At 39.0% G+C, this 144,179-nt stretch overlaps 1 protein-coding gene and 1 pseudogene across 1 annotated transcript; one reads left to right on the top strand and one right to left on the bottom strand.

The window, feature by feature from the left end:
* Window positions 1-32,043: 32,043 nt before the first annotated feature.
* HNMT (histamine N-methyltransferase) lies at window positions 32,044-124,685 on the top strand. Its single transcript, XM_061438994.1, has 7 exons — window positions 32,044-32,133; window positions 83,693-83,839; window positions 93,284-93,336; window positions 109,346-109,453; window positions 110,882-111,012; window positions 116,090-116,183; window positions 123,330-124,685. The coding sequence occupies exons 2-7, from the start codon at window positions 83,703-83,705 to the stop codon at window positions 123,683-123,685; spliced, it is 879 nt and encodes a 292-aa protein (XP_061294978.1). The 5' UTR covers window positions 32,044-32,133; window positions 83,693-83,702; the 3' UTR covers window positions 123,686-124,685.
* On the bottom strand, window positions 75,156-78,771 carry LOC133260537 (histone H3-like centromeric protein A; annotated as a pseudogene).
* Window positions 124,686-144,179: the final 19,494 nt, after the last annotated feature.

The raw sequence follows: 144,179 nt of genomic DNA, 5'->3' as shown, positions 1-144,179 counted from the left end.
TACCAGAGACTTTATGCACACAGTAAAAAAAATAGAGCTAGAATGGTCATTCATACACAGCACCTTTCCATATATCCTCCCCGCACTCTGAAGCATCAAGGAGTGAAGACCACTTTGAGTCTAGAATCTATCAGATGACTCTAGCTTCATCACGACTAGAAGGAGAAATAGTTACTTTGCCTTTCATTTTTCCTACTTACAGAAATAGATTTTCTCTTTGATTTTTCAATTGAAAGAAAAGCATTTGGCATCTTGAGCTGTTGAATTGGTATAGAAATTAGTCTGCCTAAATTAGGAAGTCTCTACAGTAAATTGGCTTCAGTATATTGGCTAACCCAGCAGAACAGACTATGGGAAATTATATTGACCTTAATTACACAGTGAATTCATACTGGATACCCATACATGCTTTGGGTCTAATTTCTTCTCATATCTAAACACCATAAACATTTTACAATAGTTTAAATGTAGATGATCAGAATTACTTTATTACAGAAAGTTTTTCTTTATCAAACATACCAGAATTTATATACTCAAATAAGTGGAGCCTCTCTAAAATATCCCATGGCACTGTCATTGCTGTTACTAAAAATAGGTTTGCTTTTCTTTTCTCATAAATTAGTTTAGATCTTGTCAAAAATTCTTTGAATCTAAGTGATCCTTTGAAACTAAATGTGCAATCTGAATCCAGCCAAAATCATAAAGAGTAAAATCCACCTTTTCATAATAATACATGAAGTATTGAATATACATAGTTATAAAGAAAAAAATTGGGGAAACTCCACAAATAATACTCTGTGTGTGCATCCACATGTATCCATAACAAGGTAATAAGTGCTAGTATTTTAGGTGTTTCAAATTTACTTTCAACATAATTCTAAATATTCAGTGTTTCTAGTCATTTTTTGATGGATTATACTTGCTATTTTATTGTCAAATTACCATTCAAATGCTGCACAGACACATAAATATCTTATTTATTCTTCCAGATCCATATGGTCCCTTCACTGAACCCAAATCAGTCTGCTCAACAATTCTCCAAGGATCTTGCTATCTGCGACTTCAAGGTATTTTTTATGTTACAAATAATCCTGGGGCTAAATGACCCTCCTCAACCCTTTGTCAACAACTGTCTAGCATTGCTTTTGAGACCTGACTCTGGATGCCACTTCGAGGTGTTCTTTTCTGTAAAATGCAATGTTTTCACTTGGAGTAGCACTTGCCTAAGAGATAAAATCCAGTGTTGTGTTTCATTACAACAGGTCCTAATCAGCTGAAGCTTATTAACAACTAGGGGCTTTGAGTGACCCTCAAACAGCTTGCCATAGGAGCATCACCTGGGAATCTGTTCAAAATGCACATTCTCAAGCCCTGGCTCAGACCTGCTGAATCAGAAACTCTGGAGTGGCACCCAGAAGTCTGTTTAAAATAAGCCCTTCAGGTGTTTCTGACCACATACTCAAATTTAACAACCATTTATCTGGGGTATCAGTAAACGTCTGTCACATTGACCCTGCCAATCCTTCTTCAGCGAAAGTTAATCTTAAGGAAACCCCACAATTCTAGGTCGATAATTGGGAAAAGACACAAAGAATGCAGTTGGAATTTTAGGCTCATAGAGGGAGATGAGCCTTTTATTAAAAATACAAACATATAGATCTTAAAAGTTCTCATCAAAAGAAAAAAATTCTGTAACTTTGTATGGTGAAAGATGCTAATTAGACTTATTGTGGTGATCATTTTGCAATATATACAAATATTGAATCATGTTATATACAACATACCTACTTCTTGTCTCACGTTTATTTTCCTACCTTCTCTTATCCTGGCTATGTGAGTCCACATACCTCTCTGACTCTTCTGGTTGCCTTCCGCAAGGCTACATATGGGTCCTGAAAAGAAAAAACAATCATCTCTAACTTTCCATCCGTTATTTGTATTTCAGTTTATCTCTCCACAGAAAACCAACTATTGATGCAAAACACAGTTTCTAGGGAATCTTGATTCATTCAAAGAGTTCTCCACCAAAACCTATTTCTCTTTGCACCTTTTCACTAAAGGTAGGACTTTGTGATATCTCACATTTTCTATGACTACTGTAGTCTTTAAACATCCAGTGAAACAGTCCCTTAACTGTTAGCTCCTTCTAGCAACAGGAGGCAAAGGTTGATTGGTGGAAAAATGGGCATGGAAGTAAGAAAAGCATGGATTCTGAATGGGATGCTGACTGGCAAAGTAAGAGAGTAATGAATTTTCCTAATCTTTTCTTTGTGCTGCTGCTGCTGCTGCTGCTAAGTCACTTCAGTCGTGTCCGACTCTGTGCAACCCCATAGACGGCAGCCCGCCAGGCTACCCTGTCCCTGGGATTCTCCAGGCAAGAACACTGGAGTGGGTTGCCATTTCCTTCTCCAATGCATGAAAGTGAAAAGTGAAAGTGAAGTTGCTCAGTCGTGTCCAACTCTTAGCGACCCCATGGACTGCAGCCTACCAGGCTCCTCTGTCTATGGGATTTTCCAGGCAACAGTACTGGAGTGGAGTGCCATTGCCTTCTCCATTTCTTTGTGCTAGGTCTTCCTAAATCATAAATCCTGTGGGCACATAATAAATGTAAATTTTAATAGCTCTTTGGAGTAGTTAGTCTTCACCTTGACTAGAACGTCAGAATCATTTGGAGAATTTTTTTAAATTTCTAGGCATAGTACCCACGTATCAGCAACTCTTAAATTTCCCAGGTGGTTCCAATGAGTAGTGAAGGTTGAGAACCACTGTTTTCAATTTCCTAGTTAAGGACTGTTAACAATTGGGTATCTTTGTTTCTCAATATTCTTGATTTTACAGTCAACTCCTCAAGGTCAGACCACAATTGGATCAAGAACCACACACAAAGGGAAACTGAGAGATACCTCAATAGCTCTAGGATCAAAATAAGACAATGATTACAAGATCAATAAGCTTTGATGCTGTTTATTTCCCTTTGTTTACAATGCTTTTTTTTGTTCTATACAGGATCCCTATGTTGCCTTAGTGACAAAGTACCCACTACTGTTGAGAAAACTATGGGACAAATCTGCTAATATTGAAGCTTCAGTGACCTGAAAGGAGACTGTTTTCTTTGGTGGATGTTTGTATTTCTGAAAGTTATCTGAAGAGGAAAACATCTAACTCAATGAGCTGAAATGACAATGACCATAATTCAGGCTAAAGCGATTTCTTTTGTCCAAGAGATATTCCCATGATGCTTTGTGTGCTGGCTCTGGGAAAGATAGTTTGCAGATTTCCAGACCCAGCATCTCATGAAAAAATATAAAGGATTGATTATATTCTTTGCAGCCAAAGATGGAGAAGCTCTATACAGTCAACAAAAACAAGGCCAGGAGCTGACTGTGGCTCAGATCATGAACTCCTTATTGCCAAATTCAGACTGAAATTGAAGAAAGTAGGGAAAACCACTAGACCATTCAGGTATGACCTAAATCAAATCCCTTAAATTATACAGTGGAAGTGAGAAATAGATTTAAGGGCCTAGATCTGATAGATAGAGTGCCTGATGAACTATGGACATCCCCATGGAAAAAAAAAAAGCAAAATGACTGTCTGGGGAGGCCTTAAAAATAGCTGTGAAAACAAGAGAAGTGAAAAGCAAAGGAGAAAAGGAAAGATATAAACATCTGAATGAAGAGTTCCAAAGAATAGCAAGGAGAGATAAGAAAGCCTTCCTCAGTGATCAATGCAAAGAAATAGAGGAAAACAACAGAATGGGAAAGACTAGAGATCTCTTCAGGAAAATTAGAGATACCAAGGGAACATTTCATGCAAAGATGGGCTCGATAAAGGACAGAAATGGTATGGACCTAACAGAAGCAGAAGATATTAAGAAGAGGTGGCAAGAATACACAGAAGAACTGTACAAAAAAGATCTTCACGACCCAGATAATCACGATGGTGTGATCACTCACCTAGAGCTAGACATCCTGGAATGTAAAGTCAAGGGGGCCTTAGAAAGCATCACTATAAACAAAGCTAGTGGAGGTGATGGAATTCCAGTTGCGCTATTTCAAATCCTGAAAGATGATGCTGTGAAAGTGCTGCACTCAATATGCCAGCAAATTTGGAAAACTCAGCAGTGGCCACAGGACTGGAAAAGGTCAGTTTTTATTCCAATCCCAAAGAAAGACAATGTCATAGAATGCTCAGACTACTGCACAATTGTACCTTCTCACATGGTAGTAAAGTAATGCTCAAAATTCTCCAAGCCAGGCTTCAGCAGTACATGAACCGTGAACTTCCAGATGTTCAAGCTGGTTTTAGAAAAGGTAGAGGAACCAGAGATCAAATTCCCAACATCCACTGGATCATGGAAAAAGCAAGAGAGTTCCAGAAAAACATCTATTTTTGCCTTATTGACTATGCCAAAGTTTTTGACTGTGTGGATCACAGTAAACTGTGGAAATTTTTTCAAGAGATGGGAATACCAGACCATCTGACCTGCCTCTTGAGAAACCTATATGCAGGTCAGGAAGCAACAGTTAGAACTGGACATGGAACAGACTGGTTCCAAATAGGAAAAGGAGTATGTCAAGGCTGTATATTGTCACCCTGCTTATTTAACTTCTATGCAGTGTACATCATGAGAAACGCTGGGCTGGAAGAAGCACAAGCTGGAATCAAGATTGTCGGGAGAAATATCAATAACCTCAGATATGCAGATGACACCACCCTTATGTCAGAAAGTGAAGAGGAACTCAAAAGCCTCTTGATGAAGGTAAAAGAGGAGGAGAGTGAAAAAGTTGGCTTAAAACTCAACATTCAGGAAACGAAGATCATGGCATCTGGTCCCATCACTTCATGGGAAATAGATGGGGAAACAGTGGAAACAGTGTCAGACTTTATTTTTGGGGGCTCCAAAATCACCGCAGATGGTGACTACAGCCATGAAATTAAAAGACGCTTACTCCTTGGAAGGAAAGTTATGACCAACCTAGATAGCATACTGAAAAGCAGAGACATTACTTTGCCAACAAAGGTCCATCTAGTCAAGGCTATGGTTTTTCCAGTGGTCATGTATGGATCTGAGAGTTGGACTGTTAAGAAAGCTGAGTGCTGAAGAATTGATGCTTTTGAACTGTGGTGTTGGAGAAGACTCTTGAGAGTCCCTTGGACTGCAAGGAGATCCAACCAGTCCATTCTGAAGGAGATCAGCCCTGGGATTTCTTTGGAAAGAATGATGCTAAAGCTGAAACTCCAGTACTATGGCCACCTCATGTGAAGAGTTGACTCATTGGAAAAGACTCTGATGCTGGGAGGGATTGGGGGCAGGAGGAGAAGGGGACGACAGAGGATGAGATGGCTGGATGGCATTACTGACTCGATGGACGTGAGTCTGAGTGAACTCCAGGAGTTGGTCATGGACAGGGAGGCCTGGGCTTGCTGTGATTCATGGGGTCGCAAAGAGTCAGACACGACTGAACGACTGAAGTGAACTGAAGGGCTTGGAGCTGATTGATGATACATTAAAAGCTGACAAATATAGACATGATGCAAAAGAATATGTAGCTCATGGCTGGGGACAGAATAGACATTCAACAAACATCCTTTCATTACTGTTTTCCTCCTTTCCCAATTACTAACTTTTTAGAATCCTTGAAAACATTTTACCAATTTTTCAACTATTCAAAAACTTAAAGCAATGTCTGATTCAGAGGATAAATACTGACTTTAATTTTTGGATTTAGATGTATTTTTGTGTATGTCAGGGCTTCTCTGGTGGCTCAGACAGTAAATAATCTGCCTACAATGCAAGAGACCCAGGTTCAATCCCTGGGTCAGGAAGATCTCCTGGAGAAGGAAATGGCAACCCACTCTAGTATTCTTGCCTGAAGAATCCTATGGACAGAGGAGCCTGGTGAGCTAAAATCAATGGGGTCCCAAAGATTCAGACACGACTGAGCAACTAACACTTTCACTTTGTATATGAGATGGGAATCTCTTCTATTTCTGAGCAACATTGATGCACATCAGTTAGAATACTTACTAAATCACTACCTGCACTACTTATGGCACTAAAATTCACTGTCTTGGTTAGTTTGAGGACTTTTCTAACCCATAAATACTAACAGCAAAGTGTGGCTTTCACATACTTGTATCTATAACTTAAAGACAATTTGCAATGTCATACTAAATAAATTGGGAGTAAAGAATTCAAAGCTCAGTAACTTTTCATTCATGTCCATCATTTTGATTATCAACTAACTTTTAAAGAGTATCTGAATAGAAAAGTTACTAAGTACAATGGAATAAAAAGGAATCTTTCACAATTTGCCAAGTTATGCACCACTTATTTTTCAATAAGCATCTTGTTTTATTTTAAATAAGAATAAAGGCAAGAAGCTTCTTCATGCATGCTGTTTCTAATCACTGTTTAAAGACAGACATGAAGAGATGATTATAGAAATCACTGCAAAAACGCTGTTCACCGAGGTCACTTCCTCCAGGGGTAAGGTCCAACCTTGTGGTCAATTGTGGTGGGTCAGTAGATCAAGATGGGGGTGTGGTGGGCAATTTAAGTATGAAATTAGATTTCCAGTATAATCAGTCATCTAATTGCACAGCCAAATGTATTCTGCATTTGCACATTTAATTAATTATGTCTTAATTGAAAGCATTCTACTCATAATGATTTGTTCTAATTTTCTTTTAAATCAAATTACCAAGGGAAAAATTTAGTTTGGGAATTCATTTATAGAAGAGTTTATATATGCATATATTGTAAAAATAATGAATTTTCAAAATGTTTCTTAAAAGGAAAAGTCTTTCAGTTTCTTTATAGGTGCAAAGGAAAACATTAAAGACAATCCAGATAAATAGATTTCATTTGAAGGAGCATCTAACCTTGAAGATGGAAAGAATATTCCTTTTACTGTTTTAGATGTGCCCATTATAATATTGGTCTAATTAGTCTTTTAGCTACAACTAAGATTCCTGGGTCAGTGCAAATGGCCTTGTTTATTTAGAAGGGAAATCCTCTGAAAAAGTGTCTCATTAGTCTGGGGTTTCAGGCACACACAGTCTGGTCTACAAATTAAAACAGTCATTTAAATGGCCTTTATGAGAATTGTGCCTCATAGGGCACTTCCACATGAAATGAGGTCTTTACTTCCACATCTAAGCAGTTCCAAAAAACCAGAAAAGGTTGATTTTGTATATTTAGACATGCTACAGTTGATAAATCCTAATATTCAGATATTAACAGTTGGATAGGTTCTTGCACTTACTGTGATTTTAGTTTTAAAGCCATCTATTAACAGTATTACAGAAGAAATGTCAGAAAATGCAGAAAAAGAGTGTTTCCAGTTATGTTTTTTGGCATATAATTGGAAAGAAGTCAGACTAAGCTTTTAAAATTAATTCCATATAATGTCACACAAACTACGTCCTACAGGATGCTCAAAGAGGTCAGTTTGTGATTCATTTGAGAGACATAGGTCTGAAATTACAGACTTGTACATAAAACAGTTTAGCTTAGGCATTTAATTTAGCATCCATTAAAGCTTCTCTTCCATACTGATCCTTGCCCTGAACAAGATGTCATTTCATAAACCTAATTAAACATGGTACTTACTGTGGCTTAAATGCCAAGACAGATTTAATGTATTGTCTAATTTCACAGATCAGCAGTGTTTCTTTCCCTGCATCACTTGTCCATGACAGTAACATAAGTGAACAGTCTGTGTCAGTGGATGTGCCAGAATTAAAATAATAAAAATATGGCTGTCTTGAAGGTAAGACCAGTTGGGAGTTTCTCCTTCAATGTGTCACAGAGTTGTTGTATATAATATGAAATAAATACTCAAAATACATAGATTTCAGCCTTTTTGAAATAAGGCAGAATGGCTCCTGGAAGACAGAAAGTCTCTCTCCAAATTGTTGAATTAAAATGCTTAATCAATAAATAAACTGGTGATATTTTCATCTACATCTGAGTTACTTTTCCAATGTGGTACATTTTCCTGATTAGAAGAGGCTTCCATTTTATTTGCTTAAATAGAGAGAAGTCAACACAGAACTGTTTCATTTTTGTCTCACACTGTCTCACCCCTTCTCTTCTCCATCCAGGTCTTACCCATCATAATGTTGATATGAACTATGTCAGGTAATATTGATTGTCTAGTTAATAACCACAATCTCTTATTCACTTAGTTTATAATAATCATATTTTGTGCACATTGCAACAAGTTTACAGAACCTGGACTCCTCTCCCAATCTGAGGGGATGAACCATGATTGGTCTAAGCCATGACTGTTGTGGTAGACTGTCTTATCGGTTCATAATTATTTGTTTCCTCTTTACATTGGTCATAGACATTGCAGAGTTTGGGCTGTACGGGGATGGAACTCATGACCTTGGCATTACTAGCACCATGCTCTAACCAACTGAGCTAACGGCCAGGTACTTGGGCTTCCCAGGTATGGGTGTCCCAGGTGGTGCTAGTGGTAAAGAATCCACCAGTCAATGCAGGAGACCTAAGAGACATAGATTTGATCCCTGAGTTAGGAAGATCCCCTGGAGAAGGGCATGACCACCCATTTCAGTTCTTGCCTGGAGAATCCCCATGGACAGAGGAGCCTGGAGGGCTGCACTCCACGGATTGTAAAGAATTGGACACGACTGAACACACATGGTCATCTAGAAGTGAGATAGCGCCTGTTCTAAGCAAAACTTTTAAGAAGCATCATGTATTTCCTTGCACTGAATTATAAAAATCGTATGTCCTAAGTAGTCTCTGTACATTAACCCAGGTCCAAGATAGAAAGACTTATGAAACACACTTAAACCTCACCCACAGTCTGATGTAGAACTGCTTCAACCAATCCATAAACTCAAAATCAAGAAATAGAAAATATGTTTCTTGACATATTAGTGTGTTCCTTTAGTTGCGTTATTGGAGCACAAATGAATATAAATGTTGATTTAATTCCTCCTTTTGTGAAGGAATGAAAAGCAAGCATACTAAAGATAGCAGTGTAGAAAAACAGAGAAAACCCTGGGTGTTTGATAACGTTGTTGAAATGTTGCAGAAAATGCGGTGTTTGCCATTTCAGAGGTCTTGTTACATAGAAAAATGGGAGGACTTGATTTCATATTGCCACTATTAAGAAATTCTCTTTTACTCTTCTATTACTTGCAAACAAATCACCAACTTCTATTACTGGCAACCAAATCACCCAAATAATATTATACATTTCTAACAATACACTAAGAAATACAGACCACATGCACACAGAAATTTTTGACTAAAGTAACATACTACATAAATTGCGCTATATTCCATTTAAAAGTGCAAAATTATATTCCTATTACCATGGTACCTATACACTGTAAGACCAACATCTTTCATTTTTTTTTAAGTAGCTGCCTAGTATTTTCTATGCGTGAATACTCTATACCTTTATATTGAATTACTAAGCTAGAAGATCAACCTCAGTGAATCATCTGAAAATAAGTTTTTAAATGTATAAAAAGATTTTAAAAGTTAAGAAAAAATTAAATGACATGGAAATTAAACCCATAAATCACATATCCACCTAAAGGAGTCACCAAGGGATAGAACAGGAAAAATAAGGAGAAGGAAACACTCAAAAAAATAATAGAAAAAAACTTTAATAGGTATAACAATAAAGAAACACATCCTACAATAATAAAGAAACATTGAAACACTACCCACTCAGTGCTAAGTTAAATGACCCTAAAGGCAGGTATGCCTTTTGAGTACATGTATGTGCACACACCTGTGTATGTATACACATAACATTTTAAAAGTTACTTTTATCAACATATCATATATGTCCATATAATGATAAAGTTTAAGCTTGATTAATTTTTACAAAGTGAGTAAAGCCATTTAACTACCTGTCAAGAAATAACATTTAACCTGAAACTCTTACCCTATGGCATGTTTCATGTTCACTCTGTTATCAGTCCTTTTTTCTTTTCCAAAGGCAACTATTTTCTGATTTCTTACACAAAAGATTAATTTTGCCTGGATACTGAACTTTATATAAATGAAATTATCTATCTATCCATGTATGTATGTGTGTGTATATATATACTATATTATATACATCAAGATGTGTCTATATATTATATTACATACATCAAGGTGTGTGTATATAATACATATAATATAATATATAGACACACTGAGGCCTTACAAATATCTGTGAAAAGAAGAGAAGTGAAAAGCAAAGGAGAAAAGGAAAGATATAAGCATCTGAATGCAGAGTTCCAAAGAATAGCAACAAGAGATAAGAAAGCCTTACTCAGCAATAAATGAAAAGAAATAGAGGAAAACAACAGAATGAGAAAGACTAGAGATCACTTCAAGAAAATTAGAGATACCAAGGGGACATTTCATACAAAGATGGGCTCAATAAAGGACAGGAATGGTATGGACCTAACAGAAGCAGAAGATATTAAGAAGAGATGGCAAGAATACACAGAAGAACTGTACAAAAAAGATCTTCACGACCCAGATAATCATGATGGTGTGATCACTCACCTAGAGCCAGACATCCTGGAATGTAAAGTCAAGGGGGCCTTAGAAAGCATCACTATGAACAAAGCTAGTGGAGGTGATGGAATTCCAGTTGCGCTATTTCAAATCCTGAAAGATGATGCTGTGAAAGTGCTGCACTCAATATGCCAGCAAATTTGGAAAACTCAGCAGTGGCCACAAAACTGGCAAAGGTCAGTTTTCATTCCAATCCCAAAGAAAGGCAATGCCAAAGAATGCTCAAACTACTGTACAATTGTACTCATCTCACACGATAGTAAAGTAATGCTCAAAATTCTCCAAGCCAGGCTTCAGCAATACGTGAACCGTGAACTTCCAGATGTTCAAGCTGGTTTTAGAAAAGGCAGAGGAACCAGAGACCAAATTGCCAACATCCGCTGGATCATGGAAAAAGCAAGAGAGTTCCAGAAAAACATCTATTTCTGCTTTATTGACTATGCCAGAGCCTTTGACTGTGTGGATCACAATAAACTGGAAAATTCTGAAAGAGATGGGAATACCAGACCACCTGATCTGCTTCTTTAGAAATTTGTATGCAGGTCAGGAAGCAACAGTTCATACTGGACATGGAACAACAGACTGGTTCCAAATAGGAAAAGGAGTACGTCAAGGCTGTATATTGTCACCCTGCTTATTTAACTTATATACAGAGTACATCATGAGAAACGCTGGGCTGGAAGAAGCACAAGCTGGAATCAAGATTGCCGGGAGAAATATCAATAACCTCAGATATACAGATGACACCACCCTTATGGCAAAAAGTGAAGAGGAACTCAAAAGCCTCTTGATGAAGGTGAAAGTAGAGAGTGAAAAAGTTGGCTTAAAGCTCAAAATTCAGAAAACGAAGATCATGGCATCTGGTCCCATCACTTCATGGGAAATAGATGGGGAAACAGTGGAAACAGTGTCAGACTTTATTTTCCTGGGCTCCAAAATCACTGCAGATGGTGACTGCAGCCAGGAAATTAAAAGATGCTTACTCCTTGGAAGGAAAGTTATGACCAACCTAGATAGCATACTGAAAAGCAGAGACATTACTTTGCCAACAAAGGTCCATCTAGTCAAGGCTATGGTTTTTCCAGTGGTCATGTATGGATCTGAGAGTTGGACTGTTAAGAAAGCTGAGTGCTGAAGAATTGATGCTTTTGAACTGTGGTGTTGGAGAAGACTCTTGAGAGTCCCTTGGACTGCAAGGAGATCCAACCAGTCCATTCTGAAGGAGATCAGCCCTGGGATTTCTTTGGAAGGAATGATGCTAAAGCTAAAACTCCAGTACTTTGGCTACTTTATGTGAAGAGTTGACTCATTGGAAAAGACTCTGATGCTGGGAGGGGTTGGGGGCAGGAGGAGAAGGGGATAACAGAGGATGAGATGGCTGGATGGCATCACTGACTCGATGGACGTGAGTCTGAGTCAACTCTGGGAGTTGGTGATGGACAGGGAAGCCTGGTGTTCTGTGATTCATGGGGTCGCAAGTAGTCAGACACGACTGAGCGACTAAAGTGAACTGAATTGACTGATGTATACAATAATATATATATATATATATATATATATATGCACACACACACACACACACCTTGATATGTATACACACACACACCTTGAAGATGGTTTGACAACTCATTCCAGTATTCTTGCCTTGAGAATTTCATGGATAGAGAAGCCTAGCAGGCTATATAGTCCATGGGGTCACAAAGAGCTGGACGTGACTGAAGTGACTTAGCATGCATGCATACATCTATTTTTTTCTTTCAGATATCTTCACTTAGTAGATTATTTTTTATATTCATCTATGCTATTTTACGTAACAGTAGTGCATATTTATTCATTGTTCTGCAGTATTCCATGTACAAGCCAACAATTTAGTGTTTTTCTTTCCAATGGCTATTTGTATTGCTTTCAGTTTTTGGTTATTATAAATATTATGCTTTAAATATTCCAATCTATTTTTATGTGAAAATATGAATGGATTTCCAGATAAACAGCAGAAACTCTGTCTTTATCTCTGGGGAAACTGGATATCTGGATTTTCAACTCTTGGCCAAGATAACAGGAATGAGATTTAAAATGTGCAATTTAAAGTCAATAAGCATCTTCTAGTGACCTTCAGGGGTGAGGTATTTTTGTTTATTTGCTTTTGGTTTGGTTTCACTGCTGGTTTATAATTAGTCTAATTGGTCTGACAACCTACCTTGATTACACAGTCAAGGGGTTATAAAAGGCTGGCTCAATGTTTTTCCTGTGAGTTCTCCAGAAAGCAGGATTCCTAGGACAGATCTTGGTGGTTCAAGCTGGAGAGAGAGTGCAATCTGTGCCAGTGAATAAGGACAGCCCTGTAAAGCTTGCTTGCAGGATGTCTTTCAGGCCCTCAGTATATTACATCCTTTGCATTTAAATGAACATCTTATATGAGTAGGTTCTGTGGAATGTGATGGTTCCTAATGTACACATATACTGAGTTTTAGAAGATAAAGCTTAGGTTTCCAAATGTTGTGCTAGCTTATGCTCCTATCAATGTGTTAATGTTCCAATTTCTCCACATTCTTATTACTCAGTATAGTCTCTTTCTCGCTATCTCTCTCTCCCTTTTTCATTATCCAGTTGTAGCTCTTTAAAAATTTTTTAACTTAGAAGTGATTTCAAACCTAGACAAAAGTGGAAAGTAAAATACAAGAAAACTTTTCTTCAACCATTTGACAGCACACTGCTGACCTGAAGCACAATACCCCTCAACATTTACTTTGGGGTATATTTCCTATAGGATAGGGAAGCCTGGCGTGCTGCCATCCATAGGGTCACAAAGAGTTGGACACAACTTAGTAACTGAACAACAACAATATTTCCTACAAAAAAGATTTCTCCTATGCACAACGAATTATCCGCATTGGTGTATTGTCACTGCTGCTGCTGCTGCTCAGTCGCTTCAGTCGTGTCTGACTCTGTGCGACCCCATAGACCGCAGCCCACCAGGCTCCCCCGTCCCTAGGGTTCTCTAGGCAAGAACACCGGAGTGGGTTGCCATTTCCTTCTCCAATGCATGAAAGTGAAAAGTGAAAGTGAAGGCACTCAGTCCTGTCTGACTCTTAGTGACCCCATGGACTGCAGCCTGCCAGGCTCCTCCATCCATGGGATTTTCCAGGCAAGAGTACTGGAGTGGGGTGCCATTGCCTAATACCCCGCTATTACCTAATCCTCAGTCCCCAGCATTCTACACTAAGCTACCCCTGTATACAGGGACTTCCCTGGTGGCTCATTGGTGAAGAATCCACCTGCCAATGCAGGAGATGTGGGTTCTATCCCTGAGTTGGGAAGATCCTCTGGAGAAGGAAATGGCAACCCACTACTGCCTGGGAAATCCCATGGACAGAGGAGTCTGCTGGACCACAGTGCATGGGGTCACAGAAGAACCGACACGACTTGGTGACTAAACATTGAAGGGAAACCCCTTTACACTCACCCTTCTCGCTCTACTGTGACTCCACCATCCCTCGGCTGTCACACTCAGGCTGTGGTCTGGAGGTTGTAGTGTCGTGTTATAATACTCTTTTCTTCCTTCCTGAGCTAACCTCATGTGGGTGCCTGCTCCAGCCTGTTCCAACTCTGACACTCCCCACCAAGCCACACCTCTGGTAATGCCTTTTTCATCTTGCCGGATTCTAGCATCCCTCACTGGCTTGCCTCCATTTCTCCACTGACACCTTCTTTCTCCCCTTCCTTGGCTCCAATAGCTAACGTTAGGTATAGCCCTGCAATACAGATGCCCTCCTCACTCTGCTTGAACTCTAAAACCCCACATTGAACTTCTTCCACAGGGACACTTTTTTATTCCCCTTTTTCTTCTGAACCTCCACTCTGTGCCACTGCCCTGACTGGGGCTCTTCTCTCACTGGCCCCTAGAACAGAAAAACAAATGCTAGAAAATACTTCTATCTGGATGGGCTCCTTCCCTGTTTGGACTGACACTGCATAGAGGGTCACCTACATGCACTGAAGCCCTTACTTAGCTCTGGCTTCAACCCACACAGGCATCCTGCATGTGTAGACACCATGCATTCCTTATTCTGTCCCACCTAATGATTTTAGGACTGAATTATACAAGAAAGGAAGGAAAAAAAAAAAAAAAGGGAAGGAAAGAGAAGGCAATGGGGAGGCGGAAGAGGAAGACAGAAAGTTCCTTTTGGTTTTACTTTACGACTTCCTCATTAGTCATTAGGTCAAGCACATACCCTGAGTTTATTGACCAGCTGGTATCCCATTCAGTGCAGTGCCTATTAAAGGTCTCTTGCCCAACTGTCAAACTTTTTTTTATTGATCTATAGGAATTCTTTATCAGAGAAGGTGATGGCACCCCATTCCAGTACTCTTGCCTGGAAAATCCCATGGATGGGGGGAGCCTGGTGGGCTACAGTCCACGGGGTCGCTAAGAATTGGACACGACTGAGCGACTTCACTTTCACTTTTCACTTTCATGCATTGGAGAAGGAAATGGCAACCCACTCCAGTGTTCTTGCCTGGAGAATCCCAGGGACAGCGGAGCCTGGTGGGCTGCCATCTATGGGGTCGCACAGAGTCGGACACGACTGAATCGACAGCAGCAGCAGCAGCAGCAGAAATTCTTTATATATTCTGGATATGAGACTTTTATAGTTACATGTATTGTATATATCTTCTTCCAATATGTGACTTGACTTTTCAGGTACCAAATTGAATATATTTTTGAATAGAAGCACTGAATTTTAATGTAGTCCAAATTATAACTTTACATTTGCTGTGTAACAGTGCTTTCCTTTGTCGTTTTTATTTTATTTGTTTTGTTTTAAAAATCTTATATCAACATCACAAGGGTATTATCACATATTACATTCTAAAATACTATTTCCCATTTCATATTTAGATCTAGAATTCACCTCAAATTAACTATTGCATATGAGACACCAGTCAATTTTCTTCTTTTCTCCACATACAATTATTTCACCCAACGCTACTTTTTAATAAACATAACTTCATTTTCCACTGCTTTACAATGTCGTCTTTGTTATAAGTCACATATCTATGTTTGTGTTGATTTCTTTCTGTCTCTTAATTCTGTTCCTTTGGATTGTTTATCTCTGGAGCTTTTTATGAGGGAAGGAGGGATTAAAATTTAATTTTGAACTAATTTAGACTTATAGAACAATTGTGGGAAATTCCATATACCCTAAAGTTTATGTATATCCCACACTAAGCTTTCCTGAATGTTTTTTTATTTTTTATCTTATATAACCATAGGACAATCATTAAAACTAGGAAACCAGCACTGGTAAAATATTATTGACCTTAGTCAAATTTCATGTGTTTCTCCAGACACAGAGAACAGACTTACGGACGTGGGGTGGGGGGTGGGGTGGATGGGATGAGGGAGAGGGTGAGGGAGAGAGTAAAATGGAGATTTACAGTACCATATGCAAAATAGACAGCCAATGGGAATTTGCTCTATGACTCAGGGAACTCAAAGAGGTGCTCTGTGACAATCTAGAAAGGTAGTGGGTGGGAGAGAAGTTGGGGAGGGAGGGGACATGAGTGTACTTATGGCTGATTCTTGTTGATGTATGACAGAAAACTACACAATTGTGTAATTAACCTTTGACAAAAAATAAATAAACAAAATGGAAAAAAATTCCATCTATTTTTCTAATAACATCCTTTCTATATTCCAGGATTCCACAGAGGATCCCACTTTGCAATTAGTTGTCATGTCTTCTTAGTCTCCTCTAATCTATGACCTCCTCCATTTTTAGAATCTTGCCAACTTGAAGAGTACTAGTTAGTTGTTTTGTAGGCTGTGCCTCAGATTTTGGTTTGTCTAATGTTTCCTCATGATTGGATTGAGGATATGAATTTTGAGCAAGAATAATCAAAAGTGATGTTCCTTTCTCAGTACATCACAGTAGGTATAAAGTGATAGTGATGGTTTGTCTTTTTATTGATGGCATTTACCTTCATCACTTCCTTGGCTAAGGATGTATCTGCTAGATTTCTCTACGTTTAAAGAGGCTATCTTGCCCATTAATATATTGAGATACTTTGATATGGTGCAAATGTCCTTTTACCTCAAACTTTTCCCACTAATTTGAATATTCATTGGTAGATCTTATCACTAATGATTATTTTGTACAGGTTGCCTAATGGGGATTTTTCCATCTTCCTCTTTATCTCTACATATATTTAGAATTTTTCTTAAGCAAGAGCTATCTTACTACTCTCTCCATTTATGTATTTATTCAATTATTTGTATGATTAGAGACTCAAATATTTATTCTATCAATAACCTCAGATATGCAGATGACACCACCCTTATGGCAGAAAGTGAAGAGGAACTCAAAAGCCTCTTGATGAAAGTGAAAGTGGAGAGTGAAAAAGTTGGCTTAAAGCTCAAAATTCAGAAAACGAAGATCATGGCATCCGGTCCCATCACTTCATGGGAAATAGATGGGGAAACAGTGGAAACAGTGTTAGATTTTATTTTCCTGGGCTCCAAAATCACTGCAGATGGTGACTGCAGCCATGAAATTAAAAGACACTTACTCCTTGGAAGGAAAGTTATGACCAACCTAAATAGCATATTCAAAAGCAGAGACATTACTTTGCCAGCAAAGGTTCGTCTAGTCAAGGCTATGGTTTTTCCTGTGGTATAGATGTGAGAGTTGGACTGTGAAGAAAGCTGAGCGCCAAAGAATTGATGCTTTTGAACTGTGGTGTTGGAGATGACTCTTGAGAGTCCCTTGGACTGCAAGGAGATCCAACCAGTCCATCCTGAAGGAGATCAGCCCGGGGATTTCTTTGGAAGGAATGATGCTAAAGCTGAAACTCCAGTACTTTGGCCACCTCATGCGAAGAGTTGACTCATTGGAAAAGACTCTGATGCTGGGAGGGATTGGGGGCAAGAGGAGAAGGGGACGATAGAGGATGAGACAGCTGGATGGCATCACTGACTCGATGGACGTGAGTCTGAGTGAACTCTGGGAGTTGGTGATGGACAGGGAGGCCTGGCGTGCTGCAATTCATGGGGTCACAAAGAGTTGGACATGACTGAGCTACTGATCTGATCTGATGGCACAAAATCCAATAATATCGTTATTTATTGTATTGCTCAAATTGCTTGAGCTTTAGCCTTTAGGTGCCCCTTCAGGATGTCTGCTATGTTCTTCCAAAGAAGACATACAGATGGCTAACAAACACATGAAAAGATGCTCAACATCACTCATTATCAGAGAAATGCAAATCAAAACCACTATGAGATACCATTTCACACCAGTCAGAATGGCTGCGATCCAAAAGTCTACAAATAATAAATGCTGGAGAGGGTGTGGAGAAAAGGGAACCCTCTTACACTGTTGGTGGGAATGCAAACTAGTACAGCCACTATGGAGAACAGTGTGGAGATTCCTTAAAAAACTGGAAATAGAACTGCCTTATGATCCAGCAATCCCACTGCTGGGCATACACACTGAGGAAACCAGAAGGGAAAGAGACACGTGTACCCCAATGTTCATCGCAGCACTGTTTATAATAGCCAGGACATGGAAGCAACCTAGATGTCCATCAGCAGATGAATGGATAAGAAAGCAGTGGTACATATACACAATGGAGTATTACTCAGCCATTAAAAAGAATACATTTGAATCAGTTCTAATGAGGTGGGTGAAACTGGAGCCTATTATACAGAGTGAAGTAAGCCAGAAGGAAAAACACCAATACAGTATACTAACGCATATATATGGAATTTAGAAAGATGGTAACGATAACCCTGTATACGAGACAGCAAAAGAGACACTGATCTACAGAACAGGCTTATGGACTCTGTGGGAGAGGGAGAGGGTGGGAAGATTTGGGAGAATGGCATTGAAACATGTGAAATGTCATGTATGAAACGAGATGCCAGTCCAGGTTCAATGCACGATGCTGGATGCTTGGGGCTGGTGCACTGGGACGACCCAGAGGGAGGGTATGGTGAGGGAGGAGGGAGGAGGGTTCAGGATGGGGAACACATGAGAAATAAAGGAATAAAAAATTAAAAAAAAATAAAAATAAAAAATAAAGGCCCAGAGGAATTAAAAAAAAAAAGAAAAAAAAATAAAATAATACCTTCCCTTTACTAGGAAAAAAAAAAAAACAAGTGCCCATATTTTTCTTGTATTTTTTTAAATACTTTAGAGCTTCCTTATTTTTTAGGACCATGAGATGTTCTGGACTCATCTTACGTTTTCCCTACCTGGTCTAGGAATTACCATTTTTCAAATAAGCACTGATACCCTTCATTGAAAAATGGCATTTAGATACCAAGGTCTACTGCTAGGTGTTCTACTGAAATGCCATTGTTTTTAGTCCTCTCACTGGAAATATCTACACACATACACTTTCCAGGGCATACTGTAAGGCTAAAATGATGAAACTTTCTCTTCAGAGGAGCTGGCCATCTCCTCACACTCTCCTCCTTGAAATCCTAACAGGATTCCAGGCTCAATAAAAGATCCAACTTTTACCATGTAAATTTGGGGACCTTCTCATACTTGGAACTATAAATATATGCCTCCAAAATTAACTCAGGAAACTTTTACAAGGAGACCATCATCACGTGTAGTCCCTTCTTCCTTGAGGAGATAAGTTATTCTTGCTTCTACTTTGTTAAATAAATTATGTGTAACTCTGTCCAGACTTTTTAGTCACTTTTTATGCTACCTTACACTCATGGAAATCTGATAATGCTTACTTAGTAACATGTTCTCTCTTTTATACTGGTTCAGAGGGATCTTTTGTTGGCAGAGCTGTTTATCTCCTTCAAACACACATACATACACCTGTGTTTCTGAATCTTTGCTTTAAAGAGATGGACGATGACTCTAGAAAGTTAAACACTGGCTGAAAGGCACTAGAAAAAGAAGAGCACAGAAGAAAACAGATTTATAGATTTGGCGGCAAAAATGGAGGAGTTTTTCATGTGAGGCACCAATTATTTCTAAAAAGTGGAAGATAAATCATTTATGGAAAGTAACAATAAAACTGGAAGAAGTGAAGGTTTACAAAGTTATAATAGTTATTATACATAATGTGAAATAGAGTTTACTTTTAAAAACAGAGTATACATGGTTGGTGAGCAGTCTTTTGAATGAGTTCACATTGATAACACAACATAACCTATTTCTTGTTACATAACAAATCACCCCAAAGCAGGCTGTGCTCTGATGCTTGTCAGCTCTCTCCTATACATCGTGGCCCATGGTTCACTACTCTGGCTGCACTTACATTCACCCAGGCATCTCTGAAGGAATGCCAATAGCTGGGCCCCACTGCCAGAGATTCTGCTGTATAGTAAGTCCCCTACATACAAACGAGTTCCATTCCAAGAGTGCACTCGTCTAATTTGTTCATAACTCCAACAAAATTAGCCTTGGTACACAACTAACACAATCGGCAACACAGTAATAGGTTTATAATACTTTTCACACAAATAATACATAAAAAACAAACTCAAATAAATGAAGAAAGCAGTTTTAATCTTACAGTACAGTACCTTGAAAAGTATAGTAGTGCAGTACAACAACTGGCCTACAGGGGGCGGCATTGAGTGAACAGGCAAGAAGAGTTCCGGGCTGGAAGAGGGAGACGAGGTAGGAGATGGAAGAACTGCAAGATTGTCAGCAATAGGAAATGGAGGACAAGCTGCAGTTTCACTCACGCCTGACCTTGATGGAACTCACATTCACATCTTTGAAATTTCACAACTTGAAGAGCTGTATGTAGGAGACTTAGTATAATTGTCCTGGAGTATGATATCAGTCTCCCGAGTTTCAAAGCTCTCTAAGTGATTCTAAAGCACTCTGAAGTTTCCCCATAACAATGCAATGTCCTCTCATTTAGCTATTCATCACCTGTGAGAGTTTTTGAAAGGCAACATCCCTGCATATTATCTGGTTTGTACAATCAGGACAAAAAGTTATATGACTACACAGCTTCCAGGGTCCAGAAGTTTCTAAGGGATACATGGCAGATACAGACTTGCAGGATGAAGAAATTTATTCTTTTTTTAATTCACTCAATAGATAGTAACAGTCTGCCACATGTTAGGCCAATGAAGGAAAAAAGAAGTTACAAGACAGTATAACCAGTACAATGGTTTAATGACCATAAGCATATACTGTAGAAACATCTAGACAAACTACAGAGGAGGAGGAGAAAGGGATGAGGAAGCACTGTAGGCAGTAAAGAACCCAAGGTTCTTAACTGGCTTCCTGAGTTCAGACTTCTTGAATTGTAGAATTAGAGTATCATAGGGGATGTTAGTGATCCTAGTCTAATCACCCACTTTTACAGATTAAGAAACAGAAATCCAGCAGTCTTAGAGCTGAAGTGAGTTGTATAGGCCTCATATCAAGTCAGTGGCAGTGCCAGGATTAAATTAGAATCTAGTTCATTGGCTACAAGCCCAGTGATACTCCTCCGATAAGTGTGGTTCTAGGATCCTGTGAGCCCAGGAGAAGGTAAGGCAGCAATAGAGCTGCTGGTGGCCATTGAGGCCTGAACCTGCATCGTGTATCCCAGGCACATGGTACAGCTTTTGAAAAAGTACAGGAGAAGGAACAAGAGTAAATAAGATCAGAAAAGGAGGACTCTGGAACCTTGTGTCAGAGACAAGTGGAGAGGTATTTTGGGGCATAGCAGGCAATGAAGACCCAAGATGGTAGATGGAAAACATCTACCATCTGAGGGCACACCTGGATAAATTCACAACAGGTCTTAAAAATAAAATCCAGTTCATATGGAGTCAAGTGAAGAGAGCATTTCTCAATTTTCTGTGTTTACAGTTGCTTAAAACCTGACCATATCAGGCAAAAACATCATCTAATGGGGCCATTCTAGAGTTTCTAGCTCTTTTTACTTACTGACCACAGAGGGCTAATACAGAGGAACTCTCTCCATTCAGTTAGTTAGCTTTGGATTCCCCAGTTTCCACATTTGTAATTATAACTCAGGAAACTTCTTTGGTTGGACAAAGATGAAGAAACATTAAAACATAAAACATTTCCCAAGTGTCCACTAGTTCACCCAGTAAGTAATTTCTTCACTACACACCAGGGGTCAGTATTGGCTTATTAATTTACATGAACTATTAATTTTTATTTTCTCAGTTTAATAACAATGAGAAACAAAATTTTAATGATCATTGTTAAGTTGAAGCTTTGGTATTAAAAAAAGTCCTTTAAGCAAGCATCATCTGGGTGGATATGCCAGATCATGAATGACTTAAGAAAAAGAAAAAAAGGACAAGACAAAGCCATGCAATGCAAGTAGCCTTTGTTCCTTAGGAAAGCATTCATAACTCATTCCAGGCATATTAATTAAGAGTCTTTCACATGATAGTTACCCTTATGTGTGAGAAATGTTCATAACGAATAATATTAACTTGCATGTTTAAAAGCTATTGGAAAGATAACCATAATGTCTAAACACTTAACCCTCTGGTGTTTAGGGCCCAGGGAGTAAGAATCTTATTAAACTCGACATATGTACAATTCATTCTACCCCTTGAATAATATATCAGTTTTAGATGGCAAAAGTTATAGATAATTTGGACAAATAAGACAGGGGTCCAGCAGTATACTAATGATTGTGGTACTCAAAGAATTTAAAAGATTTAATGGAAAGAAGAAAAGACAGATCTGATAGTATGTCTACAGATGTATTAAAGGCTTTCTACAGGAAGTGAAGATAGATCTGTGTTATGTTGCTTCAGTCAGCAAGGGGTGGAATGATAGAGATTACAACTCCACATGAGCTAGAATTTTTTAAAAACTATAGCCGTTCCAACACTTTTGCCCAGGGTGCCATAGGAACAGTTCCGGCATGGTCTATCAGAATAAACTAGATGCTAAAATCTTTGCATTTTTAAGGTTATATGAGTATATGATTGTATATGATTGCAATGCCAAAGAGTAAACATTCTTGCAGATTCCACAAATTCTAAGCCTCCTTCCAGGCATATATATTCTACTATTATGTGCCACCTGCTTTAAAACGTCTCCCTTAATCCTCCAGAACACAGTAAATACTCCTCCAGGACACCATACTTACTTCTAATATTTTAACCATATATTGCTTTTTGTCATCTTTTGGAACCTATTATACATTTCTTTATTATTCAGCTTTAGGTTTCTATATCTTAGGTACAAAATAGGTTCCTCTGTGTGAGTTTATCCTCTATAATACTTACTAGAATACAGTGGAATTGGTAGAATCTCAGATAATATTTGTGGAGTGAATAGATTTCTTTATCTACGAAGTAACAAGTAAACACACACCCACTTTCCCTGCCTCTCCATGTGGTTTCGAGGGTCAAATGAGATAAAGTGTCTAAAAGCACTTTGAAAAGTATAAACTGTTACACAAATGTAAGGGATTATTATTTCAGAGGGGGTTCTCTCAGTTAAAACCTTCCATGTCTGGTTGAAAATAATGGCAACGGAGGAATGGTTTTTGAAAAACTCAATCTGAAAAGGAACTGTCCCTTCTGGGTGCAAATTATAAGACTCCTGCAAAAAACTGTTTGTGCATATTTTTTGTTTGTTTCTAAATAGCATAATGAGCTATGGTCTTTCAGGGAGAATGTTGCTCTGATAGAAGTAACTCACAATGTAGAAAATTGCCCTTGTGTACTTTCAGAAAGGAATTGCAAACAAATGAGCTATTTTGTTTTCTCAAGCAAAGGGACTTACCGGGCATGGGTGGCAGCTGTTCAAGTCCATCTGGTCAAGAATTCACTAAGATCATAATGTGAAAGTAGCTCAAATAGAGATTTGCACAACAGTCTGCAAATGTTCCTTTAGAGACAAAATTGTTTCTCAGGCCAATAATCTGCATTTTTTTTAAGTCTCTAAATATGGGTTTCTGGAATAATTCATAACAGCTTTAAGGGACAATTATGGTACACTGGGAAAGTCACCCACATTGCATGACCTACTTGTTCTCTTGGCTTGTGAGCATTTGTTTAGACTCAGCCTTGATTATATCAGAATTTTAAGAACAAATCCTTATTTTTTTTTTAAGGACAACTTTTCTAGACAAAATATTGTAATCAAATAAAGGATGTGGTTAAATTTTTGAAGACCCTTATCAACTCTGAAATGATATTTTAAAACTTAAATAAGACATGTATGCTCATAAACAAGGGGGAAGGAAAATAATTAATTGAAAATTCATAAAAACTTATTAGGAAATATGCAAATGAGAAAGAGAAAAATGACAGAAGTATGGCCTATAATATAATCGATTTTATTTATATAACCCCTTCAAATATTTCTAGCACTTTAACATGCTTTTTCTTTTTTAAACATTTTATTGATGATAGTTGATTTACAATGTATTAATTTCTACCATATAGCAAGTGAATGAATCAGTTACATATGTGTGTATTTTCATATTCTTTTCCATTATGGTTTACCATAGGATATTGAATATAGCCCCCTGTGCTATACAGCAGGACCTTTTTTGTTTTACTTTCTGGCCATGCCTCACAGCATGTGGGAATCTTAGTTCCCTGGCCAGGGATCAAACTCATGCCCCCTGCATTGGAAAGGGAAAGCATGGAGTCTTAACCACTGGATGACTAAGGAAGTCCAAGGACCCTTTTCCTTATAAGATTATATGAAGAATGTTGTAAAGTAGAGGGTATATGTTTTACAGATGAGCAAACAGATGCAAAACGGGTTGAATTACTGATCTTGTATTTCCACAGCTGAAGTACAAACATACTCTGGGTTGTCCTTTATGTCTGGGGCCACTGCTTTAGTCCTATTTGCTACAATTCTCCAGAGTACTTGACACTGATCCCACCACCTCTGAGCCCTCTCCTTATCCCCACCGTCCTACCTTCTCTAAGCCAAAAACCTGTCTCTTTTCTTCAGAATCCTCATGAAACTTCAGGAACATAGATAGGCAGGGAGCTTATTTCCAGGCTTGTTTCAGAATTATCCTCCAGTGGACTAGGGCTGCTTTAGAACTGGGAAGAGGAGCCAAAGTGCACGGGAAAGTGGATATTAGTTCTAGAGTTTGAGTGAGAGGCACTGGGGTAATCTCATCTATCCCTAGGATGTCCTAAAATCCCTGATATATCCATCTCAAGCTCAAATATCAATCCATCAGCCAAAGGCCATGGCCTGTCTTTGCAACTCAGATTACAGAATACCTCATAAATCCTTGGACAGGCACTCTTCACTCAGGGAATTCCAGGGATTTCTCACTTGTCTCCTCAGTAAATTAGGAGGTACAGTATAGGGACATCTGGCAGGCATTTCCACTGGAAACCCAACCTCAGCCCACTAGTGCTTAGGAGTTAATGCTGACTTTTGAAAGTTATGGTAGGTTTATCAGCAGGGTCTCTTACTGCCTGTTCCAATAAGCACTGCAATCAGATCAGAAAACTTTCATCCCTTCAAGATATCCAGCTCCAGCTAATCCAGAATGGTGAAATGAAATAAGCTGACGATAGATTCAGATGTTTGTGGGGCAACATAGATTTGGTAGCAAAGTGACTGAATTTGCAATTCTCCATTCTATAGTCAATAGGGTTCAAGTAGATCACCTGTGGATTGAGGGAGCAGAAGTCAGGTTCAGAGGTTATCTATTATAAAAGGCTCCTATTGACTTCTTAGGGCCAGCAGATGCATAATACTCATCTCTGGGAGGGGGAAGGTCTGGGCTTTCGAAGCAAGGGTGAATGTCTAGGTGTGACTCACAGTTCTCAGAAGGGACCCCTGGATCCAGGCCCAGTGTGTTAACAAAAACCTGGCATATCATAGGATTTTGCTGCTGCCGCTAAGTCGCTTCAGTCGTGTCCAACTCTGTGCGACCCCACAGACAGCAGCCCACTAGGCTCCTCCTTCCCTGTGATTCTCCAGGCAAGAATAATGGAGTGGGTTGCCATTTCCTTCTCCAACGCATGCATTCATGCTAAGTTGCTTCAATCGTGCCTGACTCTATGAGACCCTGTGGACAGCAGCCCACCAGGCTCCTCTGTCCACAGTATTCTCTAGGCAAGAATACTGGAGTAGGTTGCCATTTCCTTCTCCTATCGGATTTTGAGCAATATTAATAGAATGAATGTTTATGGAGGAACAACTATCTGACCTATATCTTGGTAAGCAAGATACTTAGAATTCTTCAAACATATTTCAGTTGTTTGCCTATTTATTCTGTCATCCAGAATGAGCTCTTCAAAAAGGAAACTATGTCTTGCTCATGTCCATCTCCCAGTGGCCAATATCATTCCAGACATCCAATAAGCAATCAATGTTTTCAGAAGGAACAAACCAGGTAAATCTACTTACTCATTGTCCTATATCTCAGGTGAAGAAGGGCCAGGATTTGGAAAAAGACTCAAGCACTACATTGGATCTGGGTGAATGGATCCCATAACAGAGGTAAATGGAGACCAAAGCAGCATGTCCAATACAATAGCATGATAGCAGGCAATATTCCAGGTAAGTAAATATCAACAAAGGTTTACAAATGAAATGTTGGCCTATCCACACAGATGAGTGGCTTATGAATTACAGGAAGTATAAGCAAATTGGAATGAGGGGTATCTGTCATTACAGAGTAGGGTCCAAGCCAAAGGTCTAGGATCTAGGACTGCATTTCCCCTTCCTGAGATGGGTGATGGCAGATGACAAAAGAGGACCTTGGGAAGAGGGATAAAGCTGAAGCTTAGTCACCAAACTTAAATGTTTAGAGAACAGGGAAATAAGACAGTGTGAGACAGATCTATTTAGCAAGACTAAGATATGACATTAGAGTAGAGGCAAAGAAAGCAGGATCGAACCACAGCTTCCAGACATGTTGCCATGTACATCTCCCAGCGACGTTTCAGGGTTTGTGTGGAAAGTCAAGTGAAGTGAAGTGAAAATCTCTCAGTCTTGTCCAACTCTTTGCGATCCCATGGACTGTAGCCTGCCAGGTTCCTCTGTCCATGGAATTCTCCAGCCTAGAATACTTGAGTGTGTAGCCGTTTCTTTCTCCAGTGGATCTTCCCGACCCAGGGATCAAACTGGAGTCTCCTGCATTTCTGTGGAAAGTCGAGGCAGTAGTAAAACTGCAGAAGGGCTTTACATGGCCACAGCTCAGGTAAGATAAGAGACTAGAAACCATCCCTGAACCAACATTTGCAGTACTGGATTTGATTTGGGATGTTTGTTCTAACAAACACCAATTTAATTTCCTGACATTTTCCAGGATGTTTACAAAACCTAATTTCCTTGGAAAGGATTTTTAAACATTAATTATATTATAGAAACTTATTTCACTGTGCACACTTTAGAAAAAGGTGTATTTATAGAGTTGGAGCTTTCTCTACGAGAGAAAGCAGGAGGAAATGTCTTTACAAAGTGTCTACTCCAGCTACTCCTTACATATGTATTCTTAAAATAATTACTTGACATATTTATATGTACATCTTTAGTTTAATATCTTACCTAATTGCCCAACAAGCTAATTCAATGTTGTTGGTGATGCATTAAATGAACAAAAGATAAACTGGGTAATAGAGAATGCAGGGAGCCTAGTGGCCCATGAAATCATTGGATTTGCAAAGTGATTTTCTTCTCAGTGCTGTGCACTATCTGAGAATAAAATCTGTTGGCAAAGCACTTTAGTAGCATCCAATGGATTAGAATATACAAACATTAGGAATGCTGCACGGGGTCAAACCAATGTTCCATCCAGGCCAGACTATTACAGAAGTAACATAAGATGTTTTTGGAGATCAAAGCTTTCTGGTGCAATACCAGTTTATAATGATAGGAGTATTTAATGTATCTTCCTAAAATCCCTTTGTGAACCAACATGTAACCAATTTACCATTTTATACAAACACCTGAATTTTACTTCTATTTTCCCCCTTCATGTTGTAAGTTTCATTCCCCTTTTTCTACTTTCAGACTTCTAGACATTTATACTGTTTCCTTAAAATACAAATTCTTCCTGGTATTTCAAACTGTCCCCATCCCACTTAACTCTGCAGCAATAGTTCTCAATATAATATCTCAATATTCCAGCAGCAGAACTAGCTGGAAAATTATTATTAGAAATGCAGGTTCTCAGGCCCCACTCTGGGCCCCAGAAAATTGGGGCTGGGGTCCTGGAACCTGCATTTTATCAAGCCCTCCAGGTGATTCTGTAGTATGCTCACAGGTAAGAGCTACTGCTATACAGCAAATTTATTCATCAATGTTCTGGCAAAAACATATGCATTTACTCTTCATATGTACCTTGGTAACTTTTGATCTTTCAGTTGTCAACAAAAACACTTAAAACTTCATATATTGAAATACAAAATGAAATTGGAGGAGACAATATTGGTAGTAAACAACTATAAAGCAGTTAGAGTCATTAAGTTCAGGGAAAGCAGGCATTACACCTTAAGAACACAATTAGCATCACATTTTAAAAACACACCCACAAAATTGATAATATAGAGTGAAGATCCTTAATCACAAAGACAGGACATTCATTATATTATAGTATATGCTATGCTATGCTATGCTAAGTCACTTCAGTCATGTCCGACTCTGTGTGACCCCAGAGACGGCAGCCCACCAGGCTCCCCCGTCCCTGAGATTCTCCAGGCAAGAACACTGGAGTGGGTTGCCATTTCCTTCTCCAATGCATGAAAGTGAAAAGTGAAAGTGAAGTCACTCAGTCGTGTCCGACTCTTAATGACCCCATGGACTGCAGCCTACCAGGCTCCTCCGTCCATGGGATTTCCCAGGCAAGAGTACTGGAGTGGGGTGCCATTGCCTTCTCTGATTAGTATATAATATAATATAAAATATAGTATCATTATATAAAGTCACATTCATTATATCCAAATTCCTTTGATCAAAGAATAAATTATTAAATCATTTTGGAGACATTTTCATAAAAATGAAAATCATAAATGTGTTTCAAAAATAATGAAGCAAACTGAGATACATATTAAATAATTATCATTTGAATATCTGAAATTGCCAGAAACATGTGTCCTTATTAATCTATTTGTCCTATTTGAAACATAATGTCCATTATTTTTTTTTAATAATTTTATTGTGATAAATATATACAACATAAAATTTACCATCTTAACCCTTCTTAAGTGCATAGTTCAGTAGTATTAAACATTTTCATCATGCTGTATAATCATCACCACCATATTATCTCCATACATTTTATCTCATAAAATTCAAACTCTATATTCATTAAACAATAACTCCACATCCTCCCAAACTCCATCCCCTGGCAACCGGCATTCTACTTTCTGTCTCCATGATTTTGACTACTCTAAGTAGAATCATACAGTATCTGTCTTTCTGTGAATGTATTATTTCCCTTAATATAATGTCCTGTATGTTCATCCACTGCATAGCAATTGAAGAATTTCCTTCCTTTTTAAGGCTGAATAATATTCCACTATACATATAAATATTTTGTTTATTCATTCACTCATCAATTAATACTTATTTTGCTTCCACATTTAGCTACTGTGAATCAGGCTACTATGAACACGGGTGTACAAATATGTCCCAGAGACCCTGCTTTTAATCTGGAGGGTATGCATCCAGAAATAGAATAGCTGGATCATATGGTAATTCTATTTTTAGTTATTTGAGAAACTGCCATACTGTTTTCCACAAGGGCTCTACCATTTTAGATTTCCACTCATAGTGTACAAGGGTTCCTCTTCTACATCCTTACCAATGCTTGTTGTTGTCTAGTTTTTTTTATAGTTGCTGTCGTTCAATCACCAAGTTGTGTCTAACTTGATAGTAGCCATGCTAATAGGGGTGAGGTAATATATCATTGCAGTTTTGATTTGCAGCTGCCGTCCATGGGGTCGCACAGAGTCAGACATGACTGAAGTGACTTAGCAGTAGCAGTAATTATGTACTAATTATTGAAATCAGGAAGTGTGAGTTCCAGTTTGTTTTGTTCAAAATCGTTTTGACTAAGGTCCACTAATTTTTTAAATTAATTTTAATTAATCTTTAATTAATTTCCATATTAATTTTAGGGTCATATTTTCTAATTCTGCAGAAAAAAGTCATTAGGATTTTGAAGATGTTTACATTGAATCTGTAGATTGCTTTGGACAGTACTGGCATTTTAACAGTAATAAGTCTACTACTTGATAAACATGAGATGTATTTCCATTTATTTATGTCTTCTTTAATTTTGTTCAGCAATGTTTTATAGTTTCCAGACTAATTATTTTTTTTACTGTACAGATCCCTTAAATCATGTAGAAAACAAACAGTCCAGTTACAAACCAATGTTACAATAATAAAACTTTTTATTATAAAGTTTTTACATTATTATTATATGTGTAATATAAAGCATTATATGACAAAGCTTTTATAATCACTCATGTAGTTACCATTGCTGAAATTTTTATTTCTTGCAACTTTGCTGCTGCTGCTAAGTCACTTCAGTTGTGTCCGACTCTGTGCAACCCCATAGATGGCAGCCCATCATGCTCCCCCGTTCCTGGGATTCTCCAGGCAAGAACAATGGAGTGGGTTGCCATTTCCTTCTCCAATGCATGAAAGTGAAAGGTGAAAGTGAAGTCACTCAGTTATGTCAGACTCTTCACGACCCCATGGACTGCAGCCCACCAGGCTCCTCCATCCATGGGATTTTCCAGGCAAGAGTACTGGAGTGGGGTGCCATTGCCTTCTCCCTTGCAACTTTGAGTTTCTGTCAAATGTCCTTTCATTATTTCACTTTGCAGGAGTCCTGAGCATTTCTTGCAGGGCCAGTCAAGTTAAGGAACTCCTTCAACTTTTGATTATCTGTGAGTTTCTTAATTTCTTCCTCACTTTTGAAGGACAGTTTTGCTGGAAATCTTGCTTAACAGGTTTTTGTTTCCTTTTATATTGGCCCACTGCCTTCTGGTCTCCAAAGTTTCTGATGAGAAATCTGCTGATAATCTTATTGAGAATCCCATACATGTGATGATTTGCTTCTCTCTTCCTATTTTCAAGATTTTCTCTTTATCTTGGTCTTTCAAAGGTTTGATTATAATATGTCTCCATATGAGTCTCTTTGAGTTCATTTTGTTTGGATTTCACTGATTATCTTGGATGTTTATATTCAGGTTTTTCATCAAACTTGGGAAGTTTTTAGGCATTATTTCTTCACGTATTCTGTTTTCCTTTTTTCTCTCTCTTTTCTTCTGGAGCTCCCATGATGCATACATTAGGCTCTGTTTACTTTTCTTCAATCTTCTTTCTTTATGTTTCTCAGACTAATTAATTTTCATTGTCCTAGCTTCAAACTCATTGAGTCTTTCTTTTGTATGCTCAAATCTGCCTTTGAATTCCTCTAGTCACATTTTCAGTTCAGTCATTGCGCTTTTCAGTTCGGAATTTCTTTTTGGCTTGTTTTAGATTTTCTATCTATTTCTTGATATTTCCATTTTACTCGTACACTTTGCTTGTTTGTTTTTTGTTTCTTTGTTTTTTTCTTTCTCCATATTGTCCTTTAGTTCTTAGACTGTTTTAGAGAAGTTATTTTAAAGTATTTGTCTAGTATATATGTCGTTAGATCTTTCTCAGGGACAGTTTCTGTTTATTTTTTCATTGAAAGGACCATACTTTCCTACTTCTTTGTATACCATGCAATTTTTTTGTTGTTGTTGAAAACTGACAATTTGAATCTAACAACACAGTAACTGCGGAAATCAGGTTCTCCCCCTTCCAGACTTTGTCGTTTTATGTTGTTTCTTTGTGTTTTTTTTGATTGTCTGATTGTTTGGTCTGTCTTTGTGCTGAGGGTCAGGTATGAACTTAAGGTCTTTTCTGAGCCTTTTCCTAGGCATATATGGCACTTCCTAGTTTTCCCAGGATATCAGTTCAGTTCAGTTGCTTGGTCATGTCTAACTCTTTGCAACCCCATGGACTGCAGCACGCCAGGCCTTCCTGTCCATCACCAACTCCCAGAATTTACTCAAACTCATGTCCATTGAGTCGGTGATGCCATCCAACCATCTCATCCTCTGTCATCCCCTTCTCCTCCCGCCTTTAACCTTTCCCAGCATCAGAATCTTTTCAAATGAGTCAGTTCTTCACATCAGGTGGCCAAAGTATTGGAGTTTCAGCTTCAACATCAGTCCTTCCAATGACTATTCAGGACTGATTTCCTTTAGGATTGACTGGATCTCCTTGCAGTCCAAGGGACTCTCAAGAGTCTTCTCCAACTTCCCAGGATATAGGGTTGTTTTTGAATGTCATTGTCTTTAATGTCTGTCTCCCAAAAGCAAGGAAAATAAAATGAAGGACAGACTAAAACAGCATTAGCCCTTTAAATGCCCTGGAAGTCACTTCAACAGAGAGGGAGGGACTTGTAACAAAGGAGTAGGTGGGTAAGCAAATGCTGCTTGCCTCTTTGTATGCACTTCTGTGGTCAGAAACAGCTAGCAGTGATCAGAGCACAGATCCTCAATATTTGGAAGACAGGATCACCTTTGTCTGCCTAGTCTCCAACTAGCTGCGTTCAAGGTACTGTGCACTGTTGTCAGCCACGTGATTGTGGTGGGGATGGGTAGGTACTACTGTCCTATGTGCTGATAATTGTAATTAACTGCAATTTACCATCTAGGTACTCCCCTAGAAGTTGTCTTCAACAGACTCCAGAGTTCCAAAATTGTTAGACAGATTCTGCCAGTACAACTGCTGTCTAGGTAGAGAGATAGATTCCTGGTGTTTCTCATTCTGCCATCTTCCTGTTTGTTAGCTTTTAAACATGCTCCAGAAGCTGATGATTTTGGATCAGATTTCACAATGACATTATCTCATGTGATCATCAAGGTGGCAATTTTTACACATAATGCTTTTATTTTTTAGACTGAAATGAAAACTTCATAATCATTGTCTTATTCTGAATTATACTCTCATTACACAAGAGAACTCTGTTTTCATGTTCAGTTGATATTTGTTGAAAGAGAGAATGTGTGCTGGTGTTCTAATGAGCATTTCTGGGGTCACCCTGACAAGAACAGTGTGCCAATCCCAGACCAGCTACATCACAGATTAAAATAATGGCGGAAAAAAATATCTTCCTGAGTCAATGTCCTTGCAGAACCAAGTACTCAGTCAGCAAGTGAAGAAACTGGTGCAAAACATTGTTAAATTTAGTGGGGAAAAAGAGTTGTAATTTTCTCATATTCTTTGTCACCCACTGTCTGACATGTTTTTATCCACTCAGTTGTTCTCCAGATTTCAAAAAAGATTTCTAATAATAATATAATATTCACATAATAAATGTGAATAATTCTATCATCAAATTGTTCATGTTCTTTAAATGTCTGTTCTTAATAATTATATGCTAGACTTTGAATGTGAAGATAATACCTCTGATGCAGCATTCATAATGGATATATGCCTTGAGTTATTGTGTTTTGCTAGAGGAGTAGTTTGTATCGATCCCTATCACCACAATTTAAGTTATCATGTGACCAATAGTACCACCTGCACAATGCAAGTGTGGCTTGAAACTTATACCAAATATAGGACTGATCAAACAAGCTGATGTGAGAATTCAGCAAAGGGCCTTTGGCCTCACTAACTACAGGAACTGGCAAAAGGCAGTGGTTCATCCATCACCCATTAAATAGATACTTTATTTTCAGAAAAATTCAAAGGACAAAAATAAAGACTATGTGCTACCATAAGTCTGCTGCTCTGGATACTTGAATGACAAAAGATAAAATCAACAGGCTGGGAGCTTTGCAATGGTCAGGAAGAATTAACAATGTGTTCAGGCAATAAAAGAATAGGAGAAAAGAATGTCCTGGTGACACAAGAACTTAGAATACCATGGAGCATTCTGAAGAAAACAGATGAAACTACAGGATTAGAACAAAGGGAGGTCTTTCTGAGCAAACTGGAGGTACTGGACTTGAAATCCAAGTTTAAGATTAATTCAACATTCTTCTCACACATACTTTTTAGGTATGAAAATTTTAGTAGTAGTAGTAGTGTATGTTTACAAATGTAAACAAATGTGGCTCAGCTGGTAAAGGATCTGCCTGCAATGTGGGAGACCTGGGTTCAGTCCCTGGGTTGGGAAGATCCCCTGGAGAAGGAGAAAGCTACCCACTCCAGTATCCCGGCCTGGAGAATTCCATGGACTGTACAGTTACAAAGAGTACAAAGGGTTACAAAGAGTCGGACACAGCTGAGGGACTTTCACTTTCCCAAAGATGTATAATCAAGAATATCAATCCCTGAAATTAAGGTGGTTATAAACCCTGCCTCCTCTAGATACTCCTGTATCATGCTGGTGCCTCATGTGTAAATATTAACAGTTCCCCCATTAGTTCACAAAAGTGAACGGTGTCTTGGTGTGTGTGTGTGTGCGCACGTGCACGTGTGCATAAAGCTTTGGTTTTTGTTCTTTTTTGTTTCTTTGCAAAGTTGGAATGATAGTATACATGTGGTCCTAAAACTTTATTCAATGAATATGAATCTTAGAATCTCTATTTTTTAGTTATTCAAGATAATCCATTTTAACCTACTACTTACTCTCCATTAAATATAGTTATTTAATCCTCTATTAAAAACATTTGCATTGTTTCAAATTTTGCATGACTACAAATAATTTTGCCATGCATAATTTTTTGCCATAACTTCATGCACATCTTAATATTTCTGTGGGATAAATTTTTGGAAATGGTATTATTAGACTAAAAGCCTAAATTATAATTAATATTCATCCAGTACTCTTGCCTGGAAAAGCCCATGGATGGAGGAGCCTGGTGGGCTACAGTCTATGGAGTCACAAAGAGTTGGACAGGACTGAGCAACTTCACTTTCTTTTCACTTCTCAATATTCTCAAGTATTAATTTGGAATCTTCAGTTAAATAACTCACAAACTACAACTGTTTCCCTTTAATAATATTTCTATTTTAAACTTAAGAGTTTCATTCTTTAAGTCCACAAAGATTGCTAGGCTTCTTTATATATAAAACTACAATAACCTATCAAACTAAGCTGTTTCATGTACCATAAAATTCATGAATCCTTGGCTTTTATGACTCTGTGAAGTCAGTTAAATAGTCTTCCTTGTTAAACTAGGAGGAATGGTAGGAAGAAGTAGAATATTCTGGAATCAGTTTGCTGGAATCAGTGCAGTGTGGCTGCACTGTTGTGTGTGAAGCATGTGCTGGCTCTGACTCAGAGATACCCACACGGTCATCTTCCTGTTGCTCTGGTGCCTGAGTCTGTTCCAGTCCATTAAGACATGCGTAAAAGGCACACAGGCTGAAACTCCATCCCTTTGTTCCTTTATTTCAGCCTTGCTAATTTGCTTCCTTTCTTTTCCCTTTATGTATTCCTCCTTCCTTCTACTTTTATTCCACCCCCAGCTTTTTCCTAAATCATCAAATATATACCAATAAAATGACAAGTATGGGTATTGAAGAAGACACAAGTGACTAAGATGGAGCTCTTGCCCTTGAAAAGCCCACGGTTTAGTCAGGGAGACAGACACGTAAATAAAGAATTAGACAGCCTGATGAGTGCTATAATTATGTATCTAATATCATTAACAAGATAAAGAAAACTGAGCAACTAATTTAGCTAGGAGGAATCAAGACAGCCGTACAGAGGAGACAGTACTTCTGATGTGTCTGGAAGGTCACTCCTTTCAAGCATGGGAGAGGGCTATTTGGGGACATGGACAGATGGGCCCTAGGCTCAGGACTTCATCAAACACAGGCTGCAACTGGAGGGCAGGTGATGTCATTCTGCCCTCAGTCTCTAACCCACTTAACACAGACAGTAGTAATCAAGTTGTAATACAGAAGTTTTTCTTGTACCTGAGTATGTCACTGCTACCTGAGGGGGAAAATGCTCCTGAAACAATGGAATTTAAAAAAATGAAGTAAAAGAAGAGGAAGAGGATGAGATATGTGGAGACAGTAGCATGGATGCGTATACACTATGCCCCATAGTGTATTACACTATGTAAATAGACAGCCAATGGGAACTTGCTATAAAACTCAGGGAACTCAAACTGAGACTCTGTAATAACCTAGAGGGGTGGGAATGGGTGGGAGGGAGACTCAAGAGGAAGGGGATATATGTACACCTATGGTTAATTCATGTTGGTGTATGACAGAAATCAAACTGATATTGTAAACCAATCATCAATCGATTAAAAATAAATAATTTTTTAAGACAACCTTGGAAAAAAAAGAATGAAGTAATGCCACGCATAGCAACATGGATGGACCTAGAGACTGTTATATTAAGTGAAGTCGGACAGAGAAAGATGAATACCATATGGTATCATTTACATGTAGAATCTAAAATAAGACACAAATGAACTTACCTACAAAACAGAAACAGACTCACAGTCATAGAGAAGAGACTTGTGGTTGCCAAGGGGCAGAGGTGTAGGGGAGGGATGGATTGGGAGATTGGGATTAGCAGATGCAAACTATATAGAATGGATATACGTATCCATGTATAGAACAGATAAACAACAAGGTCCTGCTGTGTACCCCAGGCAACTATATCAATGTTGTCTAATAAACAATAATGGAAAAGAATATAAAAAAGAAAAAATATATAAAAGTACATATTTATGTGTATATATATATATATAACTGAATCAGTTTGCTATATAGCAGATTTTAACATAATATTGTAAACCAACTATACTTCAATAAAATAAGTTTTACAAAAAGGAACAATGCATCTAGCTTCTATTGGTTTCCTGTCTTTGTAAAAATAATCTCAGAATCTTGATTTCCTCTCTTTAGAAGTATAATGTTTAAATATATAAAATTTTTTAATCCATCATTTTTGACATTTGTAAGGATTTCTTCATAAATTAGACCAAATGCTTGCATATTCCCATTTTATACACACTGTTCTTCATTCTGGCTTATTCCCAAAGGTCAATACATGGTGAATAGATAGGTGCCAATCATGTTGCCAAGAAGGAACATGGTGAGGCTCATACAGGTAGATGTAGTAGCTACACACATCATTAGAATTGCTAAGCAAAATCACCAGACTATATCCTACCTCTAGAATGAAGCTTCTGAGACCTACCTTCCGTCTGTGTGCATGAGTGTGTGTGCATGAGTGTGTGTGCATGAGTGTGTGTGCATGAGTGTGTATGCATTTCCTTCTAAGGAACTGAAAGTGTTTCTCAAACTTTGGGTATTTCACAATAAGTTTAGATATCATTTTTATTACTGATTCAATTTTATATAATTTGTTATTTAATCATACTGCCTTCATACTAGAGGTAACCTAGTTATATTAATCTGGACAGATTATGCTATGGTAACAAATCATCAAATCTCAGTGGCTTTAAAGCCTGAAGATTTGTTTGTAGATCACACTGCAGGGAAATTGCATGTCTGTAGGGGCTTTGCTCTGTATTATCCTTATTGAAGGGCTAAGGCTAATGGAGGTTCTACCATCTGGAACATTTCCAAGTGTGGCAGTAGGGGAAGAAGGTTCTAGATCATCTCAGCTGACAATTGTGTGGCCAGAAATGGCACACATCATATCTAGCAGTAATCCATTGTCTAGAATTAGTTGCATAGCCATGCCTAATTTCAAAGGGAGGAGAAGCAAATGCCTGGAAGAAAGCGTGTCAGAAATAGTTTTCTAGGGAGCAGGTGAGGTGCTCATGGCCTGTGACCAGGGCCTGATCCAACTGGGTGAAGTGTGGAGTTTCCAAGGAAATCAAATGGTGCAGTTGGAGTGCATAGTATACCCTGTGTGACTCTGGGTATATGGGGAAGTCAGTGCAGGTCCTGATGGAGGGGTAGGGAGAGGATGGGATGGGATGTACTGAACATGGGGACGGGGAGTGGTTCAGAGAATGGTGGAATCAGCCCTGAGGAACTGCAGCTGAGACCACTCTTCTCAGAGAAAGTTCAATTTCTAGGGATCTCAGGACTTGCAGGGGAGGCCTGGGGTTGATCTGGGTTGCCCTGGTTCTAGAGCTCTTAATTTCAGACTTGTGGGTAAGGAGTCTGGCTCATACCACCTAGCATGCAAACCCCAATACTGGTGGATACCTCACCCATGCCCTACTTGTCTCAGAGGCTCAGCCAGCTGCAAGGAGGGCTGGGGCTGTGACCCAAAGACTGTGCAGGGAAGAGACTGCCCAATGCCAGAACAGGGGAAGGAACTGCACACATGTGGGTGGTAAATCTGTACCTTTCAGGACCCATAGGACCTGCAGGTGGCACACAGAATTCTAGTGCAGAAACCTGGGGGTCCAATCCTCCATCTGCCAAGGCCCGAGGCCACAGCAACCTGAACACACTTTTCCATTGCACACTCTTGGGGCCAGCAACTGCAAGATGTCTAAAATTCATTCTGGGAGACCAACACTGCCTGTTCCTTAAGCCTTTCCCCTGAAGTGCAGACTTAGGGCATTGCTGTCTCTTTCTGATGGTAAAACCAACAGGATTTCCTCACAGTTGGGACGAGGATGTCAGAGAAACAGAGGTATACAGGATGATGCCAAGGGTTTGGGCTTCAGTAGGTGAAAGTGGGGTGGGACTAGGGTGAGGGGAGTGAGGTGCTGAAGACATAGATTTTAAGGAGGCACTCATTTTCAGGGTCATGCAAAAGCACTGTTGGCAGTTGCACAATGCTCTGAAAATCTTCAATTTCATATCTAAGCAACTCACTTGCTTCACCCTGGCTCCAGTCCTGGCCCCAGTAGAATGGTGTCACCAAGAACTGAGTTGGGGTACGCTGTAAAGAAGCAGGTTTTGTGAGAGTGCAGTAAATAGAAGAATTCTGGTTCTAGACATGTTGACTGTGAGATGGCTCTTGAAAATCCAACTGGAGGTAGCAAATGGCCAGTGCAATCACTGATTCTGTATCTCAGGAGAGAGGTCTAGACTAAAGTTATACATCAGGAAGGTATTATAGGGTTAGATAAATGCATGAAAGCAATGAGTATAGACAGATGGATAAGAGGTTCAAGGAGTGATCCAGGAAATATTTTCACTTGTTCTAAGAGAGGAGAGGATCCACCAAAGGACCTAGAAGTAGAGGAGTCAGTGAGAGAAGGAAAACTAGGAGTGCAGAGTCCTATAGACAAGTGAAGAAAATGCTTCGAGGAGTAGGGAATAATCAATCATGTTTCATGTTGCTATATCAAGTTAGATGAGGATTGAGGCTAGAACACTGGCATCCCTAACATGGAGGTCATTGATGATGCTGACTAAAAACATTCAGAGCTGGGAACAAAAGCATGAACAGAGGACATTGATCAGAGAGAGAAGAAGGAGAAGGGGAGTTCAAATTAGCAAGTATTGACAACTCTTTGAATGAACAGAGACATGGAGAGTCTGGAGAAGGAAGAGAACGTAGTTGGAGAAGGCAATGGCAACCCACTCCAGTACTCTTGCCTGGAAAATCCCATGGATGGAGGAGCCTGGTAGGCTGCAGTCCATGGGGTCGAGAAGAGTTGGACATGACTAAGCGACTTCACTCTCACTTTTCACTTTCATGTATTGGAGAAGGAAATGGCAACCCACTCCAGTGTTCTTGCCTGGAGAATCCCAGGGATGGGGGAGCCTGGTGGGCTGCTGTCTATGGGGTCGCACAGAGTTGGACACGACTGAAGCGACTTAGCAGCAGCAGCAGCAGCAGCAGCAGCAGCAGCAGTTTCTCCAGCTTTCCAATCTCTCAAGTCCAGGTTTTGCAATGGGTCTTCTGAAATCCTGAGTTTTCAGCAGGTAGGGATTTGAAATTAAAAACACATTATTCTAATGGGTGAGAAAACTTCTACAAGAGAGTTTTTTCCACCAGGACATGTGTAACAGGAAGTGGTAACATGTGGCAATTCAACAAGGATCAGCAACTTTTTCTCTGAATTTGTTTGATTTGGCAATCATTTGGCTCTGCAACTGAATCATCATTTACCATTTTTTTTTAAAGTCTCACATGCTGATGCTAGTTAAGACCAATACATTTTACCCTGCCAACTTCTGCTTATGACTGAGGATCTAAAAGTGTGTTCAGAGGTACTTTGAACAGACTCTTTGAAGATAGTGCATCTTTCAGTAGATTCACAGAATGGTAAATATAACTTGATAATCATGCCAAACATTTCTTTGCATTGTAAAATTGAATCAGCAGCTTTGCATAATAAAGGGCTAAAATTATGAATCACATAAGATTTGCCTGAAAGTTGATTGTTCAGGCTCAGAATTCTCTGCTGAATACTCTTATGCTTGCTTTTGTATTTATCCATTTTCATATGACTGCTTACAGCAGACGTTTCGTTTGCTATTGATTCCATAAAAAATAAACTGCAATAAATACGCCAAAGCCACTCCAATTGCATCTATCATATCACATGTATTATATAGATACATATTTTACCATCATAATTGACATACCAGCAGTTATAAACTTGGTTCTTTGTGGATGCATTAGGAGAAATACTCCTTTATAGAATGTAACATTTTATAATTTTATTCCTTTATTTTTTGCAGTGCTTTACAAAGCAGTTATAAAATTAGGTTCTTTGTGCTGCAAAATGGGCTATCACCAGGGTCGAGGCATAAGAGAAAAGAAAGGAGAGTTAGGATTATGTAGTATTTTTACTTAAAGTGTAGGTAAATTATAGCCCCATGGAAACTCCTGAGAAAGAATCTAGAAAGAGCAAGATCATGGAAAGTTAGTTTTCCTCAAGTAAAAATTCTGGAACAGAATTATGAAATTGCTACTTACAAATTTAATCATCTACCTTCTTATTGAATGAGGGAATTATGGAAGAACCAGGAGCGATCTCTGAATTCATCTTATCTGATCTCATTGTGCAGATGAGAAAGTTGAGCACAGTTATTCTGCAGATCACCATCAGGTGACCTAAAAAATAATGGAATCCAGGTTTCTGATACTGTTCCAATGCCCATTCGGATGGATATGATCCATCCGACAACTGTTCTGCACGTCCACCTACTACCACATACATTTATCAAGTACCTAGTAGGTACAAGAGCCATTCAATCCCTCTCTGAAGGGTACATACTTGAGGAAAAATACTCTTTGCCCTTAGGAAAACGTCCATTATCAAAGGAGAAGATAAAAATTTCAGTATCAAAAACACAAGATTCATTTTGTTAAGTACTATGGAAGTGATATAATGGTTTTAAAATGGAAAGATAAAATGAAGTTTGGGAAAACCAGTGTAAGTTCCTTCAAGGAGCAGCACTTAACTTACGATGTAAAGGTAAGTTTTCATTAAAGAAAGATGGGGCGGGGGGCACTTTCCTCGTGGTCCAGTGGTTAAGACTTTGCCTTCCAACATAAGGGGTGTGGGTTCAATCCCTGGTCAGGGAGCTAAGATCCCAGATGCCTCACAGCTAAGAAACCAAAACATGAAACAGAAGCAATATTGTAACAAATTCAATAAAGACTTTTAAAATAGTCCACATAATTTTTTTTTCTTAAAAAGAGAGAGATGGAAGAGAGATGGGGAAGAGGGTGGTGAGCCTGGCAGATGGATTATCATTAGCTTGGATGGGAAAGCACACAGTGATAAAGAAGAGAAAGTCACCAACTATGACTGGATTATCACTTACCTTTACATTTTCCTATTAGTTTACTTCATGCTCATAATTTATGGACATTTGGGGGGGAGGCATGCTGCGTGGCTTGCAGGATCTTAGTTCCCCCACCAGGAATTGAACCCATGCCCTTGGCAGTGGAAGCATTGAGTCCTAATCACTGGACTACCAGGAATTCCCAAATTAAGGCAATATTTTCAAGGAGCTTAAATATTAGACTAAAGATCCTTGTCTTAAACAGTAACTTATCAAAGTCTCTAAGCTGAAAATAACCTGATCATCATCCTCTGGACTTGGAGAACAAAAACAAGGTGTGCATGCTTTATTAAAAACTTAGAATGCACTCTGAAAGGACACAGGAAGAGAACCTATGTGCCCAACCACTTGTGTCAGTCATTCATTTGCTCCAGGAGATGGTGACGAACAGGGAAGCCTGGAGTTCTGTAGTCCCTGGGGTCATGGAAAGTCGGACATGACTGAGCGACTGAATAACAACAAAGGCGGTAGCTTGGTAGTGGTCACATTTCCCCTCGGGTTTCAGTTTTTGTGCCTTCTCTGCTGGAACATGTATCTGCCATTATATTATAATACAGAGTATTTTCACTACTCTAAAGGGCCTTCCCAGGTGGCGCTATGGGAATTCTCAGTGCTTTCTCTATTCATCCTTCTCTCCATCTCCCGCCCCTGGAAATAGCTGATCTTTTTACTATCTAAATAGTCTGCCTTTTCTAGAATGTCATATAATAGAACCATACAATATGTATTCTATTCATATTAGCTTATTTAACTAAATAATAGGCATTTAAGTTTATTCCATGTCTTTTCATAGCTTGATAGTTCAGTTCTTTTTAGCACTGAACAGTACTTCTTTTTTGTGATATACCACAGTCTATTTATCCATTCACCTACTGAAGGGCATCTTGGTTGCTTCCAACTTTGGGTAACTACGAATAAGTTTCTATAAACATCCATTGTAGGGTTTTATGCAGACATACATCTTCAGCTCCATTGAGTTAATACCAGGAAATGTGATTTTCACGGATCATATGGTAAGCATGTGTCTAGTTTTTTAAGAAACTGCCAAAATGTCTTCCAAAGTGGCTGTACCATTTTTCATTTCCACCAGCAATGGATGAGAGTTCTGTCACTCTGCATTCTCATCAGCATTTGGTGTTGCCAGTATTCTAGTGTCTAATAAGTGTATATTAATAGTTATACCTTCTTATTGTATCAATTTGCATCTCCCTGATAACATATGAGGTAGAATATCATTTCATATGCTTATATGCTATCTGTATATCTTCTTTTTGGAGAAGAAACTCTTTTTCAACACACTCCAGTATTCTTGCCTGAAAAATCCCAAGGACAGAGGAGCCTGGTGGGATACAGTCCATGGGGTCACAAAGAGTCAGACACGACTGAGCAACTAAATACATGTTTTCTTTGGTGAGATGTCTGTTAAGGTCTTTGATCTATATTTTAATCAGGCTTTGTTTTCTTACTGTTGAAAGGTAATCAGTTACTCTTTCTAGCATGCCAACTGTCCCCAGCAGGGATCTGGTACTTGCTGGTGAAATTATTATTCCTACTTCACAGCTGAAGAAACCGAAACTCCAATATTTTCATAAACTTGCTGAAGATCACATAGATAGGAGGGGCAGAGATTAAAAATTGAAATTCCATTTTGTCTATCTTCAAAGTCTGGATTCTGTGATGGATTCATTTTGATATTTGGCAAAACTAATACAATTATGTAAAGTTTAAAAATAAAATAAAATTAAAAAAAAAAAAAAACAAAGTCTGGATTCTAAAGTAACAATTTCTCTCTTTTTGGTAGACACACAAACCCTAGGGTATGTACCACATTGCCATTTCTCTTCTTTTTTTTTTCCTTTTTATTTTATTTATTTTTTTGCTTTACAATATTGTATTGGTTTAGCCATACATCAACATGAATCAATGCCATTCTCCCAAATCATCCCACCCTCTCCCTCTCCCACAGAGTCCAAAAGACTGTTCTATACATCTGTGTCTCTTTTGCTGTCTCACATACAGGGTTATCGTTACCCTGTTTCTAAATTCCATATATATGCGTTAGTATACTGAATTGGTGTTTTTCTTTCTGGCTTTCTTCACTCTGTATAATAGGCTCCAGTTTCATCCACCTCATTAGAACTGATTCAAATGTATTCTTTTTAATGGTGTAGTAATACTCCATTGTGTATATGTACCACAGCTTTCCTATCCATTCATCTGCTGATGGACATCTAGGTTGCTTCCATGTCCTGGCTATTATAAACAGTGCTGCGATACAGTGGGCCAGGCAGACAGTGCTTTTGGCTCCTAAAGTCAAAATGGCTCTTATGTCAAAGGACAAAGGGAGTAAGATGGGGGCTTGCACCCCACCTGTCACTTATGTTGGTTGATGAATCCAGTTTGGCTGTTATATTTGCTCAATTTCTCATAGTCTGTGAAGCAATGGGACCTTTATAAGTCTGTACAAAGAGTAAGTTTTGTGGGACTTCTGTAGTGATCCAGTGGCTAAGACTCTGCATTCCCAATGCAGGGGGCCTGTTTCTATCCCTGGTCAGGAAACTAGATCCCACGTGCTGAAACTAAACACTCACATGCCACAATTAAAGATCCTACATGTCACAACTAAGATCTGGCACAACCAGGAAAATAAGCAAATACTTTGAAAAATGAGTTAAGTTTTGCAGTTGTAATTTCCCCTCCTTCTCCTTGTACATTTCTTAAATTACTAATTAATGCATCAAAGAGTAAAATTCTTGGTCCTATTTTTGGGTAAATATGTAGTGTTGAGTGGAGGAAAATAAGGGCCCAGTAGAAACTTGGTCTCAGTGAACTTTAGTCTTTTGAGGAATGTCAGCCACAGGAACAGGAATTGTGAGAGGCACTCTCAGGGATCCTCAACTATAACAGCTGTTTTTAAGTGACATGATTATTACTGTAAACAGCTGTTTTTATGTGACATGATTACTTTTAATTCTACCATAAAACTTCCTCCAGCACCAGATTCATCAAGAATAATTCAGCAATATAAGTGCACAAGCCCTGGTTTGTTTTCCAGGGCTCACAGACATATAATTTTTGGAAAGCACAAAGACAAACGTGTTAAGGTAGACAAGCTCACCTGATGCAGGATGCTAAAGCTCATTCCCTTCTCACTTCAATTCCATGGTATCTCTTTACCCACATGATGTACAAAAATGCATTATGAAATTAAAAAACCTAAGAAATTAAAGGACTTCCCAGGTGGTGTGGCAAAGAATCTGCCTACCAATTCAGGTGATGCAAGAAGCAAGGGTTTTGATCCTTGCTTCAGAAAGATCCCCTGGAGAAGGAAATAGCAACCCACTCCAGTATTCTTGCCTGGAAAATTACACAGACAGAGGAGCTTGGTGGGTCACAGTTCATGAGGTCTCAAAGAGTCAGATATGACTGAGCACACATACAACAACAAGAAATTAAATGGAAAATCATAGTAGGAGTAAGGAACAGTAAGGCAGGAAAGACAAACGCTCTGATGCTTCTGAGATTTGACACCCTGGGATCCATCTGAGCAAGTTCAGTTCAATTCATTCAGTCATGTCTGACTCTTTGTGATCCCATGGACTGCAGCACGCCAGGCTTCCCAGTCCATCTCTAGCTCCTGGAGCTTGCTCAAACTCAAGTCTATTAAGTCAATGATGCCATCTAACCATCTCATCCTCTGTTGTCCCCATCTCCTTCTGCCTTCAATCTTTCCCAGCATCAGGGTCTTTTCCAAGGAGTCAGTTCTTTACATCAGGTGGTCAAAGAATTGAAATTTCAGCTTCAGCATCAGTCCTTCCAATGAATATTCAGGGCTGATTTCCTTGAGGATTGACTGGTTTGATCTCCTTGCAGTCTAAGGGACTCTCCAAGAGTCTTCTCCTACACCAAAGTTCAAAAGCCATCAATTCTTTGGCTCTCAACTTTCTTTATAGTCCAACTCTCACATCCCTACATGACTCCTGGAAAAACCATAGCTTTGACTAGACAGACCTTTGCCGGCAAAGTAATGTCTCTGCTTTTTAATATCCTGTGTAAGTTGGTCATAACTTTGGAGAGACTTTATTTTGGGGGGCTCCAAAATCACTGCAGATGGTGACTGCAGCCATAAAATTAAAAGATGTTTGCTCTTGGAAGAAAAGCAATGACAAATCTGAGCAAAGCAAGAGGGAAAACTGGACTAGCCAAGTGCTGCTGAGAGAGAGAGCAGTTCTCAGTTCTGCACTGTCCTTTTCTGTGAAGAATCACAGAAGACCTGATATGGAGGAGAAATGAACAGTGTGGTTTGTAGGAAGAATCTAACACAATCCAGCACTTGTAAGCAGGCTAAGCACTGACTTGGAAAGGCCAAGGAAGACAGAGCTTTATAACAAAGGTAACAAAAAGGAAAATTCTGAAAGAAATGGGAATACCAGACCATCTGATCTGCCTCTTGAGAAACTTGTATGCAGGTCAGGAAGCAACAGTTAGAACTGGACACGGAACAACAGACTGGTTCCAAATAGGAAAAGGAGTACGTCAAGGCTGTATATTGTCACTCTGCTTATTTAACTTATATGCAGAGTACATCATGAGAAACACTGGGCTGAAAGAAGCACAAGCTGGAATCAAGATTGCTGGGAGAAATATCAATAACCTCAGATATGCAGATGACACCACCCTTACGGCAGGGAGCAAAGAAGAACTAAAGAGCCTCTTGAAGAAAGTGAAAGAGGAGAGTGGAAAAGTTGGCTTAAAGCTCAACATTCAGAAAATGAAGATCATGGCATCTGGTCCCATCACTGCATGGCAAAAAGATGGGGAAACAGTGGAAACAGTGTCAGACTTTATTTTGGGGGGCTCCAAAATCACTGCAGATGGTGATTGCAGCCATGAAATTAAAAGACACTTACTCCTTGGAAGGAAAATTATGACCAACCTAGACAGCGTATTTTCTGTTGGCTGCTGAGGACCATATTTCCTTTTCTAATCAGAAATTCAACAATTGACCATAGATGCTCTTGTCACTAAATAAAACTTGGGCATCATTAATCAAATATAAATTAGTTAAAAAAAGAAAAAGGTGTAGTGGGATAGATAGTGTCTTCCCAAAATGTATGTGTATCCTGAACATCAGAATGTGACCTTATTTAAAAATAGTCTTTGTAGATGCAATTAGGAAGTAACAAAGAATCTTGAGATGAAATCACCCCAGATTAATCCTAAATCTAAGACAGGTTTTCTTTAAAAAATAAGGGAAGGACACAGAGACACAGGAGAGAAGGCAGAGACTAGGTTTATCTCTATATAAATACCTTCTGGGGCTTCCCCCATGGCTCAGTGGTAAAGAATCCACCTGCCAATGCAGGAGACATGGATTTGATCCCTGGGTTGGGAAGATCCCTTGGAGGAGGAAATGACAACCACTGCAATATACTTGCCTGGAGAATCCTATGGACAGAGGAGCCTCGCAGGCTAGAGTCCATGGGGTCACAAACACAGTCAGGCACAACTTAGAGACTAAAAACAAAGACAAAACAAAACACCTCTTATCCCAGAAACTCTCCATCATCTGCCCCTACTGCCACCAAGACCTTTCAGTGTTCATTCAGACTTTTCAATCCTTCAGAAGTATGAGATGAAACTCCAGAGTATGTTGCTGCTTTGAATTGAGTTATGTTCTAGGCAGTATCAGTCTCTCAGGCAGGGAAAAAAAAAGCTGAAGTAAATGTACACTTCCAGATATGTATCACCCAGAAAATATCATTCTGGATTTTTCTCACATGCCTCTCAAGAGTGATGATGCTACATATCCCTCACGGTGTCATTTCTTATTTCTAAATTAACCTGCTTTATTATGTCTCAGGAATTCAATTTTCTGATTAAGTCTTCCCTTTGCTCTTGTTGAACTGTAATGACTTTAGGATGACTGCCCTTCTTGGGGATGATTTGATGATCTAATTCCCACAGTGGTGGTGGAGGCTTTAGTTTGTGAGGTCTAGATATGCGTGTTGCATCTTACTCCTCCAGGAGATAAATTTAATGTTTAGAAAATGTGGTCTTTCATGGGACATGGCTGTCAACTACAGTTAATCTTAAGAGCTGATTCTTTTCTTTTTAATTACAAGGTAAATACAAAAAGTGTTTCTAGTTAAGTACTGTTATTTTTGAGATATAAGATCTAGGCTTTGGAAACTGGAGACAAATTGCCCTAAGGCCTGCATGACCTGATGAGATGTGTTAGTTATCATGAAAATAAAATATCAGTTTCTTAGTTTTATCATATTTATACCACAACTGAGAAACCTTAACATTTGTAAATACATGTTCACATTGCTCATAAACCCACATACAAATGTCTTACATATAACTATTTCAATATAGCTTCATTTAACAGATGAGCACACTGAGGCTCAGGTGGGTTATGGGACTTACCCAAGGCTACAAAGGCATACATTAATGCCTTTAGCATCAATGACAGCTTAACAGAATACCTTGAGCTCTTGTTTCTCAAGCTTTTTAAACAAATATTCACTTCTGAAAAACATAAATGCTTTGTGAATTTGCATGGAGTTTCTTATAAACAAATCCTCTCACTTCCCCCATAGTTCAGCTCCTTTAAAAATCACTGGTATACTTAGAAGATGGCTTATTTTCTCTGTACATTAGTCAGACTGAGCTTTTATTTTCTGGGGATGAGAAATAGATTTATTTTAAAATTTATATATTCTACCCTGATCGTTCCTCCATTACCCTCAAAATACCACTTAATGGGGCTTCCCCGGAGGTCCAGTAATTAAGAATCCACCTGCTAATGCAGGGAACAAGGGTTCAATCCCTGATCCAGGAAGATCCCACATGCTGTGGAGCAACTAACCCCATGAGCCACAACTACTGAAGCCTGAGCACTGCAACTACCGAAGCCCATGCACCTAGAGCCCATGCTTTGCAACAACAGAAGTCACCACAATGAGAAGCCCATCACCCCAAGGAAGAGTCGCCCCCACTTGCCATAACTAGAGGATGCACACACACAGCAATGAAGACCCAGCACAGCTAAAAGTAAGTAAATAATAACTAATTAACTTTCTAAAAGTTTAACTCTTCTCTCTTTAAAAATCTTAAAAAAAAAAAACACCAGTTAAGAATGGTACCATTTTAATTACAAAGTTCTTTAGTTATACTTACAGCATATTTTTTATTTATAAATGTTGAGGTGATGGGTCCAACTTATATAGACAACTGCTGATGATTGTTACAAACACATGTAAACTTTTAAATACCCTAGCTCCAATTTTTGGTTCTTCAGTTATATATGTCCCAATTCAGCCCTGTGCTGGAAGTCTGTTCAGACTAAGCCAAGTTAACATTAGGCCTTTAAATAAGATGGCTGTTCAGGAGTATGTTGTTTAACTTTGACTTCTTTTTTAATTTTCTAATTTTCCTCCTGTTATTGCTTTCTACTTTTATGCCATTTGGTGGCATACTTGATAGGATTTCAGTCTTGTGTTTGATAAGACTTGTTTTGTGACTATCAAATGATCTATCTATCCTGGAGAAGGTTCCATGTGCTCTTGAGAAGAATATGTATTTTGCTTCAGTTGAATGGAAACTCTGTATGTCTGTTAGGCCTATTTGGTATATATTGTAATCAAATACCAACATTTCCTTATTCTTTTTGTCAGGATGAGTTATCTATTGTTGAAAGTGTGGTGTTAAAACCCTTTACTATTATTTTACAGCTATCTATGACTCCCTACAGTTCTGTTAATATTTTCTTTGTATATTTAGGTGATTCAATGTTGGATGCATATATATTTTCTATTTTATATCCTCTTGATGAATTGACCCCTTTATCATTATATACTTACTTTGTTGACTTTCTGTTTCTATATTATATTATAAAACTATAATGATCAAAACAGTACAATACTAGCATAAAGCAGACATACAGACCAGCTGCAATGTCCTCTTCTTATTAGGATCAGTCCTACTGAATTAGAGCCCTACCATAAGACTTCATTTGACCTTAATTACTCCCTTAAAGGCCCTACCTCCAAATAAAGTCACATTGAGGGTTAAACCTTCAAAAGATAATTTTTTTTCATGGGAAAAGGCCACAACTCAGTCCATAACAATGATGTACACAGTCTTTCAGAGATCCAGAGTAAAAGAGAATCCAATATCTTCACTGTGCAGCTTCCATGGTCTCCCTGAGTGTCAATACCAATAGTAATAACAGACAAAAAAGGACTGAGGACAGGAGGACAGTCATCACTTTTGCTCATATCCTACAAGCCAGATGTAGTCATATGTCACCTAACTCAGGGGAGGTTGAGAAATGTTGTCTAGAATGTGCCCAGGATAAAAGAAATCTCTAGTACAGCCCTTAAGTACTCTTCAGTTCAGTTCAGTCGCTCAGTCATGTCCGACTCTTTGCAACCCCATGAATCACAGCACGCCAGGCCTCCCTGTCCATCACCAACTCCCGGAGTTCACTCAGACTCACGTCCATCGAGTCGATGATGCCATCCAGCCATCTCATCCTCTGTCGTCCCCTTCTCCTCCTGCCCCCAATCCCTCCCAGCATCAGGGTCTTTTCCAATGAGTCAACTCTTCGCATGAGGTGGCCAAAGTACTGGAGTTTCAGCTTTAGCATCATTCCTTCCAAAGAAATCCCAGGTCTGATCTCCTTCAGAATGGACTAGTTGGATCTCCTTGCAGTCCAAGGGACTCTAAAGAGTTCAGATGTGGTTAAAAAAATAATAAAAAGAGTATTTTTTTATTAGCTCTTCCAGAGCTCTAGCTCACATTGCTTTCAAGTTCTTTTCCCAAAATTTTCCACCTGCTTTTGTCTACAGAGTTTTGTGACTCAGAATATGCATTAGCAATGTGTTCATATGGGGGAAAGGGTATGTAAGACCACATAGATTTTATGTTTCAGATCTAGAGAATAATAGATGTCAGCTTGAGTATGTATGTACAATTCTGGTAAAGAACATCCAGCTCCTTTTTTTCTTTTATTAAATTGAAGTATAGTTAATTTATAATGTTCTGTTCATTTCTGCTGTACAGCAAAGTGATTTTCACACACATATATATGTGTGTATATATATACATTTTTAATATTCTTTTCCAATATAGTTTATCACAAGATATTGAATACAGTTCCCTGTACTACACAGTAGGACCTGTCGCGCTTCATCTACTTTCATCCAAGTCATGAAACCCTCACACTGCATATGCAGAGTTACCAGATTTGTGTATAGTATCTCTGTGTACACAAGAAAAGCAAAGCAAGCCCATGTGTGTGCTCTACATTTTCTGTCCTGGTGGAAAGGGGTGGGAGAGAGCTAGAATAAGACCATGGAAAGGGGCAGTGAAAAACCAGAGATAACTTCTGTCATCCCCTCTACTATTTTTCCAAGAAATTCCATGAAAAGCTTAAGAACCCTACAAAGCCCTGGCTTAGACACCTTTGACACCTTTGATACACCTCAGTATCAAAGCCCCAAGCCATTCTCCAATGCCACTGGGGTCCTTTCAGGGCACCACTCTCAGTATAAGCTACTGGATGGGTCAAGTATGCAGGGGATGGCCTAGTGTCACTAAGATAATGTGATAATCCTGGTCTCCCAGCCTCACTGGTCCATCTGAGGCAGAGAGGGCTAGGTGTGCCATTCATTCCATGATGAGAAATTCAAAAGAACAGACTCCCCATTCTAGTTAATTCTCCTGATTGAATTATACTCAGTGTTTTTTGCTCTTCTCTAAAGGGTACATTGGCGTTTGAGTGAACTCCGGGAGTTGGTGATGGACAGGGAGGCCTGGCGTGCTGCGATTCATGGGGTTGCGAAGAGTTGGACACGACTGAGCGACTGACTGAACTGAAAGGGTACATTAATGAAGGCCCATTTTTCCCCCAACACTCTACAATAGTGTTGTACAATAGTCTAAACATTTCAATTTTTGGTTTCTTGAATACAGTAAAATTCCATGACCATGAGGTCTTTTTCCCCCCACCACACAATCCCCTTTAACTGTGCTTTCAAAATAAGCCTTTTTAATCACTCTGAAGTGATTCTGTCTTTAGGCTGTCAGTAAAAACAAGCTGGCCTCTTTGACTCAGTTTGCTGAGATATGAGTGTACCGAAATGTATTGCCAAAGAAATATTGGCAATATTTCTTTTGTTCTATTGGCAACAGAAACATTGCCAAAGTTGCTCTTTTTCGATTTATGTTTGAGCCAGAAGAGTCCAAGGAGAATTCCACTTGTGTAGGTTGCATAAGAGCTGACAGACAAAGCTGAACTGGATAATAGTGTAAGGAAAATGAGAGAAGCATGAAGTGCAATAGAGGCCACAGATACTGCAGGAGAGCGAGGTTGTGACAAGGTGAAACAAGAGGCTGCAAATTTATTAAATTTATTAGGTGGCTCAATCCTTACTGAGAGGTCTCTGCCCTATCTCCTTCACACAGGTGCAGATTTTGCCTTTAGTTTTACAAAGATTAGAGCAAGAAAGAAGCTGCTTTAAAACAGATGGAAAACATCATTTTCAGTGAACTTGCTGTAGTATATCCTGACGTACCCCATTATGGACCATGCAGCATTTTATTCACACATGATGCCAAGTATTTGCATGCATGAATGCGTGCTAAGTCGCTTCAGTCATGTCTGACTCTTTGCGACCCTATGGACCGTAGCCCTCTAGGCTCCTCTGTCCATAGGATTCTCCAGGCAAGAATACAGGAGTGGATTTCCATGCCCTGCTCCTCAGGATCTTCTTGACCCAGGGATCAAACCAGCATCTCTCATGTCTCCTGCATTGGCAGGTGGGTTCTTTACCACTAGTGCCACCTAGAAAGCTCTGCCATGTATAGTATAGTACAGTAGGAGCTATACTATAGTATGGTAGGAGCTTAATAAATGTCTGCTGCATTGCCCAATTTCCTATGAATTCATTATGGGGAAATAACCCATACTATACGTCATTTCTTTTTTTTTTTAATTTTATTTTTTAAATTTACAATATTTTATTGGTTTTGCCATATATCAAAATGAATCCACCACAGGTATACATGTGTTCCCTATTCTGAACCCTTCTCCCTCCTCCCTCCCCATACCATCCCTCTGGGTCGTCCCAGTGCACCAGCCCTAAGCATCAAGTGTCGTGCATCGAACCTGGACTGGCAACTCGTTTCATATATGATATTATACATGTTTCAATGCCATTCTCCCACATCATCCCACGCTCTCCCTCTCCCATGGAGTCCAAAAGACTGTTCTATACATCAGTGTCTCTTTTGCTGTCTCGTATGTCATTTCTGTGCATAATTTAAGTTTTATACTTTGAACTGATAAACCCAAAACATTTTATAAGCCAATCACCAGACTCATTTTGTCCACTCTACCATCTCTAGGCAGAGCTCTGCTAAACCTATCTTGATTAAATAGAAACATTTATATTGGGTTGGCCAAATAGTCATTCAGGTTTTTATAACATCTGATGGAAAAATCCGAATGAACTTGTTGGCCAACCTGATAAATGACTTTATGATGGTTGTACCACAAATTGCTCTAAGTAACGGAATGCGGTATCGATCAGCAGTTACTTTTAGGAAAGTTCTCCAAGTTAACTTGGATTCCAAACATCTAATGCAGAAGAGTGTGTGCTTCTCTCTTCCTGTGTACTTAGCTTTTAATGATTAGGAAAAGAACTAAGCTGTGCATGAAGCTTGCCGACCACACAATGTGCCTTTTCAACTTCGGGCTGATCAAGACATGAAAAGATAATAATTTGACAGCTTTTCTATATAAGTGCTTATTTTCACAGCTTTGCTTCAAGACTTAAGCTCCTCCACTGATTATTAATTGCCAGGAAATGTCTGCCCAGTCTATCATAGTGTCTTAATTAAGCAAAAGCACAGAAATTACATGGGGCCAGAGGCCCATGGCATTCACCAGGTGTAATGAATTCTTAAGAAGCAGTAGCTATAGATTTCCCAGGGTGTGCTAATTATACACATGAGGTAGAGGACAACAGCATTAAGGATTCTTTTTTTCCCCTCCTTTCTACCAATCTCTTCTAAAACATACTAACTCTTCAATCTTTAACTCTCAGTTTACATGTCTGCTTTCCAAAGAACTTTCCAGTTTTCATTTTCTGCCTTCCATTAGGGCCACATTCAGTGACCCTCCTCTGTGTTCTGCCAGTAAACAGCATTGCCATTGTTCTAACCACATGCTCTGTTCTTAGGATCTTGTAATCTGTTTGTCACCCCCCAGTAAGTCAATGGCCCTGTCCATCCCTTACATTAAAATATTACAAGAATTATATAAAATGCCCAGTCGACAGTTATCTCTCTGAAAACTGACTAGTGAAATGAAATGTACAAAATCACCATTGTGAGCTCCCCAGAGCACTTTAGAAACAAGAGGAGCAGGAGTTGTTTATTTTTAACTTTGAAAAATTATGCTTATGAACAGAACCTGCACTGGGCAAACCTTCAGCTAACTGCCTATTTTTGCCAAGCTGGGAACTAAAACACTGTGGATGACGTTTCCCAGTGGGCTGCTGCGTTTTTCCATAACTCACTCCTCATAGAACTTTACCAACAGGTGGGGGGCAGAGACGGACCCACTGGTGAAGAGCAGATGCCCAGAAGGCCTAAGGCATGTCTGACACATGCATGTTGGAGAAGAGGGAGAAAGGGAGCAGCAGTTCCTGCCATGACATATTTAAGAGCCTCAGGAGGTGTATGGCTTAAAAATGACTGATCCTAAGAAATCGTTGCTGTAAATGGTGTGTGGGATGTGCCCTTCTGTCCACATCAATGCAGTTGGTAAACACAGAGAAATAGCGTCTTCCCTGAGTACTTGAAGTTCAGAGAAATGTCAGGAGTAAGAAAGATAGTGCAGATGGGATCCCTGCACAACCTGGAGCTCTCGCTTGAAGCCAAGAGAGGAAGCAGCAGTTAAAAGTGAATAGGCTGGGGCATCAAGCAGCAATGATATGTGACTTGGTGCTTGTCTCAAGGAAGGAGATGAAATGTTCACTGCTTTTGAGAAAGTCAAGTGCTTACTTTCTGAGGACCTGGCTTTCCAAGAAGAAATAATTGAGCTGCACTAGATGAACAACTTCTTTCTCCAAGAAGCTGAGGGTATGGCTTCCTGAATCTTGAAAAAGAAAAAGGAAGTGTAGCCACTAATGTTCAAAGAGAAGGAAAGCCAGAAATGACCACATCGGTGACTTGCAGAGCTATTCCCGGGATGTGCATGTGTATGCAGGATATGCACCCTGAGGAAAGGCACTGACGCTACTCAGGGAATATTAATTTGGGTAATACTGGGTGAATTTCCACTCCCTTTGGCATTTGAAACAACAAAAGCTATTGGGTTGACCAAAAAGTTCATTCGGGTTTTTCCATAAGCTATTATAGAAAAGCCTGAATGAACTTTTTGGCCAACCCAATATTAATCATGTATTTTAAGCAAGGTAGTTAGGGATTACAAGAAGCGAGAGACATTCTCTGTCCTAAAGGACCTTAAGAACTTTTGTTAAGATTGTATAAATAGATTAAAACTAACTATGGATGTGAGTTGGACTGTGAAGAAAGCTGAGTGCCGAAGAATTCATGCTTTTAAACTGTGGTATTGGAGAAGACTCTTGAGAGTCCATTGGACTGCAAGGAGATCTAACCAGTCCATTCTGAAGGAGATCAGCCCTGAGATTTCTTTGGAAGGAATGATGCTAAAGCTGAAACTCCAGTACTTTGGCCACCTCATGTGAAGAGTTGACTCATTGGAAAAAGACTCTGACGCTGGGAGGGATTGGAGGCAGGAGGAGAAGGGGATGACAGAGGAAGAGATGGCTGGATGGCATCACTGACTTGATGGACGTGAGTCTGAGTGAACTCTGGGAGATGATGATAGACAGGGAGGCCTGGCGTGCTGTAGTTCATGGGGTTGCAAAGAGTCGGACACAACTGAGTGAATGAACTGAACTGAACTGAACTGAACAAACCATGGTGCATATGCTTGGCATAGAATGGGTGGTAGGTTAATACTTACATGGATTTATGCTTAGTGATAAATGGTAAAGTCTAACTGCTAGATATTACTAGATGTTAAGTACAAAGTATCACCTACATTTTGCTCAGTCCAGCAAAGGGTGAGGCCTGTGTTTGGCACTGCCTCCTCCTTAGATCTGTACACAGAGTCCCTGTGGTTCACTGTTTTCAGGGACCTCTGCCCTTTGGTCTCATGAGGCCTATTTTAGAACCTGACCCCTTGGCTCCATCCTGCTCCCTTAGTCTGGCAGCCCATTGCTGCTATTCCAGTTTACCCACCAAAAGAAACTAATCTGTGTGATGGTGAAAGTCTGTACTAATAGATAGATAAGACTGGGATCATGAGTGATGATTATGTTTAGACAGAGATTGATTAGATCTAATGCAGAAAGAAGATACCATGCTTGGAGTCAAAGTACTATCAAAGTACTTTGTCAAAGTACAGTAGTGCAAAGTACTATCTGGGTCAGTCTCTTAGGAGTGCATGCCCTTGGGTAACTCACTGACTCAGAGAGTCCAGATTTCCTCATCTTTGTAGAACAGGGATCCCAAAAATAGTGTAGGCTTTGCCAGGCCAGTGGTGTGAGTAGACAGCCTTGAGTTCATACTGCATGAACACCAGTTTGACTCAAAACACACATGTTCCTGGAAGTCCTTCACTGGTGAATGTTGACAAAGTCAAGTAAAATACAGGTTATAGCCAATGATTTGACTTCATTTGGGCCAGTTTCACGGAAACTTGGGAAATGCAGGTTACATATAATGGGAAAATATATAATTTTTCCCATAAGGTAAATATTATGACCATCTAATAGAATCTCATTGATTGCCCAAACATTTCTTTTTTTTTCACTCTTGGCAGATTTATTGAGATACAACTAACAATAAGGTATACATGTTTAAAATGTGCAGTCCCCAAACATTTCCTGAATCTATTTTATTAAAATCATTACAGAAAACTTTTTGTTGATAGTAAAAAAGAAGGCTTAGGGTATAGGGAGTAATCTGAGCTTTGTATTCTTAACCTCAAGGCAGTGGCCACACATTCTATGTTTCCTCTGGAGGTCACCCCAGCCATCAGCTTTCAGCACCTTGACACATTGATTCCATTCTATTTATTTATATGCCCTCCACAACAGCTCATAAAGTGACTTATGCAGTTCTCTACAGATGTGCCAAGTGAAAAATGAATAAAATTATAATTAGAAGTCCATAACAGCAAGAAACAGTCATACTAAGGCAGGCAACATGGTGTTTGCTGAGGAATTGCTTAGGAGCCCAGTTTGGAAATGCTATACTCATGGGTGTGCCATTAATTAATGAACAGCCAAATGCTGAGTTCAGGAACAAGAGAAGACAATTATTCCTCAGCTGCTGGTGAGGCAGTTCTTTCATCAACACGTAAGCCCTGCGTTTAGTCTTGGTTATTTCCATTTTAATAAAAACAACCTTGGAGAATCAAAGAGAAGAGAAGAATATGTTCTTTATCCCTGACAGTTTGGTTGTCTCTTAATATGAGGTTCTGCCACCTTGATGCAAAATCCTAGTTGCCAGTTTTGTTTACATTTGCAGGTACCTTCTTCTTAGCCCTCTAAGTGATGGGAGAGAGGTTGTGGGTACTCCCACCAGGCCTCTTTCCACACTATGTATAATTAGATTTTAGTCTGAGATCAGAGGGAAATGGGTAACTGGGGCAAAATATGACCAAGCCAGCCACTTTGGCATATGACTCAGATTCTTAACTCAAATGAACTCAGCCTCTCTTGCAGAGAATCCTGCCTCTGCGGAACTTCGTCTGCCCCTCCCACTGGTTCCCCCACTACTAATGGCCCTTTGCACTCAGCAGTCTTCTTTGTCACTATGTTCTTGGTAGACCCACTGACTCTTTTCCCTTTAGATCTCTGACTAAGGATTCTGGTTTCCAGCAGTCTTTGCAAGATTTTGCAACTCTAAAAGAAATGCTCTTAAGTTAATAGTTATCTGTGGATTGGCAAGAACTGAACCATAGTGGGATAGTTTTGCTGACCCACATCAAGGATTCAGTCAGAGATAAGCTGGAAAATTAAAGGCATTTGTTTGTTTGTTTGTTTATTTAAACACCATGCATGGAGAGTTCAATCAAGATAATTGAGATGCATCTGTATGCTGAAAGCAGTCCTGTAAGTGCATTTGAGCCCTGAGAGGGGAAAAGATGACACAGGATGGAACCTTCTTTGTCCAAGTGATGATGCTAAAGAACCTCAAGGGATTTGTTATCCTTGTCAATGCTGTTTTCACCAGGGGCTTAGGGTGGACATGAGGGAGGTCAGCCAGAGTCTGAGTTAACTCAGTGACCCTCCGCAGTACTGACACAAAGCCAAAGAGGAGTTAAGACTGGTCCAAGTTCAGTGAGTAGAGAAGGCTGGGTATTCTTGAAAAGCAGAGACCATATCCTGTGGGAAGGAGAGACTTCTGGGGATCAAGGGTTATGGACAAGGACAGCAGGGGTAGGGTAAATGCCCTAAAGCAATCAAGGGAAGGAATAAATAACAAATACAATATGGCCTTTTTTAGTTTTCTCTTGTTGCCGTAACAAATTACTACACGCTTGGCTTAAACAACATGGATTTTTGATCTTACAGCTGAGTCATCCAGAAGTTCAAAATGCATCTCACTGGGCTAAAATCAGGTGTTGACCAGGCTGCCTTCCTTTCTGGAGGATTTAGGAGAGAGTCCATCTTCTTGCCTTTTCCAGCTTCTAGAGGTGTCTGCATGCCTTGGTGCATGGCCCCCTCCATCAAATTCTTCTCATGATGTCATTTCTCTGTTTCTACCTCTTCCACTTTTTGGTTTTTTACCTTTTTGCTCTGCTTTTGAGGACACATCCTTCATTTTATTTTCTGACATTTCTATTGCATTTATGTTGGCTATCATATTTTTAATTTCCTTTGTCGTAGCACCCTAGTCCTATGGATATAATAACTTCTCTTATCCATTGGAGATTGCTAATAATTGTATTATTTTGCTTTGTAATCTTTCTTCCTTTTTTGGATGATCTCTATTTCCTCCATGTTCTGCATATTTAACCTTAGGTTCCTGGGCATCCTTTCTTGCCTTGCTTCCAGAGCAGTGACTGGCAGTCAGGAGCTATAACCCTGGGTAAAGGTGGAGGGGTACTCTCTAGAGAAATAGAAGAACCCCAGAAATTATTTCTGCATATCATCAGTACAGGGATCCTTGATTAAAAAAGAAAGTAAAAATTTGGTAAACCTCCCTGATAAAATCTACTAGCAGGCAAACTCTCCCTATGCACCCTGAGTGAGACTCTAAGACAATATTTAGAAGCTCAGGATTTATGGGTACAGGCATGTTGATATCTACATAAACTCTGTCTTTATTCTCTAACCTCATAAGAAAGTTATGTCTAGGTCTATCACACACTTATGCAATTTCTTCCCAGAATTATCCTTCTGAGATGTGATAGCTGCTATCTATTCAAGCAGCTATCAACTAAAAGAATATCTAGAACACAGAACTGAAAGACAAAGTGTTTGATCTGAAGAAGCCCAAGCTGCAGTGACACTGATATGCATTTAAACTGATATAATATACATTGTTTTGATAGAAGTATAATGAGGAGTTGATAAGAACCTAGCAAGATGAAAACAAAATGCAATCACTGGTGTCACAGAGGGAAGAAATGTCATCTCTGTTTGGGGAAAATTTCAGAAGGCTTTCCGCATGAGGAACCTTGGAACAAGGAGTTTCTGAAAGAACAGTGTAGATAGTAGGGTGAAATTTTCAAGCAGCAGGTAGCATTAAAAAAGGTACCAAGAAATCTGAAAATGGCCTGTTATTCTTGGAAAATGATAAGAAGTTATGGGTGATGGAATATTGGCCTTGAGGGTAAACAGTCACTCTCAGAATCAAGATCATCAGCAGTTATGTACTTATATCATAATGTTATTATACTTCAGAAAAAATCAATTGTGAACTTATTCCTTGAAAGATTTTGGGCTGCTCATTTTCATTTTCTCTCTCACTGTGCCTCTGTCTGCCCACTTATTATTTCTTTCCTTAACTACTCTGGTTCTTAATGTCTTCCACTACTCAATAATTCAGGATAGATATGAGGCTTATTGAATCAAAAGGAAAGAGAAAGGGGATTTCCCTGGTGGTCGGGTGGTTGGGACTTTGCCTTCCAATGTTGGGGGTGCAGGTTCAATTCCTGGTCGAGGAACTGGGATCCTACATGCCTCATAGCCAAGAAACCAAAACATGAAGCAGAAGCAATATTGGAAGAAATTCAATTAAGACCAAAAAAAAAAAAAAAAGGAAACAGAAATGAGTAATTCAAATATATGTGATGGGATCTGTGGATTTAATTCACGTCTACTGCTATCAGAAATCTTGTTGGATTCCAGCTTTGGCTATGAATTTCATAAGAAATCATTAAAGTATAGATATTTACAGCTAGCATAAATTTTTGCCATTATGGATGGCATCACTGACTCAATGGACGTGAACTTGGGTGAACCCAGAGACGGTGAGGGATGGAGAGGCCAGGTGCCCTGCAGTCCATGGGGTCGCCAAGAGTCAGATATGACTGGGCGACTGAACAATGACAACATTTATGGCTAGACAGTCTTTACAGACTCAGTTCAGTTCAGTCACTCAGTCATGTCCGACTCTTTGTGACCCCATGAACCGCAGCATGCCAGGCCTCCCTGCCCATCACCAACTCCCAGGGTTCACCCAAACCCATGTCCATTGTGTTGGTGATGCAATCCAACCATCTCATCCTCTGTCGTCCCCTTCTCCTCCTGCCCTCAATCTTTCCCAGCATCAGGGTCTTTTCAAATGAGTCAGCTCTCCGCATCAGGTAGCCAAAGTATTGGAGTTTCAGCTTCAACATCAGTCATTCCAATGAACACCCAGGACTGATCTCTTTTAGGATGGACTGGCTGGATCTCCTTGCAGTCCAAGGGACTCTCAAGAGTCTTCTCCAACACCACAGTTCAAAAGCATCAGTTCTTCAGTACTCAGCTTTCTTTATAGTCCAACTCTCACATCCATGCATGACCACTGGAAAAATACTAAGTATGTTATAATGTCGCACAAGGAGACCTGACTCTTAATCCTTGTGCTCCAAAAACTTAGATCTCTTTGTATATCAGCTCAGCGTTCTTTCTATTCTGTTTCAACCCTGCTTAGGTTTATAGGATCCAGAATCAATAAGATTTCTTCCTTCAACGTAAACAATGTCACAAGCTACTAGGTGGCAGTGGTTGTTTAAAGTGGATGAAAGTCAAGAATATTCTGTACTCATTGTACCTCTTTTCAGTTTGGTCACATTTGAAGACTCTTACATGTTTTAAAGCTTCATCTGAAAATCTAGCCAGATCTTTGTTTTCTATATGCCATTGTCTCAATTTCTCAGGTAAGGAAATCTGAATGATATTTCACCCTTTTAATTCTTTTATTATTATCCAATTAATCTTTACTTCTCACTAAAACAGTGCTGTTATATGAATCTTCTCAAATACTTCCAACGACTTAACTACCGCTCAGCATTAAAGCACTTCAGACTAATAACCAGTGCTCTAACAACCCTGGCCTTTATATATAACTATAGAAAAACCCAGTGTTGCACTTTGAAGGTGCTTAATAAAATCTGTCCTTTCAGTGATACTCATATATAATTACAAATAAAGAAATTTATATAAATGAAAATGTAAAGGATAATATCTTTCAACTATATTATTACTGTTGGATCTCTCTGTAAATAATATACCAAAAGCAAATGTCATTCAGAGCCTATAGGCCCTTTAAGTATAAAGATTATATATTGTAAAATTTCAGTATCATCTCAGAATTTAACCACAGACCCAGGAACACTATACATCTTCCTGTGATACTGCTGCTGCTGCTGCTGCTAAGTCACTTTAGTTGTATCCGACCCTGTGCGACCCCATAGACAGCAGCCCACCAGGCTCCGCCGTCCTTGGGATTCACCAGGCAAGAACACTGGAGTGGGTGGCCATTTCCTTCTCCAATGCATGAAAGTGAAAAGTGAAAGTGAAGTCGCTCAGTCGTGTCCAACTCCTAGCAACCTCATGGACTGCAGCCTACCAGGCTCCTCCATCCATGGGATTTTCCAAGCAAGAGGACTGGAGTGGGGTGCCATTGCCTTCTCCGCCTGTGATACTAACCAGCTTTTTTTCCATTGGGTTAACTAGTTTAGTTCATTCATTTCCAGGAAATAAATTCACCAACTGATCCGAGATTTCATGCTGACAGTAACTGTAATAATAATTTCATCTTGCATGCATATAATAGTTTATAAGTGCATAAGACACCTTTACTTACTATATCATTTAAATTTATTATGTCACTGGAGCCTGCAGGTCTCATATGAGGTTAATGGAAGAGTATTAGTTGTTCTGTTTTACAGAAAGGTGAATATAATTTTAGTGGGAATAAGGAATTTGCCTGTGGGGACATTGCTAAGAAATGGCAGAAATATGACCTACACTTCATCTCCAGATTCCTGGTTAAAATATAAACTGGATGAACTTTGAATGTCAGAAAAGAATAGGTGGTCACCTTGGCTCACTTCACTACTAGAATATTTTACCCAAGTCTGGAAGAATAGCTTTGTATCTGGGGAAAATGTAGGAAAAAATTAATGGAATTTGGTAGAAACCAAATAACTTCTTCCCTGAAACCCAAATGAGGTTTGCATACTTTTTCTTTGGCAGCAGAAACCCTTTTTCATAAGAAAACATTAACTGGAACTGCTCTGATTGAAGTGGGTAGAGAATCCAGAGAAATGCAGGCTTGCATTACTTTGTCTTCTCTACATGGCTTCTGGGGTACCCACAGAACCACAAGATTCCAAGAAATACAGTCATTAAAAAAAAATAAAAAGCACTTGCAGCATTCAAGATCTCTCTCCCTTTACAAGCAAAAGAACCTGATTCTAGCTGATCTAGGCAAAAAAGGCATGTGTTATTCACTTGAATCTTCTGAAGGAATTTGATTCTCTCACAGGAGGCCTGGAAAAGTGAATTTGAGTGCAGCTTGCCAGAAACAAGCCATGACTAATGCAATAAGGATACCACTGCTGCTGTTAAAACTGATAATGTGATGGACTTACTTCCACTGCTACACCAGAAGATTATTCTTGGTGTCAAAGCTACTGTCAGCAGAGAGACCTGCTGAGACCTTAGAGTCCTGGGGTCTCCAGTTTCCATTCAAAATCCAAGGCTGGTGTGTCCGTTTGGAAGAGCTTCACTACAGGTCCTCATGACCTTCTAGCTACAAGGGAGGCTGTGGAACCTGGGAAAAGGTGCTGCCTCCACCACAATTCACAAGGTGAGGAATTCCCCGAACACAGAGCCCAAGATCTGATTCTACTGGGCAGGCAAAGCAGGTGACCAGAGTTTGTCATACATTTGGTTCACAGGCATCATTCTGAAATGGCTGCACAGACAAATCACATGAGATTGCTCTGAAAGCAAATTAAATGACAGCATACCAAGGAAACCAACTGAATCTGAATCCCTGCACATGGGACCCAGGCTTCCATACATTTATTTCTGTCTCTACTGGGAAATCTAACACAGAGAGAGGGTTGAAAACCAACAGCTGAGATGGATTCTAAAGTAGTTCTGGCTCTATTTTTAGGATTCCATTATAAATCCAGTGCTCCTTCCACAACTTTTCGCATTTTACTTCTTAAGAAACTGAGTTTCTCACAACAAAAATGGAACAAAATCAGGAATAATCTGGGGAGAAGGGATAGTTAGCGAGTTTGGGATGGACATGTACACACTGTTATATTTGAAAAGGATAACCAACAAGGACCTACTGTATAGCACAGGGAACTCTGTTCAATGTTATGTGGCAGCTCGGATGGGAGAGGAGTTTGGGGGAGAATGGATACACGTGTACATGTGGCTGAGTCCTTTTGTTGTCCACCTGAAACTTTCACAACAATGTTAGTATGCTGTTAATCAGCTATACCCCAATACGAAATAAAAAGTTAAGGGAAAAAAAAAACAGGAATAATCTTCCTAATTTCTGCCTTTGAGCTGATTCAACCTCCTTAAGAGAAGACATTGAAGATAGAACAGTGGCTTTATATTCTCCCATGGTTGCATACACCCCTGGGTGGCTACCTATGTACCCACAATTGTCTGACATGAGACACATTTTTCTTATCATATAAAGGGAGGAATGAAAGTGAAGGAAGAAAAGTCTTCTGCTTATAAAGGGAAGGCAGCCCGGCAGTCCATTCGACTGATTAACCTATCTCATGTGCCAGGGACTGTGAGAGACACTAGGAATACACAGAGATCTACACGCAGCTCAAACACACAGTTCCTGGCCCTTGTGGTATTTCAAGCTAATGAAGATTTTTATAGATGCTTTGAAGGGAAAGATCTGTTATATTGGAGAATAACAGGTTGGAGGATGCCAAGAAAAGGACTGGATTAGAAGGGGCAGGGTGGGGCAGGGTAAGGGATTGTCCCTCTGATAAAATGACTTTCGGGTATTAGTGAATGTGACCAGATCAGATTTGAAACAGAGCCACTAATTCTCTTCCAAGTTTTTAAGTCAAAAGCAATTTCTTTATCTCTATTTAAAAAGAGGAGATCAGACAACCAGATGGGCATTTGCTCAACTGATTTGCTATTTATACTTTGAAACATATTGAGAAATACTGAATCCATTACAGACAGCAAAACACACCACATTTGGCCAAGGCTCTTGAGGAAATTTCTCAATAAGTGCTGGGGCCCATCTTCTGTGAACTATGTTTGTTTAATAGGACTAGATCTGGGTTCGCCTAGCTGGCCTTCTCAAATTATTTGTGTAACAAGGAACAGAATAAACACATATATTTATCTCTATTTAATTACTTCCTGCCTCCTGAGGGAAAACCTGCCTGACATGTTCATCTTTAAGTTGGTCAAATCCTTCTCCTTCACCATATAGGAGAAAAGATCTCACGCACTCTTTTTTGGATTTTCAAATTGATGCTGCCTATTGTGGAGGTAGCCTCTGACTGAGAGAATGCTGTCCTAACCCAAGCTACCTATATTGATGGCTTTTCTAGACCAAATTAAAATAGTAAGAACAAACCCATCAATACAGCACTGGCTGAAATGTCATTGCTAAAAGACACACCCAGAGTGGAAACTGCTGACTCATTGCCACCCACACCCCTTGGGCCACCGCCCACAAGGATTTCACTGGGGGTACATCACTGTCAGTAGCTCTGGACTCACAGCGTGTTGGCAGAGGCTACCTGGGGTTCTAGACTGAAGTCATTGCTAAGAACCAGGTGTAAAACAAAAAATGGTGCCCAGTGTCCAGTCCTACATGAATCAAGTCATTAACCACTCAGTTGCTGACCTACAAAACACCCTGAAAGGAATTCAGAGTGAAAATCAGGATTAGGCACTCTGTGCTCTGGGAGAGCAGGCAAAACGGGCCCCTAGATAGTTAGAAATCTTTTAGGAAAGATTTTTATGAACCTGGATTCTTCCCTCTTTTCATACTTAGAAAAGCACTAAAATCCCTTACTGAGATATCTGTTCCTTGTGACTAGCAGTAATCTAACTAGTTGTTTCCTCGATTGCATACACGCCTTCTTCAGCATCACATATATGTTAGTCTCTTCCCCCATCTCTTCAGAGGGGTTCCTCAGAATGACCAGAGAAGTTGTCTCCTGGGAGTACAGTCTTCAAATGAAACTGAAGTTCACAAGTCTCATGTTACATGTTTTCATTTCATTGAACACAAGAATCCTAGTTCACATACAAGCTTTTTCACATACTAGCCCTATGACCACAGGAAAACCACTATTTGGGGCCACAGTTTCTTTATCTATAAAATGGGGAAGCAGATGGATGGAACATTAAAGGAGTTAGTTTGAGATTAGTATATTAATAAAACATAACACACTTTAAAAATGTAAGGCAGGATTATTAAATCCTTCTCTTCATTTCTTCCCTGCTTCCCCTCTTTCAGGGGTCTTCCAGGAAAAGGAGACCCCTCCCCACCACCCTTCTGTGTGAAGCTTTTCCATCAGCACAATTTCTCCACCTGATGCTCTATCCCAGGTCTGAATTTTTTTCATCATTTATTTGAGGCCTTGGTTAGCAAAGGCTTTTGTTTTTTTACAAAAGAAGAGAAATCAGGAAATCATAGCAAGCCCTGAGGAAGAGGGGAAACTGAGGAGAGGAAGGAGAGAGGGGGCCTTTGAAATCATAATTAGGGAGGTGGAGGAGTACCAGCAAGATGTCAAGTCTATTGATGGACTCATTTAACAAAATGCTAAACTGATGCACTTTTTTTTAAAAGTCAAAGTAAAAATGTTTGCTTGTTCATCTATTTTAAAATTTACATACAGTAAAGAGCACTCATTTTTTCATACAATTTTAGAAGTCCTGACACATACCACAACTATGCTTAGACTACAGAATGTTCCTATAACAGGAGGGAAGTGGGGAGGGCACTACCTTTAAAAGAATGACATAGTCATAGGACATGACAAAAACTGGGTAGAACCAGCTAGGTCCAAGATGGCAGATGAGTTGACTTCCACTAGACCTTGAGGCTCATTAAACACACACTGTAACACATCAGCAAGCTAAATAACACACCTACCAATGCCATGAGAGTTCTGAGGCTAACTATAAAAGGCCAAAACGTGGGTGGTGACCCAACTCCTGGAAATGTCCACCTTTTCCTTGAAATAGTTTGAATAATCCTCCCCCTCATTAGCCTATGAAATCACCCAGCCTATAAAAATGAACCATGACATATTTTGGGGTCTCTCACCTTCTGAGAAGGCCAAACTATTGTCTGTGGAGTATATTTCTCTCTAAATAAGTCTACTTCTTACTTATCACTTTGTCTCACAGAATCCTTTCTCCAAAAAGACATCAAGAACTTGAGCTTCATTAAGTCCTGAGACCAGGTATGTGATATCAATTAACAGACTGTGGATTCAAGTCCCAGTCTGGCTCCTGACTGAGTTGGAGTCCCAGCCCAGGGGTTCAAGTCCCAATCTGAGGTGCACGGTTTCAGTCTCATTACCCTCAGAATACTCCCTCTTGTTGTTCATTTATAGTCTAACCCTCCCATCAACTTTTAACCCCTGGCCACCACTGATTTTTGGGGGGGCTCCAAAATCATTGCAGATGGTGACTGCAGCCATGAAATTAAAAGATACTTGCTTCTTGGAAGAAAAGCTGTGACAAACCTAGATAGCATATTAAAAAGCAGAGACATTTCTTTGCCAACAAAGGTCTGTCTAGTCAAGGCTATGGTTTTTCCAGTGGTCATGTGTGGATGTGAGAGTTGGACTGTGAACAAAGCTGAGTGCCAAAGAATTGATGCTGCTTTTGAACTGTGGTGTTGGAGAAGACTCTTGAAAGTCCCTTAACTGCAAGGAGATCCAACCAGTCTATCCTAAAGGAGACCAGTCCTGGGTGTTCATTGGAAGGACTGATGCTGAGACTGAAATTCCAATACTTTGGCCACCTCACGCAAAGAGTTGACTCATTGGAAAAGACCCTGATGCTGGGAGGGATTGAGGACAGGAGGAGAAGGGGACGACAGAGGATGAGATGCTGGATGGCATCACCGACTTGATGACTTGATGGACATGAGTTTGGGTAAACTCCGGGAGTTGGTGATGGACAGGGAGACCTGGTGTGCTGCAATTCATGGGGTCGCAAAGAGTCAGACACAACTGAGCGACTGAACTGAACTTGAATTTTATGCTAAGAAAACAGCCTGTTTTTAGCCTATCAAACTTACAAAGTACATCTGTTTTAATTATTATTACTTTTTTTTTTTTAAGCAAAAGGCATACTGAGCAAAATTGACTGAATGACTGAACTGAGCTGAACACCACTGATCTGTTCTCTGACTCTACCAGATTTTTAAATGCAGAAATGAAAATTTCCCACCTGGATGGTAAATGTGGTTTCCTTCTTTTCTCAGCATTGCATTACCCTTGGTCTGGATTTTGGCTTGTACTCTAGCTCAAAGTAATAAAGTTCAAAGAAGAAGGATTGCCTTCTAAGCATCCCTATCATTGTTTTGGCAAATGCTCTTCTGTCTGCGTGCCAGAGGAAGGTCCTAGGGGTGGTGATACATTGTTTTTGGCAAAAATGAACATGATCTCATAGAAAGGCCATTTTCAGCACAGAATCGCAAACCTGGTATAAAATTAGAATTGCTTCTCAATGAGAAACAGCCTTTGTTAAAGAAAGTACAAATTCTTTCAGGAGAACCCTAGGTTTGATATAACTTTTAATTAAGTTTCTCAAAAGCTGGAGCTTATTTATTCTTCCCTCTGTCTGCCATCTAACTGCAGTGAGACAGCCCCATTTTCACTGAGACCTTGCTTTGAATTCTAATTCCAATTTGAGTTCTTATACATAATTTTGGTTCATTCCATGGGTTTTCTAAAATTATTTGCTTGACTATCACCAATATTTATCTCTCCTTCTCCCTCCATTTTCTCTATGAAAATCATTCTGGATAAGGCTATTAAGGAGTGTGAGCTATCTCTTCTCAATACTGGATTACAGTTAGTATTTTAAAACCAAATTAAACAAAATGAATTCCCTACACAAATGAAATTTCAACATGCATTCATTTCTTTTCCTGACTGGAGATAAAAAGCTGATAACATGAGACTTAAGAAAATGATTCTAGCAGTAATATTATGAAAAACCCATGAACTTTTCAGTGTTTATCTGACTAGAGAAAGGCTAAATACTGTGAAAAGTTTTAATCAACTTTGGAATTCCAACCAGTGTTTCCTTTGGCATCCAAAAAATTAAAGGCAGACTATGAAACAGAGCAGGCATTTGTGGAAGGTAAATATCACTCTGTGATCATTTTTTAGGGGCGTAGGGTGGGGGGGAGTGGTATGATGTTTCAGAGGCAATATAGCCCACACATGTATTCCGAATTCTCCAAAGCAAATTTCCAAAGGAACTAAATTAATACCATATACTTTAACCATCTTTGATCTAGTCTACATTTTGCTGCTGCTAGAACTGTCCCAATTCGAAGTATTTCTTTGGACTAACAGAACAGAGAGGTTTCTTATATACTTTGTATACACGATGCCTCCTCCGTAAATCATGTGTTTACTGATTGCAAATTTCACTTCACTGCACAAAATGCATTCAGAACTAGCAACTCGGAAATGTAACAGCAGTTGTGTTTATGGGAGGCTGTCTTCTAGTTACTGAAACTGGCTGAAACTCTGTGTATAAAGTCTGATTACAAAACTTCCTGGCAAAAGAGCTAGTTCCTCAGGTTCTGTAGGTAACTACAACTCTTAGAGGCCTATATAAGAAATAATAAAAATAGACTTTGATGCTTTTTGGTTTTAAGCAGCCATCTTGATAAACAGATCTTAATTATTTTCTACTGCCTGAGAGCATATGGGTAATTACTATAATCTCCTTATGTTTTCCAAATAATTAGTGCATTATGATGGTATCATTTATGCTTAAAAATGGAAAATAGCTTGAATTTAGTGAAAGAGGAGCACCAAAGAGTCAGAGAAGGAGGCATACAGAGGGCTAAATTTCTGAGAAGAAGGCACCCTGCTTTCCCACCTGAAATCTTAGCCACAACCTGAAATCTTAGCCACATCTCTGAATGACAGGTTTAAAACCCAAGTGATCTTAAGAATTTTATAACAAGAAGTGGAAGATGGGTCAAGCCCAAATGATTTAAGTACTTGCACAAAGTCATACATGCAGTTAGTAAGCAGAGTTGCAAGAAGTAGAACCAGAAGTCACATGCTGCTCTACTTACTAACTCTGGGTGCCAGAGAAGAAAGGGACTTCTTTTCTTTCTTCTCTGGAACCTGGCTGGCTCTGAAAAGGTCAGAGAACAGAGCAGTACCAGGGGTCCCAGCCCACTGATGGCTCTTTCTGCTGAACTTACTGAACCCTGACAGATTTCCAAGAAATACCAACCAAATATCCTCCTCCTAAAACAAAGACAATCTTCCTTATGACTGGAGGGAATTAATAATCACATCTCAGCTCCTTTGTTTTAAAATTTTATAATTACCAGTCTTCTTTTGACCCTGTAAGCTATAAAAACTAAAATAGTATCATATAATATATAACATATGTAATAATGCCACAATAGTTACAATAATATATAATACAATGAAAATAGATTTTATTTTCAAGATTTTACTGTGATTATCTGGCATTCATTGAGCATTTTAAAAAATATTTTCTTGAAGTATCCTTGATTTTAATTGAACATTTAATATGTTCTGGGTGTTTTGCTTTATACCATTAAAAAAAAAATTTTAACTCTCACAATAAATTGACCTAGTAGGCACTTGTGCTAATTATTATTGCCTGTTTGCTGTCAGATTTACTTCTGGTTTTTCCCCTGCTCTGTGCAATACTGAAAGGGGCTGAGTCCTGCAAGTTACATCACCTAAGCTTTCCTACCAACTGGTTTTCAGTTAGTTTTAGTAAAGAAGGAAAGTGATAAAGATGAGAAAGTAGAAAAAGGAGAGATGCTGGGCATTTCTGCCCATTTGTTTCATCTTCAGGCAGCATCTTCAAGAGCACCTGTGTCCCCTCCATTGTTCTGGCTTTTACTACACAGGCTGGGCTTCAGGGCTTTGGTAACATGCATTCTCCCTTCATCCCTCCAACCCTACAGGTGGTAGGAGCTCCTGGTGGGGTATCTCAGCATCTCAGTTGACCATTTCAGCTCTCCTAGTACCTTTACAATTAGCTCCCAATATTGAAAATTTCCTCTTTCCTGGTGGCTCAGATGGTAATGAATCTACCTGCAATGCAGGAGATGGGGGTTTGATCCCTGGGTTGGGAAGATCCCCTGGAGAAGGTAATGGCAACCCACTCCAGTGTTCTTGCCTAAAGAATCCCATGGACAGAGGAACCTGGTGGGCTACAGTCAATGGGGTCACAAAAAAGTTGCGACTTTCACTTCACTTCACTTCACTTCACTGGACCTCTTGACATGGATTCTGTTATTTGGACTTGAATCTCATGATTGTCTTCATCCTATAAATGAAGGCCATGAAGGTTGGAGAAGCCTGTCTCACACCAGAGATTGTACCATGTGTTAGACACTGTGCCAAGCACTTTTATACAGTATATCTCATTTTCACAAAATACAGTGAGGTAGATATTATTTCTATTTTACAGACAAGAAAATAAGGCTCAGAGAACATAAATAATCTAACTAACATCTTACTATTTATAAGCAGACCTGAAGCTATGCTTGTAACAGAGCAGGATCCTACAAGGTCTGACCAGGGCAGACCCCTCCCCCATATCCTCTGTCTTAGCTCCTCTCTAAAATACCAAGATAATAGTATCTCATGCATAGTTACTGAGTTTTTCAGATGCTAAAAACTGAAAGGAAGAAATGAACTACTTGATGATCATAAACATATAGCCCCCAGATCTACTGGCACTCACCTAGAGACTGATAATGCTAACCCTATGACACCACCTTGTTACCTCATCAATCAGAGAACTGTGCACAAGCTGGTCACGTACCCTGGACCCCCCCCCCCCCCCGCCACACACACACACACCTGGCCTTTGAAAAGGCTTTGCAGAAACACTTCAAGGAATCTGGGGTTTGGGGAGCCTGAGGCACGAGTTTCCTCACCTGGCTTTGCTCCAAACTCTGATGTTTCAGTTTATTTTACCTCACTGTGCATCGGGCACATGGACTTACATTTGATAACATACTAAGATCAGCCTCTAGATCATGGTGAGCATACAGCCAATTAATTAAGATACGCCTGAAGATGGTACTACTTTTTCCAGAGTCTGATTGATCAAACTCTTCAGTAAGTTCACGCTGCAGGCTGGAAAGGGAGGTCTTTGCTGCATTAGCCAAATCAGCCAGTTTACCAAAAGGCTGTCCATATCACAGGTCTAAAAGCAGCTATGTGCTGCTAATTGTTTCACAATCCACCCTCCAGGAGAAAAAGTATTGATTCCTTTTGTTTGCCAATTTTCATAGTGTAAATATTCCCAATACGGCTGATTTTAAGCAACAAATGTGATATCAATCAGCTCTTGAGATTCCTGAAACTCCAACAATAAACTCCACTACTCCAATGGCTAAAGGAATAAAAGGTACATGGCTAGTTTTTGTTGACTTCATTCTATTAAGCACATGTATTTTCAGATTAAGTCAGGAACTAAAAGGATAAATTGATGAATTTCTATTCTTCAAAAGGCATCATCAAAAAATGAACAGCACACCACAGACTGGGAGAAGATAGTTCATGTATACACATACATTTATAAACATATGATAAGATGTCTAGAATATAAAAACAAATATTGCATAAATCAATAAGAAAAGGGGCAAATAACACAGTTTTAAAAAATGAACAAAAGACTTTAACAGGCTCTTCATTAAAGACTATATCCAACTCTTATGGTTCACAAGTATTTGAAAACACTCAGAATCATTACTCTGAGGGAAATGCAAATTCAACCACTATGCAATATTGCTATGATATATTCCCAGAGGGTCAAAGCAATAGTGATGGGTAATACCAGGATGTGGAGATGAGAATACCAGGATGAGGATGTGGAGAAACTAATATCCTCATACTTTGGCAGTGATTGTGGACATTTGCAAAACCTTGTTGCAATGCCTCCTACAACTAAACACGTGCTTACCCTATGACATTTTAGTCATGGTAACAAAAAAACATGCCTATCTCCATCAAAGACATGTACAAGAATGTTTCTATCAGCTCTATTCATAATAGCCCAAGCCAGAATAGCCTATATATCTATTAAGAGAAAAAAGGTTTAAAAGTTATGAAATAGTTATACACTATAATGTCTAGCATTAAAAAAAGAATGAATAGCTGAAGCCCCATCCCTACAAAAATATGGGTGAATTTTAAAAATATGATGATAGGCCAAAGATGCCAGACATAAAAGAATACATTCTGTGTGGAGCTTTCAAATGAAGTTCAAGAACAGAAAAAACTAATCTATGGGGATAAAAGTCAGAATGGTGGTTATCTAGAGTAGGGGGATAGGCAGTATTATTGATTATAGGCAGTAGTTAGAGACCTGGGTTCCATCCCTGCGTTGGGAAGATCCTCTGGAGAATGGAAAGGCTACCCATTCCAGTATTCTGGCCTGGAGAATTCCATGGACTCTACAGTCCATGGGCTTACAAAGAGTTGGACATGACTGAGCAACTTTCACTTTCAATCTTCTAGGATGTATACATCCATAAGATTTCTTCAACCTGTACACTTGAGATTTAAGTATTTCATTGCATGTAAATTATAACTTTGATTTTTTAATGAAAGTAATTTTGGGACCCCTTGGGCAAGTGCATCCTTTTAGTCTTCTAATCATTCACAGCCAAGGTCCCAGGTGGAGGGATGTTTTAGCTGAGAATATTCTTGAGCACGTGCCCCTGCATCAAATGCCAGAGAAGTTTGCTTACCACGACTGCTCTCTTTATAAAAATTTCTCTTACATGAACCCTTAACCTTCACTAGATCCCTAATTCAACATGAGACCTAAAACTTAGGGTCACTGAGTCAGTAACTGAGATGATCTGTATTACAGACTCAGGGAAAGCATGTTGGATGAGTTGTATTATTTTATGTTTTTCTTTCTTTCTTTTTTTTGTCAATTATCTAGTTCCTGATAATTTACCAGGTTCTAAATACTTACCAACCTCTGTCTTTGCAAGGAGATCTAGACTTTTTCAGGTGACTTTTAAAATTGTTGGTTTATTAAATAGGAACTAAGTTATTAGACTATTTCTTCTTTGTCTTATCTGATTATCACCCTTGAACATTTTGTACAAGCTTTATGTCTCTAGAACATCACTCTTTACTCATCCACAGATTTTAACATTATTTGTCTGCACAAAAAACCCTCTTCCTATTAAGTAATAATTCCCCAAATATTTCTTCTGCATTATTTTGTTTGGTTTGTTTCATCTCTAGGTATTGTGGAACTTTTTTTTTTTTTTCTGTTATAATTTAATTAAAACAAGACCATGTTAACAAAGTGTGGTTGAAACAACCGTGCCATTAAAAACAAGACATATGACATATCATCGCTTGTGTGAGCTTCAGCAATTTACATTAATAAAATATGGCCAAATGTTACCTAGTCCAGTTCGGTCAATAACTGGGACTATGCCAAAGCCTTTGACTGTGTGCATCACTATAAACTGTGGAAAATTCTGAAAGAGATGGGAATACCAGACCACCTGACCTGCCTCTTGAGAAATCTGTATGCAGGTCAGGAGGCAACAGTTAGAACTGGACATGGAACAACAGACTGGTTCCAAATAGGGAAAGGAGTATGTCAAGACTGTATATTGTCACCCTGCTTATTTAACTTATATGCAGAGTACATCACGTGAAATGCTGGACTGGAAGAAGCACAAGCTGGAATCAAGATTGCTGGGAGAAATATCAATAACCTCAGATATGCAGATGACACCACCCTTATGGCAGAACGTGAAGAGGAACTAAAAAGCCTCTTGATGAAAGTGAAAGTGGAGAGTGAAAAAGTTGGCTTAAAGCTCAACATTCAGAAAACGAAGATCATGGCATCTGGTCCCATTACTTCATGGGAAATAGATGGGGAAACAGTGGAAATAGATACAGAAACAGTGGAAACAGTGTCAGACTTTATTTGGGGGGGCTCCAAAATCACTGCAGATGGTGACTGCAGCCATGAAATTAAAAGACGCTTACTCCTTGGAAGGAAAGTTATGACCAACCTAGATAGCATATTCAAAAGCAAAGACATTACTTTGCCAACAAAGGTCCATCTAGTCAAGGCTATGGTTTTTCCTGTGGTCATGTATGGATGTGAGAGTTGGACTGTGAAGAAGGCTGAGCACTGAAGAATTGATGCTTTTGAACTGTGGTGTTGGAGAAGACTCTTGAGAGTCCCTTGGACTGCAAGGAGATCCAACCAGTCCATTTTGAAGGAGATCAGCCCTGGGATTTCTTTGGAAGGAATGATGCTAAAGCTGAAACTCCAGTACTTTGGCCACCTCATGTGAAGAGTTGACTCATTGGAAAAGACTCTGATGCTGGGAGGGATTGAGGGCAGGAGGAGAAGGGGATGACAGAGGATGAGATGGCTGGATGGCATCACTGACTTGATGGACCTGAGTCTGAGTGAACTCCGTGAGTTGGTGATGGACAGGGAGGCCTGGCATGCTGCGATTCACAGGGTCGCAGAGTCGGACACGACTGAGTGACTGAACTGAAGTTGCTTTTTTCAGAAAGTCGAGCATCTGAGAAGATGGCAGCCTAGGGTCCTAGAGTGTCATCTTATGAGGGTCTGGGTGCTAGTTTCTTTTATAGAGCAAAGAGGAGGTGAGGAAGTAAAGAAAAGCCTGGGGGAGGGGATGTGTTAATTTCTTCTTTCCTGTAGCCTTTCACAGACAGGCAAGGTCAGAAAGTCTCCCTGTGAGCTGAACAAAGGGACTTTAACATTCAGGTAGAGGAGCAGGGTTCCCCAAGGTCATCATGTAGGCTTATAGCTATAGACAGCATCTTTTTTTTTTTTTTTTGTATTCATAGATAAGCTTTATTCCAATGCTTACATAAAAATGAGTTGATGTCGAACAGGAAAAGGTTTTTACAAAGGGTTAAAATTTATCAAACAACAGAACTTGGTCCTTCCCTTTAGTTTGAATTCAGTTGGCTGAGGCATCGTTATTAGTACCCGCCCTCACTAATCATTTTCATCACACACAGTATCTAAACGTCTTCGGGTGGCACTTCCTATTTCCCTGAAGTCTCTTAAACTGCTTTCAGTTACAAGAGAAGGGCAAGGATTTTATCGGCTCATACTCTACTCCACTGGAGGCAAAGATACATCCCTCAATTCTCTTGTTTAAGTTGTGGTTGTTGGCAAAGTGTCCAAATGAAGAATTTAATGCTAACACACAAAGAACACAGTATAATCTATGTATAACAGTACCTTTGCTTCAATTTTTTTTCATTAAGAATTATTTTTATTATCTCCCCACAAGGAAGTTATAAAAATACCTGTAAAATCATTGAAAAGGCTCTTTAAAATCCTGGAATGAAAAATTCTGAAGTATAAATTATGATGCATTGTCTATGATTTGCAAATAAAGAATAAAATAAATACTACAAGTTGGAATTTCTGAATGATTTTTGGCAGGAATTTACCAGAAGGAGCCAGAATATCAAACCTTAACAATTTTCTATTTTCATCCCAACTGAGTTTTTGAAAAGCTGTATAATCTGATGACAGGTACAGTCCACAGACAAACTTGCTTCTGCTGTTAATGATGAAGTCAATCTGAAGGACAGAGATTTGTAAGCTGGATGCACCAGGCTGTTCCATGCAACTGACTGGTCTTATTTTTTTCCATCATGTTTTAAATAAAAGTAAATATATATATATATATATATATATGGTAAAAAATTTAAATGGTACAAGAAGATGTAAAATACCCAGTAAATATCCTTTTTGCCCATAACCTAGAAAATCTGATGTCTTCCAAATCATCAGTCACATGAATAACTTGCAAAGTGAAGTCAACCTTAGAGTCTCTTCATCTGAAAATTATTCTCAGGATTTCTGGAATGTGTTGATTCTCTCATATATTACCTCTGTTACAGAGGAAAGCCATGCAGTCTTCTTCTAAAAAACAACTAACTATGAAAGCAACTCGCACACTCTGCTTCGAGAGAGCAAGTCCAGGCAACACCTTGTATTCCGTGGATCTGGTCCTGGCTACAGGCAGAAGCTCTGGTATCAACCAGAGACTCGGGCGGGTGGCCAGAGCTCAGCCAAGCCTTCCTGAATGCCTCGGATCCTCCGGGCCAGCTGCACATCCTTCGGGAAGAGCGTGACGCGGCCGGCCTGTAAGGAGAGGAGATAGGCATCCTCGAAGAGATGAACTAGAAACGCTTCTGCCGCCTCTTGTAGGGCCAACAGGGCCTGGGCTTGCCAACTGAAGTCCACACAACGAGTGAATTGAACACATATTTCTCCTGCCAGGCGGCAGAAGGGGGTCTTTCTTAACAGCAGGTGTGTGGTCTTCTGAAGAGTTCGGATCTCTGTCTCTGGCGAGCAAGTGGACAGGAGGATGTGCCTAAGGACAGGGGGGCTGGCGGGCAGTGGGAGCCAGGCTCGCAGGGTGCCTCCTTGGTGTTTTGGGCTTTCGTCTCCGGCGGCGCAGGCCCATGGTGGGCGCGCAGGGCTGCGGCCCCACAGCTCCTTCTAGATCTTCTGGGTACCGGGGCAGAGGCTGGGAGGGCCGGGGCTCCCCGGCCGCGTGCCCTGGCTGGGTGCTGTTCGAATTGCCCGCACCGTAGACAGCATCTTTTTACTGATTATAGCAACAAAAGTAACAAAAAGTGAAAGTCCTCAGTGTCCGACTCTTTGCGACCCCATGGACTATGCAGTCCACGGAATTCTCCAGGCCAAAATACTGGAGTGGGTACCCGTTCCTTCTCCTGGAGATCTTCCCAACCCAGGGATCGAACCCAGGTCTCCCATATTGCAGGTAGATTCTTAACCAGCTGAGCAACAGGTAATGGAAAGCAAAGGTTAAAGTAAAAGAAACAGATCTAACAGGGAGTCAGATTTTGTGCTTACCTGTTTCACAATGACATCTTATATAAAGTCAAGGGCTGCCTATCCAGAGACTATCTTTAGGTTATCAATTATTGACAGTCTTTTGATACAGTGGCTGTACTAGCTATGAATCTACTTTTAATTTCATGAGCCCACAATAATTTTTTTTAAGATGAAGACTAATCAGGACTTCAAGGAATATTAAAGTTCATCTAGTTCACCTTCTTTCTCCACATTTACATATAACACAGAAAGTAGGGGAGGAAGCTTACATCATTTATCCAGTGTTGTTTAGTTAGTAAGGGGTTAAGCTTGTATAGCACTGAGTCTCTTGCTTTTTGGCTTGTTTCTATACTCGTGAGAAATTTAGCCAACTGTCCTGCTGAAACTAAGATTCCTGATACCCATTATTTTTGCCTGAAAATGCCAATCTATTTGAACTCTAAATTTTTGTGTACTATGATTTCCTGATTTCAAACCTCCATTCAAGGCCACTATTGGCAACTTACTTGCTAAACTTCAAAGAAACAAACACATCAAGTGAGCCAATCAATCTGTATAAAATACCTTCTTCCTCCTTTCTTGCCAAGAGAAAACAAAATGGAACTCTTCTATTTGATTATGATAATTTAACAATATTACCATTGTCATATACATAGATGCTAGGCTATGCAGCATATTACTAAGGATAGGATAAGAAGCCAGTCCAATAATAACAGTGTTCAGAAGACTATATATCAGGATGAATGGAGAACCAAAGAATTCTATGTACAATAAAAATGGATCAATTTAGGATTTTGCTAATGTTTATTCTTCTCTTTTGTTCCTTTTTCTGTTTTTTGGTATAGAAAATACAGACTGATAAGAATAAACAAGGGAAACCCTTTGCTTTTTGACCTAGCACAGAGAGTATTATATTAAGAGATAACTGGAACAATACAGAATTACTCCACTTTTTCTTTGTTCTAACTGTCTCTAACATGGAACATAATCTTCATGTTGGAAAGGTACAAAAACAGTGAGAAGTAATATGACGTAATTTTTAAAAAATGATACATGGAGTTCAACAACATAAATTTGGATCCAGACTCTTCTTTCATGAATTATATGATCTCATACAACTTATTTGCTCTGAGTCTTGCTTGATGATATCAATAGTTCCATCCCCAGAGGGTTAGGAGTATTAAGTAAGATAATGCATGGAAGGCACTTTGACACAGTAACAGTCCAAGGAGTGGCAGGTAATAGGGGACAGAAGCCCAAAGTAGGTTAAAAAATATCTAAGAATTCTAAATTTAACAATCTTTCAAGGCCTTGAAGAATCAGATCCCGATGTACTGAAATAATTTCTAACAGCAATAATGATGCTATTGCCACCAATCTTGGAGACGTCGTGGCAAATGACAGATGTGCTAAACTGCTTGCCCACATTTTCAAAAAAGAGGGGAAAAGAGGGTTCTCAAAATTTAGTAATTCCAACCAGCAACTAGATGTTTTAATCTCCACCACATTCCAGATGAGTTACAGATTATGAAATGGATATTCTAAATGCAATTTTAAAAGGAAGTTGTGATTGCTAAAACCAGCATTTAGTCAAGTGCAAGTCATGTTGAAAGCAACAAGGTTTCCTCTTTCTTTCTTGGAGGGGCTAAATGCCTAATCAGAGAAATGCCACAATGTATCTGCATTTCAACAGGGTATGTTAAGAAAGGTTTCAGAAACCTTTAATATACACTTATTAATATCCAGAGGGAGCTATTAAAATACAGTACTTTCTAGATTATTTGTCATAGTGCCTCCCCCCCGCCCATTCCCCGCCATCTGTAGAGCAGCTGAAAGAAATTAGGTTAGGCATAACATTGTAGAGAAACACAAGTCTAGTCTATCAAAGCCTGGACAGTAATACTTGCACTGGTCAGGTAGTCTTTGAGATACTGTTTATCTCCAAACATCATTTTTTAAAGAAACTCTGATAAACTAGAGTATGTCCAAAGAGGAGACCAGTGTAATGCATTATATAAAGCTATATATTTTTAAAAATGCAATATATTATAAAGAAAATAATTAGGACATGTTATGGACTCAATAACACTTATTAAAGCTCAACATTCAGAAAACTAAGATGATGGCATCTGGTCCCATCACTTCATGGCAAATAGATGGGGAAACAGTGGAAACAGTGTCAGACTTTATTTGGGGGGGCTCCAAAATCACTGCAGATGGTGACTGCAGCCATGAAATCAAAAGACGCTTACTCCTTGGAAGGAAAGTTATGACCAACCTAGATAGCATATTCAAAAGCAGAGACATTACTTTGCCAACAAAGGTTCGTCTAGTCAAGGCTATGGTTTTTCCAGTGGTTAGGTATGGATGTGAGAGTTGGGCTGTGAAGAAGGCTGAGCACTGAAGAATTGATGCTTTTGAACTGTGGTGTTGGAGAAGACACTTGAGAGTCCCATGGATTGCAAGGAGATCCAACCAGTCCATTCTGAAGGAGATCAGCCCTGGGATTTCTTTGGAAGGAATGATGCTAAAGCTGAAACTCCAGTACTTTGGCCACCTCATGTGAAGAGTTGACTCATTGGAAAAGACTCTGATACTGGGAGGGATTGGGGGCAGGAGGAGAAGGGGACGACAGAGGATGAGATGGCTAGATAGCATCACCAACTCCATGGACGTGAGTTTGAGTGAACTCCCAGAGTTGGTGATGGACAGGGAAGCCTGGCGTGCTGCGATTCATGGGGTCACAAAGAGTTGGACATGAGTGAGAGACTGAACTGAACTGATGGATTCAATATTTGTGTACCTTCCCCACCCAAACCATACACTGAAATCTTAATTCTTAAAATGATTGTACTTAGATGTGGGGGGTTCTTTGGAAGGTGTTAGGTCATGAGGGTAGAACCCTCACAAATGGGATTCATACTCTTAGAGAAATTTCAGACAGCTTGCTTATTCCTTCTTATGGGTAAAGATGTAACAAGAAGATGGCTGTCTAAGAACTAGGAAATGAGTCCTCACCTTACATGTATCTGCTAGGTCTTGATCTTGGACTTTCCAGTCCCTATTTCATGAGAAATAGGGGCTTCCTTGGCAGTCTAGTGGTTATGAATCTGCCTTGCAATGCAGGGGACATAGGTTTGATCCCTGGTTGGGGAACTAAGATTCCACGTGCTGTGGGGCAACTAAGCCCTTGAACCACAACCCCTGAGCCCAAGAGCTACAACAGAGAGAAGACTATGAGCTGCAACGAAAGATTCCAGGTGCCAACTAAGACTCAACATAGCCAAAAATAAATATTTTAAAAATGAATTATGAGAAATAAATGCTGTTGTTTAAGTCACTCATTCTGTAGTATTTTTGTTAGAGCAGTCCAAATGGACTAAGAATTACTATGAAAGAGACACCTTTGGGAGTAGGGCTATTCCATAAGTCAATTTCAAAAATTTTAATGGGTTAGTTATATGGACAAGGAATTAGAATCATTCTGTTTAAATAACCAGAGATAAGAGTGTTATGTAGAAATTATAGGGAGGTAATATGTGCAGATTTTGGCTGAATATAAAGACTTTTAAGAGCATTGGTCTTGGGATTTGACAGACTGGAGTTACATGCCTAGCCTACCACACCCTAGATACACTGAGTAAAGGACCCAACCCCTCAGAATCTGTTTTCTTATCTGCCATGTAGGAACATTCACAGAAGGACTACAAAGTAAAAATCTTATACTGAATTTGAAAAGTTCAGGCACATTAGCAGTCAATAAATGGAACTCTGATTGTGTTAATAACAGTTAGTGTCGTCCAACAAGAAAAAGGTTGAAGAACCTGATTATGGAAAGCATCTTCAGAGTGAAAATGATCAAGCACATTTTTAATCATTTAAAATAACTGAAAGCCTACTGTGAGCAGCACATGTCAGACAGAGTAGTTGTGACACAGTTTCTATCTCTCTGAACTAGCAATCACATGGGGAGCAGCCAGGGAAACGAGGCAAATACATTAATAAACCATGACACAAAGACAAATGCTATCAAAGTTACAAGAGGCTCAGAAATTAAGTACATGAGTGCTAATCCTTTGGAGGGAAATATGGAAGGCTTCATGAAAGTGGTAGCTTCAGGAGAATGGGAAAAATTTTTGTGGGTGGGGCAGCAGAAGCAGCAGCACTTTATATACAGGGAGGATCTATTATGAAGAGAGGTCCAGGCAGGCAAACACAGGGACATATTCAGATAAGCAGCAGAGTTTGCAGGGATCCAATGCAAGTCTCAATAAAACTGAAACATAAATCTACATGATTTGGAGGTGGGGGTGGGTCACAGAATGAGTCTTGGACTTGGAGATCAGTGAGGAGACAGACAGTAGATATCTGGGGGGAGAGGAGTGACTATCAAAACTGTGCTTTCAAAAACTGAATCTGGCAGTGACAATAAACTTCTCTAGGATCTGTGTGACTCCTAGTGCAGGAAAGCCAGTAAGAAAAATAGCACAATAGGTTAAAAAAAAAGGGTGGGGGGCGGGAAATCTCAAACATCATGGAAGCAATGAGAATGGAGAGGAAATCCTTAGTGAGTCACATCTGTAAAGCAGGTTGTTGGGGAAGATGTGACAGTAAGTTAGACGGTGATGGCCTCAAGTGAAGTTTTAGTTAAAGGTAGTTTTCTGTAGGAAGATCAAGATTAAGGTTATTTTTTCTCAGCAGAATAGCACACAGTAAACCCTTATTAAATATTTGTTCAGTAGATAAATTACTGAATGATCTGGATTGAGGTCTAAATAGAAGAGTGAAAAATGGTAATAGATGAATTAAAGCTTGTGGGAGTCAGTATGAAGAGGGTGAGGCTGGCTGCATAGAGATGGGAGTTAAGCAGTTACGTGTATGGAGGGAGGCCTAGGAGCTAGATTAAGGGTCTGCTTACCGATGCAGGAGATGCAGGAGACAGGGGTTCATTCCCTGGGTGGGGAAGAGCCCCTGGAGGAGGAAATGACAACCCACTCCTGGGTTGTCTAATACTCCTGTATTTTTGTCTGGAAAATTCCATGGACAGAGCAGCCTGGAGGGTACAGTTCACGGTGTCACAAAGAGTCAGACATGACTGAGCACAAGCACACAAGGACAACCAGAGCCCATGGATCAAATCCAGGCCAGCACCTGATTTTGTGCAGCCCACAAGCTAAGAATAACTTTTGCATTGTTAACTGATCAGAAAAACATCTGAAGAAAAGTAATATTTGGTGACAAGGGAAAATAAATATTAAACTCAATTTTCAGTTCCATAAATAAAATAACTGCTTTTTGGTTGTTTTGTTATTGCTGAAAGGACCAGCCTGCCCCTTAAGCAGTACTAACATGCTAAAAGGACTTTATAAATATTATCTATATAAATCTCACTACAACCTATGAAACATAACTCATTCCCATTTTACTGATGAGCAAACTGAAGCTCGTATTTCAGTAAAGTTCCCACAGTTCATTCCAGACTTCCCATTCCCCTTGGATAAAAGCCATGGCTCTAAGTAGTGAGACCATGAGGTGCTTATAAAAGAGGGTTGAGGAGCGTGCTGAATGCTTACAGGACAGCTTTGGAAGAGAATCAGAAGAGGAGAATGGTTTAGGCAGACACATTTCTAAGACTGGTGTATGAATTAATTTAATTCTCATAACTGCTCCGTGATTTGGATTCTATTATAATTAATATCCCATGCTGGTATAGGGGTGGCCTTCTTAAAGACCATTTCCTAGATAAAAGGCTCAAACACTTTGAGTCTTTTGACAGGGGACACCATATGGCCTCCAAAGACTCATCCAATCCTGGAAGTCTAGAATCCCTTGTTCAGAAGTACTTAGGGAAGGCTTCCAATGGACTGAAGGGTTCCAGTGTCCTGCATTCTTCCCCTGTGACTGGGCTCTCATATTCCTCATTCCCAACTCCACCCTCATCCCCCAAACAGGCTTCTCAGACCTTTCAGTTAATTTGACGTTGGCTGAAACATTCACTTAGGGTTTTGGTATAACATTTTATGGAAAAACCCGAATGACCTTTATGGCCAACCCAAAAGCTCCGTTCCTGAATCACAGCAAACTAAGCAGCACCTGAAGAAATGCAGCAGAGTTTAAAGTTTAAATGTGCTGGGGTGTGAAGGCAGGAAACTCTCCTACAGAAAGCCTGGAGGCAGATGACAATCTTTTGTCAAAGATTCAGCAGTTGCCTCTAGAAAAGAAGGAAAGCCTTGAACTGGCCTGTTTCTTCTGTCATTGTTGTTACCGCTTTGGTGGCCACTTTCCCACTGGGAACTGCTGCCAGAACAGGAAGTAATTTGAATGTTGTCTGCTTTTACAACATTCTGAACTTGAGTTTTAAAGCAAGTTTCAGCAATGGATTTACTGCTCTGTGTTACCACCTCCTCTTCTTCTAAGATAACTGTGGCCTAAAATAAATAAATTTATCTTTTAAAAAATTAAAAAAAAAAAAAAGATAACTGTGGCCGGGTGAAGTCTCAGGGGCAAAGTCCTGTGCAAATACTGATTTAGTATCAGCTTTTGCACACCCAGCCTTGGCAGCACTTTCAATTCAAAGCAGGCCTGTTGTGGGGTTTGGTTTGTTTGTGTGTTTTTTTTTTTTTTTTGGATAGAACCCGGTGGGGGGGGTGAGGAGAGAAAGAAGGAACTAGGAAGGGAAAGGAAGGAAGTAAAACGTCCCTTCCCTCCCTGTCTTTCAGAAAACCAAAAATGGCATCTTCCATGAGGAGCCTGTTTACTGACCACAGCAGATACGTTGAGTCTTTCCGGAGGTTTCTCAGCAATTCCACGGAGCACCAGTGTATGCAGGAATTCATGGACAAGAAGCTGCCGGGCATAATAGCAAGGTAACAGCGGCAGAAAACACAGGCCGTCTTTTGTGCAAGGGACAAGCCTGGGCGCGCTCTGTGCAGTGATAGATGGGTCATGCCCGGCCGGCAGGCTGGGCTGCGGGATAAGGGGAACTGATGGCAGCTTGGCTTGTCCCCGAGCGGCCCTGTGCCCCTGCTGCCGCGTTTCAGTGAGCCGATCACTAGAAACATTCAAAAGCTCTGATTTGTGCGGATTTCAAGCTGCTCAGAGATAAGCGTTAACCCTTTGAAGGCACAAATTCACGTTCTTATGGGAAAAGATAAGATCCAAATCTTTGAGATGAGATTTTTTCGGCTCTCCTCCAAATTTTATGTTTCAAAAAATCCCAGAGTCTAGTGTTCTTTGAATTAGAATCAAATAATTACGAAATACTGTTTACCCCTGGGGATTGAGTGGATGCCTCTCAATTCTTCTAACACCCATTTAAATTCATTTTCCATATCCTTTATCATAGTTACCACTCTCCAAAAGAAAAATTGTCTTTTTACTTTCAAGTTAATATTAACAATGTGGCCCTACCTAAGCATTTTTCCATTATCAATGAAACTCACTAGTTCTTATCCTTCTGGCAGACTGCTTTTGGTTTGTTTGTTTTTTTTGGTGATTAATGTGTTCAATTTGTGCCAGAGCTGATAAGCATTATGAGAGTAACAGATTCCACATGGTAAAGATAATCAAATCACCTATCTGGGGGCGGACTGCTGTAACCTGACTCTGCTTCAGGAAATAATGATGGAAAACTGGAAAAAATGACTGTGGATCCAATTTGCAATAGCAAAAAAAAAAAAAAAAACAACACACACAACAACTGATATTTTAGTCTTTGTGTCGGATTTTTCTGTTATAGGCCTGAAATTCTTTAACCAGGGCAGTTAAATCTGCCTGACTAGAGAAGGCATTGTTGGATGTATAATTTATGGAATTTTGTTTCCTTTTCTATCCTTTATCTGTCATGGTTCAGTTTTCAATTTTTTTTAACTGTTATATATTAATAAATAATAGGGTAATAGGACTTCCCAGGTGGCACAGTGGTGAAAAATCCACCTGCCAATTCAGGAGATGCAGAAGACACAGGTTTGATCCCCGTGTGGGGAAGATCCCCTAGAAGAGGCAATGGCTACTGACTCTAGTATTCTGGAAAAATTCCATGGACAGAGGAGCCTGGTAGGCTACAGTCCATGGAACTGTAAAACGTTGGACAGGATTGAGTGACTGAGCACACATACAATAGGAAAATAAAGCAAAAATCAAAGCAGACAGCAAATAAACAATTTTCTATCCAAAAACAAACTATAGTTTCTTTGGGTCTTTTTGCTCATTTCCAAAATTAAAGGTAATGAGTTGATTTCTGAGTTCTTTTGCAGTACTAAGCATCTGTGTTCTAGTCTGTGGTTATGCAAATCCTTAGTTTACTTCAGCCATCAGTTTGGTTTGAAGACATATGATGGATGCACAGAACATAATGAATGATGACCCCCTGTCCTGTCTTCAAGCGTATACAGTCTAACTGGAAATACTGAATGTGAAATCTGTGAACTACTGAAGAATTTTCAAAGGCGTAACTAAGTTTGCCTTATAGTGGTAAGATCCAATTAGAAATCATCTGAATCATATTTTTTTAAAGCAATTTTTTTCTGAAGGTGATGTGAAATGAGATTTAGCTAAAGGACTTTCAAAACTGCTACTTAAAGTTGTTTATCAATTATCAATAGGCAACATGTCTGCTTAATTTTTCATTTTTATTAAAGCAAGATGTGCTCATATTTTTAAAAGTCAAATGATTCTGAAAAGCTTACAATAACAACAACAACAAAAACAGTGGTTTCCTGCCTTAACCACTCTCATTCCTGATTCATGCTCTCTATAGAGACAATGACTTTCAACATTCTGAAATCATTTACTTATTTCTTATGGAATTTTCTTTCCTAATTCTAAATAACATGTTATTCTCTTCCTTAATTTTAATGTATTAAAAGTGCTAAATAAACATGCACATCTGTCTCCCCACCATGTCAATACAATATATATATGTACATATATAGCATGTATATATATGTGTGTGTTTATACATGCATATATACCTTACATGTGTCTAAATTTTTATTAGTTTATATCATTTTGTCTGTACATATTATTCATAACTGAACAATGCATTTATACTATCATTACATTTCATTTCAGGTATAACTTTTTGTTTTTCCTAGAGTTACCTATTGATTTTAGTTTATATTCTTAGTTTTCTATGTACCTACCACTATTTATACCCTAAACAGAAATATTAACCTCTCAATATATTCCAACAGATCAAGTAATCTGTTTGTTTTTCCTCATGGGAACACTGTTTCTGGACTTCTCTGTTCTTTTTTTTCCAGTTTGGCTTGATTTGGTTTTGGCCTGATAAGGGAAGTTATTTCACCTTATAGAAATTCTCTTCTCCTCTCTCTAGTACTAAATTCTCTGATTCTGAATTCCATGTTGTGTTTTTCTTGGTTTCTTTAATCTTTCTCCCCCTCCCCCCTGCTAATCCTTTAAGGGCTTTCTAAGAAAGAGTGCATGGGAAGTAATGCCTTCTCTCTGCTCATCTTTGTTAGAGTTAAACAGTTAGGGTATAAAACTCTGCACTGAAAATGATTTTATACCAGAAATTTAAAGATATTTTTCCATGGTCTTATAACCACTAGAGGGCTTCTCTCATAGCTTAGTCAGTAAAGAATCTGCCTGCAATGCAGGAGACCCAGGTTCAATTCCTGGGTTGGGAAGATCCTCTGGAGAAAGAAATGGCAATCCACTTCAGTATTCTAGCCTGGAAAATCCCATGGACAAAGGAGCCTGGCAGGCTACAGTCCACGGGATTGCAAGAATCGGACATGACTTAGCAACTAAACCACCACCATAGCCACTAGAGTTACTACTGAGAAACCTAATGCCATTCAAATTCTTCATCTTTAGCTTGTGACCTTTTGCTACTGTGTTTTGTTTTTGGTTCCTTTCTAGGATCTTTTCTTGTATCTAGTATTCGGAAATTTTAAGATAATAATTTATGGTATGGGTGTTTTTCACCCATTTTTGTGGGTAGTCCCTGGGCCATTTCAATTAAGATTCAGATCCTTCAGTTCAGGGAAGCTTTGGTATTATTTAATCATTCCTCCCCTCTTTTTTTGTCTTTCTGGGACTTTTATTCATCAAACAGAGGACCTCCTAAATCAATTCTCCAATTTCCTTATGTTTCCAGTTTCTCCCAATTTTATCTTTCAGCCCTCTATTGTTCAGTATTGTGTTTTTAATTTCCAAGAATATTCCTTTTTTATAGCATCCTGTTCATCTTTCATAGATAGTCTACCTTCCTTTATCTATTATAAAATTTTCCTTGGCTTTCTGAATGTTTCTTCTGAATTTGCCTTTTCTGTTTCTTTTGGTCTCTCTGTCATTGCTTTCCTGGTAGCTCAGTCAGTAAAGGATCAGTCTGCAATGCTTGAGACCACCTGCAAAGCAGGAGACGCTGGTTCAATCCCTCTGTTGGGAAGATCCCATGGAGAAGGAAATGGCAACTCACTCCAGTATTCTTAGTTGGGAAACCCCATGGACAGAGGAGTCTTGTGGACTACAGTCCATGGGGTTGTAATGAGTTAGACATGACTTAATGACTAATTAGGGGAGCTCCCCAACTACCTGATAAGCCCTGGTTGTCCATCCAGTTAAATATGAGGCACTAAAAATTGGTTCAGAACCTCTTTGTGTACGTACTGAAATAGTCTGTTGAGTTGCTGACTCGTAGTAATGAGATGTGGACTTAGCTCTTGATGGAGGATTCTCAGGTACCAATATAGATAAGTTTATCGGTAAGATGGGTTATTTCCTCAGGGAGGAATTATTCAATCACCTGTCAGGAGGTAGAGAGCAGAGTGGGGAGGGCTATAGTATATAGCTATAAATAGTAGCTTATTGTTGTTGTCATCATGAGTACATCATGAGAAACGCTGGGCTGGAAGAAGCACAAGCTGGAATCAACATTGCCGGGAAAAATATCAATAACCTCAGATATGTACATTATACCACCTTATGGCAGAAAGTGATGAGAAACTAAAAAGCCTCTTGATGAAAGTGAAAGAGGAGAGTGGAAATGTTGGCTTAAAGCTCAACATTCAGAAAACGAAGATCATGGCATCTGGTCCCATCACTTCATGGGAAATAGATGGGGAAACAGTGGAAACACTGTCAGACTTTTTTGGGGGGGGCTCCAAAATCACTGCAGATGGTGACTGCAGTCATGAAATTAAAAGACACTTACTCCTTGGAAGGAAAGTTATGACCAACCTAGATGCATATTGAAAAGCAGAGACATTACTTTGCCAACAAAGGTCCATTTAGTCAAGGCTATGGTTTTTCCAGTCGTCATGTATGGATGTGAGATTTGGACTGTGAAGAAAGCTGAGTGCCGAAGAATTGATGCTCTTGAACTGTGGTGTTGGAGAAGACTCTTGAGAGTCTCTTGGACTGCAAGGAGATCCAACCAGTCCATCCTAAAGGAGATCAGTCCTGGGTGTTCATTGGAAGGACTGATGCTGAGACTGAAACTCCAATACTTTGTCCACCTCACGCAAAGAGTTGACTCATTGGAAAAGACTCTGATGCTGGGAGGGATTGGGAGCAGGAGGAGAAGGGGACGACAGAGGATGAGATGGCTGGATAGCATCACCGACTCGATGGACATGAGTTTGAGTGAACTCCGGGAGTTGGTGATGGACAGGGAGGCCTGGTGTGCTGCAATTCATGGGGTCGCAAAGACTCGGACATGACTGAGTGACTGCACTGAACTGAACTGATTGTTGTTGTTACATGTAATGCATTTAGATCCTTGCCTGGAAAAATAGCAACTTTTCAATAATTCTTAGGTATCATCATACTATATAAGATGGAATAATAATAGTATCTAACTCACAGAGCTGTTGTAAGAATTCAAAGGGTTAATTCATTACAGATGGCCAATGAAAAGGGTGAAAGTGTTAGTTGCTCAGTCTTGTCTGACTCTTTGCACCCCCATGGACTGTAGCCCACCAGGCTCCTCTGTCTATGGGATTCTCCAGGCAATAAAACTGAAGTGGGTTGCCATTTCCTTTTCCAGAGGATCCTCCAACCCAGGGATAGAACCTGGTCTCCCACCCACAGGGAGATTCTTAACCTTCTGAGTTACTAGAGAGGGCCAATCAGTTCAGTTCAGTTAGTTCAGTTGCTCAATCATGTCTGACTCTTTGCGACCCCATGGACTGTAGCATGAACGCCAGGCCTCCCTGTCCATCACCAACTCCGGGAGTCCACCCAAACCCATGTCCATTGAGTTGGTGATGCCATCCAACCATCTCATCCTTTGTCATCCCCTTCTCCTCCCACCTTCAATCTTTCCCAGCATCAGGGTCTTTTCAAATAACTCAGTTCTTCGCATCAGGTGGCCAAAGTGTTGGAGTTTCAGCTTCAGCATCAATCCTTCCAATGAATATCCCAGATTGATTTCTTTTAGGATGGACTGGTTGGATCTCCTTGCTGTCCAAGGGACTCTCAAGAGTCTTCTCCGACACCACAGTTCAAAAGCATCAATTCCTCAGTGCTCAGCTTTCTTTATAGTCCAACACTCACATCCATATATAACTGCTCGAAAAACCATAACTTTGACTAGATGGACCTTTGTTGGCAAAGTAATGTCTCTGCTTTTTAATAAGCTGTCCAGTTTTGTCATAGCTTTTCTTCCAAGGAGCAAGTGTCTTTTAATTTCATGGCTGCAGTCCCCATCTGCAGTGATTTTGGAGCCCCCAAATATAAAGTCTGTCACTGTTTGCATTGTTTCCCCATCTATGTGCCATGAAGTGATGGGACCAGATGCCATGACTTTAGTTTTCTGAATGCTGAATTTTAAGCCAACTTTTTCACTCTCCTCTTTTACTTCCATCAAGAGGCTCTTTGGTTCTTTGCTTTCTGCCATAAGGGTGGTGTCATCTGCAAATCTGAGGTTATTGATATTTCTCCCAGCAATCTTGATTCCAGCTTGTGCTTCATCCAGTCCAGCATTCTCATGATGTACTCTGCATATAAGTTAAATAAGCAGGATGACAATATACAGCCTTGACATACTCCTTTCCCAATTTGGAGCCAGTCTGTTGTTCCATATTCACTTCTAACTGCTGCTTCTTGACCTGCATACAGGTTTCCCCACAAAGCCTGAGACAGAACTTTGGGTATCTTCTGAGGAGGTATGGGTCAGCAGAGGACTGCTGTGGGGGCAGGGGCTTTGGGTGCAGTAGACCTGGTTATGGCATAAGCCCTTTTGGAGGAGGTCACCATACACCCATCATAGAGCCGCCAGAACTTACACGGGACTGGGGAAACAGACTCTGCAAGGGCACAAACAGAACCTTGTGTGCACTAGGACCCAGGAGAAAGGAGCAGTGACCCCACAAGAGATGGCCAACAGGCACATATTAAGATGCCCAACATTACTAATTCTTAGAGAAATACAAATCAAAACTAAAATAACGTACCACCTCACACTGATCAGAATGACCATCACTAAAAAGTCAACAAATTACAATTGCTGGAGAAGATGTGGAGAAAAGAGAATCCTGCTACACTGTTGATAGGAATGTAAGCCTGTGCCCTCACTATAGAAAATAGTATGGAGGTTCCTCAGAAAGCTAGAAACAGAATTATCATATGATTCCAGCAATCCCACCCCTGGGCATATATCCAGACGAAACTGTAATTCTAAATGATATGTGCACTTCTATGTTCAGAGAAGCACTAGTCACAATAGCCAAGACATGGAAACAACCTAAATGTCCATCAACAGATGAATGACTAAAGAAGATGTGGTGTATATACACAATGGAATACTACTCAGTCATAAAAATGAACAAAATAATGCCATTTGTAGTAACATGGGTACAACCAGAGATTATATTAAGTGAAGTGAATCAGAAAGAGAAAGACAAATACCATATGAGATCTCTTATATGTGGAATTTAAAAAATGGCACAAGTGAATCTATCTGTGAAACAGAATCATGGCCATAGAGAACAGACTGCTGGTTGCCAAGGGGGAAGGGATTGGGGAGGGATGGAGCAGAAGGTTGGGGTTAGCAGATGTAAGCTTTTATAAATAGAATTCATAAACAACAAGGTCATATAGCACAGAGAACTATATTTGATATCCTGTGATAAACAATAATGGAAAAGAATATAAAAAAGAATATATATCAACATATAATTGAATCACTTTGCTCTATAATGGTAATTAACACAACACTGTAAGTCAACTGTATTTCAATAATAAAAAATTTTCATATATGAAAAAGATTCATATAAATGATTCAGAAAAATGATTCATATAAATTACTTAGCTGTGCTTAGAACAATAATAAGTTGGGTATTTGTCATATGCAGACACATTTCTAAAGGATTCACATAAATTATGTCACTTAATCCTCACAGCTCTTTCAAAAAGCAGATACTATAATTATAGCCCTATATGGTAGGAGGTATTATTATCCTATTTCTTAGTAATAAAGGTACAGAGAATAATTCATTCATGGTAACATAATAGTAAGCTATGATTCCAAGCTATGTGCCTAGGTGCTCTGCTCTGTAACCTCACTATTCTATCCACAGATAGAAGCATATTCAAGAATTAATCAAGTGCACAGACAGCGATGGATATATTAAGACTCATGATCATGAGCTGGAAGATAATTAGAGGAAGGCAACTCATTCACAGATGTCGTTGACTCTATGCTTTCTAGTATTTTTAAGAACTCTGGTTGAATCTGTGTTCTTCCTATCTCTCTGGGCAGGCTCCTCACTTTAGCCAAAAACCAAGCTTGTTTAGCATCCCAAAACACAAACAAGCACCATTCTTTCAGTTCATGTTTCCCCTCCAATCTCCTCTTTTTCCTTTTCACTCTGTCATCCTTTTTCAAAAATCTCTGTATCTTCTTTCTGTTTATCGATTTCACTTTTAATCCCACTGCCATCTGACTCCAGCTCTCAACCTCCTTTAAAGCTGCTGTTATCAGATATTCATATTGCCAAATTCAACAAAGAGTTGTCTTCTTTTTTTATGACTTAGTTGTACACTCTTATGCCTCTGACACTATCGTTGGCTTTTTTCCTTCTCTAATTCTCTGATCACCTCTCTGAGTTTTGCTGTTTCCCTCTGTGTCTTCTTTGTGTGTTCCCCCATTATCCCATTACTTTTAAAACCTGGCACTGTGTCATAATCCCACTACTCTTCTCTTTGCAATATACTTGGGTGATAGAATCTATTCTCTTAGTTTTGACCATTACTCTATGATAATTCTCCAGAATACATCGTTGATCCCAATCTCTCTTCTACCCAGCTTCAATATTGCATATTCAAATATCTGCTGAATTCAGATTTATCAAAATCCTAAAAACACAAAACAAACAAAAAACTGACAAAACATAAACTTGTCATAAAATGACATCCCCCAGCATCTTTTTTGATACCGCACTTCACCTGGTCATCCAAACTGGAAACATGTGGCAGTCACTGTGCATCTCCTACTTTTTTCTGACCCATTATTTTTTTTAAAAAATATTTTACATCATTCTAAAGAAAGTCCTACTATCACATCCCAGTCCATCAAGTCCACTCTATTCCTATACAGAGTCATAAACTTGGCTTTTCTTATCTCACAATTCAACTTGAGAGAAAAGTAGTATCTTCCTCATTTTTATATATCAGTGCCTAGGACAAGCACATAATAAATGTTTAATTAACATCTGTTTATTGAAAGGAAGTTAGCAAGAGGAAGGAAAGAAGGCAACTATCATAGAGATAGTATGAATCACCTCAGCTTTTCTCCCATCTACAATGAAAGAAGTGTGTGTCACTCAGTCATGTCTAACTCTCTGCGATCCCATGGACTGTAGACCACCAGGATCCTCTGTCCATGGAGTTCCCCAGGCAAGAATATTGGAGTGGGTAGCCATTCCCTTCTCCAGAAGATCTTCCCAACCCAGGGACTGAACCCAGCAGGTGGAGTCTTTATCATCTGAGCCACCAGGGAAGCCCATTTACAATGAATGGCTTATTATAATGACCAGACTCAAAAGTCACTTTTTCTGCTTTTATTCTCCAAACAGTCTTTAAACAAATGCCATTTCCTACCTCTCAGATGTTTATAGTGCTATTTCTAAAAGTATCCCAGTTTAAGACTGTTAATGAGTGGAATCTTTACTTCCAAAGATTTGTAAAGACAGCAATATAACCACTGAAATGATCAACACCTTTCATGTTGGCCTAATTTTTGTTCACTGTAATTTCATCTGTTCTCTTTAATTAGACTTGATAATCAGATTTTATAAACTGCCTGGCACATTTTTCTTAAACTACATAATTTTTTTTTTCAGGATTGGAGACATAAAATCTGAAATTAAGATTCTAAGCATTGGCGGTGGTGCAGGTATGAACAATGCATTTTAAAATTTGTATTTCACTCCAGACATCATGAGCTTCCCTCATAGCTTAGTTGGTAAAGAATCTGCCTACAAATGCAGGAGACCTGAGTTCGATTCCTGGGTTGGGAAGATCCCCTGGAGAAGTAAATGGCAACCCACTCCAGTATTCTTGCCTGGGTAGCAGGTTACAGTCCATGGGTTCACAAGAGTCAGACGTGACTTAGCGACTAAACCACCAGACTTCATACTGCTTGATGGCAATTTTGTCCATTCTTTAGAAAAGCCATTTTCCTTTACTTTTGGAAGATATTAGTTTATTAAAACTGCTGCTGCTGCTGCTAAGTTGCTTCAGTTGTGTCCGACTCTGTGCGACCCCATAGACGGCCGCCCACCAGGCTCCCCCATCCCTGGGATTCTCCAGTCAAGAACACTGGAGTGGGTTGCCATTTCCTTCTCCAATGCATGGAACTGAAAAGTGAAAGTGAAGTCACCCAGTCGTGTCCGACTCTTAGCGACCCCATGGACTATAGCCTACCAGGCTCCTCCGTCCATGGGGTTTTCCATGCAAGAGTACTGAGTGGGATGCCATTGTCTATTAAAACTAGTAAGAGCCATATCACTTCAACTAAGATTAATGTCCCCATATATTTATGGGGTCTAGGACATCAGATTTCATTATTATCTGTAATAGAGATAAGTATGATTTTATTTTTTTAAACATATAAAAAACATGGGAAAACAAAGAATAATTTTGAAGATGACATTGAACCAGATGATTTAACTGTTCATAGTAAAGGAAAATTTCAAAAGACATTCCTTAAGCTTGTGCCACTTAAACGAGATCCATAGACTGGTTGGTGGTTTGCGAACTATTGCTGGTGCATGAGGAGATAAGCATGCCCTGTAATGTAAATCAATGCACAGCTTCTTTCATTGAGAAAGCATCCTATGCAGAAAAGTATGCTTAATGACATAGTGAATTTACCCTCTCGTGGCCCCATTCTTTGAGTTGCCGTGGCCTAAGCCATTCCTTTCCTCTGACTCAGGTTCACAGCTGCCCTCTAAGCATTCTGCACACTCCCCACCTCCCTTTCATAAGCAGTTCATGGTCTCACTACTTAGAACCGGTACTTTTACCCAAGGGGAAATGTGAAGTTTGGATAGGCAGATTAATGAGGGTGTAATTTCTAACTCTGCCACTAATGAACTGTGTGAACCTGGCTAAAACGTAAGCTTCAGTTTGCCCATCAGTAAAATGGGGGCAACAAATTATGTCTCATAGGTTGTAGTGAGATTTATACAGGTAAATTTATAAACTGCTTTTATAAGGTGCAGGTAGGTCATTTCTACAAAATAAAATAAGAAAATTTATCTCCAGACTTTGCCACATATCAAACTCCTGAGTAGTGTTTGATTTAAAGTTGCTAGTCGTCTGAAAGTCTGAGTTAATATAATGATAATATATATAGTATATATAATAATATATATTAACATAATATATAGTCATATTATTTATGTTATATAATGTATTAATATATAATAATATAGTCATATATATTATTTATGTGTTGATATCCTTATTATTGTTTTCTTTTAAAACAACCATGGAGTGATGGTTAGTAAAGGTTACCACTTGGTAACAAGTGATCACTACATTACCACTTGTCACACAGTGTTAAATACTGATTTCTTGAGTCTCTTAAGTGTAATTGTTCTAACCCTACATGAATGAGTTCAATTGTGGCAACACAACACATCTTAACACAAAGATAACCAAGAGCCCTCTAATGGAATAGGATAGTTTTTTATGTCATCTAGTGCTCATTTTTCATAAAACACACTGTGATATAATGTAATAAGGACTGACTGTTAAAGTAGTTTTACTTTATTATCATCTTTCAGCAAGAAAACAGAAACCAACAAGGACAGGTAATGAAAGATACTGTCATGAATGATCTAATACATTGTGTTTAAGCTAAAATACTCTATTATTGCTTGTGATATTTTATGTCCTAAGGATTATAAGATTGATGAATTACTCAAAGAGTGTCCTATTAATTCATTTAACCAAGACAGTCATTTCCAGTGTGTTTTGCATATGAATTTAAGGCAACCACAGGCAATGAGACTTATCATTTGATAGTGCCACTTGTGCTTGGACAAGAAGAGAAGCCCTACAAGGAAAAGTAATTAAAAACAGTCTCTACCATGGCCAAGTTAATTGACCTTTTAATATAAAGTTAATTGAATTTCTAATGTAAATTTATCCAGATGCTTATAAGCTATCTAGAGAAAGGAACATTTGCCCTAAACAGTGATTCCTTACATAAAGGTGCAAATAGGGGCTAATATAGAGAACTTTTCAGAACAGAGGGAGTAATGCTTGGTGTTCTTCTGACTGAACCTTAACATTGTATTAATAACAAGCTCTGCCTGAGGGGAATATGGGTGCCCTTTCAGGTCACTCTTCATAAGACACTGGTCAAAAACATAAGAACTGCAAGAGAAATTCAAGCTGTAAATACTTAGCCCTCACTGCTCAAGTAAGATATGAAATCAAAAGTAATACACTTAAAATTCCTAGGTCTAAAGGCCCTTGGCATGAAAGAGCAGAAAGGTGTTTGAAGGGAAAGGACACCCCACTCAGTTAGTTTGAGTGTTTATATACCAACTGGGAGATACTTATCTAATAGTTTGTCATTGACTAAATGCAAGTACTGGGTGCGCAGAAGAAACACACTTTATTATATAGTGAGGAACACTCTGTCCTCGCCTTAGAGAAATGGTCTCCCTGCATGTTTCACGATCTACAGTGTTCCTGAGATTTTGCATTATCCTGTGGCTTATGTATCCTTAAAAATCCACTGCTGAACTCCAGTCCCCAGTAGATAAGGCCATTGGCCCTGTCTTATACCTTGTGTTCTGCTCCCATAATGCGTCTTACAGGGTTCTGCTGCAGTCTTAGCTTATGAGCCTCTCTGTTTTCTCTTCCTAGATGTTTTCTTCTTGGATGCCTACGCACCTCTAGGTCATATTCTGCATATATTTAATGCAAATATTCTCTCTGCATTAATAATGGTGCTACCACTTCTTACCACCACAATGAGAAAAAAAAATCTACCAAAAGAAACAAACTAAAAACTTCCCTAAATCAGATTCGGCATTTATATTGCTTAATGTTCATGCTCTTTGGGGACCTATTTGATTTTCTTCTCAGAACCATGAGTAGGGCTGCTATGCACCCTTTCTGTCTTCTGTCTCTTCTATTTGTTGTTGCTGAGTTGCTTCAGTTGTGTCTGATTCTTTGTGACCCTATGGATTGTAGCCCACCAGGCTCCGCTGTCCATAGGATTCTCCAGGCAAGAATACTGCCATGCCCTTCTGCAGGGTATCTTCCTGACTCAGGGATTAAACTCATGTCTCTTACATCTTCTGCATTGGCAAGCAAGTTCTTTACCACTAACTCGATTGGTATTTGGGTGGAGAGGAATTTCATAATCTGAGGGAGAATGTAAGAATTTTGAAAAAGGCATTTGGCAATTCAATTCAGAAACCAACCAATTATTAAGGCTCTGTGCAGTTCAAAAGAAAGGGAATTGATGGAAAATTTCCCGATGTTACCCATAACTGATCTACCACATCAATAAAATACAATTAATAAGCAACATTATTATTCATAGATTACATGTTTACTGTTAGGAGAATGTTTGAAATAAATACTATGGGTATTCAAAGAAAGAAAGAGAGGAAATCATGAGGAAAAAATCATGTACAGAAATACAGACCATGTAGTTTTTACAGAGGCCAAATGGTGGAGGCGGTGGGTAGTCACTAAGTCGTGCCCGACTCTGTTGACCCCATGGCCTGTAGCCTGCCAGGCTCCTCTGTCCATGGGATTCTCCAGGCAAGAATACTGGAGTGGGTTGCCATTTTCTGCTCGAGGGATCTTCCCAACCCAGGAATAGAACCTGGGTCTCCCACATTGCAGGCATATTCTTACTAATTGAGCTATGAGGGAAGCCCAGAGGCAAAATAAGGAAGTGTAAAGTTGTATATGTGCATGAATTTGTGTGCTTTAATGAAATAAAGTGAGCAATGGGAATGCTTTATTTGAGGTATCACAGCATTTGTATTGTGCTGATTTCAGCAACTGTTTTTAGATATTGAGAGCAACCACATTGTATTCTAAACCTTACAGAATATGCTTTTTGGTCCATTGTCAACATTGATGCATCCTAAAATTAAACTACCCAATGGAGCTTCTTTACTATTCAACTTTTAATGAGTATTGTCTTTATGTTTGATGGTACATAGAGAAAAAGAAACCCATATTCTTTTTGCTATTAATTTGCAGTGCACACACTTATACATGGAAAAATGTTCCAGAAAGCAGTAATAGGCAATGTGTTCTCCTTGCTCTGGGCTCTGCTAAAAGGAGAATCATTTTATCTGTTTCATTGTTTCATTCTTATGTTCAAATGCCAGAAAATTTTATTAGGTTTAAATAGGACTATAACTTAAATAATCTCATTGTATCCAGCTTTCTACTTCTTTTTATTAACCTATTATGTACCAAATCAGCTGTCATACCTTATATAATAGTGTTTATATTTATACAAAATTTCAATCCACTGAAGCAACTCACATATGAAATACAGGTGGTATGGACCCTCTTATATAATTTTTCCGATAATAATTATGCTGACATGTTGAGAGGGGTTAGGTGGTTTTCTTCTATGACATATAAACATCAACATTAAGACAGAGATTAAAATATAGAAGAGAATTTAGAGATCATCAACACCCTCATTCTACAAACTAAAAACCTGAGAACAATCAAGAAAGAATAAAACCTAGGTCTGTTAACTAAAAAAGCAGTCCAACAAACTGTACTATACAGATATAAAAGTTAATTATTGACTTGGCAAAAGGCAGACTGGGTATTTAGTAAGGACCAGCCATTTGGAAATCTAATGTTATCAGATTTTTAATCTTGTTTTCTTTCGTAAATGACATGTTAAGGTGACCCTGAAGTTTAATTTTCTAAGTGAGGTGAATAGAAGTAGAAATGAATGTAATTAAGGCAAGAACTGGAAAAGTTGGTCTATCCAGTTTAGAAGCAGAAGCTGGTAGGAAGCAAAGGTTAATGTTTCCAGTGTCCAGGTAAGATGCCAGTCTACATCAGCAACTAAGGAATGATTGAGGAAATACAAGGAAATGGAGGATTTTTTTGCCTGAAAAAAAAAAAAAAAAGAATTTGAATGTGCTTATTGCCATCTTCAGATATTTCCTATTAAGCAAACCACAGAATATTTGGCCCTAAACAGCCAGTGGTTGAAAGAGAAAGTCTTTTGTTGAGTTTCAGTATTAGAGTTTATAAATGATCAAGATATGTACTTTCACTTCTGAAAGCCGTATCTTTGGACATAAAGAGCTACCTGTCATGTTAGGAGTATTAGCTTAGACTGGAAAAATACTTTTCACATATGCTATTCAAGGGACTCAGGCACTGACATCTTGGGTATTTGGGCTTTCAGTCCAGTGAACCCGTGATCTTATGAGTAACCTTCTAGAAAGAGTGGTGTGGCACCACTTTTGGTTATACTGCTGCTGCTAAGTCGCTTCAGTCGTGTCCAACTCTGTGCGACCCCGTAGACGGCAGCCCACCAGGCTCCCCGTCCCTGGGATTCTCCAGGCAAGAACACTGGAGTGGGTTGCCATTTCCTTCTCCAGTGCATGAAAGTGAAAAGTGAAAGTGAAGTTGTTCAGTCGTGTCCAACTCTTCGTGACCCCATGGACTGCAGCCTACCAGGCTCCTCTGTCCATGGGATTTTCCAGGCAAGAGTACTGGAGTGGGGTGCCATTGCCTTCTAAAGAAGTGGAATTCAAATAGAACTTCTAGACATGCAGATTATTTTTAGTCTGGATTTGAACTGCTTTATAACTTGACCTGAGTAAAACTGGTTCACTTATGTACAGCACTTCCTTCACAAACAGAAGGATATGGACCTGGGCTCAAGTTAATCGTTAGCATGTAGGATTTAGGGCTATCTACTTCAGATAATTTGGGGCCTCAGATGTAAAGTATTCTTAAAGGTATTCATAACTGTGCTATTTTAAAATAAACTATTCTCCATATGTAAATTTACCAAAAAGGTCTACCTCATTGTATTGTATTTAAAACTTTGAGTGAAGTATTGTTAAAGACAGGTATACTACAGAACTGAGAGGCATGAGCATAATACTATAGTATTGGCACCACTGTCATTAAAACCAAAGTAAACAAAATTGTTTTGGCTAATTCAATAAGGCCTAAAGCAGGAAAACAGGGATTAATGAGCAGAGTGAAGACAAAAGTATCATTATCTGCAGATTAAATGACTGTATACTTAGAAAAGCAAATAAACTCAGTTGTGCAGCCTTACAATTAATAAGAATGCACAATAAGAATGTAGTAATGGCCTGATACAGGTAAAATAGGAAGAAAGCAATATGGCAGTTCAGCATTTCTTTCTGCCAGCATTTTAATGTTTTTCATTTACAGGTTGGCTATTTACAATGTACTTAGAAAGTTCATGGCATGTGGCTATCTGTAATTTTGCTGAGGGACAGATTTGTATCTTCCCAGTTCTTATGCCAGTTTAGGACCCATTCTCTTAGTGGGTGAATGTTCTTCTACCTGACATGCACTATTGAATAAAATTTTGTGATTTAATACACACAGTCATATAACCCTGGTATAGGTTGACTATTTCCACCCTCATTTCCATCCTAATCATATATGCCACAAGGAGGGTGGGGTGGGGAGCAGTCCTAGAGATTGGGGGTCAAAACCCAGGGTCTTCTGAGGCTTTGTCTCTATTAACAATAGCAAACTGATAGAAATGGGGAAAAATATTGGATGAGTAAGCTACTAACATACAAAATATAAGAAACCTATTTGGAAGAAAACTTTTACTGAGAACAAGTTGACAAGATTTAAAAAGCAAATATGCCATAATGAGGTTACAGTGGCATGAAAGCTTTCATGTACAAAAGCTAAGAGCAGGAAATGAAATTTTCCTGAAAGTAGCATGGCCTTATGTATTAAGAACAGTAGAACAGTTCTCATATTCATCTAATGCACAAGGAGCTTGTGACAGTAGTTGTTACAATACTGGCATAACTTCGTGAACAGCCAATCCCTGCGGTCCCAACAAGGCCCCTGCTGCTCTTCAGTCCCTCCTTGTAGAGTCTGTACATCCTCCCCATTCTATGGATCTCAGCCCCCGACCTCTAAGGTACCCAGCAATGGGACTGGTCTTGCCTGCCCAGGGGTCTTCTGAGAATCTGCTGTAGTTCTTCAGCCTGTATTCTTTGAAAGAGCTGGCATCTGAGACCTGTTGTTTTGGGTTTTGTTTTAATATCACCAAAGATCAAGGTTCTCATTTTAACCATTAATTCTGGTTCTTGGTATGCATATGCAAAAAGATTTTGCACAATAATTCATGGTTCATTGTCAGATGCCTCATAATAGCAAAATGTTTAAAACTAAGTGTAGCTAACTCTATACCTTTTAAACATCACAATATTGTAAGTATAGAGTTTACCTCTCTATGTAATGTACTGAAGTAGCAAATATCTTTGTATTTAAAAAGTCTAAATTGAAAGGTAAGGCAAAATTTAGTCTTTTTTTGAGTTGTTTGTTGAATATGACTACACCTCATTGTTCAGAACCCTTTGGGACATTTTCTTTAAGTTTGTGTCTCAGAGAATATTTTGGTAGTAAGGCTTTTCTTCTGCAGTTGCAAAGCATTCAGGCGATATTCTTCCTGGGCCAACAGCCAGAAGACACGAAAGCAAATGGCAATGCCCTTTTCCGCTCAGAATTTATATTTATAATCCCCTTCCTGAGACTCTCCAGCTATTTTAATATTCTACTCTCATCTTTCCATACCAACAGAACTGCCTCCATACTGAGGCTCCCAGTGTAGAGGTGGGTGGAGAAAAGAGAGAGAGAGAGAGTATGGGGGAGGGAGAGAGTTGTGTGGGGGGGCGGGGCACAAGAGAGAGAGACACAGAAAGGGAAAGGGAAAAGAAAAAGACAAGAAAAGGGATCTCATCAATAATCTTTTATCTTTTGCACTGCAGCTCAAAATCAAGTCTGATTTTGCCCTGGTTGCAAACTCATAGCTGAAATTATTTTTCATCACTAAGCAGAGAGTTATCTGGGCAATTTTTCTCCCTAGAGACAATTTTGTGTGTGTGTGTACCTGATATTCTGGTAGAGGGAACAAGGAAGATCGTAATCTTAATGCAACATGTAATAGAATAAATTTTTTCCTGCTGATAATCTAAAGAACTCATATATATTTTGATGTGAGAAATGAAGCTAGAGTAGATGGAAATCAAATGGCTGGAGATACTGTGACTAGCCTTTAATCCTCCATTTTCTTGACCTGGAGGATGTTTTTATTTGGGGCATAGCCTCGGGGTTCTCCAGCTGGGCTTTGTGTTTCATTTAATGTAGCTCAGTCAGAAAGACAAGCCATCATGAATACATGATGAGTGCTCTTTCAAACTGTCTTTTTATTATGGAGCTGCCCATTTATAAAGGCACATCTTCATTTCCTTCTTTCCCAGCCTCCTTCAGACTTCTCTTAAATATCACCTTTTCCAGGAAGTTTACATGACCACCCAATTGAAAATCACAAACCCTCCCATCATGGCTTCACCTCGCTCTTTTTTCCCTTGGTTTTAGGACTTATCACCATCCGTCAAGGTTGAATGTTTTGGTCTATTTTATTCATTGCTGTATCTCCAGTGATTAGAACCTAGCATTTAGTAGGTCCTTAAAAGTATTTGTTGAATTAATGTATGGTAGCTTCAACTTATTGAATTATTACTATATATCATGAACTGTGGTAAATTATATCCATATAATGCCTTTAACATTTACAATGACCCTGCAGCATAGACCATATTATCCCTAATTTAGAGATATGTAAAGGGCAGAGATATTAACAAATTTGCATATTTCCATTGAATACTAAATTTGAGTCCAATTTTGTCTCTTTATAGCCTCTAACTTTTCCTTTTTTTTTTTTTTCCTTTTTAATCCAATGACCTTGGATTTTAAGCAAAAAGGCAACATTACTCTGCTATCTCATTAACTATATCCTTGAAATTCAGGAAATTAAGAAAAGTTGTCTGGACAATATGGACTCCACTCTTTCCATATTGAAATGGGAAACCAAGTTCTGTTCATGGACCTGGAGCTGAAGAATGAATTCTAAAAACTTGTAAACATACAGGCAAAGTTAATTTTAAAGGATAGAGATACAAAACTCTAAGCACAGACACTGAGAAGGGGTGAAGCACCCCAAAAGGTGCAGAGAACGGTAGTTTATATCTTTATTAGAATTGACCTGTTTGTTTTTGGTTGGTTCGGGGCCAGATGCATGTAATTTCTGACCAGTCAGTTTATATGTCGCAGTATCTAGTTTGTCATTTTTATGGCTTTCTTTTGGTTCCCAGTTTCTCAGTTTCCCCAGACATTGTGTTGCCATCCCTCGACCTGTTCTCAAGACTCCAGACCATCATTTAGGGACCAGATGTATGTTTACGAGTTAGTGGTCCACCTGGAGTTTTTTTCCCTTGATAAACTGAACAGCAGTTAATGATTGTCTTGTCCTGGGTCTGAATGTATTATGACCCTCCAGACCAGGGAAGCATTCTTCTGAATGCCTAGAAACTGGAACAAAGAGTTTAGCTTTAGGTTAAAGAAGTGAGATGCTTACTTGAGAAGACAAAAAATGAAATTAAAAAAAGGGAACTGAGGTCTCAAAGTCCTATACTGTCTAACAATTTCTGCCTCAGTATTTTTGAACTTTTTCTTTAAGTTCCACTATCAGAGGTTTCAATTATATATCCCTCTTCAAATATAGGCATGATGTGTTTAAAATATGACCCATATGAAAGCAAGATATAATCACAAAAATATCTGACTGTAAAATTAAGTGAAACACTCAACGTAGGTCAGAAAGGAGACATGTGAAGTCATTCTAAAGTTGTGGCTGATTTGATGGACAGGGTAATACAAAGGAAAGAGATTTGCAAAAGACAATTTAAAAATTTTAGTTTTCATTTAACTTTCCAAATCAAAAAGCATATTCTATTTGATAGAAAGTAACACAGGAGTGAACAGAAGAGAAAAAACGAAAAACAAAAACCACAAACCAGGCTAATAGAAAATAATTTTTGATTCATGCCAACACATGTTAGGATTTCCTAACTTTGTTCAAGCTTCACTTATTGATAAACTGAGAAAATCAGTTAACCTCATCATAAAATGCCAAGACTCCAAAATCATTGATTTGCTTTGGTAGACACAAAACGAGGTGAGGGTGAGAGAGAAAGAAAAAGAAAATAAAGGAAGATTGTATATGGGAATAAAGTTGCTTAATCACTATAATTTTCCATTTGTCACAGGAAACTTTGCAGATTTTGTTCCAAAACTAGAAACCCACAGTAAGGTTTTATCTAACTAACTGAAACAGCTGCTGGCCTAAAAGCTTAGGATGTCAACAGTAAGTAGTCTACAATTGTCAGAATCATCATTAAGCAATAAGAGATCATATTAGAACAGAGATTGACCATAAAATGAACAATGAAATGTTCATTATTTTATTGTTTATCAACAATAAAATGAATAAAGTATTGCTTTATCCCCTTTAAACGTGGTCTTCTGGACCTGACAGTTAAGATTCCCAGAAGGCTTTGTTATACACAATAAAAGCAGCAGGCTGCTGGCTTCCACATTTCTTCTGTTTACCCCTGAATTTGCTGAGAATTTCTGAATTATTTGATTGAGTCACTTCTAGCTACCTTCCCCCATTCTTTCAGCATGTTAATTTGGCTTGTGTGCTCTTTTTTAAAAATTAATTATTTTTGCTGCACTGGGTCTTCATTGTGGTACACGGGCTTTCTCTAACTGCATTGTGTGGAGGCTTCTCTCTAGCTGTGGTGCATGGGCTTTTCATTGTGGTGGCTTCTCTTGTTGCGGAACTTGGGCTCCAGAGCGCATAGGTTTCTGTAGTTACAGCATGAGGGCTCAGCTGCCCCAGGACATGTGGAATCTTAGTTCTTGAACCAGGGATCAAACCCATGTCCCCTGCACTGGAAGACATATTTGTAACCACTGGACCACCAGGCAAGTCCAGCGTGTTGTGTGCTCTTTAAAAACATTTATAGGGTGCTTAATAGCTAATATTGGAACACATTCATATTATTATGGCCCCTGCTCAGAAGGATTCAATTGAGAAAGAACAAATGATCTTCTTCCTTTTTTTCCCCCATTGTTTGAATCTCTTACTGCTGGCTAATGGTACTTCCCTGATAGCTCAGTTGGTAAAATAATCAGCCTGCAATGCGGGAGACCCTAGTTTGATCCCTGTTGGGAAGATCTGCTGGAGAAGGGATAGGCTATCCACTCCAGTATTCTTGGGCTTCCGTTGTGGCTCAGCTGGTAAAAATCTGCCTCCAATGAGGGTAGACCTGGGTTCAATTCCCAGGTTGGGAAGATCCCCTGGAGAAAGGAAAGGCTGCCCATTCCAGTATTCTGGCCTGGAGAATTCCATGGACTGTATAGTCCATGGGGTCACAAAGAGTCAGACACAGCTGAGTGATTTTCACTTTCACTTTCATGGCACTATAGTCTGTTGACCCTTCATATGCCTTTCAGTGATTGATGATCAAAGTTGCTCAGTTGCTCAAACTAGCATTTGAGTCCTTGATACCCTTTAACAAACTCATTGGAATCAAGCCTTTGCTTGTTTTACTTAATTTTACAGTAAGATATTTTTTGTGATTATATCTTGCTTTCATATGGGCCATATTTTAAACACATCATGCCTATATTTGAAGAGGGACATATAATTGAAATCTCTGGCAGTGGAACTTAAGGAAGAATTAAAAGGTTTCAGATTGATCGGGCCAGCTTTGGAGAAAACTGTCGCATAGATTTCCTCATTCTCCACTTTAGTTTCCTTCCCCTACTTCCTCCCTACCCTCATCCCCACCCACTGCCATCGCCAGCACCTGGGACATTCATTATACCATTAGACAACTCTCTTTTCCTAGTCAGGCATCTTTTGTTCCTGATTTATCTTCCTCATCTCCTTCTTCCAGCCTGCTCAGTCTTATGACCTATGCTTTTTTTTCATCTGCCATATCTAACCTTGGAAAGGTTCTGTTAATGCCATTTATGCCAAAATGTTAAAGACCAGTGTCATTTTCATATGCTAGTCTTGCCAGCACATAAGTATTTTAGTGAAGGTCAACATCATAACTATGAGAATAAAAATGCAAAACTTAATTTGGAGGCATTAGTAATAGGGAAAGAAGAGAGATTTTTAAAGAGAGGGACTCAATGATAACAATAAAAATAATGAACAGCTAACATTTATTAGGTGCCAACTCTCTTTTGCAGTGTGCTTTATGTGCATTGCCTCATTTAATCCTCACACCCAATAAATTATGTACTATCATTATTGCTGTTTTTCCGATGAGGAAAATACAGTTTGGAGAGAGAAAGCAAACAGCTGAAGGTCGTAATATCAAGTCAGTGGATCAGACAGAGGTGGAATTCAAGTCTATCCAATTTACCACAGTCTCTCTCACATCGTCACCTATAGGCTAAAGTTTCATCAGGGCAGGTGTTTATTTGCTCCTCTTATCATTTGCCTAGTTTAGTGCCTGGCACACAGTAAAATAATCAATGAATCACTGGTACATGAGTGAATGAATAAATACCTATTTTGCCATAACCTCCTTTCCATTTACTTGTCTGGAATCACCTCTTTCTTGGAGGCCCTGCCTTACCTATACATTCTAAAACCCTAAATTGCCAGCAGTCCTGTATATACAATTCCACTTCCTGTCCTCTGCCTGTAATTCCCATTTCCCCAAAAGTCCCCAGGCTAACTGTGTTACTTACCCTGTAACACAGAGCTCAAGAGTGGTCTGCCATGCAGCTTTCCATCTCTCTGGCCTCTTGTCTTATCCTCTCTGTCACCATTTCCTTCCTTCTTCCCTCCATGGCCCAAACCAAGCCAGGGTTCTTTCCATGTCCGTCTCTTCTACGAGAACATGATGTTTTTGAGGGCACGTGTCTCATACAATTTTTTATCCTTCTTTTATACCTGATATATTTTATATGATTCTGATCTAGCCTAATTTATCAATTCTACAGCATATTTTTTCATATTTTAATATCACAGATTGGTATATATCTTCCAGTTGGTGAAATCTTACAATTATAATTGACAGAGTTGTTTTTACTTTATGACTTAGTGATATAAAAGAAGGGTTATTTTTATTCTATAATCAATAGCATCTTAGATTTTACTGTAATACAGTCAGTCAGTCAGTCCAGTCACTCAGTCGTGTCTGACTCTTTGGGACCCCATGAACCGCAGCTTGCCAGGCCTCCCTGTCCATCACTAGCTCCCAAGTTCACCCAAACCCATGTCCATTGATTTGGTGATGCCATCCAACCATCTCATCCTCTGTCATCCCTTCTTCTCCTGCCCTCAATCTTTCCCAGCATCAGGGTCTTTTCAAATGAGTCAGCTCTTTGCAACAGGTGGCCAAAGTATTGGAGTTTCAGCTTCAGCATCAGTCCTTCCAATGAACACCCAGGACTGATCTCCTTTAGGATGGACTGGTTGGATCTCCTTACAGTCCAAGGGACTCTCAAGAGTCTTCTCCAACACCACAGTTCAAAAGCATCAATTCTTTGGTGCTTAGCTTTCTTTATAGTCCAACTCTCGCATCCATACATGACTAATGGAAAAACCATAGCCTTGACTAGATGGACATTTATTGACAAAGTAATGTCTCTGCATTTTAATATGCTGTCTAGGTTGGTCATAACTTTCCTTCCAAGGAGTAAGCGTCTTTTAATTTCATGCCTACAATCACCATCTGCAGTGATTTTGAAGCCCAAAAAAATAAAGTCTCTGACTGTTTCCATTATTTCCCCATCTATTTGCAATGAACTGATGGGACCAGATGCCATCATCTTAGTTTTCTGAATGTTGAATTTTAAGCCAACTTTTTCACTCTCCTCTTTCACCTTCATCAAGAGGCCCTTTAGTTCTTCTTTGCTTTCTGCCATAAGGGTGGTGTCATCTGAATATCTGAGGTTATTGATATTTCTCCCGGCAATCTTGATACCAGCTTGTGCTTCCTCCAGCCCAGCGTTTCTCATGATGTACTCTGCATATAAATTAAATTAGCAGGGTGACAATATACAGCCTTGATGTACTCCTTTTCCTATTTGGAACCAGTCTGTTGTTCCATGTCCAGTTCTAACTGTTGCTTCCTGACCTGCATATAGGTTTCTCAAGAGACAGGTCAGGTGGTCTGGTATTCCCATCTCTTTCAGAATTTTCCACAGTTTACTGCAATCCACACAGTCAAAGGCTTTGGCATAGTCAATAAAGCAGAAATAGATGTTTTTCTGGAACTCTCTTGCTTTTTCCATGATCCAGCAGATGTTGGCAATTTGGTCTCTGATTCCTCTGCCTTTTCTAAAACCAGCTTGAGTATCTGGAAGTTCATGGTTCATCTATTGCTGAAGCCTGACTTGGAGAATTTTGAGCATTACTTTACTAGCGTGTGAGATGAGTGCAATTGTGTAGTACAATAAAAGGTATTAAATACAGTTTACCACTTCTGTTTCAATGACTACACTAAAGCCTTTGACTGTGTGGATCACAACAAACTGTGGAAAATTCTTAAGGATATGGGAATACCAGACCACCTGATCTGCTCTTGAGAAACCTATATGCAGGTCAGGAAGCAACAGTTAGAACTGGACATGGAACAATAGACTAGTTCCAAATAGGAAAAGGAGTACATCAAGGCTGTATATTGTCACCCTGCTTATTTAACTTATATGCAGAGTACATCATGTAAAATGCAGGACTGGATGAAGCACAAGCTGGAATCAAGATTGCCGGGAGAAATAACAATAACCTCAGATATGCACATAACACAACCCTAATGGCAGAAATGAAGAGGAACTAAAGAGCCTCTTGATGAAAATGAAAGAGGAGAGTGAAAAAGCTGGCTTAAAACGCGACATTCAAAAGACTAAGATCATGACATCTGGTCCCATCACTTCATGGCAAATAGATGGAGAAACAATGAAACAGTGTCAGACTTTATTTTTCTGGGCTCCAAAATCACTGCAGATGGTGACTGCAGTCATGAAATTAAAAGACACTTGCTCCTTGGAAGAAAAGCTATGACCAACCTAGACAGCATATTAAAAAACAGAGACATTACTTTGCCAGAAAACGTCTATATAGTTAAAGCTATTTTTTTTTCCCTCCAGTAGTCATGTATGGATGTGAGAGTTGCACCATAAAGAAAGCTGAGTGCTGAAGAATTGATGCTTTTGAACTGTGGTGTTGGAGAAGGCTCTTGAGAGTCCTTTGGACTGCAAGGAGATCCAACCAGTCCATTCTGAAGGAAATCAGTCCTGAATATTCTTTGGAAGGACTGATGCTGAAGGTGAAACTCCAATACTTTGCCCTGACTCATTTGAAAAGACCCTGATGCTGGGAAAGATTGAAGGTGGGAGGAGAACGGGACAGCAGAGGATGAGATGGCTGGATGGCATCACTGACTCAATGGATATGAGTTTGATCAAGCTCCAGGAGATGGTGAAGGACAGGGAAGCCTGGTGTGCTGCCGACCATGGGTTCACCAAGAGTTGGACATGACTGAGTGACTGAACAACAACAACATGAATGAATGAAAGGCAATCATAACCCTCCTCAAAACACATTTTTAACCTAGTTGTTCTTCATCATAGACACCGTGTCAGGGCAACAGCTGAGTATTCTTCTTTATTTATGCTGGACTTTCCTAGAGATAGTAAAGTAGTTGAAATTGTTCTTTTCTATTCTATTCTATTCTTTTCTTTCTGGGCCAAGGTGAACTGTTCTATATGCTTTTCTTCAGGTGAAATTGATCTTCAAATTCTCTCCAAAGTGCAAGCTCAGTACCCAGGAGTTCATATCATCAATGAAGTTGTTGAACCAAGTGCTGAACAAATCACCAAGTACAAAGGTACTTGTAACCCACGATGTGTGTGTGTGCGCATTCAGTTGCTTATGGTGCTGTATATCAAATCCTATTCTGAAAGGCTTGTCATCCCACATGCATCCCTTCAGTCACTAACAACATGGTTACTGTGGTACATTCTTTGTAAGCTTATTGAGAGAAGAACCTAAGTACTTTTTTGGCAGGCATGACTTAAACACCTCAGAATATAAATAGTAACTAGAATACTGTCTCTCCATCCATCCCCTGGTCATCAACCATTATTTTTGATGTTTATTTTAGAGACAGTCATTAATTCATTCAGAGATATTTAAACAGAAACCTTACCCTAAAAGCTTATGTGTAATTGGTAACAGCAAGAATCAGCAAACTTTTCTCTGAAAAGGGCCAAATAGTAAGTATTTTAGACTTAGGCCACCTATTCAGTCACTAAGTCGTGTCTGACTCTGTGATCCCATGGACTGCAGCACACCAGGCTCCTCTGTCCTCCACTGTCTCCCAGAGTTTGCTCAAATTTGTGTCCACTGAGTTGGTGATGCTATCTAACAATCTAATCCACATGATCCCTGTCACAACTAATTAGCTCTGCCACTGAACACCAAAGGCAGCCAGAGACAATCCATAAACTAATATGTGTGGCTATGTCACAATAAAATTTTACTTGTAAACATTCAATTTGAATTTTATATCATTTTTACCTATCATGAAGTATTATTCTTCTTTTGATTTTGTTCAACCATTTAACAGTTTAATGGCACAAAATATGAAGGACAGGAGCATGAAGTCGGGAAGAAGAGTAATGTATATTTTTAGCTTGCAGTCTATTTAAAAATAGGTAGTAAGACAGATATGGTCCATGCCACAGTTTACTGATTCCTGAGTTATAGAATCATATCACCTGTTTTATGTAAATTCTCCATTGATAAAATCCACCAGTTTTTTTCTCATTAACACTTGAGATAATGTGCCTATACACAGCTTTCTTGGTGACTCAGTGGTAAAGTATCCTCCTGCAGTGCAGGAGAAGCAGATTCAATCCCTGGGTCAGGAAGATCCCCTGGAGAAGGGAATGGCAACCTGCTCCAGTATTCTTGCCTGGGAAACCCCATGGACAGAGGAGGCTGGTGGGCTACAGTCCATGGTATCGCATAAGAGTTGGATGTGACTTAGCAACTAAACAACAACAATATTGCCTGTGTCTGATCAGTATTCTCATAATTATTTTTTATTGGCTCTTTAGTTATCTCTAATTTCATTTAATGCTAGAGGAAAAACTAGGATGAACTCTCTGGTCTTCTGGAGCTGCATAAAAAAGAAAAATGTGCTTTATATCTGTTGTGTATATAATATTGATTGCATTAAAATTCTAAATGGAAATGGGTTCCAAATTTGCAATTAAAATTGATGGTGAGCTACCTTTTCTCCATATTTTAGAGCTTGTAGCCAAGACATCAAACCTTGAGAACATAAAGTTTGCTTGGCATAAGGAGACATCATCTGAATATCAAAATAGAATGATGGAGAAAAAAGAACTTCAGAGGTGGGACTTTATTCATATGATTCAGGTAGGAAATATTTATTGTTATATACTCTCAGAAAAAAAAGATTCTTCAGAAATATTTCAGAGTGCTTAATATTCTAACTTCTAAAAGATAAATGAAAATCTGATTTCTGATTTTATAAGTGAACATTATCTGTCCAAACTGAGAATGGACCAACATCCCAGAGTTTTTCTGAATCCACTTGCTTTTGCCTTCTGTTCATGACCTGGCTATTGTGTATGCGACAAAGGGGCAGGCTGGATGATTCCTCAGGTCAACAAAGTTTTACTGACATCAGTCTTTCTGCCAGAATTTATTTCCGTGGTCCAGCACTAATAGTGTATTTCTTAGAAATACAATAGTGTATTTCTTGTAAAGGGAGTGACTCTTCAGCAGATGATATGGGGACATATTTCCAGAGGTCACTGATGTATCTGAATAGCATATAGGTGTATAGGCTTTGGGTGTTGGCTACCATTAGAAGATGTACATGTTTTAGAAAAACCATGATGAACAAGATGCTTTTTGCTTTCTATAGTCTACAAATACAGTCATCCCAAAGGAATAAACTTTTTTGTAGACATTTTAAAAATTGAAATATAACTGATTTACAATGCTGTGCCAATCTCTGCTATATAGCAAAGTGACTCACTTATACACCTATAGACATTCTTATTTTTATATTCTTTTCCATTGTGGTTTATCACAGGATATTGAATATAGTTCTGTGCTATATGTTTGGACCTTGTTGATTATCAGTTCTAAATGTATTAATAATAGCCTGTATCTACCACCCCCAAACTCCCAGTCCATCCCTGTCCCTCCCCACCTCCCCCTTGGCAACCACAAGTCTGGTGTCTATGTCTATGAGTCTCTTTCTGTTTTGCAGCCAGGTTTATTTGTACCGTATTTTAGATTCCACATGTAAGTGATGTTATATGGTATTTGTCTTTCTCTTTCTGACCTACTTCAGTTAGTATGATAATTTCTAGGTCCATCCATGTTGCTGTAAATGGCATTCAGTTCAGTTTAGTCACTCAGTCATGTCCGACTCTTTGAGACCCCATGAATCGCAGCACGCCAGGCCTCCCTGTCCATCACCAACTCCTGGAGTTCACTCAGACTCACGTCCATCGAGTCAGTGATGCCATCCAGCCATCTCATCCTCTGTCGTCCCCTTCTCCTCCTGCCCCCAATCCCTCCCAGCATCAGAGTCTTTTCCAATGAATCAACTCTTTGCATGAGGTGGCCAAAGTACTGGAGTTTCAGCTTTAGCATCAGTCCTTCCAAAGAAATCCCAGGGCTGATCTCCTTTAGGATGGACTGGTTGGATCTCCTTGCAGTCCAAGGGACTCTCAAGAGTCTTCTCCAACACCACAGTTCAAAAGCATCAATTCTCTGGTGCTCAGCCTTCTTCACAGTCCAACTCTCACATCCATACGTGACCACAGGAAAAACCATAGCCTTTGAGCAGCATTCCACAGTATATATGTACCACATCTTCTTTATCCATTTGTCTGTTGATAGACATTTACATTATTTCCATGTTTTAGCTGGTGTAAACAGTGCTACTGTGAATGTAGGGGTGCATGTATCTTTTTGAATTATGGCTTTGTCCAGGTATATTCCCAGGAATGGGACTGTTGGATCATATGGTAACTCTATCTTTAGTTTTCTAAGGAACCTACATATTTTTCATAGTGGTTGTATCAACAGTGTAGGGGGATCCCTTTTCTCCACACCCTCTCCATACTTGTTTTTTGCAGAATTTTTAATGATGGTCATTTTGACTAGTGTGAAGTGGTAACTCATTGTAGTTTTGATTTGCATTTCTCTAATAATTATTGATGCTGAGCATCTTTTCATGTACCTAATGGTCATCTGTATGTCTTCTTTGGAGAAATATCTGTTAAAATATTCTGCCCAGTTTTTGATTGGGTTGTGCTTTCTGTTTTTGAGTTGTATGAACTGTTTGTATATTTTAGAGGTTAAGCCAAAAGGAATAGGCTTCTAAAAATTACAGGAAGAAATTACTTCAGGGTTGGCATATCTAGGCAATTCTACATCTTTGCTTTCTTAGCACACACAATCCTTTAACTATAAGGGAGTGCTTTTAACATTGCCCAGCAAACCTAAGACGTTTCTCTACTAGACTTACTTTTCTATCTTCTCATATAGTTGGCCCTTGCACAACACAGATTTGAATTGTGTGGGTTCATTTGTATGCTAATTTTTTCTATTTAATTTTTTTTTTCTTTGACCACATCACAGGGCTTGTGAGAGCTTTGTTGCCCAACCAGGGATTGAACCCATGCTGCCTGTAATGGAAGCACTGAGTCCAAACCACTGGACCTTCCCTGGATTTTTTCAGCAGTAAATGCTGCATGACTGGATGTGAAACTCCAGAAACAGAGAAAATGCATATGTTATATGTGAATTTTTGACTACACAGAAAGTTGGTACCTAATCCCTGCCTTGTCCAAGGCTCAACTGTATAACTATTTCATACCTTCATCTCTCTCCTTACAACTCCTGTAATCCCTTCTTTGCCACTGGTTTCCAACTGATAACTTCCCTTCCTACTCTATAGTGAAAAGAGAAATGATCAGGTAGAAAATCATCTTTTACCCACCACATTTATAGAGATGCACCTGTACCCACCATTTCTTTCTTTCTTCTTATTACAAAAGCCTCCCAGGAATCCTCTTGTACTGTCGGTGGGAATGTAAACTGATATAGCCACTGTGGAGAACAGTATCGCGGTTCCTCAAAACAACTAAAAATAGAACTATCATGCTGTGCTTAGTTGCCCAGTCACATCCGACTCTGCAACCCTGTAGACTGCAGCCAGCCAGGCTCCTCTGTCCATGGGGAGAATATTCCATGTATTCTCCCCACAACCCACTCCAGTGTTCTCCAGGCAAGAATACTGGGGTAGGTTGCCATGCCCTCCTGCAGGGGATCTTCCCAACCCAGGGATTGAACTCAGGTCTCCCGCATTACAGGTGGATTCTTTACCATCTGAGCCACCAGGAAAGCCTGAGAATACTGGGATGGGTAGCTTATCCCTTCTCTAGAGGATCTTCTCAACCCAAGAATCAAACTGGGATTTCTTGCATTGCACATGAATTCTTTACCAACTGAACTACCAGGGAAGCCCAGAACTACCATATGACTCAGCAATTGCACTACTGGGCATATACCCAGAGAAAACCATAATTCAGAAAAATACATGCACCCTAGCGTTCATAGCAGCACCATAGAGACAGAGGTGTTGAGAACAAATATATGAACACCAAGGGGAAAAGGGGTGGGTGGGATGAATTGGGAGATTGGGATTGACACATGTACACCACTGATACTATGTATAAAAGCTAACTAATGAAACCTACTGTATAGCGCAGGGAACTCTACTTAATACGCTGTGGTGACCTGAATAGGAAGGAAATCTGAAAGGGAGGGCATATATGTATATGTATGTCTGATTGATTTTGCTGTACAGTAGAAACTAACACAACACTGTAAAGCAACTATACTCCAAAAAAAGTTAATTCAAAAAACAACAAAAGCCTCCCTTTATCAAAAGCCAATCCCTTCACATATGCACTGAATCCCATTCCTCACTTGCTATAAAATGTTGCAGCTTCAGAGATCATTCTCATTTCTCTCCAAACCTCCACATTTGTTCTTTCTTTCTTATCTCTGCTTCCTCTGCACTACTACTGCCTTCCTCTCTGTCTACTCTGCATTTTTGTTATGTCTCTGTCTCCTCATTTTTTCTTACAGTCCTAACATTCTCATGGCATCTTTCAACTTAATATTCATAGTCAACTGCAGAGAATCTGTGTCTATTAGATCAATTTTCAGAGCATCTGCTATGATCGGCCTCCTCTTTTTGAGCTAGGTCATGTCAAGGATTATTAGCGATCTTGTGGACTAGCTGCATCTGGGTGCCTGTCTATGTGGTCCCTGTGGTGAACAGCATGGAGTGACATGATACTAAATATGGCCTCTGAGACCACACAGACCATGTGCAGGTCCCTTGTATTTCATTAATTCATGTGAGGGAGGCATAGCTCAGGTTACTTTTGCTTTATGCAATAAATTCTATCATGTGTGTGTACATGCTCAGTCATGCTCAACTCTTTGTGATCCCATAGAGCCTGCCATGCTCCTCTGTCCATGGAATTTTCCAGGGAAAAATACTGGAGAGGGTTGTCATTTCCTACTCCAGGGTATCTTCCCAACCCAGGGATTGAACCCATGTCCCTTGCATCTCCTCCATTGGCAGGTGGATTCTTTACCACTGCACCACCTGGGAAGCCCATAAAAAATTGAATAAAATATTGAATTTTTGTCTAAAAGAGTAGAAGATGAGACATAAAAAATAAGTGTCTATGTGGGGTAGATTCCAGGGCTATAAGCCCTCAGGGGAAAATTTCCATTGCCCATGTATAATTCCAGGCTCTATCTGTGTTAGGTGGAAAGACCTCTCCCTGCAATTCACCAGAGATCGTTCAGAGTTATTTAAAATGAGTGGACTGACACCTATCCCCTTGTGATGATGCTGCAACCTAAGGCTTTATCCAGTCCATTTTCCTAGAGAATCTGTCAACATCAAAGCTTGTCGCATTTTCTGTGATTTAAAAAAAAGCATTGGTGAGCATATGGTAAAGCTAGTGCAAAGGGCTTAATTTTGAAGCAACGTTCCATGAAATGGAATGTTTTTATGGTGCCAGCACCATTTTCTCCCAGAAGAACTACAATTCACAAAATATAGAGAAAGCACAGAATCAATGCCCCCATGTGGAGTAGAGACTGTCTGAAGCTATAAATGTTTGTGTTACTGAAGCCAGAAAGAGCAAATTTTAAACTATTTGATTCTTGTTGAGTAAATACCAGTTTCCCCTATCCCCAAATATTTTCTCTCATTATTATTCTATCTCTCCATATAACGTCTTTAACTTCTAAATTTCTTACGTGTTTTGTTGAGTAAAAACCCACTCAACTTGAAAATCAAATCTTCTAGTGAGTATCTAGTCTGAGCAACAAAGACATTGACATAGAAAAGTGCCTCAGTTCTCTTTTCCTTCATTTCTAGATGCTGTATTATGTTAAAGACATCCCAGCTACCCTGAAATTCTTCCATAGTCTCTTAGCTACCAATGCTAAGATTCTCATTATTATTGTGTCAGGTAAGTTATTTTCCTTCCACCTACATTTTAAAAAACCAATAGTTCATGTGTTTGAAGGCTGATGGTATATTTCATCTTCATTATGAAATTCTTGACCTGGCTTATGGTCATAGTCAATTAATTAACACAGTATTAGGAAAGTCCTTCAAACTTTCAATTTAGGATTTCCAGTATAAATAAATATCTGTTTCTTCTTCCTCTTGAGAAAGTATATCTTTGTTGTCCATATATAAATTATTTATTATATAACATAGAGCAAATACAACTGATAGGAATTCTTTAGAGGAGACTAAAAATAGAAAATATTTCTATGTACCTCCTTTTTGTCCCTTAAATGTCTCTTTCCCTTCTGTGATGTTTAAATAAAGGTTGAAATATTTGTGACACTGTCATATTTGATTAATTTGCATTTCTAGAGTCACTGTCAATGTTGCTCATTATAGGTTTTCTCAAATAACTATCAAAAATAGCTAGTGATTCTCTTGTTTGGTTTTGTGTTGTTGTGTTATTTTCCAAAGACAGCATTTGATCATACTTTGTTTCCAGTGATACAATTATGACACAGAGAACCTAAATAAACAGATTAGCAAATAAAACACTGACACTGTTGAATTCATTAATTCACTCCTTCATTCAGCAGTCTATAGCACACAGTGCTATTCTGGTTGACTCTAGATATACAGCAGCTTCTATCTTCCTAAATTTATATCAGACCCCATAATTAAAAACCACGTCATAAAATTCATTTATTCCTAAATATGAGGAATGGCTTTAAGGATCGCAAACACAGTTGTTGCCTATAATCCTAGCTTTGAATTTATGTGGGATTTTGGCAAATGAAAGTTCCTGTACACAACCTCTTCTGCAAGGGAACATTTGATATACTATTTTTATCTCAGGTTTGTTAAAAATACTCATTTATGTGAGAAAGTTCTAACTTCCCATTTAGGAGGGCTTATGTAAACTGGATTTTTCCCACTAACCTCTCTCCAAATGAGGACACTTGGATAAAGCACTTTGAACATTTAGGAATACAGAAGTGAATTTAGTTATCAACACTGAGTTGATAACTCAGTCTATTCTTGATAATCTGTATCAATAATACAGAAAGTGTTGCAGACAGAAATAACAGTTCATCCAGCAGTCATATATGTCTGATTTTAGAATATATTCCACATCAAATGAAGATCCACTTTATTTATATTTAGTTTATCCTTAAATATTTTCAGAAGTTATGTATTTGAGTGTCAGAAGGCAGCTCTCTTGTGAATATATACCTACTAATAAGAAAAAACCAGCCTAAGGTTTACAAAGTAGCATGAGTAGTCTACAAGCAACTGAGAATTGACTTGGTGCTCTTATGGATACAGTATTTTGCTGGCTACATCATGAATACAGTTACTAGAAACAAAAACCATTTCAGTTCAGTTCCGTCTCTCAGTCCTGTCTGACTCTTTGTGACCCCATGGATCACAGCACACCAGGCCTCCCTGTCCATCACCAACTCCTGGACTTCACTCAGACTCACGTCCGTCAAGTCAGTGATGCCATCCAGCCATCTCATCCTCTGTCGTCCCCTTCTCCTCCTGCCCCCAATCCCTCCCAGCATCAGAGTCTTTTCCAATGAGTCAGCTCTTCGCATGAGGTGGCCAAAGTACTGGAGTTTCAGCTTTAGCATCATTCCCTCCAAAGAAGTCCCAGGGCTGATCTCCTTCAGAATGGACTGGTTGGATCTCCTTGCAGTCCAAGGGACTCTCAAGAGTAATTCTTCGGCACTCAGCCTTCTTCACAGTCCAACTCTCACATCCATACATGACCACAGGAAAAACCATAGCCTTGACTAGACCCTTTAGCTTTCATCAAAAAAGTATTCTGAGTCAAAAATTATTCACTCTGCATTTGATGGTAGAAATATTTTACTAACTTTTTCAGTATAGAGCTTACACTTCTTCATGACTGCACACAGTGTGGGAGGCAGGTGTCATAGAGAGGAAAACATTGTTAACAGATAATCCTTTTAGCTCAGTGCTTTTCCTAAGATACCAACTCTTCACTTTCCCCTTTCACCCCTTCTTACTCATTACATAGAGCAGATTAACTCCCCTTTGCTCTTCCTCTCTGACCTAGATAAACCTGTTCACCTATAAACCTATCTTAACAATAATGTATTTCTCTGAGAAAAATTGTATCAGCCCCTTGGTGTAAGGAAGTAGCTGAAGTTTCCCTTTTTAAAAAGAGCAGTAATTGCTTTATTGCATTAAAAAAGCTGATACAAGTATGTATGGGTCAGCTTTTAGAAAAATAAATTATGGTCAATTTCCAACAGTGAAAACAAATTTAGTCACAAGAAGATTTGTCTTATATCACTGTCAATTAACATGTATAGAATTGATCCACATTGTCATTAGTAACTTTTTCATTTCACAGTATCACTACAAATCCCTATGAGCCAGACCAGTCTGCTAACCTGTGGATAGTAGACAGGTGTGACGAAACTCCCCAGGTCATCTGAGATGCCTGATCAACTTCCTATCTCACTCCTATTTAATAAAACCCATTATCCTAAACTGCCTTCTCAGCCCAAACTATAATTCTTGAAACCCCATTCTCCATACTTGCCCAATGAAAACATGCCTTAAACTTGACTATTACCTTAAAACTTGGAAGACCTACAACAAAATGGTTCACACAAGGCTCTGTTTTTACTCAGGTTGTTGAGGTCACTTTGTAAATGGAATTTGGTCATTATTACCTAGAAGTGGCTCTGGCTTGGTGGTAAAGAATCTGCCTGCCAATGCAGGAGACCCAGGTTCAATATTGGGTTGAGGAGATCCCTTGGAAAAGGAAATGACAACCCACTCCAGTATTCTTGCCAGGGAAATCCTATGGACAAGAGGAGCCTGAGGGCTACAGTTCATGGGGTGGCAAGAGAGTCAGACACGGCTTGGTGACTAAACAACAACAGCCTAGAAGTGAAGAAGCTTGTTTGCATATTTCCTTTGTTTCAGCAATATTGTCATCCATAGCCTCATGGCAATATAGCAACTGAGTGCTCCTTGCAAACAGACTCAGAGAAGCCTAGCACTAGTTACTCAATTAAATTTCCACGAGTACTCAGCGAGCTAGTATCTCAGCAAGGCACATAGTGGTATGTCTGGATTAACATGTTGCTCTAAAGGTCATCTTAAATATGCTCCATAGCTAAGGTTTCTTCCTGTCTATCCCAGTTGACAGTGACCTATGACTGAACTGATGTGTTGTCTCTCTGAGTAAACTAAATTACTCAGTTATTCGAGTACCATATGGAAACCCATTTTTTTGCAATGTATTCAATTGTAAGATAATGAAATATGGGATCTGTTTCTAGATTTAATTATGCAGGGCACCTAGCTTGGTTAAGGTGACAGGTGCATTCAGCATATTCAAAATATAGCTTGTAGTCTTGGTCTCAGGCTGTCTGAACAGGATAGCTATTGTGCAGATTTGGTTCATTCATCTTTTATTGAGCTCCTCTAATCCATCATTAGGTAGACATAAATTTGAGCCAACTCTAGGAGATAGTGGAGGACAGAGGAGCCTGTCAGGCTCCTATGAGGCCTATGAGGTCACATAAGAGTTGTCCATGACTTAATGACTGAACAATAACAGTTCATCACTGCTAGGCTCTGAGGTTGCAAAGATGACTATTACTCTTCCTCTGCCTTTGATAGACTCCTAATCCAATGGAAGATTGAGAGGTGTAAACACTTTCAGTAGTGTGCTAATTTCCTATCAGAGGCAACTGGGGAGTTTTTAAGGAGAGTTCCTGGAGAGCAGGAGTTCTGTTCTCTAGTCCCAGATTTTTGCAAAACCCTTGGCACATAGAAGAACACACCCAATGAATGTATTTGAATTGAAAAATGAAAGTGTTAGTAGCTAAGTAGTGTCTGACTCATTTGTGACTCCATGGACTGTAGCCCACCAGGCTCCTCTGTCCATGGGATATCCCAAGCAAGAATACTGGAGTGGGTAGCCATTCCCTTCTCCAGGGGATCTTCCCAACCCAGAGGTCGAAATGAATAATTATTATTTCTTCTTTACAATATCCTAACTATAACCGATTCTGAATGTCCATCCAAAAAAAAGAGAGAGACCATGTTTTAGCTAAAATTTACTACATGATAGACATGGAATCAGGGAATATAGAGAGTGCTAGAGAATTGAAGATGGATTTAATAAAAAGGAATAAAAGGCTCAATAAAGAAGATACACATATTCACACACAAACAGTGCATGCTGAAAGAGGCATACAAAAGCACAGAAGAGTAGGCAAGTGAAACTAATTAGGAAAAGGAAGAGAAATTATATTCAGAATTAAATGACAGTGTTTTACTGGTCAGCCTATTTGAATATATGGTGCTTGAGGGAACAGAAGCTTTGCTCTGGTTCCAAAGAACCCACTGAAGAATTAGCCCATATGAGTAAACAGTCATTTATTTATAACAGAAGTTTCTGATTATAGAGATTAAAGATCTGATTTGGGGATGAAAAAGAAGAGAAATAAGAAGAGGTAGACTCTTAAAATGAGTATCCCACACTAAAATAAAGTCAGTGGCACGTTTTTCTGCAAATACAGTAGCCAGACATTAGTTGAGAGAGTTGCTATTAATAATTAAAATGCAACTTATCTGGTTAAGGGAGATCAGTGACGTTTTCTTTCCTGACCTCTCCTTATTTGACTAAGGAAGGAGGCAAATTGTAGTGTGTTATTTTTAATACAGTGTGTGGGGGGAAAGGACCTGGTTTATATCATGTTGAATACAAAAGTAACACCATATGTTGTGCCCACTGAGAGCCATTATGATAATTTATCAGTCAGAAAGTGTCTAATTGCTCAGCTTAGAAATGGCACTGAGTCACCAAACACTGACACCAACAAATGCTCTGCAATTAGTGTTTGGTTCTTTTCTCTCTGCCAAGTTTAAAAAATAATAATGATAATACTAACAGAGCTCCTCCTCAACCACTGAAATATTTATTTTCTTATAAAGTCTTATTTGTAGGCAAATTCTTATTTGGGCAGACAATCACTGTCTTTGGAATGAAAAAAATTTTTAATACATACTTATGACCCTGATTTTTTTTCATTGAACTGAGGTTTCTTATTTTTTAATTTTTCTGCTTCATTCCAATTCTACCTTCTCCTAAAGCTTACCCTGAAGTTATCACTCTCTTCTGGAATATTAGTGGAACATCAGACCACCCTTAATGCACTGTATTCACTGTATATTTAACAGCCCAGTATTACATGCTTATATTAGAGGGTCCATAAAATTCTCTTTTGTTTTAATTTTTATTATTATTATTATAGATTTTTGAATAGCAAGTTTGTTTTTTTCACAGTCTCAAGGCTACAACCAGTGGAAATATCAAATTAATTCCATTTAATGTTCATTTATTTTCTAAGTACATATTACACATCTGCTATGTGCTTACCATTGTGCAATGATTTACTTCAATTATATTATTTAATATTCGCAGTTGCAACAAGTATAGTTATCTCTGTCTTATAGATAAGAAACCAGAGGTTCTGAAAGACTGAATAACAAACCTCATGTCATTCATGAAGAGTCAGAGGAACAATCCAACCTCTCTCTCCCTCAGATTCTGTATCTCTTAGCTGCTACTCTGGGCCAGATTTTCAATTAAATACATCATACACTGCTAATATACCCTCTAAAGCTGGGGACAAAATTTGTAAACTCAACTGAGGTGTTGCAGTCCAAGGCAGCATCTTGTAAGTGTACAGACCTGAGAGGCTATCTCATCTTTGGTTTGAGCAAACTATCATTGTATTTGCTGTGCTCTTTCTTCCATTTCAGTTTTTACTCAGACCCTCTCCTCTGAACCAGACTAACATAAACAATTGCCTTCCTCTTATCACAACCTGAATGGCCAAGAGATAGCTCAACTTTTATACTTCCAAAATAAGATGCCTGCTAACACATTGAAAAATGTTCCTCCCTCATTCTTCCCATTTCTAATGGCAGTTCTCTCTTTTCAGATGCTTGGGCCAAAATCACTGGGGTCATCATTGATTCTTTTCTTTCTTTCACTATCCAAATTGTTATTGCTAACAATATACAAGTCATTAGCAAATGGCATTGGCTCTAGGAGTGTAATATATAATGTGTGTGTGTGTGTGTGTGTGTGTGTGTGTGTGTATGAAGCAACCATTTCTCATTATTTCCAATCTTGCTGTTTCAACTTACCATCATCTATCACCCAGATTTTTGCAGTAGCTTTCTTACTGTTCTTCCTGCTTCTGTCCTTATGCCCTTGTTCTCATCTGTGTGGCCAGAGTGACCTTAAGAAAATGTAAATCAGGTCAAGTCACTCTAATGCTGTGTCATCTGATATGTAAGTCATAGTTGGCTATTGAAAGTGAAATGAATTAAAATGAAATAGCACTTAAAATTCATTTCCTTAGTCAGACTAGCCATAGTTCATGCATTCCAGAACCATAAAGTGGTTAGTGGCTACCATATTGGACAATGCAAATTTGGAACATGTCCAAGAGTCCATAACAATCTATTAGACAGCACTACAATGACTTCCTATCTTTTCCTATATGATTAAGCACCCAATCCACTCCTCACCATCACCCAACCTCATCTCTTTCCATTCTCCCCTTGGTTCAATTCCAATCTCACCAGCTCCCTGGCTAGTTCTTAATGTGCCAAGCATGTCCCTGCTTCAGGTCCTTTGCAGTTGCTCTTCTCTCTACCTGGAGTAACCTTCCCCCTGATAGATTACTACATATATATGTGCCTTGCTGTCATGTCTCTGCGCAAATGTTACATTATTAGAGAGAATGTCTGTGACCATCCTATATAAAGCAGCAATCCATCCAGCTCTTTGATCCCCCTTATCTCTTGCTTGGATTTGTTTTTCATTAGCACTTTGCACCATGTGATGTATAACTTATTTACTTAACTTTCCCACCAACCCCTTGCACTCCTTGAACTGAGCTACAAAAGTCTTTTTAGCTTTTTGAATGGACTTTTTAAATGGACTGCTCTATTCCAAGCATCTAATGTACTGCTTGCAGAGTAGGTAAGTGAAAAGAAGAATAACTGAAAGCATGAATGTTTTTCTGTTGCACAGGAGCCAGCAGCTGGCAAAAGCTATGGGAAAAGTATGGATCTCGCTTACCCCGGAATGACCTCTGCCAGTATGTCACATCGTCTGACCTCACTCAGATGCTGGATAATTTGGGGATTAAATACGAGTATTATGACCTTCTGTCCACCATGGACATATCTGACTGTTTTATTGATGGCAATGAAAATGGAGACCTGCTTTGGGATTTTTTGACAGAAACCTGCAATTTTAATACAACAGCACCACCTGATCTCAAAGCAGAAATTATGAAAGATCTGCAAAAGCCTGAATTCAGTATAAAGAAAGAGGGAAAGGTTCTTTTCAATAATAGTCTGAGTTTCATAGTGGTTGAGGCATAAATACACATCATGAGAATGTTAAAAAACTATAATTTGAACAATGTTGGTCATTCATTTGTGTATTAAAATTATAAATATATCTCATAACATATATCTTCTCTTCTACAGAAGATAGGATATATATATATATATATATGTAGATATATATCTATCTCTATATATAGAGATATAAATATATCTCTAATGTATATCTTCTACATATCTTCTCTTATATGTAAAACCTAGAAAGTTTTAAGACATTCTTGGACTTTCATATAGAATCATATATGACACTGCTGGTCTTATCTCTCCTATAGGTAAAGAGAGGACATGGGCTACATACCAAGTAATCTGAAAAATGAGACAACTAGGTTTCAGGGGGCTTACTGACAATAAAATTGACTCCATTTATTAACTGTGATGGAATTTGCTAGAATACTAATAAAATATGTGCTATTCAACTGAAGCGACTTAGCAGCAGCAGCAGTAAAATATATGCCTACTGATACATTAGACATTAAGAAAGCCTATGTTTATTGACTTTACCCTTTTGTAAAGAAGTATTTGTCTCTATACATTTCTTTGCTATAGTTTCTATCCTTATCTTTAGTGATTACTAAAAGTAAAAGCACTTAGGATGTTACAAAACTAACGCTGTCATGTGCTGTCATTTCCTTCTATTTTGGTTTCTCTTTGAACTTTGTTTATGATGCTGTAGTGTTTTGTTTTTAGATATACTGAAGTTTTCTTTATTCATTCAAATTTAGTTGTTTTTTTTTTTTAATTTCTGGATTTCTGAAAAATTTTAAAAGGCCTTCTAAATCCAAGGTCTTAAAATAGTAACATATTTTATCAAAATGATTGTATAATTTCACTGTATAAAAGTCTTTGATCTGTTTGAAGTTTACATAAAGAGTTGAGAACAAAGTGATTTTTTCACAAAAATAAAACCATCTATATCAACACAGTTGACAAAAAACAACGCCACTTACTTAAAATAAATCTTTTATCATTTACTAAATTCCTAGAAAATATTTGAGTCTATTTCAATACTTCATAGTTCCTTCTATGACAAAGATCTTCTCTAAGAGCAAGAATCATCTTTAACAGTAAGATTTCAGAGAATTTTTGAAAAGTTTTCGATAACCTTTAGTTGGTTAATCCAGTGCTATCAGAATTTAACTTTGAAAGGATTCCTAAAGTAGCTGAATGTTACCAGCTCCCAGAGAAAATTAAAACCTTGGTAGTATGATGTGGTTTCATGGTATAAAATAGATTCTTTAATTTTTTATGCAAATTTAGTCTAAAGATTAATTAATTATATTATTGAAGATCAGTAGTAGCCTGAATATTGCATGTAAACCTATTAGATATGGGCTCCATATCATGGCTCAGTGGTAAAGAATCTGCCTGCAATGTAGGAGACACTTGATCCTTGGGTCAGGAAGATTCCCTGGAGAAGGAAATGGCAACCCACATCAGTATTCTTGACGGGAGAATCCCATGGACAGAAGAGCCTGGCAGGCTATAGTCCATGGGATTGCAAAAGATTTGGATACAACTTAGTGACTGAACAGCAACAACTAATTTAATAATAAACATCTGTCATTCTTTAAAAAAAAAAGCATACCTCTTAATTGAGTAATTTTATAATTAATAAATTATAAAAAACTTAGATATTTAAAGTAAGTTTCAAAGAATGCTCAAACTACCGCACAATTGCACCCATCTCACACTCTAGTAAAGTAATGCTCAAAATTCTCCAAGCCAGGCTTCAGCAGTACGTGAACTGTGAAATTCCTGATGTTCAAGCTGGTTTTAGAAAAGGCAGAGGAACCAGAGATCAAATTGCCAACATCCACTGGATCATGGAAAAAGCAAGAGAGTTCCAGAAAAATATCTATTTTTGCTTTATTGACTATGCCAGAGCCTTTGACTGTGTGGATCACAATAAACTGTGGAAAATACTTCAAGACATGGGAATACCAGACCACCTGACCTGCCTCTTGAGAAATCTGTATGCAGGTCAGGAAGCAACAGTTAGAACTGGACATGGACCAACAGACTGGTTCCAAATAGGAAAAGGAGTACATCAAGGCTGTATATTGTCACCCTGCTTATTTAACTTATATGCAGAGTACATCATGAGAAATGCTGGACTGGAAGAAACACAAGCTGGAATCAAGATTGCCGGGAGAAATATCAATAACCTCAGATATTCAGATGACACCACCCTTATGGCAGAAAGTGAAGAGGAACTCAAAAGCCTCTTGATGAAAGTGAAAGTGGAGAGTGAAAAAGTTGGCTTAAAGCTCAACATTCAGAAAACAAAGATCATGGCATCTGGTCCCACCACTTCATGGGAAATAGATGGGGAAACAGTGGAAACAGTGTCAGATTTTATTTTTGGGGCTCCAAAATCACTGCAGATGGTGATTGCAGCCATGAAATTAAAAGACGCTTATTCCTTGGAAGGAAAGTTATGACGAACCTAGATAGCATATTCAAAAGCAGAGACATTACTTTGCCAACAAAGGTCCATCTAGTTAAGGCTATGGTTTTTCTGGTGGTCATGTATGGATGTGAGAGTTGGATTGTGAAGAAGGTTGAGCACCGAAGAATTGATGCTTTTGAACTGTGGTGTTGGAGAAGACTCTTGAGAGTCCCTGCAAGGAGATCCAACCAGTCCATTCTGAAGGAGATCAGCCCTGGGATTCCTTTGGAGGGAATGATGCTAACACTGAAACTCCAGTACTTTGTCCACCTCATGTGAAGAGTTGACTCATTGGAAAAGACTCTGATGCTGGGAGGGATTGGGGGCAGGAGGAGAAGGGGACAACAGAGGATGAGATGGCTGGATGGCATCACTGACTTGATGGATGTGAGTCTGAGTGAACTCCGGGAGTTGGTGATGGACAGGGAGGCCCGGCGTGCTGCGATTCATGCGAAGAGTTGGACACGACTGAGTGACTGAACTGAACTGAACTGAAATAATTATCTCTGTTAAAAACAGAATAAAAGTAAGGTTTTACTAAAGAGCTCATAGACCCCAATTCTCCAGTGATGAAGCCTTCAACATGGTATGATAGTCACTCTTTCACATCACAGAGCCACCACTTAATGCTGCAGTATACTCACTTAAAAGAGTTAATGCCCCTCCTTCAGGCCCAGAGAGTACACTGGAGTACAGAGTCTATTTACACCAGCAAAGTACCAAGCTTTATTGTTCATAATAAGTAAAATTGACTTGCAGGCTCTATTCTTGGACAACTTCATCAATGTTTTTTGAATTGCCAGTTCCAACAAATGAAACGACAGTTATCCAATCACATTCCTGAATACGAACCCTGAACCATTAATCATACTGATATGTACTACTGACAAAGGAAATCTGTGAAGCAGGCATGATTGATGGATATGGACCATGACGACCTTGAACGACTTCACCAAAAAGATAGAAATCAAAACTGCAGAGCAAATGATGGCTGTTTCTAAAAAGCACATGTGCAAAGTAAGAATAGAACTAATATGCTGTTTCAAGATGAAAAACAATAGCAGTATATAGATGGATGTTTGTAAATATAGTCTTTTTTCCTCATATAGTCTTTACTCTAAAATACAAGGAAAAATAAATTCTCATCTGCTTCAATCTAATACAGTGGGAATAACCAAGTCTTTTTACAAAGAGAAAATCCTCAAGAGTTCAGTGCCAGTCAGTGATGGAAAGATACAAGCGTACAAGAGGGGCAAGGGGATGGAACTCTTGGCTTCTGCTTGTATTGCATATTACAAAGGGCTTGAGACAGTCACATATTTAATTTTCTAGTCTGTTGTTGGGCTTCAGAAAAAGAAGCCTACAAGAGAATTTGGAATGTTGTTTTATATATCACTGTACATCTCCCAGTGTTTAATATGGGGACTTACCTGGTGGCTCAGATGGTAAAGACTCTGCCTGCAATGCAGGAGACCCAGGTTCAATCCCTGAGTTGGAAAGATCCCCTGGAGAAGGGAATGGCTCCCCACTCCAGTATTCTTGCCTGGAAAATCCCATGGACAGAGGAGCGTGGTGAGCTAGAGTTCATGGGGTTGCAAACAGTCAGACACGACTAAGGGACTTTCACAGTCATGCATATGGAAGATGCTAAGTAACAGAACACTCAGTGAATTCTTTTTCAAGCATTTATCTTATACCTATATGTTTATACTTTTATTATAACCAGAGCTTGAGAAAACCAGCAAAGTTGTCTGTTACACTCAGTATAAACCTTAACTTTTTTATAGTGTTTCTGAAACCTTTCTGTATTTGCTAGAGAGTACTGCCAAATCCAAAGAGGAGATATTAAATGGAGAAAAATGTTTTAGGACCTTGACTTTGTTTACTATGAAAATTGGCAAATTTCTTAATTGAAAACTCTGCCAAAAATATATAATGGAGAAATGACTCTTCAGCAAGTCATTTTGGTAAAACTGGAGAGCCACATGTAAATCATTGAAGTTAGAACATTATCTCACACCATACACAAAAATAAACTCAAAATGGCTTAAAGACTTAAATTTAAAACACGACACTATACAACTCTTAGAAGAGAACATAGGCAAAACATTTTCCAACATAAATAATAGATACCAATGTTTTCTTATGTCAGGCTCCCAAGGCAATATAAAAAAAAGTCAAAAACAAATGTTCTTTAGTCGCTCAGTCATGTCCACCTCTTTGGTGGACATGCAACATGGCATGCTTCCCTGTCCTTCACCATCTCCCAGAGCTTGCTCCAACACATGTCCCTTTAGTCAGTGATGCCATTCAACCATCTTGTCCTCTGTCATCCTCTTCTCCTCTTGCCTTCAATCTTTCCCAGAATCATGGTATTTTCCAATGAGTCAGTTCTTTGCATCAGGTGGCCAAAGTATTGGAGCTTCAGCTTTAGCATCAGTCCTTTCAATGAATATTCTATTGATTTCCTTTAGGATTGACTGGTTTGATCTTGCAGTCCAAGGGACTCTCAAGAGTCTTCTCCAACATCACAGTTCAGAGACATCAGTTCTTTGGCATTCAGTCTTCTTTATGGTACAACTCTCACATCCATACCTGACTACTGGAAAAACCATAGCTTTGACTAGATGGACCTTTTTCAGCAAAGTAATGCCTCAGCTTTTTAATACGCTGTCTACGTTTATCACCAAGGAGCATGCATCTTTTAATTTCATGGCTGCAGTCACCATATGCAGTAATTCTGGAGCCCAAGAAAATAAAGTCTGTCACTGTTTTGATCATTTCTCCATTTGCCATGAAGTAATGGAATCAGATGCCATGATGTTAGTTTTTTGAGTGTTGAATTACCTAATACAGCTTATAAGCTTTGTATAGCAAAAGAAACCATAAACAAAATGAGAGGACAACCTACAGACTAGTAGAAAATATTTACAAATTCTGCAACCAACAAAGGTTTAATTTCCAAAATATACAACTCATACAACTGAAGAAAACAATAAAAAATTGGTCCAGTACCTAAAGAGACATTTCTCCAAAGATGACAAACAGATGCCCAACAATTACATGAAAAGATGCTCAACATCACTAATTTTTAGAGACGCAAATCAAAAATACAATGGGGTATCACCTCGCACCAATCAAAATGGTCATCATTAAAAGCTCTACAAATATCAAGTGCTGAAGAAGGTGTGGAGAAAAAGGAACCCTCCTATACTGTTAGTGGGAATGTTAATTGGTGCAGCCACTATGGAATACAGCACGGAGGTTCCTTAAAAAACGAAAAATAGAGTTACCATGTGGTCTAGCAATCCCACTCCTAGCATATATCTGGAGAAAACTAATTTGAAAAGATATATGAACCCCAATGTTCATAGCAGCAGTATTTACAAGAGCCAATACAGGGAGCAATCTCAATGTCCATTGCCAGGTAAATGGATAAAGATGTGATACATATACAATGGAATGTTACTCAGTCATAAAAGAGAATGAAATAATGCCGTTTGATATTTGCAGCAACACAGATGCACTTAGAGATGATCACACCAAGTGAAGTAATCAGGACGAGAAAGACAAATACCACCTATCACTTACATGTGGGACCATAGTATGACACAAATGAGTTTATCTATGAAACAGACTCACAGACATAAAGAACAGACTTGTGGTTGCCAAGGGAGAGAGAGGTGGGGGAGAGATAGGTTGGGAGTTTGGAAGTAGCAGATACAAAGTAATATATATATATATATATATATATATATACACACACACACACACACACACACACATAATAGATAAACAACAAGGTCCTACTGTATATCACAGGGAACTATGTTCAATACCCTGTCATAATCATAATGGAGATGACTATGAAAAAGAAAAACAATATATATATATAATTGAATCACTTTCCTGTATACCGGAAATTACTACAACACTGTAAATCAACTATACTTGAATAAAATATTTTTTAAAAGCCCAAAAAACAAAAGAAAAGAAGAAAACTCTGCCAATCTGGACAAAAGAAAACCTTTAAATTTCTGGTGTGTATCTATAAAAACAGATGCAAAGGTCATAGAAAACACTAGATCTTACATCTGTGAAATAGTACAGTCCCAAGTGAATATTTAATGTCTTTATAATATTTCTTTAATAAAAATAGCTTACACATAATATTTTTTTTTCATTTTAAAAGCACATTTGCATGTATTTAACCCATCAGAATGTTATTTCTAAGAAAATAAGGACTTCTTGCTAAGCCCCACAGGGGACTGAATAAAACAGTTTTGTTAGATGGTAAGGTAGAACCAGATTTCCTGGGTTTAACTCCTGGTTCTGTTAATTACTCACTGAGAGATCTCAGGCAATTCATTTTCTCTGTATTCTTACATTTCTTCATCTTCAAAATGAAGATCATAATCCTAATAGCCACGTCAGAGGGCAGTCATGAGGATCCAGGAGTTAAGCTGCATAAATACGCTCCTAAAGTGGCAGGCTCATAGGGAATTCAAAAGTATTGACTATGATTATTATTAACAGCTCATAAAAATTCAACATAAAATGCAGAATGAATTTTTAAAATTTAAAATTAAGGAAAATTATGACTGAGGCCAGAGAAAGAGCAAGGACCTGGCGGAATCAATCTAGTCCCTGACCATGACATTTCTAGCCAAAGGTAGATGGCCTCTCTGTTAGAGCTGAGCTGGTGCTTCACAAAGCCCAAGTGCCACCAGAGCTGGGCCACTCAAGCCCCACCTGAGGGCATCTGCCTTCCTGATGCTGTAAGTACCAGTGCTCTGTACTATGAAAAGGGGTCCATCTCAATCCTGAGAAGACCAAAGGTGGCCAGCTGCCCCAAGGATGGCGCTTCATAGGCTGGCCAGAAATTGACTGCAGTAGCTTCTCTTGAAAAAAACAAAAGTGATCCTTATAATTCTGTTAGAACTTTAGAATTCCAAATCTAGGGAAATTAAGCATTCCTTCTTGCACTCATTCATGAAATATACATTCCACCAATACTAATTGTATGAGACTGTTCTAGGCAAAGGTGTTAATGCAGTAAAGAAAGTTCCCAATGTCCGTGAACTGATTTCTAGCAGGAGGGTGAACTGAAATGTAAATATTTGTCAGATAATGACAGTCACGATTAAGAAAACAAAACTAGATAAATGGAAAAGCATACTGGTGGGGATAATACTAGTTGGAATGGTCAAGGAAGGCTTATTTGTTTTTAAAGGTAAGATTTGAACAGAGATTTAAATGAATTGAAGGAGTGGCCATGCAGACTTCAGAGATGAGCATATCAGGAACAAGGATGTAAAGTACAGAGTCCCTGATGTGGGAATGAGCTTGACACATCTTAAAGACAGTCAGAAGGCTAGGTGAGTTTCTACAATAAGTGAGCTGAATCTAGTCCAGAGTAGCCACTGCTGTGGCCATATGTGGGAGGACCTCACTAGGATGCCACAGTTAGGGAGAAACAGAGCAGACCCACAGAGATAAGAAGACCCCATAGCCTTTGAACAGGAGACGCACATTGGCTGTCTTAAGTCATGCTCCTTACCATTTCCAATTCCTGTTTGAGTTCAGCCTGAAAACAAGCACCCCTTTCTCCAAGGTATCCATATGGGTGTATGACTCTTGCCCACCAAATGTCCTAGTTAGAAGAGCATGTAAGATCTCACTTGAGTTCAGTTGCTCAGTCATGTCCTACTCTTTGCAACTGGATGGACTGCAGCATGCCAGGCTTCAGTGGCATCACCAACTCCAAGAGCTTGCTCAAACTCATGTTCCTTGAGTTGGTGATGTCATGCAAACATCTCATCCTCTGCCATCCCTTTCTCTTCCTGCCTTCAATCTTTCCCAGCATCAGGGTCTTTTCCAGAGTCAGTTCTTCCCATCAGGTTGCCAAAGTATTGGAGCTTCAGCTTTAGCATCAGTCCTTCCAATGAATATTTAGCACTGATTTCCTTTAGGATTGACTTGTTTGATTTCCTTGCAGTCCAAGGGACTCTCAAAAGTCTTCTCCAATGCAAAAGTTTAAAAGCATCAGTTCTTCGGTGCTCAGCTTTCTTTATGGTGCAACTCTCTCATCCATACATGACTACTGGAAAAACCATAGCTTTCACTAGATGGACCTTTGTCAGCAAAGTAATGTCTCTGCTTTTTAAGCCGGTATCTAGGTTTGTCATAGCTTTTCTTCCAAGGAGCAAGTGTCTTTCCATTTCATGACTGCAGTAACCATCTGCAAGTGATTTTGGAGCCTGAGAAAATAAAGTTTGTCACTTTTTTCATTGATTCCCCATCTATTTGCCATGAAGTGATGGAACCGGATGCCATGATCTTAGTTTTTTGAATGTTGAGTTTTAAGCCAGCGTTTTCACTCTCCTCTTTCACCTTCATCAAGAAGCTCTTTAGTTTCTCTTTGCTTTTTTCCATAAGTGTGGTGTGCATATCTGCATATCTGAGATGATTGATATTTTTCTCTGCAATCTTGATTCCAGCTTGTGCTTCATCCAGTCTAGCATTTCGCCTGATGTACTCTGCATAGAAGTTAAATAAGCAGGGTGACAATATACAGCCTTAATCTACTCCTTTCCCAATTTGGAACCAGTCTGTTGTTCCATGTCCGTTTCTAACTGTTGCTTCTTAACCTGCATACAGGTTTCTCAGGAGGTAGGCAAGATGGTCTGATATTCCCATCTCTTGAAGAATTTTCCACAGTTTGTTGTGATCCACATAGTTGAAGGCTGTAGCATAGTCAAAGAAGCATAAGTAGATGTTTTTCTGGAATTCTCTTGTTTTTCCTACAATCCAGTGGATGTCGACAATTTGTTCTCTGGTTCCTCTGCCTTTTCTGAACAGAGCTTGAACATCTGGAATCTCTTGGTTCAAGTGCTGTTGAAGCCTAGCTTGGAGAATTTTGAGCGTTACTTTGCTAGTGTGTGAGATGATGTAGCTCACTAGGTAAAGAATCTGCCTGCAGTGCAGCAGACCAGGGTTCAATCCCTGGATTGGGAAGATGCCCTGGAGAAGGAAATGGCTACCCATTCCAGTATCCTTGCCTGGAAAATCTCATGGACAGAGGAGCCTGGTGGGCTGCAGTCCATGGGGTCGCAAAGAGTCTGGCACAACTGAGTGACTAACACTTACTTACTTGCTAGTGTGTGAGATGAGTACAATTATTTAGTAGTTTGAACATTCTCTAGCACTGCCTTTCTTCGGGATTGAAAACTGACTTTTTCCAGTCCTGTGGCCATTGCTGAGTTTTGCAAATTTGCTGGCATACTGAGTGCAGCACTTTCACAGCATCATCTTTTAGGATTTGAAATAGCTCCACTGGAATTTCATCACCTCCACTAGCTTTGTTCAAAGTGATGCTTCCTAAGGCCACTTGACTTCACATTTCAGGATGTCTAGCTACAGGTGAGTGATTACACCATCGTGATTATCTGGGTCATGAAGATCTTTTTTGTACAGTTCTTCTGTGTATTCTTCCCACTGCTTCTTAATATCTTCTGCTTCTGTTCGGTCCCTACCATTTCTGTCCTTTATTGAGCCCATCTTTGCAAGAAATGTTCCCTTAGTATCTCTAATTTTCTTGAAGAGATTTCTAGTCTTTCCCCTTCTATTGTTTTCCTCTATTTCTTTGCATTGATCACTTAGGAAGAATCTCACTTAATTCTTACTTAATGAATTTGAAAGACTGATTATGATTATCCCATTTTTGAGGTGAGACTTCCCTGTTGGCTCAGACAGTAAAGAATCTGCCTGAAATGCAGGAAACCTGGGTCAAGAAGTTCCGCAGGAAAAGGGAATGGCTACCCACTCCAGTATTCTTGCCTGGGGAATCCCATGCACTGAGGAGTTTGGCAGGCTAGAATTCTGTGGGATTTCCCAGGCAAGAATACTAGAGTGGGTTGCCATTTCCTTCTCCAGGAGATCTTCCCAAACCAGGGATCGAACCCGCATCTCCTGCATTGCAGCCAGATTTTTTTACTGACTGATCCATCAGGGAAGCCCTGGTCATCATAGATGCAGATTATTTTACAGAATTAAGACTCATCAGACTATATTGCCTTTGCCCAAATGTCCATCTGCAAATTGAATGGGATCTCATTGCAGAAAAGAAGAAGAAACAGGATGGTGAAAGGGTAGTATATAAAAAAAAAATCACTTCCTTGAATGGTGAATTAGCACTTTTCCTAAACACTATGCTTCACTAATAAGTTAGCTTTAATCCATTCCCAAATGCCTGGGTTCTCTCATCCATTTGCTTCAACTTTTCATTTTTTTCTCCATTCCTACCAGGGGGCTTCCCTGGTGGCTCAGTGGTAAAGACTCTGCCTGTCAATTCAGGAGACGTGGGTTTGACCCCTGGGTAGGGAAGATCCCCTGGAGAAGGAAATGCTAACCCCCACTCCAGTATTCTTGCTTGGAGAATCCAGTGGACAGAGGGGCCTAACAGGCTACAGTCCATTGGATTGCAAGAGAGTCAGACACAACTTAGCAACTAAACAACAAAAACAGAATTCCTCAGGTCCCAGGCATCACCCATTTATTTCGTGTTTAAATAACCTTTTCACCTATATCCTAGATTCCCTGTGATTCATATACTGTGCAGTATGCACTCATGGTATGCAATCAACTAATGCAGGGGGATTAAAGCTGTGGATTGCGTAATCCATTTCTCAATGCGATATACACTGTGAAAAGGCAACTGCAGTAAAAGGGAGGTTGATTTAAGAGGCTCCCTGGGCAACAAGAGCCACAATTTCCAAATGTGCCAAAAATTTATTAGGGCTCCATGTCAGATTGCTGCACTCTCTGTAGCAATGGTTTAATAAACACAGTGATGCACTGTTCTAGAGGCTGCAAAGACATGTTGTGGATATTTGATATGAGCAGTGTCTTCTTCCCATGATCATATTCTTCTCTTGTAGAATTATCCATGTTTCCTGATTTGTCTTAATGATACCTGAATGACTTTGCAAACAATCTGCCTATGGTAGAAATTGTTGAAATAAATCACAGAGGCTATCAACCACAGTCCAAGCTTGGTGAGTTCTCCAAAGACACTTAATACAGAAGATGCCAGAAAATGTCAGCACCTCTATTTATGTCCTACAGCTAACTAATTTTATGCTAATTTCATTTTGATACTGTGATTCCTTTTTCTACGTGTTGATGGATGGGTTTCATGAGTTAATTCTCTAGTCTCTGATGCAGGCAGACTGGACATAAATCCTAGGGTTTTGTAGAAGAGGCAGTTGCTCCATGCTACTTATTATCAGCACAAGCACATGGCAACCTTGGCTTATTTTTCAAGAGACTGCTACCATTCTGTACGTTTTCCAAATGCAGACTTCATCTACCCCACAAGAGTTTTTAATGGGAGAAGTGTAACAGTCTTTGTGGTTTGTTTATTATTATTCTTATTAGGTTTTTCTTTTATTTCTCCAGGTGTGATTGGGAGAAGAGTTTGGATTTCTTTCTCAGTTTATAAAAGATAATGAGAAAATGGCACAAGGAAATTAGCTAGGGCTTGCTGCTTCAGAAGACACCTCATGGGAATGATTTGTCTGGACAAGGTTGGCAACCCATGGGTTTGCCATCTGTGTGTCCTAGGAATGGTGGAGTAAATATTGGCTTCCGGGCTTAGCTGCTTCACTGTGTTTCCTTTGGTTTCTCTAGTTTATAGATTTCCAGCTTGAAAAAGAGTTGATCGTGGAGAAAGAGTCTTTGCTAAATAAAACAGATCTTAAAGAATTTTGAGGATTTCACATTAATAATAGTTAATATTTACTGAGAGATTATGTGTTAGGTATTGTGTTACATTATTTAATCTAATCCTTGTAATGAGCTTAGGGAATAGTTATTATTTTTATCACAATTTCACAAATAATGAAATTTTATAAAGTTGTTTATATAACTTACCCTACATTCTCACAGCTAATGCCAACCCATACAGATAAAAGCCCAGAGATCATTTTCTTAGTCTTCATAGCTTGGCTGTGTGTAATGGTGATCTTTGATTCTTCCTTGATTCCTTTCTCTCCTGACTCTCTAAGATTCCTTATAGGAATTATCTCCTAGCTTTGAATTTTCATTCTGTCTCCTGGGGACTGATCTCATCTGGTGGCTCTGGTACAAAGAGATCACTTTTTTGACCTGATCAACTTTGATCCAACATTTTATTATTTTCAAAAGCAGCTCCTATGTGGCTGTGCCTACCTTCTTGTTCAGAGGACAATCCCAAAGGGCTGATTTATTATTTTAATCTGTGTACACATATTTTCACTTAGTATCCATAACACAAGAAACTTTGCAATGGAAAATCATAAGGCCTGTCCAGTTCCAGTTGGCAGAGAGTTAAATGTAATATGGCAGATATTGTTTCCTAACAGCAATTCTTCCTTCTTCTGTGATAATATAATATCTAATATTAAATGAGGTACGTGGCTTCTTAGAGGAAGACTACATTTCCCATACTCCCTTTGTGCCACATATAGTCACATGACTGAGTTAAAGCCAATGGGATGTGAGAAGTAACATTGTAGTATATGCCAACAAAGGAAGATACATGTTATCTTCATCTGCTTTTTTTTTTTTTTTGCTTCTGGATGACTGGAATGTGGATGTGATAGTGAGCTCCTTCAGACTATGCAGACAAGAGTAGCAATGCACTAGGAAATGCAGAGCAACAGGAGCTGGGTCCCTGGCACCTGATGGAGCAGAGTTACCACATTAGGGAGTGGACTGTTTACCTTCAGACTCTTATGAGACAGAAATAACTCTCTGCCTCGTATATACAAGGCTAACTTATTTGAAATAACAGTGACTGACTCCATGCCCTATCATAACCAAGTCCTTCCCATTCTTTTCAGAATTTTTTTTAATCTATAAGGCACTCCAAAGACATATTGAAGATATAAGAAAAAAAAAAAACTTTGAAAAATACAACACAGATTAGGTCTAGGAGACTATTTTTGCAAAAAAAAAAAAAAAATCATTTTTCCCCAAGTAGAGCCAAAATATCAAGATAAGTGTACCTATTTTATCAATTACCTGAATTCTAGATGCTTAATCTTCATGATATCAAATATTCACCTAGCAGATTGCTTAGTTATTCATCACAGTATTGATATTTATTTCAACAAGTTACAGAGACATCAACATAAATAAATTCTGTCAATCATACTCGCTCCCTACTTTTAAAAATTTCAGTGGGCAGAAGAATCACCTGGGAGGCTTATCAGACATGCAAAATTCTTGGTTCCACCCTCGATCTGAACCATGTGTGAGGCCTAGGAATCTGTCTTTTTATGAACCAGCCAGGTGACTGTCTGGCCCACCAGAGCCTCAAAACCTACAAGATATGGAAGTTTGTATGGAACATTGGCAATAAACATATGTAATAGTAATTGGACTATTGTAATTAGTCCAATTGTAGTCATTGGACTCCCCAGATGGCACTAGTGTAAAGAACCTGCCAATGCAGGAGACTTAAGAGACGCAGGTTTGATCCCTGCGTTGGGAAGATCCTCTGCAGGAGGGTATGGCAACCCACTCCAGTATTCTTACCTGGAGAATCCCATGAACAGAGGAGCCTGGCAGGCTATGGTCCGTAGGGTTGCAAGGAGTCAGACATGACTGAAGCGACTTAGCACAATAGTAATAATTATAGAAATATTACATCATTCACTGATATATCTGGACCAGTATCCTCTAAAAGTTGTAAACAACAACATATAAAATGGAGTGAGCACTGATTATGTATCAGGCACTATATAAAATTTTTGACATGTAGTTTCATTTAATTTTCAAAATAAAAAGGCATTTTTATTTTTTATTTTTTTAACATTCTTAACACAATTTTTAATGAATGCATTAATATGTCATTGGTTGTAGGTATTATAATTTATCCTGCTGATGGACCTAAAGATTGTTTTCAGTTCTTAATATTATATATATCTAGTTTTATTTCTGATCAAAACAGTCTATTGGACTCTGTGGAAGAGGGAGAGGGTGGGATGATTTGGGAAAATGGCATTGAAATATGTATAATATCATATATGAAACAAGTCACCAGTCCAGGTTCGATGCACGATACTGGATGCTTGGGGCTGGTGCACTGGGATGACCCAGAGGGATGGTATGGGGAGGGAGGAAGAAGGAGGGTTCAGGATGGGGAACACATGTATACCTGTGGCAGATTCATTTTGATATATAGCAAAACAAATACAATATTGTAAAGTTAAATAAAATAAAATTTAAAAAGGCATTTTTAAAAAACAAACTGTTCTCATTTTATAGAGGAAGATAATGAGGTTTGATCAGTTGAAATGGACTTGAACACAATCGAAGACATGGCAGATCTGGGTCTCTGCTCCAAAGTCCAAGACCATAACTCTGAGATACTAAGGCCTCTTCACATTTTTAGCACTATCGTTGATCAGGGAGAAAAGCCATGTTTCAAAAGCTATTCAAGTAAGGACAGTAGTGAGTACATGTGTGTTCATTATTCTACACCTGCCATTTGCAAGATACCATATCAGTCTCAGGAAAAAAAATGCATTCAGGAATTAAAAGAAAGGGCATTAAAAATATTTTTTCTAAGTTTAAAACTCAAGCTTTCTATAAAACATGTTTGCCGTTAACATGTTCATACACACATTTGATAGATGGAAAAATGCTTTCAGTAATCCCCCAAGATTGTATCTGCTCTGTTTCATAGTTTTAAATACACTATCATTTAGCTCAAAATCCTTTAGTGAATTGTTTCATTTTTTGTAATTTAATTGTATTGATTTTTTTTTTTTTTGGTTTATACTTGGCTAAGCTGTGGTAAGCATTATTCAATTTTGTCAGTTTTTGTCTAAGTGTATATATGTATATAAACCATATATGTGTGTGTGTGTGTCTGTGTGTGTGTGTATGCCAGCCTCCAACCTGCCCATTTACGCACAAACATAAATCATTTATATGTGCACTTCCACATATTACAGCTATCAATCTCTGTGGAAAGCAGAATCATGATGTGGATTACAAATTCATGTTAATTTCACATGTATACTTGTGGATTTTCTTAATTTAAAATAATACTTACATAAGCAAGACACCAGAAATAAATCAAATCTTAAGTGGGACCCTAATTACAGCAGGAAGTTAAAAAAGAAATTAACATGCAAAAATGTTACATTTAACTCAAAGACATCAATATATCTCATGCTTCTGTTTTACAGCAAGAATTTTTAACCAACAGTGCTACTCAGGACAGAAAAAGTCTCCATTTTCAATTTAAAAAATGCTAAAATTAAATAGATTAATATCTAATTTTATACCTTCATTTATATTATGCACAAAATTATCTTAAATATTTGTTATGGATGAAGAGGCTTTCTACCAAATGGGGCCTTTTCATAGTGGAAAATGTTAACATAAATTGTTGCATAAATCATTGCCTTGTAGAATACCAGAAGGCGCATATAAAAACCCATATCTTTACTGCACATATTTCCCATTAACCATAATCTATTAGTAATTGAAGTTCATTACAAATTCTTGTAGACTTTATTGCTATCGTGCTGCATGACATACCGAACCTGGCTTGCATAACAAGAAGTCCTTGCTGGGAAATATCCTATTAACAATGACAGTGCATTTGTCATTGTGATAATAAACCCAAGAGCTGCCTGTAGATTATAAATTATCAAGGCGCCATTTGTGCTGCCCTGGCTTGAAGGTTTGTCTGTGCTTCCATTTTAAAACCCTGATTTTCAGTGAGTTGTAACTCAACTATCAGAATCTGCAGTGAGCTGCAACTCTGCATCCAAGGACTCAGCTCAAGACTTTTTGGAACAATTCTTAAGTGTGATTTACATTTTCCAATCAAAAAGAACAGAAGCCTGCTGGCATGTTCACAACAGTTTTGAAGGGACCTGTGAGACATAATCATTTTCCACCAAAAAAAAAAAAATACGTTTAGATCTGGCCCAGATACCTAAGTATTTAAAATCAGAGTTTATAACCATCACAATTTTGTGCCTTAAAAAGACATTATTTAATTTTTGCCTAAACTCAAATGTCAGGCATTCAGGGTAATGACATATGCCAAGTGATTTCTCCTTCTGTGCAAAGAGCCCCCCATTTCTACCCCTTTCATAAAATAACCTGATAAGTAAAAGAATTTACATGGTGTAGTGAGAAAACATTACTGAGAAGGGAAAGTATCATGGAGAAAGCAAATGTAATATTGAAACAGAAATAGCTACAACTGTGTAAATAGATATGCCTTTGGCTTACAGGCGAGATTTATCAGTCTGTAGTATTTCTCAGCCAAGGAGCTGGAAGCCTGCAGGGCCAAAAGGGGCTTTCTGCATTACAAGGGCAACTGGTTCCATAAACTTCGATCTTTCTTACTTTAAACTGGGGAATTAGATAACTACAGTTACCTGAACATGCATTTCTATGACTATGATCACTGTAACCAAGAAACTCAAGTCTTGGGGTTCTGCACAGAGGGACTGATTGACAGGGGCTAACTCTGGACACTTGTACACAAGACCAGAAATTAGATTTGATGGGAAAGTGCTGGTGAAGAAGCTCAACCTGTCTATGACAGCAGTTACTAACTGCTCAGGTGAACTGACAATTAAGAAAAATATAACACAAGATAAAGTAAGCCAGAAATGCAAAACTGAGCTGTAGAAACTACTTGGGGGAATGTAACACAATTAACTCTTACTAGAGAATGAAAGAAACAAATTTCAGAGACAGGACAGTTTTGTGCAGGATCTTGAAGAATTACATTGCTTTTTTTTTCTTTAGTGAGTCTGCTCCCACCCCATCACCTAGCACAAACCCCTTTTCTGGGATAAGTCATAAAAAAGAGGAGAATAATAGAACCCTGTTTCAAGAATGACCATTAACTTAGGGTTGGATGGACTAATTTCTGCTTGCCCAACTTGTAGCCAGAATGTAGCAATTGCTTAGAGGGAGCGAGGAGCAACTAAACTGTAGCCAGAAGGAATAAATCTGCTTTTTATTTCAGGGAAACTCTAATATTAGGTCCTTCCAGTCTCTTTCAATGGTACGTTGAGCCTTCAGTTTTATTCAATCATTAAGTGGAAAAAAGCAGAGCAAATGGACTCTTTTATTGAATTTATTCCCAAATGTCTTTGAAAGAAAAGGCAGATAGTTCAGGGGATATCAGGGCAATCTCTGCATAGCATCTTCACTAAGGACTGGATGCAAAAATCCTAAGCTCATGTCTCAGATAGTATGCTAGGCAATTTATGTATCTCACTGTGTTCCTGTAAATCATGAAGGTTTTAATATTTCCATTTTATAGAGGGAAAAACTGATACTTTGGCAAGCTGTAGAACCTAAAGTAGGTTAAGATTTGCCTACTATCATACAGCTATTAAGTGGCACAGTGCATCTATACCACACTCTATTCTCCCCAATTGCTATTTTTAAAATTAATCTCAAGAAATAAAGTTGAGCATTGAGAGAGCCAGCTTCCACCAGCCAAAATTTAGTGTATGTTATTAAGTACTGTGCTTTATTTTTCCTTCCTCTTCCCTCCCTTCCTTCCCCTCTCTATTTCTTTCTTTTCTCCCTCCCTCTTTTTCTCCCTCTTTCTTTCTCCAAGTAATTTGACTGATGCTTTCATTCATGTATCATTCTGCCCTCTTTATTCTCAAGAGCTCTTCCAAAAATACAGTGATTTTATATTTAACTACAGGCAAAAAATTAAATAAATGTTGTTTACTCAAACATTATTGGTTCTATCAAATTTACACAACATTCTGTTTGACTTGGGCTTCCCTTGTGGCTCAGCTGATAAAGAATCGTTCTGCAATGCAGGAGACCCCAGTTCGATTCCTGGGTCGGGAAGGTCCGCTGGAGAAGGGACAGGCTACCCACTCCAGTATTCTTGAGCTTCCCTTGTGGCTCAGCTGGTAAAGAATCCACCTGCAATGTGGGAGGCTTGGGTTTGATCGCTAGATTGGGACGATCCCCTAAAGAAGGCAAAGGCTACTCACTTCAGTATCCTGGCCTGGAGAATTCCATGGACTGTATAGTTCATGGGGTCACAAAGAGTCAGACATGACTAAGCGACTTTCACTTCACTTCACTTCACTTCACTTCTATTTGACTTATTTAGAACAAAATCCATGGTTCCGGACATACTTTTCACTTGACAATGCTTTTGATCTCTGTAACAATGAAGCATGTAGAGTTTTCCCATACCTAGATAAAATATTCTGCCATCTTAACTTCAAATTTCACAATGTGCTCAGACTCTTCCTTTCCTCTGTTAGCCTCTTTGCCATCTGGTGATAGATCTCTGTTCTTTCAAATGCCATCTTAGTGCTCTAATAAATCACATTTTTTTCCTAGCAAGTTTTATGTCCTCTTTATAACGGTAAACATGACTTGCATAGTACACAGAGTACTGGAATATTCTGAACAAATGGAGTAGGGTCATTTTGATTCCAAATATTTGCCCAGGCAATAGTTTGCCATTTGGAACCAACCTGGAAGCCAATGAAAGCATGATGAACCATCTGTTCATTCTCTCTTTCCCATACTCAAGAATTTAAAACAATTATTCCCATTACCATAGCACCTTTCTTGCAAAAATTTTGCCAATTGCCAGGTACATTATTTCATTTATCAACCCAAGCATCTTATTAAAATAAAAAATATATATTTCAGGAGAATGTAAAAACCTACTATGTATCACATCCAATGATATCGCCAGAGTTTTCTCATCATGGGAACCAAAGAATAAAGATAGCATATATCTTACCCCAAGGATAAAGCATATGACTTCAGTAAATAATGATTTCCTCTCTGCCCAAACAAATCCCCATGTCTTCATGAGCTAAAGATGGTTTGAGTTCAGAATGGTCATCGGAAAAACAGGAATGTTAGACTTGAGAGAATTCTTGTTATTGGGGGATGGAAAAGAAACACATAAGCCCAACTCAATGTCAAATATGTAAAGTAACGCAAAAGATCCTTTTTAAATATGGAGATCTGAGAGTACAGTGTATCTGGGTCTTCCACCCTGGGTCAAAGCAGGGGAGACTGCAGTCCTCATAGACCAATCTTTCTATAACCATAGGCATCTATGCAAAGTAAAACTGTTGCTTCTAGCACAGCATGGCTCAACCTGTAAGAGCAAGAGGGAAATAGAAGACACCGCACTCCAGGATGTTCTCAAAAGCCCAAGAGTGGCACAGAAAAGCATTTCTAAGATCCCTATCCACTCTGCCCTCTAATACTCAGGGTGTGCAAGGGTCAAGAAACAGCCAGTAGTCTTCATCAGATATTTTATAGATACTGAGAAGAGGCACCCAGAGAGGGTTGCTTGGGGAGAGGGGCTGGAACACACTGAGAGCACAGTGGATGCCAGCGATCAGGAAACATTGTTGACAGAAGCTGCAGCACTGTTTTGTCTACTTGACTCTTACTATGCAGATCAAATATCAGTGCTGATGCTCCCTTAGAGGGAAACCCAAACTCCCTACCTCCAAACTTACAGAGAGGGATGGGTAGAGAAAGACTTTCTGAATTTGAAATTTTCCTCCCATGGCTAAGTAATCCATTAGTTGTCTGAATTTGGACAAATCAATGATTTGTCCCACCCTTGTTAGTCGCTCAGTTGCATCCAACTCTTTGCAACACTTTGGACTGTAGCCCGCCAGGCTCCTCTGTCCAAGGAATTCTCCAGGCAAGAATACTGGAGTGGGCTGCCATTGCCTTCTCCAAGGGATCTACCTGACCTAGGGATCGAACCCAGGTCTCCTGCAATGCAGACAGATTCTTCACTGTCTGAGCCACCAGAGAAGCCCTTTTCACATTCCCATCCTTAGGTGGAAATGAAATTGAAAAAGACAGGGACTAAGTCCAATTTGTGAAAAAATAAGTTAAAGTTCTCCTTTTGTGGTGGTGATGGTGGTTTAGTTGCTAAGTCGTGTCTGACTCTTTGTGACCCCATGGACTGTAGAC

The sequence above is a fragment of the Bos javanicus genome, chromosome 2 (assembly GCF_032452875.1).
Source record: "Bos javanicus breed banteng chromosome 2, ARS-OSU_banteng_1.0, whole genome shotgun sequence".
In the NCBI taxonomy this organism is placed as follows: domain Eukaryota; kingdom Metazoa; phylum Chordata; class Mammalia; order Artiodactyla; family Bovidae; genus Bos; species Bos javanicus.
Note: the sequence above shows the minus strand (reverse complement) of the source record. Positions and strands in the feature narration are given on the sequence as shown.

Coding starts and splice junctions, on each gene's coding strand:
- HNMT (XM_061438994.1), top strand. CDS start 83,703: ATGGCATCTTCCATGAGGAGCCTGTTTACTGACCACAGCAGATACGTT. Junction 83,840..93,283: donor CTGCCGGGCATAATAGCAAG/GTAACAGCGGCA, acceptor TTTTTTTTTCAG/GATTGGAGACATAAAATCTG. Junction 111,013..116,089: donor ACTTTATTCATATGATTCAG/GTAGGAAATATT, acceptor CTTCATTTCTAG/ATGCTGTATTATGTTAAAGA.